The 144,179-nt window shown below is 46.1% G+C and overlaps 4 long non-coding RNA genes across 4 annotated transcripts in view; 1 reads left to right on the top strand and 3 right to left on the bottom strand.

Annotated features, from left to right (window-relative positions):
- Positions 1–25,818: 25,818 nt before the first annotated feature.
- On the top strand, positions 25,819–43,190 carry LOC115459011. The gene is made up of 3 exons (XR_003940191.1): positions 25,819–25,830; positions 32,132–32,237; positions 43,011–43,190. It is a non-coding gene; the product is annotated as an uncharacterized LOC115459011 (long non-coding RNA).
- A 22,306-nt stretch (positions 43,191–65,496) lies between these two features.
- LOC115459008 lies at positions 65,497–122,747 on the bottom strand. Its single transcript, XR_003940188.1, has 3 exons — positions 122,649–122,747; positions 87,907–87,995; positions 65,497–65,676 (listed from the first exon to the last, which is right to left on the bottom strand). It is a non-coding gene; the product is annotated as an uncharacterized LOC115459008 (long non-coding RNA).
- Positions 102,908–115,713, bottom strand: LOC115459009. The gene is made up of 4 exons (XR_003940189.1): positions 115,631–115,713; positions 103,989–104,013; positions 103,058–103,090; positions 102,908–102,956 (listed from the first exon to the last, which is right to left on the bottom strand). It is a non-coding gene; the product is annotated as an uncharacterized LOC115459009 (long non-coding RNA).
- Positions 122,748–140,541: 17,794 nt separating the features above from the next.
- The window catches only part of LOC115459010, a 10,300-nt gene continuing 6,662 nt past the window's right edge, over positions 140,542–144,179 (bottom strand). Inside the window, exons 2-3 of the long non-coding RNA XR_003940190.1 lie at positions 142,923–143,018; positions 140,542–140,721 (exon numbers count right to left, since the gene is read on the bottom strand). This is a non-coding gene — a long non-coding RNA (uncharacterized LOC115459010). The remainder of the gene's footprint in view (positions 140,722–142,922; positions 143,019–144,179) is intronic.

The following is a 144,179-nucleotide window of genomic DNA, read 5'->3' as shown; positions in this document are numbered from 1 at the left end:
CTCCCGCGGGAGAGCATTCCAAGCATCCACTACTCTCTCCGTGAAAAAATACTTCCTAACGTTTTTCTTGAGTCTACGCCCTTCAATCTCATTTCATGTCCTCTCGTTCTACCACCTTCCCATCTCCGGAAAAGGTTCGTTTGCGGATTAATACCTTTCAAATATTTGAACGTCTGTATCATATCACCCCTGCTTCTCCTTTCCTCCAGAGTATACATGTTTAGTTCAGAAAGTCTCTCCTCATACGTCTTGTAACGCAAATCCCATACCATTCTCGTAGCTTTTCTTTGCACCGCTTCAATTCTTTTTACATCCTTATCAAGATACGGCCTCCAAAACTGAACACAATACTCCAGGTGAGGCCTCACCAACGACTTATACAGGGGCATCAACACCCCCTTTCTTCTGCTGGTCACACCTCTTTCTATACAGCCTAACAACCTTCTAGCTACGGCCACCGCCTTGTCACACTGTTTCGTCACCTTCAGTTCCTCAGATACTATCACCCCAAGATCCCTCTCTCCGTCCGTACCTATCAGACTCTCCCCGCCTAACACATATGTCTCCCGTGAATTTCAATTCCCTAAGTGCATCACCCCACAGTACACAAACCCCACAAATCTACCCACAGCACACAAACCCCACAGACAACCCAACTACAGTGCACCAACCCAAAAGAACAACAACCAACTAAAAGGAAAAACAAATACATTGGAAATAACCAACAGAAAGAGAAGAAAGGACACAACAGAACCAGATACCAAGAAAACAGGTAAATAATAAAAATTAACACAACCATGCCCCAAACTGAACCTTACCAACCAATCCAAATGGGATACGTAAACGCCAGATCAGTAGTAAATAAAACAGAGATTATAACTGATTGGATCATTACAGACAATCTTGACCTCCTATTTATCACTGAAACCTGGATTCATGACCTTAAAGACCCCATAATCTTAGATTTATGCCCAACAGGATACAAAATTACCCACTGGACAAGAAACGGAAAAAGAGGAGGAGGAATAGCCATAATATACAAATCCGAGATCACCATCACAACCACAGCCGAATCCATTCTGCCACAACTTGAAATCGCCTTGGTAAGAATTAATCACCTTAACGCAGTCCTGCTCTCCAGACCACCAGGCAACTGGCAAGACTCCCAAACACACTTCATGGACTTTATCTCGAACACTTGTGTCTCCATCTCAAATCTTATTATAATAGGAGATATCAACCTGCACCTTGAAGATCCCAACTCAACAAGCACCCAAGAATGCGAAGAGTTTCTACAACTATGGGATCTTCACAGAACAAACACGCAGCCAACTCACATCAAAGGACACACACTAGACATTGTCACACACAGATTTGATCCCAACTCAAACCTTATATTAACAGACACAAAATGGACACCCGCACCGTGGTCTGACCACTATAAAGCAAACATCTCCCTCCAATGGCGAACGAAAGATACACCGAATAAACAAGAATGAAAAACCTATACCACGAGAGGAAAAATAGACCCGGTATTATTCTGGCAACAGATTTACTACAACGAATGGACAACAAAAACAGATACAATACAATTCCTCTTAGAATGGGACGACAGATGCAGATCCATATTAGACAATATTGCGCCAACCCAAACTAGAACCTCACACAGAAAGAATTCAACACCATGGTTCAATGAAGAGCTGAAAAAAATTAAAACACAAGTTAGAAGGTTAGAACGTGCATGGAATAAAAAGAAAGACGACCCCACATTTAACACCTGGAAACAACTCCAAAGAAAATATAAATATACCATAAGGCAAACTAAAAGATTATATTACAAAACTGTAATTGGACCAAACTACAAGGACACACATAAACTCTTCCAACTCATGAATAAACTACTAGATATTTCACCAGTCACAACCAACAGCAAAGATGCACCAGGAGCAGACAACCTCGCGAAATACTTCAACGAGAAAATCGTACAACTGCGACTTAAGATACCTGTCAGTACCATCGACTATGCTGAACTCCTTGATTGTCTAGACCCAGACCCTGGCATTTACCCAGCAGACAGAACCTGGACCAACTTCGAAACAATATCAGAGGATATCATCTCCCAAATGCTCAAAAGATTTGCCAAATCTCATTGCAAACTGGACATATGTCAAAACAACCTTATGACATCTGCTCCTCAACAATTTATAACAGACATAACGAAACACTTGAATTATATGTTACAAAATGGACTCTTCCCGAAGGAGAAAGGAAACATTCTACTCACCCCATACCCAAAGACACAAAGAAAGTGCCAGTGAACTAACCAACTACAGACCAGTAGCATCCATTCCCTTAATAACCAAACTAACAGAAGGGTTGGTGACCAAACAACTCACAAACTATTTAAATAAATTCTCAATACTCCACAAGTCCCAGTCAGGATTTCGGTCTAACCACAGTACTGAAACAGTACTAGTTACTCTCACAACCAAATTCAAACAAATGATTGCAACAGGAAAGAACATATTACTTCTACAATTTGACATGTCAAGCGCTTTCGACATGGTTAATCATGGAATACTACTACATATCCTTGAGTACTTTGGAATCGGAGGAAACGTTCTCAATTGGTTCAAGGGATTCCTAACCACACGATCATACCAAGTGACATCTAACTCGACTACTTCAGCCACATGGATACCTGAATGTGGAGTCCCACAGGGATCCCCCCTCTTGCCGACACTATTCAACTTAATGATGATACCCTTGGCCAAACTATTATCAAACCAAAACCTCAACCCATACATATACGCAGACGACGTAACGATCTACATCCCATTCAAACAAGACCTAAAGGAAATTTCTAATGACATCAATCAAAGTCTCTATATCATGCATTCATGGGCGGATGCATTTTGGCTGAAACTCAATGCAGAAAAAACCCAATGCCTAATAATCACCTCTCAACATAACAAGAACAAATTCACCGCCATCAATACACCAAATTTGAACCTCCCAATTTCAGACACCCTAAAAATTCTTGGAGTTACCATCGATCGACACCTAACACTTGAGAGCCACGTGAAAAACACAACCAAGAAGATGTTCCACTCCATGTGGAAATTAAAAAGAATAAGACCTTTCTTCCCAAGGTCTGTTTTCTGTAACCTGGTACAATCAATGGTGCTCAGTCATCTAGACTATTGCAATGCACTCTATGCCGGCTGTAAACAGCAAATAATCAAGAAACTTCAGACAGCCCAGAATACTGCAGCTAGACTCATATTAGGTAAACAAAATATGAAAGTGCTAAACCCCTACGAGAAAAACTACACTGGCTCCCACTTAAAGAACGCATCACGTTCAAAATATGCTCCCTAGTTCTTGGAGTAATGCACCCCCCCAGGCTCTCTTCCTGGCTATAGCCAGCTCTGCAATTTGGAGGGGGTGCAGAGGTGAATGAGGGGTGCAGAGGTGGACGGGGGGAAGGGCAGAGGTGAACCAGGGAGAGAGCCTGTTGTTAAACATTTACCAGCACACCACTGGGAGTGGAGCTGCCTGTGAGAATGAATGACGGCTACGGATGAAGAAAAGTAAAATGGTTAAACACGTGCGGGGGGTAGGAAGGAATGGTGAGCGAGGAGGGCTGTCGGGGAGCTGAGGGAGGGCAGGGAGAATCGCTGGACAATGGATGGGAGGGCAGGGGGTGAGGAAATTGCTGGACGAGGAGGTCAGGGAGAGAGAGAAGAGATCGCTGAACATGGAGAGGAGGAGAGGAGGGGAGGGTAGGGGGGAGAGACGTCAGACTCACAGAAACAGAAGCCTGCGCAGGAATGTTGCTAGTGGAATAGCAAGTCACAAAAGAGAGGGAAAACAGCATACAAATACGACAAAGCAAACAAAAAAGAAGCAAAAACTGGGCCTTCAGGATTGAGAAAAAATGTAGTCCTTCAAGATAAGTTTAAGTTTTTCATTTCATTTATTTTTCATTAGAGCACGTATATATATTTTGAGCACTTTGGAGTGAGTGTGTGCAACAGCACTTATAAATAGTCATATAAAGGGACGACCCAATGAAGAGAGACTATGCCACTAGGCAAAAAACAATGCAGTTGCCTTAAAGTGGTTTCTTCCGAGGGCTCCTAAAAAATATACATAAAAATTAAAAAATCAAAAACTCAATATATTATAAAATTATTTTATAGATTAGCTGGTCGCACACACATATAGTTCTTGTCTTTGGATTTGTGAAGAGCTAGTGGAATAGCAACATTCCATGTAGAATCTCCAATAGTATCTATTTTACTGTCATAGTAATGCTTGAATGTTTTCACTTATATACACTGTCAGCTAGCACATTTGCTTATTTCCGATCTGAGGAAGAAGGGAAACCTTCGAAAGCTAATCAAGAAATGTATTAAGTTATGTCCAATAAAAAAGGTGTCATCTTATTTTCTTTTCCATGTTTTATTTTGTTTGATTTCTATAGATTCTACATGGAATGTTGCTATTCCACTAGCAACATTCCATGTAGAAGTCGGCCCTTGTAGATCACCAATGTGGCCGCGCAGGCTTCTGCTTCTGTGAGTCTGACGTCCTGCACGTACGTGCAGGACGTCAGACTCACAGAAACAGAAGCCTGTGCAGGAATGTTGCTAGTGGAATAGCAACATTCCATGTAGAATCTCCAATAGTAGCAACATTCCATGTAGAATCTCCAATAGTATCTATTTTACTGTCATAGTAATGCTTGAATGTTTTCACTTATATACACTGTCAGCTAGCACATTTGCTTATTTCCGATCTGACGAAGAAGGGCAACCTTCGAAAGCTAATCAAGAAATGTATTAAGTTATGTCCAATAAAAAAGGTGTCATCTTATTTTCTTTTCCATGTTTTATTTTGTTTGATTTCTATAGATTCTACATGGAATGTTGCTATTCCACTAGCAACATTCCATGTAGAAGTCGGCCCTTGTAGATCACCAATGTGGCCGCGCAGGCTTCTGCTTCTGTGAGTCTGACGTCCTGCACGTACGTGCAGGACGTCAGACTCACAGAAACAGAAGCCTGTGCAGGAATGTTGCTAGTGGAATAGCAACATTCCATGTAGAATCTCCAATAGTAGCAACATTCCATGTAGAATCTCCAATAGTATCTATTTTACTGTCATAGTAATGCTTGAATGTTTTCACTTATATACACTGTCAGCTAGCACATTTGCTTATTTCCAATCTGAGGAAGAAGGGCAACCTTCGAAAGCTAATCAAGAAATGTATTAAGTTATGTCCAATAAAAAAGGTATCATCTTATTTTCTTTTCCATGTTTTATTTTGTTTGATTTCTATAGATTCTACATGGAATGTTGCTATTCCACTAGCAACATTCCATGTAGAAGTCGGCCCTTGTAGATCACCAATGTGGCCGTGCAAGCTTCTGCTTCTGTGAGTCTGACGTCCTGCACGTACGTGCAGGACGTCAGACTCACAGAAACAGAAGCCTGCGCAGGAATGTTGCTAGTGGAATAGCAACATTCCATGTAGAATCTCCAATAGTAGCAACATTCCATGTAGAATCTCCAATAGTATCTATTTTACTGTCATAGTAATGCTTGAATGTTTTCACTTATATACACTGTCAGCTAGCACATTTGCTTATTTCCGATCTGAGGAAGAAGGGCAACCTTCGAAAGCTAATCAAGAAATGTATTAAGTTATGTCCAATAAAAAAGGTGTCATCTTATTTTCTTTTCCATGTTTTATTTTGTTTGATTTCTATAGATTCTACATGGAATGTTGCTATTCCACTAGCAACATTCCATGTAGAAGTCGGCCCTTGTAGATCACCAATGTGGCCGCGCAGGCTTCTGCTTCTGTGAGTCTGACGTCCTGCACGTTTTATTTTGTTTGATTTCTATTGATAACCTGAGACACTTAGAAAATCTCAAGGCCTACACAGATGAGACGGAGGGCCTAGGGTGGTAGCACTGGGAGCAACTTTTATATTACGTTTTCCTTGTTATTGTAATGTAATGCTTGAGGGTAAACAGTTTCAATTTGTAGACCCAAAACAGTTAAAAGAATTTCTAGATGCTAGAGTGGAATTGAATGTTGTGTGCCCTCCCTAAATGCAGGCTGGGGTCTGAACCAGAGGTTGCAACCACTAGTTCGTAATTATTGCTAAATTCTTGGATTCCAAATTTCCTAAACTTGTGGACAGAAAGGCTGTTAATGATATTTCCTTTTATGTTTTTTTTTTGCCTCTTGTATAAATGCCGATTGCATATTCACGTATTGTGACGATATATTGAAATATATGAATAAAGAAATCATTTTTATTTTTAATTCTCAATCTGTTCGATTTTCCTTCGGATGTCAGTATTATTACAGCTATTTCATGCTTAACTGAGTCTACCCTTGATTTTAACTCTTGAAACTTAGCATTAAGTGCGTTCATTTCACCTGATGTTTGCTGAAGAGTAGAATCCATTGTATTCAGCATCAGCCAAATCATTTCCAAATTTATCTCCGGTACTTTCTCTGAGGTTCCTGCCTCAGGTCTCAGCGTTCTCTGCAGCAGGGCTAGTCCCTCGCTGGGAGACACACCGGCAACACTTCCGGTAGGGTGCTGGTTTCCCTCTAGGGCCGCTGTCGACGCTGGGCACAGAGGTAACAACGATGTTGGCGGTGGAGAGAGGGAGGTTTCATCTCCCAGCAGGGTTTCCACTTCCCCGGATAGCCCTGCTATGGGATCCGTTCCCTTCGCAATTTGGGAGGTAGCAGTAAAGAAACGTTCCAAGCTCAGCTGAATTGGAGAAGAGGTCGAGGTAGGAGGGTGCACCAATCTCACCGACCCCTTGCGTTTAGAATGAGGTATATTTGAAGAATAATCATTATTTTCACCGAGTTTACAGGAGCGTTTCTCAAGTCATCTGATTACGCCGCCATCTTGACACGCCCCTCCCTGCAAGGCTGATTTTCATCACTTCAATATGAAGAAGAAGGATAAAATCCCCATAAGTGACAGAGGTAACCAAATGAAGAGTGTCCAATCTGATCATAAAAGTCTTTAAGAAATAAATAAATACTACCAAATATATTCCGCGTATTAAAAAAAGAGGACGGAAGAGCAAACGACAGCCGGCGTGGTTAAAAAGTGAGGTGAAGCAAGCTATTAGAGCTAAAAGAAAATCCTTCAAAAATGGAAGAAGGAACCAACTAAAATAATAAGAAACAGCATAAGGAATGTCAAGTCAAATGCAAAGCGCTGATAAGGAAGGCAAAGAGGGACTTCGAAAAAAAGATTGCGTAGGAGGCAAAAACACATAGTACATTTTTTTAGGTATATTAAAAGCAGGAAGCCGGCAAAACACATTTCACAAAAAGTTAAATTCTAATAGTCAAATTTAAACCTCTGAATGCTTCTTAGACAAACCTATACATGTTTCTAAGTGCCTAAATGCCTCTATGCACCTTCTTAATATTAACACTGCTTGATGTTCACACAATCTGCTTAATTTATGCTTATATATGCTCAATGTTGATACTGCCCGATGCCCACACAAAAATTCATTCACTAACACCACCAGGCACTAACAACCATTACCAACCACAGCCAACATAAAGATCAACAAATCGCTCATGATAATCTACTTCCTCCCCCTAATCTACCACGCATGGACCACTCCCAATATAGTAAATATAGTAACATAGTAGATGACGGCAGAAAAAGACCTGCACGGTCCATCCATTCTGCCCAACAAGATAACTCATATGTGCTAATTGTTGTGTATACCCTACTTTGATTTGTACCTGTGTTCTTCAGGGCACAGACCGTATAAGTCTGCCCAGCACTATCCCTGCCTCCCACCACCGGCTCTAGCACAGACCGTACAAGTCTGCCCAGCACTATCCCCACCCACACCCCCCACCACCAGCCCGCCTCCCGATCTTGACTAAGCTCCTGAGGATCCATTCCTTCTGCACAGGATTCCTTTATGTTTATCCCACGCATGTTTGAATTCCATTACTGTTTTCATTTCCACCACCTCCCGCGGGAGAGCATTCCAAGCATCCACTACTCTCTCCGTGAAAAAATACTTCCTAACGTTTTTCTTGAGTCTACGCCCTTCAATCTCATTTCATGTCCTCTCGTTCTACCACCTTCCCATCTCCGGAAAAGGTTCGTTTGCGGATTAATACCTTTCAAATATTTGAACGTCTGTATCATATCACCCCTGCTTCTCCTTTCCTCCAGAGTATACATGTTTAGTTCAGAAAGTCTCTCCTCATACGTCTTGTAACGCAAATCCCATACCATTCTCGTAGCTTTTCTTTGCACCGCTTCAATTCTTTTTACATCCTTATCAAGATACGGCCTCCAAAACTGAACACAATACTCCAGGTGGGGCCTCACCAACGACTTATACAGGGGCATCAACACCCCCTTTCTTCTGCTGGTCACACCTCTTTCTATACAGCCTAACAACCTTCTAGCTACGGCCACCGCCTTGTCACACTGTTTCGTCACCTTCAGTTCCTCAGATACTATCACCCCAAGATCCCTCTCTCCGTCCGTACCTATCAGACTCTCCCCGCCTAACACATATGTCTCCCGTGAATTTCAATTCCCTAAGTGCATCACCCCACAGTACACAAACCCCACAAATCTACCCACAGCACACAAACCCCACAGACAACCCAACTACAGTGCACCAACCCAAAAGAACAACAACCAACTAAAAGGAAAAACAAATACATTTGGAAATAACCAACAGAAAGAGAAGAAAGGACACAACAGAACCAGATACCAAGAAAACAGGTAAATAATAAAAATTAACACAACCATGCCCCAAACTGAACCTTACCAACCAATCCAAATGGGATACGTAAACGCCAGATCAGTAGTAAATAAAACAGAGATTATAACTGATTGGATCATTACAGACAATCTTGACCTCCTATTATCACTGAAACCTGGATTCATGACCTTAAAGACCCCATAATCTTAGATTTATGCCCAACAGGATACAAAATTACCCACTGGACAAGAAACGGAAAAAGAGGAGGAGGAATAGCCATAATATACAAATCCGAGATCACCATCACAACCACAGCCGAATCCATTCTGCCACAACTTGAAATCGCCTTGGTAAGAATTAATCACCTTAACGCAGTCCTGCTCTCCAGACCACCAGGCAACTGGCAAGACTCCCAAACACACTTCATGGACTTTATCTCGAACACTTGTGTCTCCATCTCAAATCTTATTATAATAGGAGATATCAACCTGCACCTTGAAGATCCCAACTCAACAAGCACCCAAGAATGCGAAGAGTTTCTACAACTATGGGATCTTCACAGAACAAACACGCAGCCAACTCACATCAAAGGACACACACTAGACATTGTCACACACAGATTTGATCCCAACTCAAACCTTATATTAACAGACACAAAATGGACACCCGCACCGTGGTCTGACCACTATAAAGCAAACATCTCCCTCCAATGGCGAACGAAAGATACACCGAATAAACAAGAATGAAAAACCTATACCACGAGAGGAAAATAGACCCGGTATTATTCTGGCAACAGATTTACTACAACGAATGGACAACAAAAACAGATACAATACAATTCCTCTTAGAATGGGACGACAGATGCAGATCCATATTAGACAATATTGCGCCAACCCAAACTAGAACCTCACACAGAAAGAATTCAACACCATGGTTCAATGAAGAGCTGAAAAAATTAAACACAAGTTAGAAGGTTAGAACGTGCATGGAATAAAAAGAAAGACGACCCCACATTTAACACCTGGAAACAACTCCAAAGAAAATATAATATACCATAAGGCAAACTAAAAGATTATATTACAAAACTGTAATTGGACCCAAACTACAAGGACACACATAAACTCTTCCAACTCATGAATAAACTACTAGATATTTCACCAGTCACAACCAACAGCAAAGATGCACCAGGAGCAGACAAACCTCGCGAAATACTTCAACGAGGAAATCGTACAACTGCGACTTAAGATACCTGTCAGTACCATCGACTATGCTGAACTCCTTGATTGTCTAGACCCAGACCCTGGCATTTACCCAGCAGACAGAACCTGGACCAACTTCGAAACAATATCAGAGGATATCATCTCCCAAATGCTCAAAAGATTTGCCAAATCTCATTGCAAACTGGACATATGTCAAAACACCTTATGACATCTGCTCCTCAACAATTTATAACAGACATAACGAAACACTTGAATTATATGTTACAAAATGGACTCTTCCCGAAGGAGAAAGGAAACATTCTACTCACCCCATACCCAAAGACACAAAGAAAAGTGCCAGTGAACTAACCAACTACAGACCAGTAGCATCCATTCCCTTAATAACCAAACTAACAGAAGGGTTGGTGACCAAACAACTCACAAACTATTTAAATAAATTCTCAATACTCCACAAGTCCCAGTCAGGATTTCGGTCTAACCACAGTACTGAAACAGTACTAGTTACTCTCACAACCAAATTCAAACAAATGATTGCAACAGGAAAGACATATTACTTCTACAATTTGACATGTCAAGCGCTTTCGACATGGTTAATCATGGAATACTACTACATATCCTTGAGTACTTTGGAATCGGAGGAAACGTTCTCAATTGGTCAAGGGATTCCTAACCACACGATCATACCAAGTGACATCTAACTCGACTACTTCAGCCACATGGATACCTGAATGTGGAGTCCCACAGGGATCCCCCCTCTTGCCGACACTATTCAACTTAATGATGATACCCTTGGCCAAACTATTATCAAACCAAAACCTCAACCCATACATATACGCAGACGACCGTAACGATCTACATCCCATTCAAACAAGACCTAAAGGAAATTTCTAATGACATCAATCAAAGTCTCTATATCATGCATTCATGGGCGGATGCATTTTGGCTGAACTCAATGCAGAAAAAACCCAATGCCTAATAATCACCTCTCAACATAACAAGAACAAATTCACCGCCATCAATACACCAAATTTGAACCTCCCAATTTCAGACACCCTAAAAATTCTTGGAGTTACCATCGATCGACACCTAACACTTGAGAGCCACGTGAAAAACACAACCAAGAAGATGTTCCACTCCATGTGGAAATTAAAAGAATAAGACCTTTCTTCCAAGGTCTGTTTTCTGTAACCTGGTACAATCAATGGTGCTCAGTCATCTAGACTATTGCAATGCACTCTATGCCGGCTGTAAACAGCAAATAATCAAGAAACTTCAGACAGCCCAGAATACTGCAGCTAGACTCATATTAGGTAAAACAAAATATGAAAGTGCTAAACCCCTACGAGAAAAACTATACTGGCTCCCACTTAAAGAACGCATCACGTTCAAAATATGCTCCCTAGTTCTTGGAGTAATGCACCCCCCCCAGGCTCTCTTCCTGGCTATAGCCAGCTCTGCAATTTGGAGGGGGTGCAGAGGTGAATGAGGGGTGCAGAGGTGGACGGGGGGAAGGGCAGAGGTGAACCAGGGAGAGAGCCTGTTGTTAAACATTTACCAGCACACCACTGGGAGTGGAGCTGCCTGTGAGAATGAATGACGGCTACGGATGAAGAAAGTAAAATGGTTAAACACGTGCGGGGGGTAGGAAGGAATGGTGAGCGAGGAGGGCTGTCGGGGAGCTGAGGGAGGGCAGGGAGAATCGCTGGACAATGGATGGGAGGGCAGGGGGTGAGGAAATTGCTGGACGAGGAGGTCAGGGAGAGAGAGAAGAGATCGCTGAACATGGAGAGGAGGAGAGGAGGGGAGGGTAGGGGGGAGAGAGATCACTGGACAGGAGGGGAGGGCCAGGGCAGGGGGAGAGAAGAGATTGCTGGACAGGAGGGGAGGGCAGGGGGAGAGAGAAGAGATCGCTGGACAGGAGGGGAGGGCAGGGCAGGGGGAGAAGAGATCGCTGGACAGGAGAGGAGGGAGGGCAGGGGAGAGAGGAGAATTGCTGGACAGGAGGGGAAGGCAGGGCATGGGGAGAGAGAAGAGATCGCTGGACAGGAGGGGAGGGCAGGGGAGAGAGGAGAATTGCTGGACAGGAGGGGAGGACAGGGCATGGGGAGAGAGAAGAGATCGCTGGACAGGAGGGGAGGGCAGGGCAGGGGGGAGAAGAGATCGCTGTACAGGAGAGGAGGGGGAGGGCAGGGAGGAGAGGAGAATTGCTGGACAGAAGTGTAGGGGAGGACAGGGGAGAGAGGAGAATTGCTGAACATGGATGGATGAATGGAGGGGGCAGGGGAGAGAGGAAATTTACTGAATATGGGTGGATGGAATGGAGAGTTGCTGGACATGGATGAATGGAGGGGAGGGAAGTCAGGAAGGAGATACACATGGATGGAGGGGAGGGAAGAGAGGAGAAATGCTGCACATGGATGGATGGAGTGGAGGGCAGGGAAAAGAGGAGAAATGTTGGACAAGGATGAAGGGAAGAAAAGACAAAGGAAGGAGATGCACACAGATGGAGGGGAAGGGAGAGAGGAGAAATGCTGGACATGGATGGAGGAGAGGGAAGACAGGAAGTACATGCACATGGATGGAGGGAAGGGGAGTGAGGAGAAATGCTGGATATGGATGGAGGGAAAATTGCTGAATTTAAGGGCTGGATCAGAACACTTTGAGGGCAGATGCTGAAACTGGAGAAAGGATAAGGACAGGGCTACAGATGGTAGACAGGACGCATAAGGACACAGGAGGATGGTGGACATGGTGAGAGAAAAAATATCAAATGGAAAGAAGACACTGGGACCAAAGCGAATAGAAAAACTAAATGATCAGACAGCAAAGGTAGGAAAAGGTATTTTATTCAGAATTTATTAATTGGAATATGTCAGCTTTTGAAAATGTGCATCTGTGATATTTTGCATGTGAGTTTCAATTTTTCTAGTATTGCTGCATGCTGAGTCTGACTTCTTGAGTTAACTTTCCAGTTCAGTATTTTGCCTTCATATTTTTTTTATTCTAGTTCCTTGTGTCATATCTGTTGTGGTCATGTGTTTTTCATGTAGGATCAAAGTGTAGTATTCTGCTAGTGTGTAGTATTTGCAGTCCTTTTGGTTTTGTTTTTTTTCACTAGGTTGTGTACCGGTTGTAATTATAGTGCTGCCTTTCCACGCATAAGGTTGTAGCTCGTCCTGTCCTTGGAATTAGTGCTGTTATGTTTGGTAAGGTTATGAGTGCGTTTTTGCACAAGTTTGTGTATAGTGTGTTGCAGTGGAGAGATTGTGTGTTGGCTTTACTGAGGTGGCACCAAAACATCAGAAAAGGTGTAGAGCCTAAATCATGACACACTACCTCTTGAAGGATCTACATATAGTGCAGACAGGGCCAGTCTTAAGGCGAGGCGACCGAGGCAGCCGCATAGGGCCCCGCGCTCAGGGGGGCCCGCACGGCGCGCCCTAAGTTCGCCCCGCCCCCGACCGCCGAGTTCCAGTCCTCCCTCCCTCCCTCGGATGGCGCTCGACGGCGGAGTGGTGGGGGCGGTCCGCCCGGACGTCAGCGGGGTGGGGGGGTGCCCTGCACCCGCTGCTCCCACCCTGTCCTACCTTTAAAAAAAGAATTTGGTAGCGCCGGAGTGACAGGCAGCGCCTCCCGTCTGCCCTGCTACTAAAAATGTCTTCGACGTCGTCGTTAGGCCTTCTCACATTGAGTCCGCCCTTCTCTGAGGTAACTTCCAATTACCGCGAGGGTGGGCGGGGACTCAATGTGAGAAGGCCGAATGACGACGTCGAAGACATTTTTAGTAGCAGGGAGGGCAGACACGAGGCGCTGCCTGTCCCTCTGGCGCTTCCAAATTCTTTTTTTAAAGCCAGTGAGGGTGGTGGGCGGCAGGAGATCAAAGCTAGTAGGTAGGTTGGGGGGGGACTCAGATGGGAGAAGGGTGTGTGGGGTGGGGGTTCTCAGGTGGGGGAAGGGTGGGGAGGGGGTCTCAAATGGGAAGGAGACTACTACTTAACATATCTAAAGCTGAGGTGGGAGGGGGTTCACGGATGGGAGACAGGGGGTGGGGAGGGGGTTCTTGGATGGGAGAAGGGGACTGAGGAGGGAGTTCTCGGATGTGAGAAGGGGACGGGTGGGGAGGGGACTGGGGTTCTTGGATGGGAGAAGGGGACCGAGGTGGGGAGGGGGGTCATGGATGGGAGAAGGGGGTGGGGAGGGGGTTCTTGGATGGTTAAAGGGGACGGGGTGGGGAGGGGACTGGTGTTCTTGGATGGGAGAAGGGGACTAGGGAGGGGGTTCTCGGATGGGAGAAGGGGGCAGGCACTGGGGTCTGAGAAGGGGCCATATGGGAAAATGGGGGCCATGCCTGGGGCTGGTGGGAAATGGGGCATGCGTGGGGTCAGGTGGGAGAATGGTTCTGAAAGGGGGCCCTAATACAAGGCCATGTGGAATGAAGGGGGCTGGAACTGGGGGCCTGAAAAGGAGGGTAGGTGGGGATAAGGGGGCTAGTACTGGACTGGAGGCTGAAAACGGGATAGGGAGAAGTGGCTGGGGGGCTGAAGCTCGGGACTGGTGGCAGAAAAGGGCTGGGGCTGAAATGGGGGGACTGGTGGGATAGTGGGGCTGGAACTGGGGACTGAAAAGGGGCGGAGAGAGGGGCAGAGCCTGGTGGGGTAGCGAGAGTTAGGGCAAACCCTGGATGGATGAGAGAGGGAGGTCAAATTGTGGATTGAAGGGGCAAAGAGAAAGGGCAGACAGTGGAGGGCAGGGATAGAAAGGGCAGACAGTGAATGGATGGGGGAGAGAGAGAGGCAGACAGGGGCAGATGGTGGATGGATCATGGAAGGAGCAGAGATAGAGGGCAGATGTGGATGGAAGGAGCAGGGAGAGAGGGCAGACATTGGATGGAGGTAACAGCAGAGAGGGCAGACACTGGATGACAGATGCTGGATGGAAGGAAGACAGTGAAAAGAAGATGAGGAAAGCAGAAACCAGAGACAACAAACTGTAAATAAAATATATTTTTTTATTTTTTTTGCTTTAGGATAAAGTATTGTAGATGTGTTAAATGTTTATAATAGAACATGTAAATAAGGTAATCTTTTATTGGACTAATTTTAATACATTTTGACTAACTTTCGGAGAAACAAAACCCCTTCCTCAGGTCAGGATAGGATACTGTAACAGCACTATACTGTACTGACCCGAGGACGGAGGTTTTGGCCTCTGAAAGCTAAATGTATTAGTCCAATAAAATGGTATTATTTTACTTCTATATTTGTTTTATTTCTATTTGTTAATTTGTAAAGTGGTGATTGGTACTTGTTAGGTTTTTTTCAAATTTACATCTGCTGTCTTTATATTTGCACAGTACTAGGGGACAGTTTCTGTTTCTGTGGTGTTGCATTGTATGCAGAGTCTGGCATTGGGGGTTCAGTTTAATTTTTGTCTAAATAGAAAGTTTATCATTACTTATTCTATAGTGGATTAGGGTGTATCTGTGTTTGTGAAAAAGACATGGCTTTCAGTTGGCATTGACTGTGCAGGATCGACGATCTGTATTATTCTGTCTGGTTTCGTTTTACAATAGGTGAATTGATGTTCTAGTGCTCACTGTAGTGTTTAAGATGCTTTCCTTTTCCTTGTGTGACTAGTAGAAATGACTGCTTATGGTATGGTAGAATTGCTCAATAGGTCCTGAGTGTTTTGCATTCTCGGCATACCTAGTACTGGATTTTGGAGGGGGTGTTAAAAAATGACCGGGAGAGAGGGGGGCCTTGGAGCTGGGAGCCCTAGGGGGGGAAGCCCTGGAGCTGGGGGCCTTGGAGCTCAGAGGGAGCAGCCCGGGAGCTCGGAGGGAGGGGTAGCCGGCCCTGGAGCTAGGGTGGGGGTGGAGCTAGGTGGGGCGGAGTTAGGTGGGGGCAGGGCTGGTTGGGGCCCCATCAAATTGGTCTGCATAGGGCCCCGCACTTGCTAAGACCGGCCCTGAGTGCAGGGGCCCGGCCCGGTGGCGGACGGAGGGGAGCGGGTGGAGGGGGGAGCGGCAGTGACCTCGGGGGGGGGGCCCAGGGGCGGCCTTGTCCTGGGCCCAGCCCAGTCTCTCGGCGGCCCTGGCTCAGTGTGCTGCTGCAGCTAAGAAAGCAAATAGAATGTTAGATATTATTAGGAAAGGAATGGAAAACAAAATGAGGATGTTATAATGCCTTTGTATCGCTCCATAGTGTGACCGCACTTCAAATATTGTGTTCAATTCTGGTCGCTGTATCTCAAAAAAGATATAGTGGAATTAGAAAAGGTGCAGAGAAGGGTGACGAAAATGATAAAGGGGATGGGACGACTTCCCTATGAGGAAAGGCTAAAGCGGCTAGGGCTCTTCAGCTTGGAGAAAAGGCGGCTGAGGGGAGATATGATAGAGGTCTATAAAATAATGAGTGGAGTTGAATGGGTAGATGTGAAGCATCTGTTCACGCTTTCCAAAAATGCTAGGACTAGGGGGCATGCGATGAAGCTACAAAGTAGTACATTTAAAATGAATTGGAGAAAAGTTTTCTTCACTCAACGTGTAATTAAACTCTGGAATTCATTGCCAGAGAATGTGGTAAAGGTGGTTAGCTTAGCAGAGTTTAAAAAGGTTTGGCTGTCTTCCTACAGGAAAAGTCCATAGACCATTATTAAATGGACTTGGGGAAAATCCACTATTTCTGGGATAAGCAGTATAGAATGTTTTGTACTTTTTTAGGATCTTGCCTAAAAGCAATTTATGAACTGACCAACTTTCAAAAACAACTGAAGACCCATCTCTTTGACAAGATATACCACAGAGATCAACACATGTGAAACTCCGCACATATCCAGAAATGTTTAATAATGCCTTCTGTATATTACTATCATGTATTCCATTACCATGTAACCCAAAATCCTTCTGTAATACCAAATATCTAGTCTCTTCTTATTCCCATTATCCATGATGTATGTAAGCCACATTGAGCCTGCAAAGAGGTGGGAAAATGTGGGATACAAATGCAACAAAACTATTCAAGGTTAAAACACGTGCGGTCTGTGAAATATTGCAGGAAGACCTTAGGAAATTGGAAGACTGGGCATCCAAATGGCAGATAAAATTTAATGTGGACAAATGCAAGGTGATAAATTTAATCACCTCACTCATCGTTCCAATTTCCATATCATTTATAAATACGTTAAATAGCACCGGTTCCAATACTGAACTCTGTGGCACTCCACTGTTCACCCTCCTGCATTGAAAGAAATGACTGTTTAACTCTACCTTCTGTTTTCTGTCCAATAACCAATTCCTAATCCACACCTGAACCTTGCCTCCACGACTATTTAATTTTCTCTGGAGTTTCTCATAAGGAACTTTATCAAAAGCTTTCTGAAAATCTAGAGGTAATCAATAGAAATAAAACATGGAAAAGAAAATAAGATGATACCTTTTTTATTGGACATAACTTAATACATTTCTTGATTAGCTTTCGAAGGTCGCCCTTCTTCGTCAGATCGGAAATAAGTAAATGTTGGTAGTGAAACATCAAAGCATTTCAGTAACAGTCTATATGACTAGAAAGGGATCTAGGTGTCGTCGTTGATGATACGTTGAAACCTTCTGCTCAGTGTGCTACTGCAGCTAAGAAAGCAAATAGAATGTTAGATATTATTAGGAAAGGAATGGAAAACATAAATGAGGATGTTATAATGCTTTTGTATCGCTCCATGGTACGACTGCACCTCGAATATTGTGTTCAATTCTGGTCGCCGCATCTCAAAAACATATAGTGGAATTAGAAAAGGTACAGAGAAGGGTGACGAAAATGATAAAGGGGATGGAAAGACTTCCCTATGAGGAAAGGCTAAAGCGGATAGGGCTCTTCAGCTTAGACAAAAGGCGGCTGAGGGGAGATATGATAGAGGTCTATAAATAATGAGTGGAGTTGAATGGGTAGAAGTGAAGCGTCTGTTTACGCTTTCCAAAAATACTAGGACTAGGGGGCATGCGATGAAGCTACAATGTAGTAAATTTAAAAAGAATCAGAGAAAATGTTTCTTCACTCAACGTGTAATTAAACTCTGGAATCCATTGCCAGAGAATGTGGTAAAGGCTGTTAGTTTAGCGGAGTTTTAAATGGTTTGGACGGCTTCCTATAGGGAAAGTCCATAGAACATTATTAAATTGGACTTGGGGAAAATCCACTATTTCTGGGATAAGCAGTATAGAATGTTTTGTACTTTTTTAGGATCTTGCCAGGTATTTGTGACCTGGAATGGCCACTGTTGGAAACAGGATGCTGGGCTTGATGGACTTTTGTTGTTTTCCAGTATGGCAATACTTAGGTACTTAAAATATGTTGTTCCTTTTCCTTATATATTCCGATATTTATTTGTTTGTTACATTTGTATCCCACATTTTCCCACCTATTTGCAGGCTCAATGTGGCTTACATAGTACCGTAAAGGCGTTCGCCAAGTCCGGTAGAGAAACAAATACATGGTGATGTTGTGGTCGATTAAGGTTCAGGCACAATGGGGATCGAAGAGAGGAGAGGTTAAATAGTGTCCATTACGAGCTTTGGTTTTACTGTGTTGCAGAGTGTAGGCATTTATGTTGGGTCGGTAGGGTATGCCTTTTTGAACAGGTTGGTTTTTAGTGATTTCCTGAAGTTTAGATGGTCAGACCTCCCTGTTCCCTCGATACTGCTTTGTCCCCCTTTCAACTCACCACTGTTATATTCCACTGTTCCATCCCCTAATAATATCCTGTATTTACTCTTGTCTTATGTAACCCATTACTGTACTGCAACCAATTGTACTTCCATTATTTACAATGTATTGTAAGCCACACTGAGCCCGCAAATAGGTGGGAAAATGTGGGATACAAATGCAAATAAATAAATTGTTTTCACAGCTTTTGGCAGTGAGTTCCATAGTTGTGTGCTGGATGCGTAGGTTGCTTTGTATTTGAGTCCTTTGCAGTTTGGGTAGTGGAGGTTTAGGTATGTTTGTGATGATCTGGTTGTGTTTCTGGTTGGTAGATCTATGAGGTCTGTCATGTAGCCTGGGACTTCGCCAAAGATAATTTTGTGGGCCAGGGTGCAGATTTTGAAGGTAATATGTTCTTTGATTGGGAGCCAATGCAGTTTTTCTCAGAGGGGTTTGGCACTTTCGAATCGTGTTTTACCAAATATCAGCTTGGGTGCTGTGTTTTGAGCGGTCTGGAGTTTCTTTGTGAGTAGTTCTTTACATCCCGCATAGATTCTGTTGCAGTAGTCTGCATGGTTTAGTACCAATGATTGTATTAGGTTACAGAATATTTCCCTCAGGAAGAAAGGTTTTACGTGTTTAAGTTTCCACATTGAGTGGAACATTTTCTTTGTTGTGGAGTTCACTTGTCTCTCAAGTGTAAGTTTTTGCTGTCGATTTTAACGCCGAGTATTTTCAGGCTATCTGAGATAGGGAGGGTGTGGTATAAAGTGATTGTGACCCAATTCAACTTGTTCAAATTAGAGGCAATATATCATCAAGTACAATAAAAGATAAATGATAATGCACCATCTCATCCTGAACTGAGCCATTCTCTGTACATATTCAGGAGATTGCTAAAACCTATCATTTCGTTCTCTATAATATCACCAAAATTCACCCTTTCCTTTCTGAGCACACTACCAGAACCCTTATCCACACACTTATCACCTCTCGCCTAGACTATTGCAAATTGCTTCTCACAAGTCTCCCCGTAAACCATCTCTTTCCCCTTCAATCTGTTCAAAATTCTGCTGCACTACTTATATTCCACCAATGTCGTTATGCTATATTAGCCTTCTGCTCAAGTCACTTCATTGGCTCCCTATCCGTTTCCACATACAGTTCAAACTCCTCTTATTGACTTACACGTGCATTCACTCTGCAGCTCCTCAGTATCTCTTCCTACACTTCTCTATGGGAACTCCAGTCACTGGGCAAAACTCTTATCTGCATCCTTCTCCTCCACTGGTAACTCCAGACTCCGTTCCTTTTATCTTGCTGCACCATATGTCTGGAATAGACTTCCTGAGCTGTGTTTTTAGTGGAGCCTTAGGGAAGGCCATAATATGGTCCTCCCCTGACAACTACCCAGTCCCAGAGAAGGCTGTAATATTCTTTCCTCTTATCCTCCCACTTATCATAAGGAATATAATAATTTGGGTAATTTGAACGGGTGAGGCAATGGGGTTTCTGTCTCCTAACACTTACCCCAAGACACAGTGGACCAGCCATTCCCAAGATATGGGATGACAGGATAGGTAGAGTGAATCAGAGAAATTAGGGAGGACAGTCTTTATTACTTACCAATTATAGATGATAACCAAGCAATCAGGTAATAAGACAAGGTAGTCAGGCAAGGTAATTAGCGTAATCAGAGTAAAGTAGTGAGGCAATGACTAAGTCATAAGGCAGGTAACAAATAGCGAAGATATCAGGCAATAATAAAGCAACAAAGCAAATAACATATAGCAGAGAAATCTACAAAGAAATTAGGCAAAGCAATTAGAAAATAAAGTAATAACAAATAGCCACAGCTGCAAAGACTTCCTCTCTGTTGGTCATCTCAGCCTCTGACTAGATGCAGCAGGACAGTGCCTTATATTGTAGCGCCATCTGTAATCCGCTTGGTCCTCAGTGTGGGGCAGACAACATTTATAGCTCTGTCCTCCAGGGCTGGAGCTTCTCTCTTTCACACAATCCAAAAGTCAACACCAAATTTCCTTGAAAATCCACAGTCTTTAATTTAGAGACAGTTTACATAAACTATAGCTGACAGTTCACTCTAGAGTTCTCCTTGAGAACCGGAAAAACTTTCAGCCCTTTTCTGTATCAACACAGTTCAAAACAGCAAAGAAAACGAAAAATCAGCTGCTCTCTCAGAGTACTGCAGGCTGGGCAGCACACTTCCCGCTTCACAGCTACTTCACTCTGTGTCCACCTGCTGCCATTCCTTCAGACTTGCAAACTTTGGTAATTAGTGTTCTCATAGTCCATGGGTATTTGCTCCTCCAAAGGGTTCTCTCTTGCAAGTAAATCCACTCCCTCTTCTATGCCCTCCTTCCAATCAGGCTCCTCTCCACCCTTCCTGGCATTTGATTCCTCCCTCCCATCAGCTGGCCTGCACCTTTTCTCGCCCTCCTCCAAGGTGGATGGAATCCTATATTGATTTCTTAATCATGGGAACAGAGTTTTGGCATTGCTGCTCCCTCTACTGGCCACCCTCTGATATAACGGTTTTTCTCCCTGTGTCTTGCCCTTCTTTCCTAAGGGAGGATTCCATGTCAGGGTTTCTAGGTTGCTCTTTCTTCCCTCTCCCCCCTGGCCTTGTGGGTAAGGTAGTTCTATACCCCCTGGATCAGCAGAGTGTCTACATTGTCTTCCCTAAATAAGTACATAAGTATTGCAATACTGGGACAGACCAAAGGTCCATCGAGCCCAGCATCCTGTTCCAACAGTGGCCAATCCAGGTCAGAAATACCCGGCAAGATCCCAAAAAAGTACAAAACATTTTATACTGCTTATCCCAGAAATAGTGGATTTTCCCAAATCCATTTAATAACAGTCTATGGACTTTTCCTTTAGGAAGTCGTCCAAACCTTTTTAAAACTCACTACAATATACAGTGAATTGAGCATCAATCCCCCTCCCAACTTGCAATTTCAGCTAATTTCCGTGTCACTTTATTGTTTACATAGACTGGTACATACTATCTCAATGTTTACAGAACACAGAACAATGTTTATGAAACTCAGCATCATAAAATAAGTCCAAGTTTTCTTTTACAGAGGATTTCCCCAGCACCCAGGTCTTATCAGAGTACTATCTAACCCTCAACACTCTTCTTTCTCAAACTGTATGTTCGGTAGGACTAGTGGCACCGGCTCTGCCAGGGTGGGGGAAGAGTGCTCCTTGCTGGGTCAGCAGAAAGTCAGCTTTTCAGAAAATACAGTTCTCAGGCATTTTGAGTCTTTTTAGCCATGCAGTTCATAGGTCATAAATGACCTGTCAGTGGTCAGAAAAGTGCTCATCAATTCAGCCGGTACGTCAAGCTGCATCTCTGGCTGTCTTCAAATCTAGGCTAAAAGCCCACTTTATGCTGCTTTTAACTCCTAACCATTATTCACTTGTTCAGTACCCATATTTTATCATTCCCACCTTAGTAATTTCCTTATCTCTTCTTTGTCCTGTTTGTCCTAATTATATTGTAAGCTCTGTCGAGCAGGGACCGTCTCTTCAAGTTCAAGCGTACAGCGCTGCGTATGTCTAGTAGCGCTATAGAACCAGTAGTAAGTTCTGACATTAGGGTGCTTTTTGTGCCTCCCAACGTCACATCATTGTGTCAACCAATGGACCAGGGTATACTGGAAACCTTAGCAAAAACAAATATTGCCATAAGCTTCCTATAACGCTTGTTTGTGCACTGGATGAAGGGAAAGGAATGACCAAACTTTGAAAGAAAGTAAACATCAAAGATGTTATCCACTGGATCGTTCAGTCATGAGATGAAATTGAGCCTCTAACCCTGGAAAAATCATGGAGAAAGTTAACTTCTGAGAATGAAAGGGACAAGAGACATGACACTGAATGTGGAGCAGCCAAGGAAGATCTCCTTCCTGTTTAATAGGAAATACCGGGCTGTGCAAATGCTTGTGACGATGACATACAAGGATGGATGCAGTCAAACGATGTGATTTCTCTGGTGAATGGCAATGGAGATGATGGTTATGAAGACACCTTGAGTGAGGCTGAACCTAGAATTGGAAAAGTCATTCATCGGGCTGTGCAAATGCTTGTGAGGATGACATAGAAGAATGGATGCAGGCAAACGATGTGATTTCTCTGGTGAATGGCAATGGAGATGATGGTTATGAAGACACCTTGAGTGAGGCTGAACCTAGAATTGGAAAAGTCATTCATACTGAAGTCGTCAATGTAATTGAAGTTGCAGTGGCATATGTGGAACAACCAGGGGAAATGACAGCTACTGACGTAATGCTATTGAGACGCTGGCATGACCTTGCAGTGAAGAAGGGAAAACAATTATTAATCACAAAATATACAAAACAGTTTTATAATTCAACTGAACAAGTGAATACCTTCCTTTCAGGAAATTATTGAAAACCCACTTATTTAACTCAATAGTTCACTACTTTAAACATTCACTCACTTAATAGTCATATAATACTTTAAATTAAGATGGCTGCCGTCTAGTAAATCATTGTTATCTTCATGATTTTGTGATTTGTTACTATGTAAGCAGCATTGAGCTTGCGATGAGTGGGAATTGTGCGGGATACAAATGTAATAATAAATAAATACATAAATAATTTATGTTGTGATAAAGTCACATCCAGGATAGTTGGGTTAAGGCAGTTTCAGTCTGAACTACAAGTCCCAGAAGGCACTGCAGGAAAGGAGCCAGGGGGCGAGATGGAAAACCCGGACTGGACTCCTAGCTGCAATAAGGGAGGACATGGGTGTAAGCTAATAGGATGTGTAGATTGGCTGCCCTAGGGGGAAAGAGAGCTAGGAAACCCTGTGTGCAGGAGCTCCTCATTAGGCTCATGCTCAACTTAGCTGGTATGGGTGTGTAGAGAAGCTAATGAGTGGAGAATGATTGGTTGTGAAGGCAGAAGCCAGGGATTGATTAGGCAGGTGGGAAGGAGTCTCAGGAGTTCAGTTCAGGGAGAGCAGCAAGGAAGGCGAGAAGCAGTTGCATGCTGAAAACCCTTGGGCAGGGAGGTCCCTAAAGTACTGAAGTCTGAGAAGTATTTGCAGGCTGAAAACCCTTGGGCAGGGAGGTCCCTAAAGTACTGAAGTCTGAGAGGCAGTTGCAGGCTGAAAACCCTTGGGCAGGGAGGTCCCTAAAGCAGTGGCGTAGCCAGAAGTCAATTTTTGGGTGGGCCAACAGGTTGGATGGGTGGGCACTAGACAGTGGTGTGCTGGTAAATGTTTAACAACAGGTTCTCTCCCTGGTCCACCTCTGCACCCCTCCCCCCGTCCACCTCACCTCAAAATTGCAGAGCTGGCTATAGCCGGGGAGAGAGCCTGGGGGGGGGGGGGGGGGGGAGGCAATGCATTACTCTCTCCAGGAAAAAAAATTTAAATGATCCCAGGTTCCAATCTAATTCATGTTTAATGTGGGATAAAATGCCATAAATAAGTAAATAAATATAAACTTTTAATGTTGAGCACCTGATTCTCAAAGTGGACATATTCCAAACACTATAATGAAAATAAAATGATCTTTTCTACCTTTGTTGTCTGGTGACTTTGTTTTTCTGATCGTGCTGGCCCAGTATCTGATTCTGCTGCTATCTGTCCTCTTAACTCCGTTTCCAGGGCTTCCTTTCCATTTATTTGTTTACTTTCCGCCTTTCTTCTTCATTTCTTGTCCTACATCCGTAAGTAAAAGCTGGGTCCTCCGCAGACTTGATTGTCCAGTGGATCCAGCTTCTGCCTATTTTCTTCATCCATGTGTAGTTTTTCTCCTCTCTTCCTTTTCCCTCATCTCCTTCCTCACTCTTCCATTCCCTCCATCCATGTCCAGCATTTCGTCTCTCACCCTTCCCTCTCCTCCATCCATGTCCAGCAACCCTCCTCTCCCCTTCCCTCCCCTCCATCCACCCACCCATGTCCAGCAACCTTCCTATCTCCTCTTTCCTCCTCTCCATCCACCCATGTCCAGCAACTCTCATCTCCCCTCCATCCATCCCTAGCAATTCTCTTTTCTCCCCTGCCCCCCTCTATCCATCCATACCCAGCAATTCTCTTCTCTCCCCTGTCCCCTCCATCTATCCATACCCAGCAATTCTCTTCTCTGCCCTGCCCCTATCCATCCAAGGGAAGAAGTGTAGATAGAAAAGAGGAGGGGACCAAGAACAGAACCCTGAGGTATGCCGACAGGCAGCGGGATAGAAGTAGAAGAGGATCCACCAGAGTGAACACTGAAGGTGCGGAGGGAGAGGTAGGAAGAGAACCAGGAAAGGACAGAGCCCTGGAATCCAAATGAGGACAGGGTATCGAGGAGTATGCTGTGATCGACAGTGTCAAAAGCAGCGGAAAGATCAAGAAGAATGAGGATGGAATAGAGACCTCTGGATTTAGCCAGTAATAGGTCATTGGAGACTTTAGTAAGCGCAGTTTCGGTTGAGTGGAGAAGGCGAAAACCAGATTGTAGTAGGTCAAGAATAGCATGTGGGAGAGAAAATCAAGGCAGCGGTGGTGAACAGCACGCTCAAGTAATTTGGAGAGAAAAGGGAGGAGGGAGATGGGTCGGTAATTAGAGGGACAAGTAGGGTCGAGTGAAGGCTTCTTAAGGAGAGGTGTGACCACAGCATGTTTAAAGGCAGTAGGGACAGTTGCAGTGGAAAGTGAGAGGTTGAGAATGTGACAGATAAAAGGAATAAGAGCAGGTGAGATGGCATTAAGAAGGTGGTGGGTATGGGATCAGAGGAACAGGTGGTACATTTTGAGGAAGAAAGGAGAAGTGTAGTTTCCTCTATAGTACATAAGTACATAAGTAATGCCATACTGGGAAAAGACCAAGGGTCCATCGAGCCCATCATCTTGTCCATGACAGCGGCCAATCCAGGCCAAGGGCACCTGGCAAGCTTCCCAAACGTACAAAGATTCTATACATGTTATTCCTGGGATTTTGGATTTTTCCAAGTCCGTTTAGTAGCGGTTTATGGACTTGTCCTTTAGGAAACCGTCCAACCCCTTTTTAAACTCTGCTAAGCTAACCGCCTTCACCACATTTTCCGGTAATGAATTACAGAGTTTAATTACACGTTGGGTGAAGAAAAATTTTCTCCGATTTGTTTTAAATTTACTATACTGTAGTTTCATCGCATGCCCCCTAGTCCTAGTATTTTTGGAAAGCGTGAACAGACGCTTCACATCCACCTGTTCCACTCCACTCATTATTTTATATACCTCTATCATGTCTCCCCTCAGCCGTCTCTTCTCCAAGCTGAATAGCCCTAGCCTCCTTAGTCTTTCTTCATAGGGAAGTCGTCCCATCCCCGCTATCATTTTAGTCGCCCTTCGCTGCACCTTTTCCAATTCTACTATATCTTTCTTGAGATGCGGCGACCAGAATTGAACACAATACTCAAGGTGCGGTCGCACAATGGAGCGATACAACGGCATTATAACATCCTCACACCTGTTTTCCATACCTTTCCTAATAATACCCAACATTCTATTCGCTTTCCTAGCCGCAGTAGCACACTGAGCAGAAGGTTTCAGTGTGTTATCGACGACGACACCCAGATCCCTTTCTTGGTCCGTAACTCCTAACGTGGAACCTTGCATGCCGTAGCTATAATTCGGGTTCTTTTTTCCCACATGCATCACCTTGCACTTGCTCACATTAAACGTCATCTGCCATTTAGCCGTCCAGTCTCCCAGTCTCGTAAGGTCCTCTTGTAATTTTGCACAATCCTGTCGCGAGTTAACGACTTTGAATAACTTTGTGTCATCAGCAAATTTAATTACCTCGCTAGTTACTCCCTTCTCTAAATTGTTTATAAATATATTAAAAAGCTGCGGTCCTAGCACAGACCCCTGAGGAACCCCACTAACTACCCTTCTCCATTGTGAATACTGCCCATTTAACCCCACTCTCTGTTTCCTATCCTTCAACCAGTTTTTAATCCACAATAGGACATTTCCTCCTATCCCATGACCCTCCAATTTCCTCTGTAGTCCCTCATGAGGTACCTTGTCAAACGTCTCTTGAAAATCCAGATACACAACATCAACTGGCTCCCCTTTGTCCACATGCTTGTTCACTCCTTCAAAGAATTGAAGTAAATTGGTCAGGCAAGATTTCCCCACACAAAAGCTGTGCTGACTCGGTCTCAGCAATCCATGTCCTCGGATGTGCTCTGTAATTTTGTCTTTAATAATAGCCTCTACCATTTTCCCTGGCACCAACGTCAGACTCACCGGTCTATAACTTCCCGGATCTCCCCTGGAGCCTTTTTTAAAAATGGGCGTCACATTGGCCACCCTCCAATCTTCCAGTACCACGCTCGACCTCAAGGACAAGTTGCATATGACTAGCAGTAGCTCCGCAAGCTCATTTTTCAGTTCTATCAGTACTCTAGGATGAATACCATCCGGTCCAGGAGATTTGCTACTCTTCAGTTTGCCGAACTGCCCCATTACGTCCTCCAGGTTTACCGTGAAGTCAGTAAGTTTCTCCGACTCGTCCGCTTGAAATACCATTTCCGACACCGGTATCCCACCCAAATCTTCCTCGGTGAAGACCGAAGCAAAGAATTCATTCAGTCTCTCCGCTACGTCTTTGTCTTCCTTGATCGCCCCTTTTACCCCTCGGTCATCCAGCGGCCCAACCGATTCTTTTGCCGGCTTCCTGCTTTTAATATACTGAAAAAAATTTTTACTGTGTTTTTTTGCCTCTAATGCTATCTTTTTTTCATAATCCCTCTTGGCCTTCTTTATCTGCACCTTGCATTTGCTTTGACACTCCTTATGCTGCTTCTTGTTATTTTCAGACGGTTCCTTCTTCCATTTTCTGAAGGCGTTTCTTTTAGCCCTAATAGCTTCCTTCACCTCACTTTTCAACCAGGCCGGCTGTCTTTTGGAGTTCCGTCTTTCTTTTCTAATTCGCAGAATATGTATGGCCTGGGCCTCCAGGATGGTATTTTTGAACAGCGTCCACGCCTGTTGTACAGTTTTTACTCTCTCAGTTGCCCCCCTAAGTTTTTTTTTTTACTGTTCTTCTCATGTTATCATAGTCTCCTTTTTTAAAGTTAAACGCTAATGTATTTGACTTTCTGTGTACAGTTACTTCAAGGTCGATATCAAAACTGATCATATTATGGTCACTGTTATCAAGCGGCCCCAGTACCATAACGTCGCTCACCAGATCATGCGCTCCACTAAGGACCAAGTCTAGAATTTTTCCTTCTCTCATCGGCTCCTGCACCAGTTGCTCCATAAAGCTGTCCTTGATTTCATCAAGGAATTGTATCTCTGTAGTGTGTCCCGATGTTACATTTACCCAGTCTATATTTGGATAATTGAAGTCACCCATTATTATCACATTGCCCATTTTGTTCACGTCTCTGATTTCTTTTATCATTTCTGCGTCTACCTGCTCATCCTGGCGAGGCGGACGGTAGTACACTCCTATCACCGTTTTTTTCCCTTTTATACATGGAATTTCAACCCACAATGATTCAAAGGTGTGATTTGTGTCCTGCTGAATTTGTAATCTATCTGAGTCAAGGCTCTCGTTAATATACAATGCTACCCCTCCACCAGTCCGGTCCACCCTATCACTATGATACACTTTGTACCCCGGTATGACAGTGTCCCACTGATTATCCTCCTTCCACCAGGTCTTAGTAATGCCTATTATATCCAATTTTTCATATAGTGCAATATATTCCAACTCTCCCATCTTATTTCTTAGACTCCTAGCATTTGCATATAGACATTTCAGAGTATGTTTGTTGTTCTTATTTGCATGATGCTTAGTACCTGACACTATTGATTTGCCATCTTTTGTCTGATCTTTAGTTGTATTTAAGGGCACCTGGTCTACCACGGTCTGTTGTGCAACCTCACTATCCAGAAACCCTATCTTCCCTGTTTGTGAGGTATCTTTGCAAGATACCTTTTCCCGAACCATGCGTAACTTCAGGAAAGGAGGAAAAGGAATGAGGGGAAGGAGAGAGAGGGGAACGAACCAGTGGAGGGAGATTATATGTGTAAACCTAAAAATTTCCATGCCAGTTTTTATACCTGTCCCGAAGAATGCATAAATGCTAGGTTGAAGGAACAGGTGCACAGACCAACAGAAGCCCCCATCTCTGTATCTTCCCAAACTAGGCAGCTCTCCCTCCCCCAATGAAGATTCCCACCTCACAACCTTCTCCTGGGTCTTAATGGGTGTCTCCCTGATGTCTGACTACTGCTAGGGGCCGACCAGTGCTATTTTGAACTGAGTGCCAGAAAGAGCAGGCGTGTGGGGGTATGGAGATTGGGGGGGGGGGGGATTATGTTTTCTTTGAGTGCATCTGAGTACATCTGTTTATGACCATGCTCACGCTTCTTGATGAGTTTTTATTTGGACTCCTATTATTATTATTATTTATTTGGACCTCTGTATATTAATAAATTGTTTTCATTTTTTATCCTCTGGAGTTCTCGTTCTTTCAGTTGGACCAGAAGACCATTGGTCCATCCCTATTCTCTTTATATAATCACACTCAATCAAAGAACATGGATCTTATCTTTATTCAACTTTAACCTATAAGCTGTGGCCCAGGATTCTACCTGATCAGCACAGTTATTAATTGTAGCCAATATATCAGTTAAACTTGCTAAAATAGGAACTATGTAAATAAGGTAACACCCAAAGTTGACAAGGATTTCCCTAAGGTGGACATCAATAGGTTAAATAAGATAGGAGAGAGTTGAGATCCAACCAAGGAGCAGGCATAGAGTTTGACAATTTGACCTTGTAGGTTCTATTGTTCAAAAATCTCTTAAATCAAATTTTCACCCTACTATAATACCTATTTCACTTAGCAGCTGTATTGAAATGATATAATCCACCAGATCAAACACTGATAAAGGGTCAAATTGCAGCAATAAAGCTGATCACCCTTTATATAATAAGAATTTTATTTTCATGGTCAAGACGCCTAGAAGAGCCTCAGTACTAAATCTCTGTCTAAATCCAGATTGGGAGTCTAGTAAAATACCACAAAGTTCCAGGTATTCCAAGAGCTGTTTAGCCACGAAGCCTTCAGCTAGATTCCCAAAATGTGGTATGTTTGCAATTGGCCTATAATTTCATAATGATCTATCAACTGAGGGATCTTTAGGAATAGAAGTCAGTAAAATGCCTCCAAATTCATCTGGGAAACATCACTGCCTAAACATTCTATCTAATAAAGTTACAAGCCATAGAATAAGAGTAGGTGGGACATGTCTTAATAAATACAAAGGGCAAAGATCCAGACTACAATGAGACATAGAAAACTTAGCTAGGAACAACAGAACTTCTAAGGTTCCCAATACCAGTCAGCCTCAATCTCCCACCATCTTCAATTGAGAATTCCTCCAAATTGAACAACCTGTGACTTTAACAACCTGATTTTATTCTGAAAAAGTTGGCTGAGTTACTAGCAGGAGATGTGTTTTGGGAACAAAGAGTGTCTACTAAATTAAATAGCTTTTTTGGGTCTGCTATACAAGTGCCTCGCCTAACTCCCCACGCCTCTGTTTGGCTGCCCTTGCTGCACATTGCCTGAGCCTCACAACCTCTCCAGGAAGTTCTGGTAATGGGGGCGGGACGCGGCAGAGACGCTTCCGGGTTAGAAGGAGGCAGCATTGCTACCGCTGCTGCTGAGACTGGAGGGAGGTAGGTAGATCCTCGATCGTGGCAGCGTCTGGGAAGCGCTGCCCTGAGAGAGAGGGAAGCAGATGCAGCATCGGAGCTCAGCCTTCTCCCTCCGCTCCGCTGCCTCCACTGCTGGGTGGGCCTAGGCCCACCCGTGGCAACGCCCCTGCCCTAAAGTACTGAAGTCTTGGAAGTATTTGCAGGCTGAAAATCCTTGGGGTAAGAAGAAGTCCCTAAAGTATTGACCTTATTAGTGAAGCTGTTGCAGGGGGAATCCCTTGGGTGTGAGAAGTCCCTAAAATATGGAGTTCATTATGAGGGTGAAGAGAATAGAAAGTATAACTGCTGCTTTGTGAGTTAACTATGATGATGAATTGAATGGACTGCTGCTGTTTGGAATTGAACTAATGTTTATGGTATGTGACGGCGAATTAAGACTTGAATGGTCCATCCAGTCTGCCCAACAGTCACACTCATTAGTGGAGGAGTGGCCTAGTGGTTAGGGTGGTGGACTTTGGTCCTGGGGAACTGAGTTCGATTCCCACTTCAGGCACAGGCAGCTCCTTGTGACTTTGGGCAAGTCACTTAACCCTCAATTGCCCCATGTAAGCCGCATTGAGCCTGCCATGAGTGGGAAAGTGCGGGGTACAAATGTAACAAAAATAAATAAAATAAAATTATCAATTCTATCATTCTACATGGAATGTTGCTACTATTGGAGATTCTACATGGAATGTTGCTATTCCACTAGCAACATTCCATGTAGAAGCCTGTGCAGCCACATTGGTGATCTGCAAGGGCCGACTTCTAGTGGAATAGCAACATTCCATGTAGAATCTCAAATAGTAGCAACAGTGGAGGACTGGCCTAGTGGTTAGGGTGGACTGAGGAACTGAGCTGGATTCCCACTTCAGGCACAGGCAGCTCCTTGTGACTCTGGGCAAGTCACTTAACCCTCAATTGCCCCATGTAAGCCGCATTGAGCCTGCCATGAGTGGGAAAGCGCGGGGTACAAACGTAACAAAAATAAATAAAATTATCAATTCATGATTAAATCAACAATGAATGTGATATTATACACTTGATCACAAGTCTTTCTTTGGACCATAGAACTCCACCCGGCTCTGTCCTTATGTTCCACCTACTGGAGTTGCCTTCAAAGCCTATCTGAATGTTCTTTATCCCATTCTTTGGTTAGCCAGTCAAAGAAGTCAGTTTTTAATGCTTTTCCCAGATGAGAGGTTAAGTTTGTTTGTTTGAACTGATGGGATGGATAACATGGTTATATTACTGGAATCCTATTCAGAAGGAATGGATCCTAAGGACCTTAGCCGAGATTGGGTGGCAGAGCCAGCCGGTGGTGGGAGGTGAGGATAGTACTGGGCAGACTTATACGGTCTGTGCCAGAGCCAGTGGTGGGAGGCGGGGCTGGTGGTTGGGAGGTGGGGATAGTGCTGGACCGACTTATACGGTCTGTGCCCTGAAGAGGACAGGTACAAATCAAAGTAGGGTATACACAAAAAGTAGCACATATGAGTTTGTCTTGTTGGGCAGACTGGATGGACCATGCAGGTCTTTTTCTGCCGTCATTTACTATGTTACTATGTTACTGAATACTGACCCCCTCCAGGTTTAATATACTCCAGTGGAGCAAGGAAATGCTTCCAGCTCCTGCACCTCAATGTCTCTGTTTCTTACTTTTGCAGACTTTATGGCAGACATAAGAATCTGTCTCCACCTTTTCTGGCCTGCTGCTGTGATGCTATTGCCTGATCTCTGAGAATATCTTCTGTTCCAGCAAGAGAGACAAATGTGAGTATGGACCTGTGGGTAGAGTCAAAGAAATGATTCGGGGCATCAAGGTCCAAATCTTTTGCCATCTCTGCTCCACCTCTGGGTGATTGATGGCTGTGGGTGGTGTAAGGAGATCACAGTGACCCCCAGTGGCTGGATAAGAGCACATGAGAGCAGTTCATGAGGGAGCTGCAGCCCGTGCCTCTCAGCCAGAGGATTGTTACCACTGAGGGAGCTTCAGCTCCAGGTAGCACTGTCTGAATGAATGAAACTGCATCTGACAGAGCTGGAAACCCAGAAGAGCAGGAGGAGAAGACATGGGCATAGTTTGACCGTTTCATTTGGGGGGCAAAGGGTGTGGCTTGGCACATTAGCATATTCATATGTTATTTTAAAAAACAACAGCACACACTCACTGGACTAACATAGACAAACCCTCACAGGATACAAAATAGGGGCTCACAAAAACTAAAATAGAGATTCCCTCATGAAAGTCAGATTCTTCAAGCAGTACAACTACTGGTAAAAGGGAAACAGAAATGTATTTTTCCTGCACGCTACAAAATATAATAAAACTAGTGGAACCAAGGCCATTTCATAAAAAATGAAACAGGCCCTACGAAGGCTCTCATCAAAGCGATTTTTCCTCTCTCCCCTGCCCTCCCCTCCATGTCCTGCGATTCTGCCCTCCCTCCCCATGTCCATCAATTCTCCTCTGCCCTGCCCTCCCCTCCCCTCGAAGTCCCACGATTCTGTCCTCCCCTCCATGTCCAGCGAATGTCCTGTGCCCTGCCCTCCCATCCGTGTCCCATGATTCTCTTCTCTCCTCCCATCCCATCCATGTCCATCGATTCTACTACTACTACTACTACTACTATTTAACATTTCTAAAGCGCTACCAGGGTTGTACAGCGCTGTACAATTATCAAAGAAGGACAGTCCCAGCTCAAAGGAGCTTACAATCTAAAAGACAAAAAGTGCAGTCAATCAAGATTGAGGCAGTCTAGATTTCCTGGATAGAGGTACAATGGTTAGGTGTCGAAAGCGACATTGAAGAGGTGAGCTTTGAGCAAGGATTTGAAGAAGGGTAGGGAGGGGGCTTGGCGTATGGGCTCAGGCAGTTTATTCCACGCATAAGGTGAGGCAAGGCAGAAAGGGCAGAGTCTGGAGTTGGCGGTGGTGGAGAAGGGTACTGAGAGGAGGGATTTGTCATGTGAACGGAGGTTACGGGTAGGAGCGTAAGGGGAGATGAGGGTAGAGAGGTAGTGAGGGGCTGCAGATTGAGTGCATTTGTACGTTAGTAGGAGAAGCTTGAACGGTATGCGATACCTGATCGGAAGCCAGTGAAGTGACTTGAGGAGAGGGGTGATATGAGCATATCGGTCTAGGTGGAAGATAAGATACGCAGCAGAGTTCTGAACGGATTGAAGGGGTGATAGATGGTTAAGTGGGAGGCCAGTGAGGAGTAGGTTGCAGTAGTCAAGGCAAGAGGTAATGAGAGAGTGGATGAGAGTTCGGGTGGTGTGCTCAGAGAGGAAAGAGCAAATTTTGCTGATGTTATAGAGAAAGAAGCAACAGGTCTTGGCTGTCTGCTGGATATGGGCAGAGAAGGAGAGGGAGGAGTCGAAGATGACTCCGAGGTTGCGGGCAGATGAGACGGGGGGGATGAGGGTGTTATCGACTGAAATAGAGAGTGGAGGGAGAGGAGAAGTGGGTTTGGGTGGAAAGACAATGAGCTCGGTCTTGGCCATGTTCAGTTTCAGGTGGGGGTTGGACATCCAGGCAGCAATGTCAGATAAGCAGGCCGATACTTTGGCCTGGGTTTCCGCAGTGATGTCTGGTGTGGAGAGAGAAAGCTGGGTGTCATCAGCATAAAGATGATATTGGAAACCATGAGATGAGATCAGCGAGCCCAGGGAAGAGGTGTAGATTGAAAAAAGAAGGGGTCCAAGGACAGATCCCTGAGGAACTCCAACAGAGAGCGGGATGGGGGTGGAGGAAGATCCATCAGAATGTACTCTGAAGGTACAGTGGGAGAGATAAGAGGAGAACCAGGAGAGGACAGAGCCCTGGAACCCAAATGAGGATAGTATAGCAAGAAGTAAATTATGATTGACAGTGTCAAAAGCGGCGGATAGGTCGAGGAGGATGAGGATGGAGTAGTGACCTTTGGATTTGGCAAGGAACAGGTCATTACAGACTTTAGTGAGTGCCGTTTCTGTCGCGTGTAGAGGGCAAAAACCGGATTGGAGCGGATCAAGGATGGCATGAGAGGAGAGAAAATCAAGGCAGCGGCTGTGAACGGCGCGTTCAAGTATCTTGGAGAGGAAGGGTAGGAGGGAGATAGGGCGGTAGTTGGAAGGGCAGGTAGGGTCTAGTGATGGTTTTTTGAGGAGTGGTGTGACTACAGCATGCGGCGGAGGTGGTCCCTCTTCACAAAAGTGGTGATAGGGAAGAAGCTGGAAACTACAGGCCGGTAAGCCTCACTTCGGTTATTGGAAAAGTAATGGAAGCCATGCTGAAGGAAAGGATAGTGAATTTTCTGGAAGCCAATAAGTTGCAAGATCCGAGACAACATGGTTTTACCAAAGGGAAATCGTGCCAAACGAATCTCATTGAGTTCTTTGATTGGGTGACAGGAGAATTGAATCAGGGACGAGCTATAGACGTAATCTACTTAGATTTCAGCAAAGCTTTTGACACGGTTCCCCACAGGAGGCTCTTAAATAAACTGGAGGGGCTGAAGATAGGACCCGAAGTGGTGAACTGGATTAAGAACTCGTTGACGGACAGATGCCAGAGGGTGGTGGTGAATGGAATTCGCTCGGAGGAAGGAAAGGTGAGTAGTGGAGTGCCTCAGGGATCGGTGCTGGGGCCGATTCTGTTCAATATATTTGTGAGTGACATTGCCGAAGGGTTAGAAGGTAAAGTTTGCCTATTTGCGGATAAATATGAAAGGGCAAAACCACTACGAGAGAAACTACATTGGCTTCCACTCAAGGACCGCGTTACTTTTAAAACTTGCACACTAGTCCATAAAATCATTTACGGTGAAGCCCCAGCTTACATGTCTGATTTAATAGACCTACCACCTAGAAACGCCAAAAGATTATCCCGAACTCACCTCAACCTTCACTACCCAACCTGCAAGGGCTTGAAGTACAAGACGATACACACGTCAACCTTTTCCTACAAGAGCACGAAGTCTTGGAATACATTACCACGCAACCTAAGAATGATTAACGAACAAGCCTCCTTCCGTAAACTACTGAAGACACACCTGTTTGAACAAACCTAAGGAAAGAGCCAAAACACATAGAAACTACTCACTGCTCACAATGCAATACACATCCACATCTGATCCATCATCCCTTTATCCAGTCAATCATACATTCATCCATGGAACTATGTACACTACATGTCTAGGTGCCTAATAATGCCCTTCTTTTCTCATTGTCTCCTTCTAATGTCTCTATGTTGTTGTCCCACTGCTATACTACCAAGGATATTCGAATGTCTCGCACAACTCTGTTCAATTAATCCATAACCTAGTCGTAACAAATGTATTTCTATTATTCAAGTCTTATTGTAAGCCACACTGAGCCCGCAAATAGGTGGGAAAATGTGGGATACAAATGCAATAAATAAATAAATAAATAAATGATACTAAGATCTGTAACAGAGTGGACACCCGGGAGGGAGTGGAAAACATGAAAAAGGATCTGAGGAAGCTAGAAGAATGGTCTAAGGTTTGGCAAATAAAATTCAATGCGAAGAAATGCAAAGTGATGCACTTAGGGAATAGAAATCCAAGGGAGACGTATGTGTTAGGCGGGGAGAGTCTGATAGGTACGGGCGGAGAGAGGGATCTTGGGGTGATAGTATCTGAGGATTTGAAGGCAACAAAACAGTGTGACAAGGCGGTGACCGTAGCTAGAAGGTTGTTAGGCTGTATAGAGAGAGGTGTGACCAGCAGAAGAAAGGGGGTGTTGATGCCCCTGTATAAGTCGTTGTTGAGGCCTCACCTAGTGTACTGTGTTCAGTTTTGGAGGCCGTATCTTGTTAAGGATGTAAAAAGAATTGAAGCGGTGCAAAGAAAAGCTACGAGAATGGTATGGGATTTGTGTTACAAGACGTATGAGGAGAGACTTGCTGAACTAAACATGTATACTCTGGGGGAAAGGAGAAACAGGGGTGATATGATACAGACGTTCAAATATTTGAAAGGTATTCATCCGCAAACGAACCTTTTCCGGAGATGGGAAGGTGGTAGAATGAGAGGACATGAAATGAGATTGAAGGGGGGCAGACTCAAGAAAAATGTCAGGAAGTATTTTTTCACGGAGAGAGTAGTGGATGCTTGGAATGCCCTCCCGCAGGAGGTGGTGGAAATGAAAACGGTAACGGAATTCAAACATGCGTGGGATTAGCATAAAGGAATCCTGTGCCGAAGGAATGGATCCTCAGGAGCTTAGTCAAGATTGGGAAGCGGGGCTGGTGGTTGGGAGGCGGGGATAGTGCTGGACAGACTTGTACGGTCTGTGCCAGAGCCGGTGGTTGGGAGGCAGGGCTGGTGGTTGGGAGGTGAGGATAGTGTTGGGCAGACTTATACGGTCTGTGCCAGAGCCAGTGGTTGGGAGGAGGGGCTGGTGGTTGGGAGGCGGGGATAGTGGTGGGCAGACTTATACGGTCTGTGGCCTGAAGAGCACAGGTACAAATCAAAGTAGGATATACACAAAAAGCAGCAAATATGAGTTATCTTGTTGGGCAGACTGGATGGACCGTGCAGGTCTTTTTCTGCCGTCATCTACTATGTTACTATGTTACTATGCTTGAAGGAGTCAGGGACAGTTGCAGTGGAGAGAGAGAGGTTGAGGATATGACAGATGGGGGGGTGACAGTAGGAGAGATGGTGTTTAGTAAGTTAGTGGGGATGGGATCAGAGGGACAGGTGGTGCATTTCGAGGAGGAAAGAAGGTGGGCGGTTTCCTCCTCAGTGATATCAGGAAAAGAGGAGAAGGAGGCCTGGGTTAGTTGGTTGAGGGAGAGGGTTAAAGGGTGAAGAGGAAGAGGTGCCTTGATAGTGAATTTGAGGTTCATCTTCTGCACCTTGTCGCGGAAGTAGTCAGCCAGTGATTGAGGAGAGAGTGGGGGTGGGGGGTGTGGGAGCGGAGGGCACTTTGAGGAGGGAGTTAAGGGTGGCGAAGAGACGACGAGGGTTGGAGCCAAGAGAATTAGTCAATTGGGTGTAATAGTCCTGTTTGGCAAGGAATAGGGAGGACTGGAAGGAGGATAGCATGAATTTGTAATGAATGAAGTCGCTATGGGTGCGAGATTTCCTCCAGAGGCGTTCAGCAGATCGGGCGCAGGAGCGAAGGTATCAGATGCAAGGGGTCAGCCAGGGCTGGGGATTAGTACGCCTTGTGGGACGGGAGATGGATGGTGCTAGGGTGTCCAGAGCAGAGGAGAGAGTGGCATTGTAAGTAGAGACAGCCTTGTTGACAGACTTGGAGGACATGATGGACGGGAGGAGATTAGAGATACTAGAGGATAAGGTGGGAGGGTCGACAGCCTGGAGATTCCTGAAAGTAGTGGTTAGTGTTGGGCGGGACTGAGGGGGAGGGTGATGAAGTGTGAAGGTGATCAGGCGATGATCTGAGAGAGGAAGAACAGAGGCGCAGAGATTGGAGGGTGTGCAGGTAGAGGAGAGGACGAGGTCAAGACAATGGCCAATTTGGTGAGTAGGGGTGGTGGAGCTCAGCTGGAGATTGAAGAAGGATGTCAGAGTGAGGAACTGAGAAGCGTAAGAGTCGGATGGGTCATCAGCATGTATGTTAAAGTCTCCAAGAATGAGGGACGGAGATGAGGGTTCTAGAAAAATGGAGAGCCAGGCATCGAAGTCAGTAAGGAAGGAAGGAAGGGAGGGACTTATCAGGGGGGCGGTAAATGACTGCAACTCTGAGTGGCAGTGGGTAGACTAGACGGATGGAGTGAACTTCAAAGGATGAGAAGCAGTGAGACTGCGGTAGGAGGAGGGGTTGAAAACTACAGGAGGGCGAAAGTAGAAACCCGACGCCTCCTCCGCGGCCAACTGGGTGGGGAGTGTGGGAGAAAAGATAACCTCCATGGCATAGGGCCGCGACTGAGGCAGAGTCGTCAGGGGTGAGCCAGGTTTCAGTTAGGGTGAGCAGTTGAAGGGAACGGGAGATGAAGAGATCATGGGTGAAGGGAAGTTTGTTGCAGACTGAGCGGGCATTCCACAGGGCACATGAGAAGGGGAGGGAAGAGGGGGGGAGGAGGGGAATAGAGATGAGATTGGAGACATCCCGGAATCGTTTGCATGGATAGGACGAGGACAGGTGTTTGCATGGATAGGACGAGAGCTGATGTGGAGGACCAGGACTGGGATTAATGTCCCCAGTGGAGAGCAGGAGAAGGAGTAAGAGAGTACGGAGAAGAGTAGGAGAGGTACGACGACAGCGATGAAGGCGAAGAAGGCGAGTTGTACTCAGATAGAAAGGAGATGGATGAATAGAAGGAAGGAAATGTTTGAGGTTGAGAGCTGAGAAAAAGGAAGAGGAAAAAAGAGATGGTGAGATGATGAATACAGATGGTGGACAATGTGTTCCTGCAGTGTACAGTGGTTTAAGATGGAGAAACAAATTAGGAAGGGACAGTGCCAAGAAGAAAAAGTGTACTGGAGCCATAAGTAGTAACTGAGAGAAAAGTAGATGTAAGGAGAAAAATGCCTCACCTAGAGCGGAGGCCCTGAGTGGATCGGATTGGACCTGGGAGTCACTCCGAAGAAGGCTGTAAATGATATGTAGATGAGCTGCAAGTCCTCCACAGCACCTGAAAGGCAGCCGGTGGTAGAGCTGGGCACCTCTCAGCTGAGGAAAAGGCTTACCAGGGGTTAGATTCTCCTCTGCCCTGCCCTCCCCTCCCTTCGATATCCCGTGATTCTGTCCTCCCCTCTAGCGCAGTGTTCCGTTGCCTACTTGTCTTCAGTTGCTTTCATTCGAAACATCGACATCAGTAAGCCTCCAGCATTCCCTTCCCTCTCACTGTTCCACCCTCTAACATCATTTCATCTTTATGCAAGAGCGGGACAGTGAGAGGGAAGAGAACGCTGGAGGCTTGCTGATGTCAGGATGTTACGAACCCAGCCAGCCAGAGAACGTTGGAGGTACAAATTATATATATAGATCTACATTTCACAAAGCAAGCTTAGTCCTTAAAAAGCATTAAATAAAAATGTTTTCTTTTCTTCCTTTGTTGTCTGAGTATTTTACTTTTCTAATTAGGCTGGTTCCAGTCTCTTTTCCACTTTCCATGTGTCAGTCGTCTCCTAAATTCTTTTCCAGGTTGGGTTTTCTATTTCTTCTCTCTCCTGTCTTCTTCCTTTCCTTCTCTACATTTTTTTCATTTAATGTTTTTTTCACACTTTTCTTTCACCCTTTAGTCCTTAGTCTCTGTTTCACTTCTCATCTACCTCATCCCCTTCTCCCATTCCCCTTCCCCAGTACCCCCATCCCTTTCAATGCCTCTCATCCTCTCTCCAGTCTTCCAGATCATTGATATTAGGTCTCAACCTTTCCTCACGTCAACCCCTTCTCTTGTCCCTCTTCTCTTATCCCTCATTTCACATCCTCACTCATTATCCCAACCCATCAATATACTCCCACATATCTAAGCCTGCCAAGTATTCACTAGCCCCTCAAATTCCCACTCCATCTCTCTGATCCATAATTGCTCTGTTCCTCTTCCTCTCCCCTCCATCCACACCTCCTACCCCCATCCATATTCTGATCTGTTCTCCTCCCCTCTACCCTTACCCCCAGTCCCATCCACCTCCTGCTTCTCCCTCCTACACCCTAGCCTCATCCATTTCTTGCTTCCTCCACCCCACTCAGTATGGGTCAGTGTTCCCCTCCCCCTCTTCTCCTCTCTCTCCCAGTACAATCCAGTGTCACTCTCCCATCCTCTCCTCTCTCCTATCCCTCCTCTGGCCGACAGTCTTCAAGGTGTCCAGACCATTGTTGTCAGGGTTGCGGTCTTCCTGCAACACTGGGTGGGTTTTCTGCGAGCAGCTGTGGAAAATTTTCGGCGGCTGCGGGGTGCGGGTTTGGGCTTTTTTTCCTGTGGCCGCTGTGTGCTTTTTTCCGGGGCTTCTATTGGTCCAATTTGGTCCAATAGAAGCTTTCCCGGGGCTTCTATTGGTCCGATGTGGTCCAATAGAAGCTTTTCAGGGGCGTGGTTGATGTCAGGGGCGGGGTTAATGATGTCGGGGGTGACGTCAGGGGGCGGGGTTAATGACGTGGGAGGCGGGGTCTGTGACATTGGAGGCGGGGTTGGTGACGTGGGAGGCGGGGTTTGACTTTGGGCGTTTTTTGGGCGGGTTTAGGGCTGATTTGGGGCTGGGAAAATTTTTCCCATCTGGCAACCCTGATCCAGACAGTTTCAGGGCCACCGGCAGCGTTAGAGATGCAAGCATTCTACCTTCAGCCTGCCTAGAAGCTTTATTTCTTCAGCAACTTCCTGTTCCTGTGTAGGTGGGATGCTGCAGAGAGAAGGTTTCCGGGGCAGCTGGAAGGCAGCATGCTTACATCACTAATGCTATCGACGGCCCTGAACCGGTCCGGACAGCTTGAAGACTGCAGACCGGAGGAGGGGTAGAGGAAAGAAGGTGAGGAGATGACGGGAGAGGAAGTGCTATTACCGGAACCTGCAAGGAAGGGGGTGGAAGGAGAGAGGGGGATTGTGCACTATGTCCATGGGAGAAGGACACCAGATCAAAAATAAAAGAATGTGAATTAGTATAAATCTACTACTACTACTTATCATTTCTATAGCGCTACAAGACATATGCAGCGCTGTACACCATACACAAAAGACAGTCCCTGCTCAAAGAGCTTACAATCTAGATAAGACAGGTAAACAGACAGAACAATTATGGGTAAGAGAATACAGACAGAACAATTAAGGGAAGGGAATAAAGAGGTGAGGATAAAGGACAGGGCAAGTGAGTTAGAAGTCAAAAGCAGTGGTAAAGAGGTGGGTTTTGAGTTTGGACTTGAAAACGACTAAAGACGGGGCTAGACGTACAGGCTCGGGAAGTCTATTCCAGGCGTGAGGTGCAGCGAGATAAAAGGAACGGAGTCTTGAATTAGCAGTAGAGGAGAAAGGGACAGATAGGAGAGATTTATCTACAGAACGGAGTACTCGAGGGGGGACATAGGGAGAGACAAGAATGGAGAGGTACTGGGGAGCGGCAGTGAATGCACTTATAGGTTAATAGGAGAAGTTTGAATTGAATATGGAAACGGATAGGGAGCCAGTGAAGTGACTTAAGGAGAGGGGTAATGTGGGCATAGCAACTTTGGCGGAAGATGAGTCGCGCAGCAGAGGTTTGGATTGATTGAAGAGGAGAGAGATGGCTAAGAGGGAGGCCGGTGAAAAGTAGGTTACAATAATCAAGACGAGAGGTGATAAGAGTGTGGATAAGGGTTCTGGTAGAGTGTTCAGAGATGAAGGGACGGATTTTGCTAATGTTGTAGGGAAAGAAACGACAGGTTTTGGCAATCTGCTGAATGTGATCAGAGAAGAGGAGTCAAAGATGACCCCAAGGTTACGAGCAGATGAGACAGGGAGAATGAGAGTGCCATCCACCGAAATAGAGAAAGGGGGGAGAGGGGAGGTAGGTTTAGGGGGAAAGATGAGAAGCTCGGTTTTGGCCATGTTGAGCTTCAGATGACGTCAAGACATCCATGCAGCAATGTCAGACATGCAGGCTGAAACTTTGGTCTGGATGCCAGTTGAGACATCGGGGGTAGAGAGGTAGATCTGGGAGTCGTCAGCATACAGATGGTACTGAAAGCCATGGGATGAAATCAGAGAGCCAAGGGAAGAAGTGTAAATGGAAAACAGGAGAGGACCCAGAACAGAGCCTTGAGGTACACCGATTGGTAGTGGGATAAAAGCGGAAGAGGATCCACCAGAATGTACACTAAAGGTGCGAAGCGAGAGGTAGGAGGAAAACCAGGAAAGAACAGAGCCCTGGAATCCAAATGAAGACAGCATATCAAAGAGTAGGCCATGATCAACAGTGTCAAAAGCAGCAGATAGGTCGCGAAGAATGAGGCTAGAATAGAGACCTTTGGATTTGGCCAGAAACAGGTCGTTGGAAACTTTAGTAAGTGCAGTTTCAGTTGAATGAAGAGGGCGAAAGCCAGATTGGAGTGGGTCACGAACAGCTTGAGATGAGAGAAAGTCAAGGCAGCGGCAGTGAACGGCGCGTTCAAGTAATTTGGAAAGGAAGGGGAGGAGGGAGATGGGTCGATAGTTGGAAGGACAGGTAGGGTCAAGATCTGTTTCCAGATACCCAACTAAATAGTATAAATATAGAAATCTCAAAGTCCTACTTAGATTCCTCACTTCAATTAATGTAATACATTCAAGAGTGCATAAATCTCTCATTGTCACATGTCTAGGAGCAGTGTACCTAGTAGGGATTGGGACTCCTCTGAGAGCTCTTGGCTGTGATATTATCCATCAGGGATTGGAACTACTCTACATGCTCCGTTCTGTGCCTGTAGCCAAGTCTGTGTTAATAAAACTCCTATTTTGAGCTCTGTGACTTTATTTAGCTGAGGATATGACAGGAACTCCTTCCGCTGCTCTGAGTTCCAGGATCGAGGTAGAGGGTTAGTGCTCTGGTATGATATTGGGGGGGGGGGGAAGAATTACTCCCCCAGGAACTGCTCATGGTGTTCCACCTCTCTTCTCTTCTAGTGAACCGGACCTGTACTTGATTTTGGACCAGCCTCACTGCTGACATTCAGAAGAATCTTTCTCCAGCACTGAGGACACCACCCCTGTACCCTCTACTTCTACACCCTCCAGGGACTCACAGTGTGATTACTGGAACTCTGGTTACTTTCTAATGGATTAAATAAAACCTTTGCAGCATCATTCAGTGATTGGCTTTTGGTTCTTTAAACACAATCAGGTTCATATTTGTAGCATTTGCCACAGGTTGATGGGGCTGAGGAATACCCAGAGGATAAGGATCCCCTTATGTCAGTCGTACAGGGTTAATTGTTAATCATGTAACCCGGATCTCACCTCTAGCTCAGTTTTCACCTCACTCTTCTTCTAGCATTGCCTCTTCAGTTCGAGCTTGGGAGTGGGTTAACAGTCCGGAATAGAGATCCCGGGATTGGGAAATAAAGTGGAGCTTCTCTGTAAGGTCTTACTAGTCCCGGGTGCAAATGTCCTCACTCCCGCTTCAAAGAATTCACAGTCCACTCCAATAGTGTCTTTTGATGCAACTGAACTTTACTGAACTTTCTGAAAAATGGGAGGAAACCAATTTTATAGCTCCAACACACCCTTGAGTTTGGCTTCCTTCCCACCCAGGGACATCCCACAATCTCACCCCAGTGACTCCAGGGAAAGCTGTCACTCACTCCAAATAATGGGGAATTACAATCATAATTAGGCACAGTAAATTCAAAAAGCAAAGAGGGACTACACATTGACCACTGCTAATGAAAATTAAAACTAAACGCCACATTCCTTTCTAAGAGTAAAGCACCAAATAAATCACACAATATACCATAAAAGCTATATTAGACTACTATCCTTAGTACCTTAGCAAGTTTGAAATTATTGTAAAACTCAAAAATACTAAGATGGAGACAGCAGTCCAGCAGCGAGAGGGGTTCTATCCAGTCTGTTGCATTGGGTGTCACATGTATGATTATCTCCCAGTTGGTGAGAGGTTATATGTGTGTGCCCAATGCAAAGAGCTCCTAGCTCTTAGAGAACAGGTCTGTTCTCTTGAGGCTAGATTGGAGGAGCTGAGGGAGAAAGAGCGGTACATAGGGGAGACCTACAGGGACATTGTAGAGAAGTCTCACCTCCAGTCTGGTAGCCTCAGAGCTGCCTTGGAGAAGAGAGGTCTACTAGAATGAGAACAGCACCCTGGTGAAGTAGGAAGTACTCCTGTAACCAGGACTTGCCACCAGGGGATGTACTATCTTCCACCGAGGGTACGTTTCCAAGAACTTCTGCCCAGGACAGAAGGGTTAGGACAGCTGTTATAGTTGGAGATTCAATCATTAGGCATTTAGATAGCCGAGTGTCTGGTGGACATGAGAATCGCCTGGTGATTTGTCTGACTGGTGCAAGGGTGTCAATCCTGTTTTCCCTGGAGCACAGAGCAGACATTATGAACAGAAAAAGTTAGAGTATAGGATACATGAATGAAGGCAACGTTCTGAGGACACTGACGTCACTGAAGTCACTCACACACCGGTTCGTGGTTTCATGGTGGTGAAGCCACAACATCTTCATGCCCCGCCCTTGCGTCACACGTGATGATGTCGAGGGCGGAACACGAAAACAAATCCCTGCCGCCGCCGCCGTGCACATGAACCCGGCCCCTTTCGCCACATAGCCGCGCCCCTTACAACTTACCGCCCCGCCCACGGTAGCAACCTCACCAACCTCCCCCCCCCCCCCGTCACCTCCCCTCCCCTTACGCGTGTCTCCCTGGTGGTCTAGAGGTACCTGTTCCATCGGGCCAGGAAACAAAGAGCCCCCTCTTTCCTCCCGTAGCGGTGGCTTCCTTGCTGCATCGTGTGGGAGTCCGGCTTCGGCATTGAAAATGGCCGCCGAGAGTTCAAGCTGCCTTGCGAGACTTCAACTCTCAGCGGTCATTTTGAAACGCCAAGAGCCAGACTCCCACACGATGCAAGCTACCACCACCGCTACGGGCAGGAAAGAGGGGGCTCTTTCTTTCCTGCCCCGACCGAACAGGGGAGGGGAAGGGAGTCCCGTGCCCGCTAGCGCCCGTTTCATCGGCGCCAGAAACGGGCCATTTTTACTAGTCACATATAAACATGTATGTGTACATATGCAGAGATTTCAACATAAAATATGAAATAACATTAATATAAAATCCATGAGAGATAAAATATATTGTAATATAACACCAATATCCCAAACAAAAAGCTATAATATTAAAATAAAATAATAGACATCTGTACTGGACTGAAAACATATACAAAAGAGAAACCATAGCTAATATATCATTATTACAAAACATTAGCATAATAGAAGTTTAAGGCAAAAGACAGCCACCTACACAACAATCCTTTTACTGCCAAGTGTAATGAATATATATTGAGTGTGCTGAAGTAAACTAAAAAAGACAAAACATACATAAAATATGTATATATCGTCATATATGACTGAAAAATAAACCATGAAAAATAACAAAATGAAAAGGATGAAAGTGACTTACATGTAAAAAAGATCACCTTGATTTGAAAAAAACAGCGCAGTCAGAGATGCCAAAAACAGAATACTGACCTTAAATATAAATATTATTAAAAATAGAAAAATATGAATTGAAACAAGTGCATTAGGCATCATATGTATCTCTGTACATTTGTTTAATACTGTACATGTACTGTAAAAGATAAACAGTCAAAGGCTTGAATTGAATTAACATAAAATAAAACAACACCCTCCACTAAGCTAGAAAGAAAAAAATACTTACATGAAGTCAAACTGACAATCTCATATCTCTGAAAGTGCTGGAAAAGTATAATGACTAGCACAGGAAGCTATATAGAGAAACTACGGGTCGAAGGTCAAAGTGCATCAGTCAAAGGCATGAATTGAATTAAGATAAAATAACAGCCTTCAGGAATTAAAACAACATCCTTCACTAAGCTAGAAAGAAAAAAATACTTACATGAAGTCAAACTGACAATCTCATATCTCTGAAAGTGCTGAAAAAGTATAATGACTAGCACAGGAAGCTATATAGAGAAACTACGGGTCGAAGGTCAAAGTGCATCAGTCAAAGGCATGAATTGAATTAAGATAAAATAAAATAACAGCCTTCAGGAATTAAAACAACATCCTTCACTAAGCTAGAAAGAAAAAAATACTTACATGAACTCAAACTGACAATCTCATATCTCTGAAAGTGCTGAAAAAGTATAATGACTAGCACAGGAAGCTATATAGAGAAACTACGGGTCGAAGGTCAAAGTGCATCAGTCAAAGGCATGAATTGAATTAAGATAAAATAAAATAACAGCCTTCAGGAATTAAAACAACACCCTCCACTAAGCTAGAAAGAAAAAAATACTTACATGAACTCAAACTGACAATCTCATATCTCTGAAAGTGCTGGAAAAGTATAATGACTAGCACAGGAAGCTATATAGAGAAACTACGGGTCGAAGGTCAAAGTGCATCAGTCAAAGGCATGAATTGAATTAAGATAAAATAAAATAACAGCCTTCAGGAATTAAAACAACATCCTTCACTAAGCTAGAAAGAAAAAAATACTTACATGAAGTCAAGCTGACAATCTCATATCTCTGAAAGTGCGAAAAAGTATAATGACTAGCACAGGAAGCTATATAGAGAAACTACGGGTCGAAGGTCAAAGTGCATCAGTCAAAGGCATGAATTGAATTAAGATAAAATAAAATAACAGCCTTCAGGAATTAAAACAATATCCTTCACTAAGCTAGAAAGAAAAAAATACTTACATGAAATCAAACTGACAATCTCATATTGTAAGGAGGTTGGAGGGTCTAAGCAGCTCAGGAGGAGGTATGGGGCCAGACTCATTCCCCACAAGGCCCTGAGAGAAGGGATCGGGGTGGTAGGTCCCAAAACCCGGTGTGGCCCCCACGTGGAAGGGAGGAGGAAAAGGACTGGAGAGAGCAGCTGCGATGGCAGGCGAGGGCCAGAAGGGGGAGCAGGGATGACAAAGCTCAATACCCGTGGGTTAGAAATCAGTACAGGATTCCTTCCACCTGGGAGGGGGAGGAGGTCTCCAACCAACAGCCCAGCAGAGAGGGAGAGTTAATGGAGTGTTTGGAGGAAGGGGAGGCTGGAGAGACCAACACACCAGGTTTGGAGGAACCCGTGGACATGGACTGTAATTGTACTTTGGGGCAGAGTTGCAGGGACTGAAGGCAGTGGGTGGTCACGGGAGTCAATTAGCTGTGTTGTGGGCGGTGTACTGCCATTCTGCAACCACCCAAGCGGAAAGACTTTTAAAACTGAAACCCAGGCTGTTGAACTGGGGGAGAACTTGGATTTAAAGGGAAGTTTTTTTCTTGTTGCTTTATTTTGGAAACCAAATGGGACTTTAACCCCTGGAACTGAGATTTTGGGGAGGAGGGGAAATAAACTGTTGGGAACTAAAAGCTGTGTTTTCTGGAAGGACTTTTATTTGTGGACTGCTAAAGGGCGCCTACCACCCCTGAAGGTTTGCTACCGGGATTACAGTTATTACAATATCTCTGAAAGTACTGAAAAAGTATAATGACTAGCACAGGAAGCTATATAGAGAAACTACGGGTCGAAGGTCAAAGTGCATCAGTCAAAGGAATGAATTGAATTAAGATAAAATAAAATAACAGCCTTCAGGTATTAAAACAGCAGCCTTCACTAAGCTAGAAAGAAAATAAATCCTTACATGAAGTCAAACTGACAATCTCATATCTCTGAAAATGAAGGAATAAGCAGACAGAAAGCATTATAACTGAAAAGGAAATCACTGGGGTAGAGTTCAACAGTTCATGCAGTAGATCAAATTCCAGACAAAAAACAAATTAGAGCAGGTCCGAAATTACACTAACGAGTCCAATGAAATTCTCCTTCCAGCAATGCAGCTGTAGTTGTCAGTTTTTCAGACCAGTCTCACAGCATGCTTCAGAAGGATGCCAACTAAGAGTTAAAAAAGATGTCAGGAAGTATTTTTTCACGGAGAGGGTGGTGGATGCTTGGAATGCCCTCCCGCGGGAGGTGGTGGAGATGAAAACGGTAACGGAATTCAAACATGCGTGGGATGTGCATAAAGGAATCCTGTGCAGTAGGAATGGATCCTCAGAAGCTTAGCCGAAATTGGGTGGCGAAGCAGGTGGGGGAAGAGAGGTTGGTAGTTGGGAGGCGAGGATAGTGGAGGGCAGACTTATACGGTCTGTGCCAGAGCCGAAGGTGGGAGGCGGAACCGGTGGCTGGGAGGCGGGAAATACTGCTGCGCAGACTTGTACGGTCTGTGCCCTGAAAAAGACAGGTACAAATCAAGGTAAGGTATACACGTTTATCTTGTTGGGCAGACTGGATGGACCATGCAGGTCTTTTTCTGCCGTCATCTACTATGTTACTATGTTACTATGTAATAAGGGTAGGCATGATGTCATAAAAAGTCACAGTTCCCAATAAGTGAAATAATCTATTTAATGTCTGGCATGAGCAGAAAAAAAACCATTAGCACAATGCTATTCTCAGGTTTGATACTTTTCAGCCAATCAAGTTGAAATTAATTGGCAATAATAAATCAATTACTATTCTAGCCTATTAAAAAAGTGTGCACCATAATTCATATACATTTCCATTTACAAACACTTCAACATACCTCTACACACACATCAACATGCTCTGACCATCGCAACATACAGTATACTCTCTAAACATTCTGCCATGTGACTTGTAAACAATAAATCCAAGTTACACATGGACAGCTAGCAACCTTTACAATCTCCCACGTAGTTGAACCTCTCTTTTCCATTCTAATAGAATTACCCAAAAAATGAATGAGAATTCTTCAACTTTCTCTCACAATTAACTTTCTTACAATTCAAAACATAAATGTAAATCGTTACGGTAGCTCCCTCTTGTGGCTAAAAAAAAAACAGTTTTCAAAGTCAGAGAATATAAAGTTTCTAATAAGGCTTTTGCAGTGAAAACAAAGGCAATTTGAACAGATCAGCACAAAACAATTTCAGGCAAGGCACATGAAAGCTCATTAAGGTACAATTGATAGAAGATGGGCCATTTGTAATTGGATCCAGACTATAGAAATAAATGAAAGGTTGTATAGCCTCTGTTACATATGTGCCTTTCTCAATTCTGAAAGCTTTTAACCCTATGTCAGTTGGTACTGTAGCAATTCCTAAACTAATCTGTAGCCTTGAAACAAGAATTTATCTAGCGAAGAAACATACCACAGAGCAGGAGCGTATCTGCGTGGGGCCTCAGGGGCCTGGGCCCCCGCAGATTTTGCCCTGGACCCCCCTACCGCCATCAACCCTCCCCCGCTGCCGTTGCTTACTTTTGCTGGCGGGGGACCCCAACCCCCGCCAGCCGAGGTCTGCTTCCACCTGCCGCTGCCGTAAAAACTTCTTCTTCAGCCGGCGGGGGACCCCAAACCCCCGCCAGCCGCCCCGCGGTGTTTAAAATTCATCTTCGGCCTCCGACTCCGAAGTGGATTTCAACAGCACCTATCACAGCAGCACGGCCACGGAGGCCGAAGATGAATTTTAAACACCTCGGGGCGGCTGGCGGGGGTTTGGGGTCCCCCGCCGGCTGAAGAAGAAGTTTTTACGGCAGCGGCAGGTGGAAGCAGACCTCGGCTGGCGGGGGTTGGGGTCCCCCGCCAGCAAAAGTAAGCAACGGCAGCGGGGGAGGGTTGGCGGCGGGAGGGGGGTGGAGAGAGTCATTGGTGGCGGTGGGGGCTCGGCAGCGGGGGGGGGGGCTAAAATGTGCCCCCTCCCTCTGGCTCTGGCCCCCCCTACCGCCGGAGTCCAGATACGCCCCTGCCACAGAGGAATCAAAAGAATTAATGATTAGCTTTCGGGAATCTCTTAAAAGTTAGTGCTCTTAAACAAAGGCAATTATCAGACACACACACATACTTATTATGGCATTTTATATTTAATGTATAGAGAATGCAGAAGAAGTTTTGCAGAACAAGTAATGGCCAGCTTTGAATTCAATGAAATGAAATTTAGCTGTAAAAAAGAAGGTGCAAATCGTAATAAAACAAACAGTCAAGAAACAGCCTATAATTTTGAAAGAAGTGGGAGGCGGGACTGGTGGTTGGGAGGCAGGGATACTACTACTACTACTATTTAGCATTTCTATAGCGCTACAAGGCGTACGCAGCGCTGCACAAACATAGAAGAAAGACAGTCCCTGCTCAAAGAGCTTACAATCTAATAGACAAAAAATAAAGTAAGCAAGTATAATCTCCACCAGACACTGGGACCCTTTTACTAAAGCTTTGAGTGTGGTAATGGATAGTGCTGGGCAGACTTATTCGGTCTGTGCCAGAGCCGGTGGTGGGAGGCGGGGCTGGTGGTTGGGAGGCGGGGATAGTGCTAGGCAGACTTATACGGTCTGTGTCAGAGCCGGTGGTGAGAGGCGGGGATAGTGCTGGGCAGACTTATACGGTCTGTGCCACAGCTGGTGGTGGGAGGCGGGGCTGGTGGTTGGGAGGCGGGGATACTGCTGGGCAGACTTATACGGTCTGTGCCAGAGCCGGTGGTTGGGAGGCGGGGATAGTACTGGGCAGATTTATACGGTCTGTGCCCTGAAGAGCACAGGTACAAATCAAAGTAGGGTATACACAAAAAGCAGCAAATATGAGTTATCTTGTTGGGCAGACTGGATGGACCGTGCAGGTCTTTTTCTGCCGTCATCTACTATGTTACTATGTATTGCGTTTCAAACATTCCTCCGCTCTTTAAATCGGGCCCTTGACACACAGCAATTGAAGGGTAAAATGCAATTCAATCAGCCATAATAGGGACAGCCGTACTAATCTGCACAGCTGAAAGAATGCAACAAAAGGCAGGAATAACAGATTATTTCCCTGAAAGAAAAACAAACTCTACACACATGCCCACACAGAAACTTGCCAGTCTACAGCCACGCCCACACATCGTAATAAAGGATAGCAGGGGAACGGAGAGAAAAATAAAATAACAGAGCTGCGGCTTTTTAACTCCAGTGCTGTCAAGAAGTAGTAAAGAAAAAATAAAGTACAGATGTCTTTAATCAAAGTTACTAGGACATGAAACAGTTGTAAGACTTGAGTAAGATCAAAAATCATTAGAAAATAATTTATGGGCAAACGAATCTGCACGGCTGAAAATAAAAATACAGTTTATGTCAAAGGAAAGGTCGCTGTAGAATAAAGTTTAGAAATCTCTACATACACACCCACACAGTGACGCAGGACAGGAAGCAGAAAGAAAAAAATTTTAACTTCATCCGTGCCATGAAAAGAAAATACAGCCGTTTTTAATTAAAAGGGGCTTGGACAGAAACCTTTTCTTGCTGAGTATTTCATTATTCAGCCTGTTTGTAGTAAAAAAGAAATCTCTCGTTTCACTACAAAGTCAGAAACGTCCATGTCTAAGGACGACCAAATTTAAGGATTTGGGTGTCTCTGACGGTTTTTTTCGAAACGAAAAATGGGCGTCCATCTTGTTTCGAAAATACGGGTTTCCCCACCCCTGGATCAGGCCGTTTTGCAAATCGCAACTTCGACGTTCCTTTCGAAAATGCCCCTCTAAACCACCAAGGCCCTTCAGGTAGGACCGCAGGGGCCCAGACCACTCTCAGTCCACCAGTCTGTCCCTGATTGGAGATTTTGCTGTAGAGAAGAACAGGAGGATGACTGCAAGACTTTCTGTTCATCAGGTAGGAGACTAGTTGAAGATGGGCTTCCATTTGTTGAAGGGAAAGCTCTACAGCCTCTCTCCACAGCCCTATTTCCCTCCCTCCTCCTTCCCTGCTTGGCTTTGTTTCATCAGTCCCAAGGTTGTTTCTCTCTGGTATTGTGGAGCTGAGCTCTGTACAAGCTCCCCACCTCTGCTGCTGTAGAATGGATTCTAGGATGTCGCTGGTTAAACTGGAATTGAAAGGAAGAAAAGACTCAGGCTCGTTTCCTGCTGGTCTCAGAGTGATAAAATAACAAACAAAATACACAGAGTGTGTGTATGGCGATGCGATAGTCTTAAATACTATTTGGACTAAAGTGAAAGGGAGTCTCATACACAATTTGTCTGTAGATAGTAATATTGTTTTCACTCAATAGGTGAATATATTACATATATTCATGTCATAATCATTGACTCCACCTCCACCAACCCTTTTATAATTACAAAAAGCAGCTTGCTCTGTTTTCTTCAATAAATATATATTTGTCAAAAAGCAACACACTGCACTTATCTTAGGCGAAAAGGTGCCCTCTTAAATCCCCGACAGGTACCCGTTTCGTACAAACTTTGTCAAGGGGGAGTGGCTATAGTTCCGATTCATGCCCCAGGCATCAGTATGTGCTGGTTACAATCCTCAGAGTGATGACATCATAAAGGGGAGGGCGGAGCTTCACACTAATGGAGATGTCTGGGTTTATAGACTGTTGTGAATTTAATGTGGGCAACTTTAACCCGAGTCCCTGACGAAAGCATTGAAACCCGCGGCGTCGGGCGCAATTAAGGGGAAGCCTAAGTGGACTCCAACAGTGAGAGACACGGACTTGAACTTAAGAAAAGATAAGTTTTTCATTTAGAGCACTTGTAGTTTGAGCACTTTTTCAGTGTGTTTGCAATAGCACTACAAAATTAATTATTAAGGGATGGCCCAATGAAGAGATGCTATGCCACGAGGCAAGAATTTATGATGTCGCCTTAAAGTGGTATCTTCTGAGGGTTCCCAAACCAATACATACAAACGTATAGGAACATATTATACTGTGTTTTGGTTTTGCAGTAGTATGGGTGTGAAAAAATCCCATAGGTAGGCTGTTTGCAGACAAGTAGTTCTTATCTTTGGATTTGTGAAGTGTGTAGTTACGTTTACCAAAGATTTTTTCAGTAGGGAGATTCTAAGTGGTTTCAGGTCTCAGAGTGATGACATCATAAAGGGGAGGGCGGAGCTTCACACTAATGGAGATGCACAGAACTAAACAACCAATGCTCAAAACTAACAGCATGAAGGGCTTGGAACTTCCTGGTGCACGCCCACAAGAGCTCTTGTGCACATATCCAGTGAAGGGGGAGGGGAGCAAGAAAACTTTTCAGCAGTGACTGGAAGGTGAAGTGACGGGTAAGTGTGCGGGGGGGGGGGGGGGGGGGAGCGCCAGAGGAGAAGCTAGTATAAACCTCCTAGTCGTGGAGCTGGTAAATACAATAATTAAAGAAATAAATATATAGGAATGTCACAGTTTTTCCCAAATAAACTCCACACAGCCAAGGGATAAATGATAAAATGAATAGAAACACTTGTTGATTATGTTCCTAAATGTTGGTACCAATTGTTACAGTTTGCTAGTATTAAATAAAAATAGTGCAAGGTGTTAAATACTTTTTTTTTGAGGGGGTAAGCAAACATGTGGACAATGGGGAGCCGGTTGATATTGTATATCTGGATTTTCAGAAGGCGTTTGACAAAGTGCCGCACGAAAGACTCCTGAAGAAATTGCAGAGTCATGGAATCGGAGGTAGGGTATTATTATGGATTAAGAACTGGTTGAAAGATAGGAAGCAGAGAGTAGGATTGCGTGGACAGTATTCTCAGTGGAGGAGGGTAGTTAGTGGGGTCCCGCAGGGGTCTGTGCTGGGTCCGTTGCTTTTTAATGTATTTATAAATGACCTAGAGATGGGAATAACTAGTGAGGTAATTAAATTCGCCGATGACACAAAATTATTCAGGGTCGTCAAGTCGCAGGAGGAATGTGAACGATTACAGGAGGACCTTGCGAGACTGGGAGAATGGGCGTGCAAGTGGCAGATGAAGTTCAATGTTGACAAGTGCAAAGTGATGCATGTGGGTAAGAGGAACCCGAATTATAGCTACGTCTTGCAAGGTTCCACGTTAGGAGTTACGGATCAAGAAAGGGATCTGGGTGTCGTCGTCGATGATACGCTGAAACCTTCTGCTCAGTGTGCTGCTGCGGCTAGGAAAGCGAATAGAATGTTGGGTGTTATTAGGAAGGGTATGGAGTCCAGGTGTGCGGATGTTATAATGCCGTTGTATCGCTCCATGGTGCGACCGCACCTGGAGTATTGTGTTCAGTACTGGTCTCCGTATCTCAAAAAAGATATAGTAGAATTGGAAAAGGTACAGCGAAGGGCGACGAAAATGATAGTGGGGATGGGACGACTTTCCTATGAAGAGAGGCTGAGAAGGCTAGGGCTTTTCAGCTTGGAGAAGAGACGGCTGAGGGGAGATATGATAGAAGTGTATAAAATAATGAGTGGAATGGATCGGGTGGATGTGAAGCGACTGTTCACGCTATCCAAAAATACTAGGACTAGAGGGCATGAGTTGAAGCTACAGTGTGGTAAATTTAAAACGAATCGGAGAAAATTTTTCTTCACCCAACGTGTAATTAGACTCTGGAATTCGTTGCCGGAGAACGTGGTACGGGCGGTTAGCTTGACGGAGTTTAAAAAGGGGTTAGATAGATTCCTAAAGGACAAGTCCATAGACCGCTATTAAAGGGACTTGGAAAAATTCCGCATTTTTAGGTATAACTTGTCTGGAATGTTTTTACGTTTAGGGAGCGTGCCAGGTGCCCTTGACCTGGATTGGCCACTGTCGGTGACAGGATGCTGGGCTAGATGGACCTTTGGTCTTTCCCAGTATGGCACTACTTATGTACTTATGTACTTTGTGATAGGTAATAAGATATTCAAAACGACAATTACAGTTACCAAGACCCCGACCCCACTGCTGCAATAACATAAAACATCCCAAATATGAATTTAAGTGCAGCTCTTCAGATAGGTTACAGAGGAGACATTCCTACAGTCTTAAACTTAAGCCCACCCACCCCAAGACGGACACTTCATAACTAACTTCCCCAAATACACTAATCATCACAATTTAGCTCCACCCATATTACAACTGTCTCTGAAAAGAAAACCCCTCATTATCACAGGAATCCCCAGTCTTCTACTCACCAGCTAAGGATTACTGCTCTAAAAATAAGAATCAGCCAACAGAACAGACCCATAGGCTGCTGTTCTCACTATATCATACCTGTTCATACCCATTTCAATCAAGCAGGATGACTTTTATTCTCTGTAATAATTGTGGTGCTTTAGTTTCAAGACCAATTATCTGGAGACTTAAGGCTTGTCCTATCTGTCTGCAACTCACTAGATTAAAACACGAGCTCAGTAAAGTAAAACAGGAACTAGATGCACTCAAAGCAGCATCTAGGACCGCACAATATCATACTGCACAGAATCTTGCCTGACCAATTTACTTCAATTCTTTGAAGGAGTGAACAAACATGTGGACAAAGGGGAGTCGGTTGATATTGTGTATCTGGATTTTCAAAAGGCGTTTGACAAGGTACCTCATGAAAGGCTACAGAGGAAATTGGAGGGTCATGGGATAGGAGGAAATGTACTATTGTGGATTAAAAACTGGTTGAAGGATAGGAAACAGAGAGTGGGGTTAAATGGGCAGTATTCACAATGGAGAAGGGTAGTTAGTGGGGTTCCTCAGGGGTCCGTGCTAGGACCGCTGCTTTTTAATATATTTATAAATGATTTAGAGATGGGAGTAACTAGTGAGGTAATTAAATTTGCTGATGACACAAAGTTATTCAAAGTCGTTAACTCGCGACAGGATTGTGAAAAATTACAAGAGGACCTTACGAGACTGGGAGACTGGGCGGCTAAATGGCAGATGACGTTTAATGTGAACAAGTGCAAGGTGATGCATGTGGGAAAAAAGAACCCGAATTATAGCTACGTCATGCAAGGTTCCACGTTAGGAGTTACGGACCAAGAAAGGGATCTGGGTGTCGTCGTCGATAACACACTGAAACCTTCTGCTCAGTGTGCTGCTGCAGCTAAGAAAGCGAATAGAATGTTGGGTATTATTAGGAAAGGTATGGAAAACAGGTGTGAGGATGTTATAATGCCGTTGTATCGCTCCATGGTGCGACCGCACCTTGAGTATTGTGTTCAATTCTGGTCGCCGCATCTCAAGAAAGATATAGTAGAATTGGAAAAGGTGCAGCGAAGGGCGACTAAAATGATAGCGGGGATGGGACGACTTCACTATGAAGAAAGACTAAGGAGGCTAGGGCTATACAGCTTGGAGAAGAGACGGCTGAGGGGAGACATGATAGAGGTATATAAAATAATGAGTGGAGTGGAACAGGTGGATGTGAAGCATCTGTTCACGCTTTCCAAAAATATTAGGACTAGGGGGCATGCGATGAAACTACAGTGTAGTAAATTTAAAACAAATCGGAGAAAATTTTTCTTCACCCAACATGTAATTAAACTCTGGAATTCATTGCCGGAAAATGTGGTGAAGGCAGTTAGCTTAGCAGAGTTTAAAAAGGGGTTGGACGGTTTCCTAAAGGACAAGTCCATAAACCGCTACTAAACGGACTTGGAAAAATCCAAAATCCCAGGAATAACATGTATAGAATGTTTGTACGTTTGGGAAGCTTGCCAGGTGCCCTTGGTCTGGATTGGCCGCTGTCGTGGACAGGATGCTGGGCTCGATGGACCCTTGGTCTTTTCCCAGTATGGCATTACTTATGTACTTATGTACTTATGTATACCAAATTATCACCACTACCACAAAGGATAAAACCACCTAAAAATAGATGGATCACTGTAGGCTCAGGCAGACTTCGTTATGTGACAAGAAAACATCAGACCTCACAAGTATTACCACTACAAAATTCTTTTACTCCATTACAGCACTGTGATGTTCTTGAAAACAGAACAGAAGCCAAAGAAAAAATAATAAAAGTGGAACAAAAAGATATGAAGGTACCCAAAGAGAAAAGAAACCCCCAAATCACTATTGTTGAAACACATACCAGGAAATATAAATGGAAAGCGATGACCACAAATGCTCACAGTTTAAGCAATAAAGTTCATGACCTTCAGGCCCTGATGCTGGAGGCAGACTTAGATGTTGTTGCAATCACAGAGACGTGGCTAAATGGTTCCCATTCATGGGATGCAAACATACCAGGCTATAATCTATTTAGGAAGGATAGAGAGGGTCGTAAAGGTGGCGGAGTAGCTCTGTATGTGAAGAATGATATCACTGCAACTGAAATGACAGGGACCCGGGGAAAGGAAGAAGCGATATGGATCACCTTAAAAAGAGATGATAGAACCTCTGTCCACGTGGGTGTTGTCTACAGACCTCCAACACAATTGGAGGGATTAGATAAAGACCTGATCGCGGATATTCAAAAGTTGGGAAGCAAGAGAGAGGTGCTGTTGCTGGGAGATTTCAATCTGCCGGATGTAGATTGGACGGTTCCGTCTGCGAAATCGGAAAGAAGCAGAGAGATCGTGGATGCTTTTCAAAGTGCTTTGCTCAGACAAATGGTGTCAGAACCCACGAGGGAGGGAGCGACACTGGATCTAGTGCTCACAAATGGGGATAGCGTGTCAAATATCCGAGTGGGTGCCCACCTGGGCAACAGTGACCATCAAACGGTTTGGTTTGATATGACAGCTAAAGTGGAGAGCGGCCACTCAAAACTCAAAGTCCTGGATTTCAAGCGTGCTGACTTTAGTAAAATGGGGGAATACCTGAGGAAGGAGATGATGGGCTGGGAGGAAATACAAGAAGTGGAAGGACAGTGGTCCAGGCTGAAAGAAGCTATAAATAGGGCCACAAACCTTTATGTAAGGAAAGTAAATAAAAGCAAGAGAAAAAGGAAACCGATATGGTTCTCCAAGCAAGTGGTTGAGAAAATAAAGGCTAAAGAGTTGGCGTTCCAGAAATACAGAAAAACTCAAGAAAAGGAACACATGGAGGAATACTGGATGAAACTGAAAGAAGCCAAGAGAGGGATACGACTGGCAAAAGCGCAAGCGGAAGAACAAATGGCTAGAAATGTAAGGAGGGGTGACAAAAATGTCTTCAGGTATATTAGTGAAAGGAGAATGACTAAAAAGGGAATTGTGAGACTAAAAGATACTGTGAACCGCTATGTGGAAAATGATGAAGAAAAAGCAAATTTGCTAAATAGATACTTTTGTTCTGTTTTCACAGAAGAAAATCCTGGAGAAGGACCGCGATGGACTGGAAATAATACAATTGAGAATGAAGTGGATACAGCACCGTTCACGGAAGAAAGTGTGTATCAACAACTTGAAAAGCTAAAGGTGGACAAAGCCATGAGACCGGACGGGATCCACCCCAGGATATTGAGGGAGCTCAGAGTGGTTTTGGCGGGTCCTCTTAAAGATTTGTTTAATAAATCCTTGCAGACGGAAAAGGTTCCAAGGGATTGGAGAACGGCGGAGGTGGTCCCTCTTCACAAAAGTGGTGATAGGGAAGAAGCTGGAAACTACAGGCCGGTAAGCCTCACTTCAGTTATTGGAAAAGTAATGGAAGCGATACTGAAGGAAAGGATAGTGAATTTTCTGGAAGCCAATAAGTTGCAAGATCCGAGACAACATGGCTTTACCAAAGGGAAATCGTGCCAAACGAATCTCATTGAGTTCTTTGATTGGGTGACAGGAGAATTGAATCAGGGACGAGCTATGGACGTAATCTACTTAGATTTCAGCAAAGCTTTGACACGGTTCCCCACAGGAGGCTCTTAAATAAACTGGAGGGGCTGAAGATAGGACCCGAAGTGGTGAACTGGATTAGGAACTGGTTGACGGACAGACGCCAGAGGGTGGTGGTGAATGGAATTCGCTCGGAGGAAGGAAAGGTGAGTAGTGGAGTGCCTCAGGGATCGGTGCTGGGGCTGATTCTGTTCAATATATTTGTGAGTGACATTGCCGAAGGGTTAGAAGGTAAAGTTTGCCTATTTGCGGATGATACTAAGATCTGTAACAGAGTGGACACCACGGAGGGAGTGGAAAACATGAAAAAAGATCTGAGGAAGCTAGAAGAATGGTCTAAGGTTTGGCAATTAAAATTCAATGCAAAGAAATGCAAAGTGATGCACTTAGGGAATAGAAATCCACGGGAGATGTATGTGTTAGGCGGGGAGAGTCTGATAGGTAGGGCGGAGAAAGGGATCTTGGGGTGATAGTATCTGAGGATTTGAAGGCAACGAAACAGTGTGACAAGGCGGTGGCCGTAGCTAGAAGGTTGTTAGGCTGTATAGAGAGAGGTGTGACCAGCAGAAGAAAGGGGGTGTTGATGCCCCTGTATAAGTCGTTGGTGAGGCCCCACCTGGAGTATTGAGTTCAGTTTTGGAGGCTGTATCTTGTTAAGGATGTAAAAAGAATTGAAGCGGTGCAAAGAAAAGCTTCGAGAATGGTATGGGATTTGCGTTACAAGATGTATGAGGAGAGACTTGCTGAACTAAACATGTATACTCTGGAGGAAAGGAGAAACAGGGGTGATATGATACAGACGTTCAAATATTTGAAAGGTATTAATCCGCAAACGAACCTTTTCCGGAGATGGGAAGGTGGTAGAACGAGAGGACATGAAATGAGATTGAAGGGAGGCAGACTCAAGAAAAATGTCAGGAAGTATTTTTTCACGGAGAGAGTAGTGGATGCTTGGAATGCCCTCCCGCGGGAGGTGGTGGAAATGAAAACGGTAACGGAATTCAAACATGTGTGGGATAAGCATAAAGGAATCCTGTGCCGAAGGAATGGATCCTCAGGAGCTTAGTCAGGATCGGGAGGCGGGGCTGGTGGTTGGGAGGTGGGGATAGTGCTGGAGAGACTTGTACGGTCTGTGCCAGGGCCGGTGGTGGGCAGCGGGACTGGTGGTTGGGAGGCGGGGATGGTGCTGGACAGACTTGTACGGTCTGTGCCAGAGTCGGTGGTTGGGAGGCGGGGCTGGTGGTTGGGAGGCAGGGATAGTGCTGGGCAGACTTATACGGTCTGTGCCAGAGCCGGTGGTTGGGAGGCGGGGCTGGTGGTTGGAGGCGGGGATAGTGCTGGGCAGACTTATACGGTCTGTGCCAGAGCCGGTGGTTGGGAGGCGGGGATAGTACTGGGCAGATTTATACGGTCTGTGCCCTGAAGAGCACAGGTACAAATCAAAGTAGGGTATACACAAAAAGCAGCAAATATGAGTTATCTTGTTGGGCAGACTGGATGGACCGTACAGGTCTTTTTCTGCCGTCATCTACTATGTTACTATGTTACACAACCGCAATTATTGTACTCAGATCTGATATATATATATATATATATTCAATTTGTGTGCACACAATAATGTTACCGGTGTATCAAATCTTCGCTAGGATCGCTGCTCTCTTGCGTTCGGTACCTTGGTCTTCTCCACATCCACGTCTCCTTGGTTGGCAAGGTCAGCTCACTGGCTCAGGAACTCCAGGATACCTACTGCTCTGACTCAAAGAACTCAAAAAATGAAAATCCTGACTCCCTGTGCTCAGTGTGTGTGCTAATCTCAATCAGTAGTTTCTTTGGCAAAGGACCTTGTGGGCTAACTAAATTACTCAAATAAAAAGATAAGCAGGGGAAATTCCTATCTAGCCCTCCCAAAACATGACCCCTTTTCTTTTATTTTGTTATACACCCACCCTCTACTCACACTGATGGACTGCTAAACTAAATCTCCTAAAGGCAGGACCTTAACTGCAGGCACTCACAGTGCTCGAGGCTTAGGCTGGACAGCTCTTTCCCCAGGGCAGGCTCACACTGGTGCGGACACTCAAACCAGCAGGCTTCTGTCTAGATCCTCCTGAGGCAGACACTCACGCTGGCAGACACTCTAAAAAAAAGTTCCTTTGGAGTCTGGGCACTCAGTGCGGGGGGGGGGGGGGTGTCTCTCTGTTTGTAGGGCTTCTTCCCTTTCTGGATAGGCAGTCACACAGCCGGCTTTCTCCTCTCTGGACAGGCAAGCACACACATGGAGGGATGCGCTGGGTGGACTTCTCTGGGATTCAGGGCCCTTGCCACGCTACTCTCTATTCAGCTCTGCACTGCTCCCAACACGTCTCAGCTTCCCAGTGTGGTCCCTCTTCCTCCTCTGTTTCTATCTCTGTCTGAAGAATGGCCTCTGTGGCTACTGCTACAGCTCCTCTTTTGCCCCCGGCTCACTCCAGATCTCCTTCTCCTCCTCCTCTGTTCCTGTCTGCTTTAGTGCCCGGCCCCTTGCAGGACTCACCAGTTCTCTCTCTTCATCTGGGGCTCGTCAGTGGGTCCTTCTCTTCCAGCCTGCAGCTCACTCCTGCTTGGGTTTGATCTTCTTCTCCTCCTCCTCTGTTCCTGTCTGCTTTAGTGCCCGGCCCCTTGCAGGACTCACCAGTTCTCTCTCTTCATCTGGGGCTCGTCAGTGGGTCCTTCTCTTCCAGCCTGCAGCTCACTCCTGCTTGGGTTTGATCTTCTTCTCCTCCTCCTCTGTTCCTGTCTGCTTTAGTGCCCGGCCCCTTGCAGGACTCACCAGTTCTCTCTCTTCATCTGGGGCTCGTCAGTGGGTCCTTCTCTTCCAGCCTGCAGCTCACTCCTGCTTGGGTTTGATCTCCTTCTCCTCCTCCTCTGTTCCTGTCTGCTTTAGTGCCCGGCCCCTTGCAGGACTCACCAGTTCTCTCTCTTCATCTGGGGCTCGTCAGTGGGTCCTTCTCTTCCAGCCTGCAGCTCACTCCTGCTTGGGTTTGATCTTCTTCTCCTCCTCCTCTGTTCCTGTCTGCTTTAGTGCCCGGCCCCTTGCAGGACTCACCAGTTCTCTCTTTTCATCTGGGGCTCGTCAGTGGGTCCTTCTCTTCCAGCCTGCAGCTCACTCCTGCTTGGGTTTGATCTTCTTCTCCTCCTCCTCTGTTCCTGTCTGCTTTAGTGCCCGGCCCCTTGCAGGACTCACCAGTTCTCTCTCTTCATCTGGGGCTCGTCAGTGGGTCCTTCTCTTCCAGCCTGCAGCTCACTCCTGCTTGGGTTTGATCTTCTTCTCCTCCTCCTCTGTTCCTGTCTGCTTTAGTGCCCGGCCCCTTGCAGGACTCACCAGTTCTCTCTTTTCATCTGGGGCTCGTCAGTGGGTCCTTCTCTTCCAGCCTGCAGCTCACTCCTGCTTGGGTTTGATCTCCTTCTCATCCAGCCTGCAGCTGCCTCTTCTTGCCTGAGCATGCCCTTCTCTGCCCCAGCTTGCACACTCCTGCCTGGATCCGATCTTCCCCTCTCAGAGCATGCTTTCACCTTCCTCTCTTTGCCCGAGCTTGCCTTTCATTTTCCCAGGTTGCATCTGGACTGCTCTTCTTTTCTTTGCTCCACCCCTCCTGTCCCCTGGATTGGCTTGAAATTTACGCCAATCTATGGGTCAGACTGCCTCCTGCCACCTCATTGGTCCAAATTCACACCCTTTAGCAGATCCTGGCTGCTATTGGCTGCCTTCCACACTGCCCCTCAAGCTCCCAGCTCTCCCTGGGGCCTCAGACAGCCAACCAGAAGCCTTGTAACACTGCCCATCCTCCCACAGTTACAAACACACCTCTAGCACCTATGGGCACCTGAGAATAGCATTGTGCTAATGTTTTTTTTTCTGCTCATGCCAGACATTAAATAGATTATTTCACTTATTGGGAACTGTGACTTTTTATGACATCATGCCTACCCTTATTAACTCTTAGTTGGCATCCTTCTGAAGCATGCTGCGAGACTGGTCTGAAACTACAGCTGCATTGCTGGAAGGAGAATTTCATTGGACTCGTTAGTGTAATTTTGGACCTGCTCTAATTTGTTTTTTGTCTGGAATTTGATCTACTGCATGAACTGTTGAACTCTACCCCAGTGATTTCCTTTTCAGTTATAATGCTTTCTGTCTGCTTATTCCTTCATTTTCAGAGATATGAGATTGTCAGTTTGACTTCATGTAAGTATTTTTTTCTTTCTAGCTTAGTGAAGGATGTTGTTTTAATTCCTGAAGGCTGTTATTTTATCTTAATTCAATTCATGCCTTTGACTGATGCACTTTGACCTTCGACCCGTAGTTTCTCTATATAGCTTCCTGTGCTAGTCATTATACTTTTCCAGCACTTTCAGAGATATGAGATTGTCAGTTTGAGTTCATGTAAGTATTTTTTTCTTTCTAGCTTAGTGAAGGATGTTGTTTTAATTCCTGAAGGCTGTTATTTTATTTTATCTTAATTCAATTCATGCCTTGGACTGATGCACTTTGACCTTCGACCTGTAGTTTCTCTATATAGCTTCCTGTGCTAGTCATTATACTTTTCCAGCACTTTCAGAGATATGAGATTGTCAGTTTGAGTTCATGTAAGTATTTTTTTCTTTCTAGCTTAGTGGAGGGTGTTGTTTTATTTTATGTTAATTCAATTCAAGCCTTTGACTGTTTATCTTTTACAGTACATGTACAGCATTAAACAAATGTACAGAGATACATATGATGCCTAATGCACTTGTTTCAATTCATATTTTTCTATTTTTAATAATATTTATATTTAAGGTCAGTATTCTGTTTTTGGCATCTCTGACTGCGCTGTTTTTTTCAAATCAAGGTGATCTTTTTTACATGTAAGTCACTTTCATCCTTTTCATTTTATTATTTTTCATGGTTTATTTTTCAGTCATATATGACGATATATACATATTTTATGTATGTTTTGTCTTTTTTAGTTTACTCAATATATATTCATTACACTTGGCAGTAAAAGGATTGTTGTGTAGGTGGCTGTCTTTTGCCTTAAACTTCTATTATGCTAATGTTTTGTAATAATGATATATTAGCTATGGTTTCTCTTTTGTATTATATTAGATGCTTTCTATATGTTTTCAGTCCAGTACAGATGTCTATTATTTTATTTTAATATCATATCTTTTTGTTTGGGATATTGGTGTTATATTACAATATATTTTATCTCTCATGGATTTTATATTAATGTTATTTCATATTTTATGTTGGAATCTCTGCATATGTACACATACATGTTTATGTGTGATTGTTTGATAATAATATTTTAAATCAGATGCATATGTATATGACAAACAATATATATGTCTATTTTATTTACATTATTTTATTATCTCTTGTGGCCCCTGAAGCAGCCCTGTTGGGTGAAACACGGCCTGTGTCGGGCTGTTTATGTGTATATATATATTTTTTTTTTTAAAATTGGTTCTTAACAATAAATTACGTTTGTCTTTTAACGATCTGCTCTGTTCATTTTCCATGCTTATTCCTTCATTCATGTATCCTATACTCTAACTTTTTCTGTTCATAATGTCTGCTCTGTGCTCCAGGGAAAACAGGATTGACACCCTCGCACCAGTCAGACAAATCACCAGGCGATTCTCATGTCCACCAGACACTCGGCTATCTAAATGCCTAATGATTGAATCTCCAACTATAACAGCTGTCCTAACCCTTCTCTCCTGGGCAGAAGGTCTTGGAAACGTACCCTCGGTGGAAGAGGATAGTACAACCCCTGGTGGCAAGTCCTGGTTACAGGAGTACTTCCTACTTCACCAGGGTGCTGTTCTCATTCTAGTAGACCTCTCTTCTCCAAGGCAGCTCTGAGGCTACCAGACTGGAGGTGAGACTTCTCTACAATGTCCCTGTAGGTCTCCCCCATGTACCGCTCTTTCTCCCTCAGCTCCTCCAACCTGCTACTCTAGCCTCAAGAGAACAGACCTGTTCTCTAAGAGCTTGGAGCTCTTTGCATTAGGCACACACATATAACCTCTCACCAACTGGGAGATAATCATACATGTGACACCCAATGCAACAGACTGGATAGAACCCCTCTCGCTGCTGGACTGCTGTCTCCATCTTAGTATTTTTGAGTTTTACAATAATTTCAAACTTGCTAAGGTACTAAGGATAGTAGTCTAATATAGCTTATATGGTATATAGTGTGATTTATTTGGTGCTTTACTCTTAGAAAGGAATGTGGCGTTTAGTTTTAGTTTTCATTAGCAGTGGTCAATGTGTGGTCCCTCTTTGCTTTTTGAATTTACTGTGCCTAATTATGATTGTAATTCCCCATTATTTGGAGATTAGTGAGTGGTGACAGCTTTCCCTGGAGTCACTGGGGTGAGATTGTGGGATGTCCCTGGGAGGGAAGGAAGCCAAACTCAAGGGTGTGTTGGAGCTATAAAATTGGTTTCCTCCCATTTTTCAGAAAGTTCAGTAAAGTTCAGTTGCATCAAAAGACACTATTGGAGTGGACTGTGAATTCTTTGAAGCGGGAGTGAGGACATTTGCACCCGGGACTAGTAAGACCTTACAGAGAAGCTCCACTTTATTTCCCAATCCCGGGATCTCTATTCCGGACTGTTAACCCACTCCCAAGCTCGAACTGAAGAGGCAATGCTAGAAGAAGAGTGAGGTGAAAACTGAGCTAGAGGTGAGATCCGGGTTACATGATTAACAATTAACCCTGTACGACTGACATAAGGGGATCCTTATCCTCTGGGTATTCCTCAGCCCCATCAACCTGTGGCAAATGCTACAAATATGAACCTGATTGTGTTTAAAGAACCAAAAGCCAATCACTGAATGATGCTGCAAAGGTTTTATTTAATCCATTAGAAAGTAACCAGAGTTCCAGTAATCACACTGTGAGTCCCTGGAGGGTGTAGAAGTAGAGGGTACAGGGGTGGTGTCCTCAGTGCTGGAGAAAGATCCTTCTGAATGTCAGCAGTGAGGCTGGTCCAAAATCAAGTACAGGTCCGGTTCACTAGAAGAGAAGAGAGGTGGAACACCATGAGCAGTTCCTGGGGGAGTAATTCTTCCCCCCCCCCCCCCCCCAATTTCATACCAGAGCACTAACCCTCTACCTAGATCCTGGAACTCAGAGCAGCGGAAGGAGTTCCTGTCATATCCTCAGCTAAATAAAGTCACAGAGCTCAGAATAGAAGTTTTATTAACACAGACTTGGCTACAGGCACAGAACGGAGCATGTAGAGTAGTTCCAATCCCTGATGGATAATATCACAGCCAAGAGCTCTCAGAGGAGTCCCAATCCCTACTAGGTACACTGCTCCTAGACATGTGATAGTGAGAGATTTATGCACTCTTGAATGTATTACATTAATTGAAGTGAGGAATCTAAGTAGGACTTTGAGATTTCTATATTTATACTATTTAGTTGGGTATCTGGAAACAGATCTTGACCCTACCTGTCCTTCCAACTATCAACCCATCTCCCTCCTCCCCTTCCTTTCCAAATTACTTGAATGCGCCGTTCACTGCCTTGACTTTCTCTCATCTCAAGCTGTTCTTGACCCACTCCAATCTGGCTTTCGCCCTCTTCATTAAACTGAAACTGCACTTACTAAAGTTTCCAACGACCTGTTTCTGGCCAAATCCAAAGGTCTCTATTCTATCCTCATTCTTCTTGACCTATCCGCTGCTTTTGACACTGTTGATCACGGCCTACTCCTTGATATGCTGTCTTCATTTGGATTCCAGGGCTCTGTTCTTTCCTGGTTCTCCTCCTACCTCTCGCTTCGCACCTTTAGTGTACACTCTGGTGGATCCTCTTCCACTTTTATCCCACTACCAATCGGTGTACCTCAAGGCTCTGTTCTCAGTCCTCTCCTGTTTTCCATCTACACGTCTTCCCTTGGCTCTCTGATTTCATCCCATGGCTTTCAGTACCATCTCTATGCTGACGACTCCCAGATCTACCTCTCTACCCCCGATGTCTCAACTGGCATCCAGACCAAAGTTTCAGCCTGCCTGTCTGACATTGCTGCATGGATGTCTTGACGTCATCTGAAGCTCAACACGGCCAAAACCGAGCTTCTCATCTTTCCCCCTAAACCTACCTCCCCTCACCCCCCTTTCTCTATTTCGGTGGATGGCACTCTTATTCTCCCTGTCTCATCTGCTCGTAACCTTGGGGTCATCTTTGACTTCTCTCTCTCCTTCTCTGATCACATTCAGCAGATTGTCAAAACCTGTCGTTTCTTTCCCTACAACATTAACAAAATCCGTCCCTTCATCTCTGAACCCTTATCCACACTCTTATCACCTCTTGTCTTGATTATTGTAACCTACTTTTCACCGGCCTCCCTCTTAGCCATCTCTCGCCTCTTCAATCAATCCAAAACTCTGCTGCGTGACTCATCTTCCACCAAAGTCGCTATGCCCACATTACCCCTCTCCTTAAGTCACTTCACTGGCTCCCTATCCGTTTCCGTATTCAATTCAAACTTCTCCTATTAACCTATAAGTGCATTCACTGCCGCTCCCCAGTACCTCTCCATTCTTGTCTCTCCCTATGTCCCCCCTCGAGTACTCCGTTCTGTAGATAAATCTCTCCTATCTGTCCCTTTCTCCTCTACTGCTAATTCAAGACTCCGTTCCTTTTATCTCGCTGCACCTCACGCCTGGAATAGACTTCCCGAGCCTGTACGTCTAGCCCCGTCTTTAGTCGTTTTCAAGTCCAAACTCAAAACCCACCTCTTTACCACTGCTTTTGACTCCTAACTCACTTGCCCTGTCCTTTATCCTCACCTCTTTATTCCCTTCCCTTAATTGTTCTGTCTGTATTCTCTTACCCATAATTGTTCTGTCTGTTTACCTGTCTTATCTAGATTGTAAGCTCTTTGAGCAGGGACTGTCTTTTGTGTATGGTGTACAGCGCTGCATATGTCTTGTAGCGCTATAGAAATGATAAGTAGTAGTAGTAGATTTATACTAATTCACATTCTTTTATTTTTGATCTGGTGTCCTTCTCCCATGGACATAGTGCACAATCCCCCTCTCTCCTTCCACCCCCTTCCTTGCTGGTTCCAGTAATAGCACTTCCTCTCCCGTCATCTCCTCACCTTCTTTCCTCTACCCCTCCTCCGGTCTGCAGTCTTCAAGCTGTCCGGACCGGTTCAGGGCCATCGATAGCATTAGTGATGTAAGCATGCTGCCTTCCAGCTGCCCCGGAAACCTTCTCTCTGCAGCATCCCACCTACACAGGAACAGGAAGTTGCTGCAGAAGTAAAGCTTCTAGGCAGGCTGAAGGTAGAATGCTTGCATCGCTAACGCTGCCGGTGGCCCTGAAACTGTCTGGACCAGGGTTGCCAGATGGGAAAAATTTTCCCAGCCCAAAATCAGCCCTAAACTCGCCCAAAAAACGCCCAAAGTCAAACCCCGCCTCCCACGTCACCAACCCCGCCTCCAATGTCACAGACCCTGCCTCCCACGTCATTAACCCCGCCCCCTGACGTCACCCCCGACGTTGTTAACCCCGCCCCTGACATCAACCACGCCCCTGAAAAGCTTCTATTGGACCACACCGGACCAATAGAAACCCCGGGAAAGCTTCTATTGGACCAAAGTGGACCAATAGAAGCCCCGGAAAAAAGCACACAGCGGCCACAGGAAAAAAAGCCCAAACCCGCACCCCGCAGCCGCTGAAAATTTTCTGCAGCTGCTCGCAGAAAACCCACCCAGTGTTGCGGGAAGACCGCAACCCTGACAACAATGGTCTGGACACCTTGAAGACTGTAGGCCAGAGGAGGGATAGGAAAGAGGAGAGGATGGGAGAGCGACACTGGATTGTACTGGGACAGAGAGGAGAAGAGGGGGAGGGGAACACCCAGTGTTGCGGGAAGACCGCAACCCTGACAACAATGGTCTGGACACCTTGAAGACTGTAGGCCAGAGGAGGGATAGGAGAAAGGAGAGGATGGGAGAGCGACACTGGATTGTACTGGGAGAGAGAGGAGAAGAGGGGGAGGGGAACACTGACCCGTACTGAGTGGGGTGGAGGAAGCAAGATATGGATGAGGCTAGGGTGTAGGAGGGAGAAGCAGGAGGTGGATGGGACTGGGGGTAAGGGTAGAGGGGAGGGGAACAGATCAGAAGATGCATGGGGCTAGGAGGTGTGGATGGAAGGGAGAGGAAGAGGAACAGAGCAATTATGGATCAGAGAGATGGAGTGGGAATTTGAGGGGCTAGTGAATACTTGGCAGGCTTAGATATGTGGGAGTATATTGATGGGTTGGGATAATGAGTGAGGATGTGAAATGAGGGATAAGAGAAGAGGGACAAGAGAAGGGGTTGACGTGAGGAAAGGTTGAGACCTAATATCAATGACCTGGAAGACTGGAGAGAGGATGAGAGGCATTGAAAAGGGATGGGGGTACTGGGGAAGGGGAATGGGAGAAGGGGATGAGGTAGATGAGAAGTGAAACAGAGACTAAGGACTAAAGGGTGAAAGAAAAGTGTGAAAAAAAACATTAAATGAAAAAAATGTAGAGAAGGAAAGGAAGAAGACAAGAGGAGAGAGAAGAAATAGAAAAGCCAACCTGGAAAAGAATTTAGGAGTCGACTGACACATGGAAAGTGGAAAAGAGACTGGAACCAGCCTAATTAGAAAAGTAAAATACTCAGACAACAAAGGAAGAAAAGAAAACATTTTTATTTAATGCTTTTTAAAGACTAAGCGTGCTTTGTGAAATGTAGATCTATATATATAATTTGTACCTCCAATGTTCTCTGGCTGGCTGGGTTCGTAACATCCTGACATCAGCAAGCCTCCAGTGTTCTCTTACCTCTCATTATCCTGCTCTCGCATAAAGATGAAATGATGTCAGAGGGCGGAACAGTGAGAGGGAAGGGAACGCTGGAGGCAGTGGTGTGCTGGTAAATTTTTAACAACAGGCTCTCTCCCCATCCACCTCGGCGCCCCCCCCCCCCCCCCCCGTCCACCTCTGCGCCCCCCCCCCCCAAAATTGCAACGCTGGCTATAGCCGAGGGGAGGGGCAATGCATTACTCTCTCCAGGAAAAAAAATTAAATGATCCCAGGTTCCAATCTAATTCATGTTTAATATGGGATAAAATGCCATAAATAAGTAAATAAATATAAACTTTTAACGTTCAGCACCTGATTCTCAAAGTGGACATATTCCAAACACTATAATGAAAATAAAATTATTTTTTTTCTACCTTTGTTGTTTGGTGACTTTGTTTCTCTGATCATGCTGGTCCAGTATCTGATTCTGCTGCTCTCTATCTGTTCCCTTGACTCCGTTTCCAGGGCTTCCTTTCCATTTATTTCTTTTCTTTCCTCCTTTCTTCTTCATTTCTGGTCCTCCGCAGATTTGACTGTACAGTGGATCCAGCTTCTGCCTATTTTCTCTATCCATGTGCAGTTTCTCTCCTCACTTCCTTTCCCCTCATCTAATCTCCTTCCTCTATCTTCCCTCCATGTCCAGAATTTCTCTTGCCCTCCCCTCCATCTATGTCCTGAAACTCTCCTCTCTCCCCTGCCACCCTCTATCCATCCATACCCAGCAATTCTCTTCTCTCCCCTGCCCCCCTACCCATCCATGCCCAGCAATTCTCCTCCCCCCTGCCCTCCCCTCCCGCTCCCATCCATGCCCAACAATTTTGTGGGGGTGAAGGAGAATCGCTGGAAATGGATGGGAGCGGGAGGGGAGAATGGGGCAATGGAAAATTGTTGGGCATGGATGGGAGCGGGAGGGGAGGGCAGGGGGGAGGAGAATTGCTGGGCATGGATGGGTAGAGGGGAGCAGGGGAGAGAAGACAATTGCTGGGCATGGATGGAGGGGGGCAGGGGAGAGATGACAATTGCTGGGCATAGATGGGTAGAAGGGGGCAGGGGAGAGAAGACAATTGCTGGGCATGGATGGGTAGAGGGGGCAGGGGAGAGAAGACAATTGCTGGGCATGGATGGGTAGAGGGGGGCAGGGGAGAGAAGACAGTTGCTGGGCATTGATGGGTAGAGGGGGCAGGGGAGAGAAGACAATTGCTGGGCATGGATGGGTAGAGGGGCAGAGACGGGCAGCAGGGCTTTAAATAACGCAGCGCTTCAACGGAGGTAATGAAAAAAGATGGATGGGACCGGGAGGGGAGGGTGGAGATGAAGGACAATCACTGGACATGTTTGGGAGCGGGAGGGGAGGGCAGGGGAGGGAGGAGAATCGCTGGAAATGGATGGGAGCGGGAGGGGAGAATGGGGCAACGGAAAATTGTTGGGCATGGATGGGAGCGGGAGGGGAGGGCAGGGGGGAGGAGAATTGCTGGGCATGGATGGGTAGAGGGGAGCAGGGGAGAGAAGACAATTGCTGGGCATGGATGGAGGGGGGCAGGGGAGAGAAGACAATTGCTGGAAATGTTTAGGAGCGGGAGGGGAGGTAAGCATGGCCTGTGATGGCGCCCTCCTGCCATGCTTACCTCATGTAATGGAGCCGGCTCGCCCCGAAGAACAACCGGCTCGCAAGAGCTGTCAAAATTTAACAAGCGGCTCTTGCGAGCCGGAGTAAGCCAGCTCCAGCACACCACTGGTGTTATCCACAGAAATAGAGAATGAGGGAGGAGGAGAGGTTGGTTTAGGGGGAAAGATGAGAAGCTCAGTCTTGGTCATGTTTAGTTTCAGATGGCACCGAGACATCCAGGAAGCAATGTCAGACAGGCAGGCTGATACTTTGGCCTGGATTTCGGCTGAAATTTCTGGCGTGGAGAGGTAGGTCTGGGAGTCATCAGCATAAAGATGATACTGAAAACCATGGGATGAGATCAGAGTAACAAGGGAAGAAGTATAGATGGAGAAAAGAAGGGGTCCCAGGACAGATCCCTGAGGTACACCAACTGACAGTGGGATAGAAGTAGAGGAGGATCCACTAGAGTATACACTGAAGGTAGGCTGGGAGAGATAAGAAGAAAACCAGGAAAGAACAGAGCCCTGAAATCCAAGTGAGGACAGCGTATCAAGGAATAGGCTGTGATCAACAGTGTCAAAGGCAGCAGATAGATCAAGAAGGATGAGAATAGAACAGAGACCTTTGGATCTGGCCAGGAACAGATCATTGGAGACTTTAGCAAGCGCTGTTTCAGCACCCCCAATTGTGCTCTGCATTCATCTTGAGCTAATTTATTGGCTGTGCCTTCTGCCTCCATGATTTGTCTTGATTTCTCTCGTGCTGTGGCCTTTAACTGTCTGTTTCCGCCCTGTGGAAGCAAATGCCTAGCGATCTTTGTTCTGAACGTTCAGTCAAGAGATTCAAGGCCTCTTTTAAACACTTGGCTTTTCTCTTAAACTCTCTCTCTCTTTCAGTATGGTGAGCTCTTTCTCTTTTTAAAGCTCGTTGGGCTTTTCTTCTTCATTTATCACATGTCTTATTCCCTTATGTATCACCATTGATGGCAATTGATTATTTGTCTCTTGGATTTATATTGTGCTCCTTTACCCAGAGGCAGCGGAATGCTCTGTCCCCAATCCTTCCATAGCATCCTAGTCCCCTTCTATGACATCCAACATATATCCTCAACCCCCCATGGTGTCAAGCATTTCTCTACTTCCCTACTTACTCCCCCCCCCCCTCTTATCCAGCATCTCTCCCTCTCAGCCCCTCATGGTCTACTGCACCTCTCTCCCTCCCCTATAGTCTGTAGCACCTCTCTTTTTCCCTTCTCCCACCCCCTGCCTGTAGTGTCCAGCATTACATCCCCCAGAGTCTCCAGCATCTCTCTCTTTCCCTCCCTCTCAACCTCCCCCCATGTTCTACAGCATCTCACCCCTCCCCCCCACACAGTTTCTAGCATCCCTCCTCTCTTCAGCACCTCCTCTCTTCAGCACCTCTCCTTCTCTCCCCTTTCAGCATCTCTCCCCTTTCTGTGGTTTCCAGCATCCTACCCACTCCATGGTCTCTAGCATCTCTCTCCTTCCCTCCCTCTCAACTCCACCCCCCCCCCCCCCCATGGTCTACAGCATCTGTCTCCTTCCCTTCCCCCTCTGCCTATAGCATCCATCTGTTATTCAACCTCCCTGTGGTGTTTAACATTCCACCCTCCCCCCCCCCATGGTCTTCAGCATCTCTTCCCCTCCCCTTCCCTCTTCTCTTCAGCATCTCTCTCCTTCCCTTCCCCTTTTCTTTCTTTCTGTTCTCTCCCCTCTGCCTATGGTGTCCATCATTCAAATCTCCCCCCACCCAATTGTCAGCATTTCTTTTCTTCCCTACTGTGTCCACAAGGTATTTTTTCTCTTACCATGTTCCCCTGGGGTGGCAACTCTATAAGCTACGTTGGAGACATCTCATGGCTGGCCCGATACAGGATCTTTAGATGCTCAAGGCCTGCTGGCTCCTGCCCCCTCTAAACACTTCTTGTTTTGGAGGGGACAGAACCAGCTGGCCAGCTTTGAGTGTGTGCAGGTGCAAGATAAGAGAAAAAAGGCCTCATGGGTAGAGAAGGATAGCAAAATTTTGGGGGTGCTGTGGCACCTGTGGCTGTCCCGGGGCCTGTGCCTTTACCTTCCCTTCCCTTTTCTTCGCTCTGTCATGATCTTGTAAACCACTAAGCAGCCCAGTGAATGGTGATATATCAAATGCTTTGAAACACATAATTAATTAAATATAGAGAGCCAAGACTTTCAGCAGGTGATCTCTTCTGCTCCTGGTTTTCTTATTCTGGGTCCCGTCCTGTTTAGTGTTACATCAACATTACCTTGTTGTTCTGTCCCATGACAGCTTGGCACTAGTTAAAGTGTGACCCTAAAATGTGTTAATGCCTTCACTGCTATTCTTCCCCCTAAAGATCTTGACTGCTGTAGTCTTCACTGCTGAGATATGTGTGTGAGCAATGCATTGTGTGTAATGTAGTTCACAGACAACGCAACCCCACTTGCCTGTCTGTTTAAGATCTGCTACTACTGGTTGTGATGCTGCTTAGATCACTCCTCTGTCTCAGCCAAGCTTGGCTTCTTTGTTTATGTGCCAGCACTTCCTGGCCATTCTTACTATCTCTGTCCCGAGAGGTCAGCCAGGTATGACCTTTTCCTCCAATCAGGGGCTGCCCCCTAGAGCCACCCTTGCCACTCGAGGGCAGGCTTCGTCCCTATTGGCTTTCCTACTCCTTCTTCTCTGAGTCTGTATGAGCTTCTGGCTCCGCCCCCCCCCCCCCCCCCGTCCATAAGGAGGACAGTATCCATTTTGCTCCAGGACAAAGCAATGATCCTGTTGTAGCTCTGGAGAAGCACTAGTCTTTTCACCCTGAAAATATCCTCCTAAAAGAGGGTACTGCACTCCCAAACACCTAACTCCAAGCTGCCTCTATCTATGGAACTATTTTCTTACCTCTGCAACGAGCTGATCCTGGTTAAACTTCTACCTTCTCTCCACTGATACAGCTCACAAAACCACAGGATTCCTTTGTGTTTATGAACATCTAACTGTGAGTAATCATCTATGTTATTTAATAAAGGAGCTTCAGAAAAGAACAAGAGATTTAGGTGTGGGGAGGAGTCAAGATGGCGGCTCGAGCTTGAGGCTCTGTGGAGGCTAACGCTGAGCTCTGTTCAATTATTACCTTCTTCCAATATGCCGCATACAAAGCGAAAAGGTGCAGTGAAGGGTGTCTTACCATCGGCCCAATCACTCCCTCCGGGCCAGCAAACGCTCCTACAGTTTGCCACGAGCACCCCTGTGGATACTGGCATGAGGAAACCTGGGTTTCCCACAGGTCGATTGGGTGGGGATTGTAGCTGATTGCCTGAGGTTCTGGTTGGAATGGATGATACCCAGTGATTGCGGTTTCCCTCATCCCTCAGCTAGGCTGACACCCAGTTATACCGGCTCCCCCCCCTAAATTCCACTCTGGCCCTGTGTGGCATTCTGGGGAGTGTTGTGAAACTTAACTTTGCAGTTCAGCTGGATTCCTGGTGGCACAGCAAGTATATGCCTTGATTTTTCTTTTCCAGGGCTTAGCTAGTTCTTCCTCATGTTGCAATGCTCAGCAACACTATCTCTTGGCTTTGTTCCAGATGGTCTATATCTGGGCTTGGTGACTTTTTTCCTCTCATAGGAAATCTTTTATGTTGTTGCTCGTTTTCCAGTTCTTAGCGGGCCAGGGTTCCTTTAGGCACCTGGTTCCCACTTTCCTTTCTGGGGCATCGCCAATGCTGTGGGCTCTTCTAGTGGTTGGCCATGTTCATTCCCAATGGGGTGTTTCCTCTGTTTGTCAATGGTCTCTCTCTCTGTCGTTCTGTTTGGATGTGTTTTAAAAAAAAAAAAAAAGGAAATCAGGAGGCTGACAGGGTTGGTGTGTGTAGTCCTTAATGCTGCTGGCGTTAGCAATTGGTGCAGTCTCAGATTTTTTTTTCTTTCGGGCAGCTCTTCTCAGCGGGACTGCTTAGCAATTTTTTCCAGCAACATGTTGCTGGCTTCCTGGCTGCTGGTGTCTTCCAGAGTGGTATGGTGTGGTCCACTTTTGGTGATATGTTCTCGCGGGTATCTCTTGGAGGATTCTCACATAGCAGCCTTGTTTCCACCCTTCAACAGGCTTCCTGGTCTCGGGTGATGGCGGCTGCCTTTGACTCAGATTCAGGCCATTCACCTCACGTTTGCAGCTGCCTTGGTGTCGTATCCTTGGCTAGGGCTGTTATCGGGGCTTGGTAGCAGTTCAGGGTTCTAGAAACACCCAGCCAGACTGCTTCGCTGTCTGTTGGTACATCGCAGGGCCTTTCTGAGAAGCTGCATCCTTCTCGGAGGTTTCTTTAGCCCTTCACATGGTTTGTGCGGTGCCTGTCAGTGCTTCTTGGGTTCCTTTGCCAACTCCTTAATGCAGTTCTCTACAGTCCCTGCGATGGGCTCTGCAGCTTCTCTTTGCATTGTAGGCCAGGGACCCAGAATCACTGGGTGTCATCCATTCCAGCCAGGGCTTCAGGCGGTTAGCTATAACCCTCACTCGACTGGCCTGTGGGAGGCCTAGGGCAGGAGCTTCCGGCCGGGCACCAGACAGGAGCTGCACTATCCGTACACCATCCGCTAGGAGACTGAGAGGATTGCTGAACATTCCAGGCTGTATAATGCCTTTGAGAGCGAAGTGCTTGGAGCTATTTGTTTTCTCTGTCTCCTTTCTCTGGTGGATGGACATAACCCATTGGTCTGGGGTAAGACATAATTTTACCATAGGGGGGCACTCCCAAATACAATGTAAATAGGTATCTCTTCACAAAGAGAAATTCAAAATGAATGGGGACTGGCTATGTACCGTAGATCTCAAGGATGCATACACACCTAAACCAATCCATCATTGTTGCAGAAGGTATCTGAGATTCATCTTTCAAATAGAGAATTTTCAATTAAAGGTCCTTCCGTTCTGCCTGTTGTGTGTTCATGAAATGCTTTGTAGTGGTATCAGCCCACCTCCAAAAGCAAGGTACCTAACCTTCCCACACCTCAAGAAAAATGTCAGGAAGTATTTTTTCACAGAGAGAGTAGTGGATGCTTGGAATGCCCTCCCACGGGAGGTGGTGGAAATGAAAACGGTAACGGAATTCAAACATGCGTGGGATAAACATAAAGGAATCCTGTTCAGAAGGAATGGATCCTAAGGAGCTTAGCCGAGATTGGGTGGCAGAGCCGGTGGCGGGAGGCGGGGATAGTGCTGGGCAGACTTATACGGTCTGTGCCAGAACCGGTGGTGGGAGGCGGGGCTGGTGGTTGGGAGGCGGGGATAGTGCTGGGCAGACTTATACAGTCTGTGACAGAGCTGGTGGTGGGAGGTGGGGCGGGGATAGTGCTGGGCAGACTTATAAGGTCTGTGCCAGAACCGGTGGTGGGAGGCGGGGCTGGTGGTTGGGGGGCGAGGATAGTGCTGGGCAGACTTATACGGTCTGTGCCAGAGCCGGTGGTTGGGAGGCGGGGCTGGTGGTTGGGGGGCGGGGATAGTGCTGGGCAGACTTATACGGTCTGTGCCAGAGCCGGTGGTTGGGAGGCGGGGCTGGTGGTTGGGAGGCGGGGATAGTGCTGGGCAGACTTATACGGTCTGTGCCCTGAAAAGGACAGGTACAAATCAAGGTAAGATATACACAAAAAGTAGCACATATGAGTTTATCTTGTTGGGCAGACTGGATGGACCGCGCAGGTCTTTTTCGGCCGTCATTTACTATGTTACTATGTAACTTTGAATCTGTTAAAGGCATCTTTTAGAAGCACTGAATCTGGAAAGAAAGCATAAGATAATAAAGGTTTAAAACCAGTGACTGTCTGCCTTCCCTGCACAACCACATTTGCAAGGGGCAATTAAGTGAGAAGTACCCTCCTATTGTTCTTCAAGTACCTTTCCCCATCTCCAGAGCAAGCTCCCCACCTGCTTTCAGCAACTCTGCTCATTAACTTGTAATTGAAATTGGATACAGTCCTGGTGTGAACAGCTCGAGAAAAGGATCTCCCTCCTTTAAGTCAGTGAACAGAGGGAGGCAAGTTTAAAGGAGCAAGCAGGCACAGCTTCACTCAGAGTGAGCCCCCACACATCTAGCCCCCCCCCCCTCCCTACACAAAGATGATAATGGCAGACCTTAATGCTTCACAGACTACACCAGAGGCGGCAGCCCTTGACCCAAACACACAAGGGCGGCCAGAGAGACAGGCAGATACAGCAGACATCCTTCCTCCTCAGGCCCAACAGCAAGCAAAGAGCAAAAGAATCCGTAAGCTGACCCATAAATCTCTGGAAATTTACCAAGCGAAGCAGGAAAAGTACAGTATGAAGCTAAACCAGCTGTGGGAAGAGGTGAAGGAAGGCATGCTAGGAGCCTCGAAGACAGCAGGAGGCGATGGCACCCGTCTGTCATTGATGGAGATTAGTTATGCGCTCTACCAGAAAAAGACAGAAAAGTACTACCAGTTCTTAGTCGAAGCAAATATGGAGCAGAGCCTGAAGGAAAAGGAGCTCCAAGAATCCATAGATCAGAAGCGTAGAGCGGAAGTAACAAGAGCCATAGAGGAAACAGTGAACGCAAGCGTAGATATACGAGACAACGCCTCCCTGTGCTCCCACTCTTCAAAGCACACATCCAAGAGCTCAAGATCCTCCAGGTCATGTGCATCAACCCGCTCCAACCTGTCAGCAGCTAGCTCAGTGGCTCATCAGGCACGGATTGCAGCGGCGATGGCCAAGTCTCGCCGTCACCACCTTGAACAAGAGGTCGCCCTGAAGCTAGAACTGGCTGACCTAGAGGCGGAAGATGCCCGCAGGAGGGCCGACATAGAGGCGGAGGATGCCCGCAGGAGGGCCGAGACGAATGCGAGAGGGCCAAGGAGGCACGCGAGAGGGCTGCAATGGCGGCTGAGGTCGCAAGAAGAAGGGCCAAGCTGAACATGTGATAGCACACACCACGGCACCTAGCAGAGCAGCGATACATTTAGAGCCAGAGGAGCCCTCCAATCCTGAAGAACCAAACTTACCCTCAGCACTGGGAGTGCAAACCCAAGAAAGAAAGCCCAAGGTGCGACACATCACGGAAGCTGACTCTCAATGCACCGACGCGCCTGTATGTATACGCTCTGATGCACCACTACTGCCTCCGGGAGCATCATTTCAATACTCTGTAGGCAATCAAGAAACAACAAAGCGGTCGCACCCCACGTATATCCCTACAGAGGGCCAGACCAATCCACCAGCAGCGGTTCCCACTGCTCAACCCGAAGCCTCAACAGGAGACGAGCTAGTAAGATATCTGGCGCGCAAGGATCTGGGAGGCTCAGGACTTACCCAGTTCGACGGCCGCCCTGAGCGTTACCGGGCATGGAAGTCAGACTTCAAGGACGCCATCGCGAACATGAGGCTCACTCCCAAGCAAGAGATGAACATGATGCTACACTGGCTGGGGAAGGAAACAGCCGTACGCGTAGAAGAACTGAAGCACTCCTATCTGAGCGACCTGTCTAGAGGGTTAGAAGAGATGTGGGAAAGGCTTGAGGAGTACTACGGGAGCCCAGAAGCCATAGAGAATTAATTGTTCAACAAGTTGGATAGATTCCCAACGATATGCGTTAGAGACCACCACAAGTTGCAAGAACTGGTAAACCTCCTTCACGAGCTGGAAGCGGTCAAGGCCGAGAACGGATTTCCAAACCTCAGCCAGCTAGACACGCCTCGGGGCACCAAGAGCATCTTAGGGAAGTTACCATACAACATAAGGGAGATGTGGTCAGTAGCTGGCACATGATACAAGGCAGAGAACCAAGGGAAGTATCCTCCCTTCAGTATCTTCACAAGTTTCATAAGGGACATAGCCAAAAGGAGAAACGACCCCTGGTTCATAGTAGAACCATCTGAATCGGGCCCGTCCTGGGAAGGGAAACCAGCCAGAACATACAGGAAACCCATTTCTGTGTATAAGACGGAAGTATCATCCTCAACGCCTGACCCTCCTCCCAGCACGGAGAATGAAGAGGTCCCCAACGAGCAGTGCCCGATACACAAGGCACCCCATCCATTCAGAGAGTGTCGGTGGTTCCTGAGGTTGCCTTTGAAGGAGCGTATGGAGCTGCTTACGAAGTACAAATTCTGCTACAGGTGCTGTTCTTCTTCAGACCATCTCGCCCGAGGCTGCAGAGCCCCTGTCCGGTGCGCAGAGTGCGGTAGTAACCGACATATCTATGCTCTACACCCCAGCGGAGCAAAGCCGTGTATCAACTCCGAAACAGATCACGGTGGGGAGACAGAAGAAGGGGAGGCAACGATGCTCCAAGTCACGCCGAAATGTACGAGGGTGTGTGGGAAGATCCGCGAAGGGAGGTCTTGCACCAAGATATGCCTAGCCAAGGTGTATCCCGAAGGGCGACCCGAGGAAGCAGTTAAAATGGACGCCATCACAGACAAGCAGAGCAACCGGTCCCTTGCAAGATCAGAGTTTTTCGACCTGTTCAAGCTCTATCAAGCCTGTTCCTCTTATAGCATTAGGACATGTACAGGAATCGTGCAAATGTCGGGAAGAGTGGCGAGCGGTTACGTAATATAGGCAATAGATGGAAGCGCCAAGTTACGGCTGCCCATGCTGATCGAATGTGACCAGATACCAGATGACAAGGATGAAATTCCAACACCAGAGGCGGCATTGGACCACCCCCATTTAAGACCTATAGCCAACCAACTCAGGCCTGTGGATCCGGAAGCTGAAATCTTACTTTTGCTGGGCCGAGACGCGCCAGAACTCTTGTACATCCATGAATCACGCAGGGGCCCGCGTGATGCTCCCTATGCGCACCATCTCGACCTGGGTTGGACAATAGTGGGCAACGTCTGCCTCGATCGAACAAGGCCAAACATCAAGGAGCTCGCCACCAACGGCCTAGAAGTTGGGCGCGCTTCCTTATTCGAACCATGCACCAGACACCTGACCACCAAAGAGGCCCCTGCTTACAAGGAACGGAACAGTGATTCAACACTCTACAGAACCATCCCCATAGCAGATTTGAGTGAATACTTGGGAAGCTCGGTGTTCCACACCACCAAAGATGTTGACAAACCGGCCTTCTCTATAGAAGATAAAGAGTTCCTGAACATCATGAAAAAAGAATTTAGGAAAGATGAGGCGAACAGCTGGGTGGCACCCCTTCCATTTCGTAAGCCCAGGTCTCGGCTCCCAAACAACAGAAGTCGTGTTCGACTCCAGCGCCCAGTTTAGAGGGACCTCACTGAACAATGTGCTGCTCACCAGGCCTGACCTTACCAGCAGTTTACTGGGCATCCTGATCCACTTCAGAAAAGAGCGCATTGCCGTAACAGCCGACATCCAGCAAATGTTCTACTGCTTCACCGTCCATGAAGATTACAGAAATTACTTAAGATTCTTGTGGTTCCGCAACAATGATGTCAACGGAGAGATTGTCGAATACAGGATGCGAGTACATGTCTTTGGGAACGGCCCATCACCCGCTGTGGCCACCTACGGGCTCAGACGAACTGCACAGGAAGGAGAGAAAGAACACGGCGCTGATGCCAGGCAGTTCGTAGAGAGAGACTTCTACGTAGATGACGGGTTGAAGTCCCTGCCCACTGAAACAGAGGCCATCGATCTGTTGAAAAGGACGCAGATGATGGTAGCGAAAGCTAATCTGAGGCTCCACAAAATTGCATCCAACAGCGCCGAGGTGATGAAAACGTTCCCTTCAGCGGATCACGCCATGAACTTGAAGGACCTAGACTTAGGAGTGGATACACCCCCACTACAACGCAGCCTTGGCTTGAGCTGGGACCTAAAGGGGGACACCTTCACTTTCCGGGTTTGCGCACAAGAGAAACCGTACATCTGACGAGGCGTTTTGTCCACAGTGAACAGCCTGTATGATCCTCTGGGATTTGTGGCGCCAGTCACCATCCAGGGAAGATTGCTGCTTCGTGAACTGTCTTCGACCCCGAGTGAATGGGACACTCCACTGCCACAGGAAAAGAAGCAAGAGTGGGACACATGGAGGAACTCCCTAAAATCACTCGAAGAACTCCGCATCCCACGAACATATGTCCCCGTGTCTCTCACGAACGCCTGCCACAAAGAGGTTTGCGTCTTCTCTGATGCCTCAGAAAAGGCCATAGCTACGGTGGCGTACCTGAAGGCCGTAGGTGCCTGTGGCGGTGTCCACGTGGAATTCATCTTTGGCAAAGCCAAGCTCGCCCCGCAGCCCAGTCAGACTGTGCCACGCCTGGAGCTGTACGGAGCAGTTCTGGCAGTAGAAATAGCCGAACTGGTTGTGAGCGAGATGGACACTCAACTGGACTCAGTTAAGTTCTACACAGATAGTAAGGTTGTACTCGGCTATATACACAATCAGAGTAGGAGATTCTACGTGTACGTGAGTAACCGAGTGGAACGCATTCGGAAGTCCACAAGACACGTGTCAACCGATCAGAACCCAGCAGACCACGCCACGAGAGCTGTCTCAGCAGCGCACCTAACGCGAATGACTTGGCAAACAGGGCCGAAGTTTCTCGCACAACCAATAAGCACCCCTCCAGCTACTGTAAACTCCTTTGAACTGATGAACCCGGAAGACGATGTCGAAGTCCGTCCGCCAGTGACGGCCCTCGTCACAAGTGTTTCAGCTACTTTGGCCTGGGCACGCACCACTTCAACCGATTTTCACGGTGGGCGACACTGAAGAGAGCCATAGCCCACCTTATCCACATCGCCCATTCCTTCCAACCAAGGGCTTATAGAGGAGCAAGCACGTGTCACCATTGGCACCTCTGCACCAAGCCCCTGCCAGCAGAAGAGCTCCTCCAGGCCGAGAAGACAATCTTGCGTTGTGTGCAACGAGAAAGATACGTCACAGAACTCCAGTGCCTCAACAAAGGGAAGGACGTGACAAAAGACAGTCCCTTGTGGAAGCTAGACCCTTTCCAAGACGAGGATGGTTTGTTGAGAATAGGCGGCCGTCTCGCCCGTGCCAAGCTGGACAAGAGCGAAAGGAATCCCCTGATCATACCAGGACGACACCCTGTATCCACTGTCCTCGTTCGGCACTACCATGAGCAAGTCAAACACCAAAGCCGACACTTTACCAAAGGGTCAATCCGGACCGCAGGATTGTGGATCGTTGGAGCAAAGCGTTGCATCACCTCAGTTATCCACAGATGCGTCAAGTGCCGTAAGACACGGGGCAAGCATAAAGACCAAAGAATGGCAGACTTGCCACCTGAAAGGTTAAGCATTGACCCACCATTCACTTATGTGGGGCTGGACATCTTTGGACCATGGGCAATCGTCTCGAGACGGACCAGAGGAGGGAACGCGAACAGCAAGCAATGGGTCGTTATGTTCACGTGCATGAGCATACGCGCTGTCCACATCGAAGTTATAGAGTCTATGGATGCTTCAAGCTTCATAAATGCTCTCAGAAGGTTCTTCTCAATCCGTGGTCCAGCCAAGCAGATCCGCTCTGACTGTGGATCCAACTTCGTGAGCGCTTGCAAAGAGTTGAAGATAAACTCAGAGAAGATCAACACCTCTACTGTCGAGAAATACTTGAATGACCAACAGTGCATGTGGATATTCACCCCCCCCCCCCCATGCCTCACATATGGGGGGAGTTTGGGAGCATATGATTGGGGTATCTCGCCGAATCCTTGACTCTATGCTATCCGAGACCAAGACTAACCGCCTCACCCATGAGATTCTGACCACACTCCTGGCAGAAGTGTCTGCCATCATCAACGCAAGACCTCTGATTCCATTGTCCTCCGACCCAGAATCACCTTTGATCCTGACTCCAGCCACGCTCCTAACTCAAAAGACGGGTGTGCCTCCAAACCCACCTGGAGATTTTGATGAGAAGGATCTATGCAGATGGCAGTGGAGACAAGTACAGAGCTTGGTGAATACCTTCTGGAAACGCTGGAGACGAGAGTACCTCCCGACTCTACAGAACCGCAACAAGTGGCAAACCAGTAAGGCCAGCATCCAGGAAGGCGACATTGTCTTTCTCAAGGACAACCAAGCTCAACTAGTGACCAAAGCCATCCCCAGTGAAGATGGGAACGTCAGAAAGGTCGAAGTCAGAACAGTGAAACAAGGATCAGCAAATAAGTTCTGTAGACCCATCACGGAAATGGTGCTCCTCGTGCCGCATGAAGAAGCACAAGCACAGTGAACCATCTTCTACCGGTGAAGACCAAAGACTCAAGAACTCTCTCTCTCCTTTGTGTTCTCCAGTGTGTGTTGTTGTCTGTCTCTCGTTTCAGCTCCTGTGTGACGAAGCGAATGATCCTACAGATCTGCTGCAAGTGACAGAGCAGTGAGGTCGACGTCCATGAAGGCGACATTGTCTTATTCAAGGACAGCCAGACTCCACGCGATGATTGGTCCCTGGCATCAGTCGTCAAAGCTATCCCCAGCGAGAACAGGAATATCAGAGCGGTCGAAAGCAGAACCGTGAAGCAAGGAACAGCGAAGGATTCTCCAGAGTCATCACTGAAATTGTACGCCTCATGCCGCACGAAGAGGCACAAGCTCCGAGAGGCATCATCTACTCAGGAAAACCAGAGACTCAAAGACTCTTTCTCTCCCTTATGTTTAGTGTTGTTGTTGCCTGTCTCTCGTTTCAGCTCCCAAGTGATGGAAGAAGACAACCCCACAGCTGACAGACAACCTGAATACAGACAATGGACTTTGCATGCCATTAGTTTGGTAACGTGAGATGATAATAATAGTGGTATCTCCGATACCAGACGGGGAGTGTTCTGTCCCATGATAGCTTGGCACTAGTTATAGTGTGACCCTAAAATGTGTTAATGCCTTCACTGCTATTCTTACCCCTAAAGATCTTGACTGCTGTAGTCTTCACTGCTGAGATATGTGTGTGAGCAATGCATTGTGTGTAATGTAGTTCACAGACAACGCAACCCCACTTGCCTGTCTGTATCAGATCTGCTACTACTGGTTGTGATGCTGCTTAGATCACTCCTCTGTTTCTGTCAAGTGTAGTGGGCGAAAACCAGATTGAAGCGGATCGAGGCTGGCATGAGAGGAGAGAAAATCAAGGCAACGGCTGTGAACAGCGCGTTCAAGTATCTTGGAGAGGAAGGGTAGGAGGGAGATGGGGCGGTAGTTGGAAGGACAGGTAGGGTCTAGTGATGGTTTTTTGAGGAGTGGTGTGACTACAGCATGCTTGAAGGTGTCAGGGACAGTTGCAGTGGAGAGAGAGGTTGAGGAGGTGACAGATGGGGGGGGGGTGACAGTAGTAGAGATGGTGTTTAGTAAGTAGGTGGGGATGGGCACTACACCTCGCTTTAATGTGTTTTCTATTCTTCTTTGTTGGCTTTAGCTGCTGCTGGTCTCCTCTCCTTCCACCCACCCTATACTGTCCTGATTTCCTTTTTGCCTCTCTAATGAGTGCAGATAATTGGTTCTTTCATTTTAAAGAAATCTCTCACCAGCTTGGTTGGAGGACTTCTGTGGATTGGAGATTGTTAGTGCTGTTGCAGACCCAAGATCTCCTGGAAGCATCAACTGACTTCAATTGTTTGCTTCTACATCCAATTCAGGGGCATAGCTACCACTGAGCGAGCCCAACAAAATGCCCAGGGCCGCCTGAAACTAGAGCTCCCTTCCCCTTCTCACCCTCCCCCTAAGCCCGGGTCCAACGTCTCCCCAATACATCTGCCTGCCTCTATCTCCCACTTCAAGCCCAGGTCCAGTATCTTTTCGGTGCACCTGCCAACCTCCATTCCTCCCTTCCCAGTCCTCCAAACGCTGGTGGGTCACAGCAGAGGCAAAGCTGAAGGCTGAAAAAGGACCTACGGAAGCTAGAAGAATGGTCTAAGGTTTGGCAATTAAAATTCAATGCGAAGAAATGCAAAGTCATGCACTTAGGGAGTAGAAATCCACGGGAGACGTATGTGTTAGGCGGGGAGAGTCTGATAGGTACGGATGAGGAGAGGGATCTTGGGGTGATAGTATCTGAGGATTTGAAGGCGACGAAACACTATGACAAGGCGGTGGCCCTAGCTAGAAGGTTGTTAGGCTGTATAGAAAGAGGTGTGACCAGCAGAAGAAAGGGGGTGTTGATGCCCCTGTATAAGTCGTTGGTGAGGCCCCACCTGGAGTATTGTGTTCAGTTCTGGAGGCCGTATCTTGTTAAGGATGAAAAAAGAATTGAAGCAGTAAAAAGAAAAGCTGCAAGAATGGTATGGGATTTGCGTTACAAGACGTATGAGGAGAGACTTGCAGACCTGAACATGTATACTCTGGAGGAAAGGAGAAACAGGGGTGATATGATACAGACGTTCAAATATTTGAAAGGTATTAATCTGCAAGCTAACCTTTTCAGGAGATGCGAAGGCAGTAGAACGAGAGGACATGAAATGAGATTGAAGGGGGGCAGACTCAAGAAAAATGTCAGGAAGTATTTTTTCACGGAGAGAGTAGTGGAAACGAAAACGGTAACGGAATTCAAACATGCGTGGGATAAACATAAAGGAATCCTGCTCAGAAGGAATGGATCCTAAGGAGCTTAGACGAGATTGGGTGGCAAAGCCGGTGGCAGGAGACGGAGACTTATACGGTCTGTGCCCGGAAAAGGACAGGTACAAATCAAGGTAAGGTGTACACAAAAAGTAGCACATGTGAGTTTATCTTGTTGGGCAGACTGGATGGACCATGCAGGTCTTTTTCTGCCATCATCTACTATGTTACTATCCAGCTTATAATCGAACGAGAAAAACGCCCAAGTTCCGACCTAAATCGGGAGATGGGCGTTTTTCTCACAAAAACAAATAAAGCGGTATAATCGAAAGCCGAACTTTGGACGCTTTCAACTGCACTCCGTCGCGGATGCGGACAAAGTTGACGGGGGCGTGTCGGAGGCGTGGTGAAGGCGGAACTGGGGCGTGGTTATCACCCGAACAGAGATGGGCGCCTTTCGCCGATAATGGATGCGTTTGTAGTTAGAATTTAGGGCACTTTTCCTGGACCCTGTTTTTTCACGAATAAGGCCCCAAAAAGTGCCCTAAATGACCAGATGACCCCCAGAGGGAGTCGGGGATGACCTCCCCTGACTCCCCCAGTGGTCACTAACCCCCTCCCACCACAAAAAAATGATGTTTCACAACTTTTCACTTTCACCCTCAAATGTCATACCCTCCTCCCGTTCAGTGAATCCAGACTGCCCCAATTTGACTGCCCCTATCGGACCGACCGTTCACTTGTCTATTAGATTGTAAGCTCTTTGAGCAGGGACTGTCTCTCTTTGTTAAATTGTACAGCGCTGCGTAACCCTAGTAGCGCTCTAGAAATGTTAAGTAGTAGTAGTAGTAGTAGTTGTTAGGGGGTGCAGTGGACGTCAGGCAGGTGGACCCAGGCCCATCCCCCCCCTACCTGTTACAATTGTGCTGCTTAATGCTTAGTCGTCCAACCCCCCCAAACCCACTGTACCCACATGTAGGTGCCCCCCTTCACCTCTTAGGGCTATAGTAATGGTGTAGACTTGTGGGCAGTGGGTTTTGAGGGGGATTTGGGGGGCTCAACACACAAGGGAAGGGTGCTATGCACCTGGGAGCTCTTTTACCTTTTTTTTGTTTTTGTAAAAGTGCCCCCTAGGGTGCCCGGTTGGTGTCCTGGCATGTGAGGGGGACCAGTGCACTATGAATCCTGGCCCCTCCCACGAACAAATGCCTTGGATTTATTCGTTTTTGAGCTGGCCGATTTCATTTTCCATTATCGCTGAAAAGCAAAAACGCCCAGCTCACACCTTGGCGAATAAAACATGGGCGTCTATTTTTTTTTGAAAATACGGTTCACTCCGCCCCTTCACGGACCCGTTCTCGGAGATAAACGCCCATGGAGATAGGCGTTTCTGTTCGATTATGCCCCTCAATGTCTGGCAGGACCTTTCCTCTGACACACAGCTCTCCCCCTTTAACGTCCAATGCTTAAGCTAATAGTGTGCATATAATTTGTATTTCGTTTTTGTTGCAACCAGTATTTTCTTGCGCAGGTCTCTACAGAGCTGGAGTTCTGTGCATCTACCCCTTAATCCTTCCCCTGATGGCTCTGGATGGAAAATGGCAGCTGTGATCTCTGTCAGTAGTCGTAAGAACATAAGCGTTGCCATACTGGGTCTTACTGAAAGTCCATGAAGCCCGGTATCCTGTTTCCAACAGTGGCCAATCCAGGTCGCAAGTACTTGATCCCAAAAGAGTAGAACAGATTTATGCTGCTTATCCCAGGTATAAGCAGTGGTTTTTCCTCTCTTGTTGGGGAGGGGGGATGATCAGACGGATGTTCTAATGTGCGTCCCGGCCAATATTCAGCTGGGATCCACATAAGTGTCTTACATGGGTTCTGCCTAAATATCAACTAGGACCCACATACACCCTCCCAGATATCCCCAGATTTTCGGTGACTGGACATGGCCTGCCATTGGATATCTGGGTCTAATTTAGCTGCTGAATATCAGGAGGAACAAAACTATTTTTACAGCTTCTGCACTTCAACAAAGCCAATTTCTGAAGCAGTGATTTAGAATCACCTTCTCTGTCTTTAGGGTAGGTATTCCCTGAGCAGCCCTGACTTCCTCCCTCCCTCCCAGGTTAGGAACAGCTTGGATATATCCCAGGTCTCTGGAATAGGAGCTGCCATGGGATTTGAACCTGGGCTTTCTGGTTCCCAGCCTACTGCTCCGACCATTAGGTTCCTCCTCAGGTCCCCTATTCACTTACAAGATTTTTATCCTGAAAGACTGCAGCGACTGGAGCAACCCGAGTAGCCTTAACTGTATCCCCTCCATGGACAGGATCTGCATTGGTAGCTAGATGAGAAAGAGGTAAGATAAACTGTCAATTAATGGATCAATATTTAAATACTTTAAAAACATTTATATGCCGCCTGCCTACTTTCTAGATGGCTTACAGAAAATAAATAAATGATATGGACACAAATATATGCACACAGTTATGTGCTTCGGAGCAGGTAAAAATATGTGTCCCTTTGGGAAAGGGAAATAGGACTTGATATACTGCCTTTCTGTGGTTTTTGCAACTACATTCAAAGCGGTTTACATAGTATATTCAGGTACTTATGGAGGGCAATGGAGGGTTAAGTGACTTGCCCAGAGTCACAAGGAGCTGCAGTGGGAATCGAACTCAGTTCCCCAGGATCAAATCCACTGCACTAACCACTAGGCTACTCCTCCACTGGAGCTGATACTGTGATGTCATAATGCCTCATTCCACCAATAAGAGCCAACCTCATCAGTGATGTCACAATGGCTTGATTGCCAGATACAGTAGGATCAAAGTCCACTGCACTAACCACTAGGCTACTCCTCCACTAATTCCACCAATAAGAGCCAACCTCATCAGTGATGTCACAATGGCTGCCCGATACTTGGTTCACTTCTGATATTGTGATGTCATAAGGGAAAAGGAAATGGGACTTGATAAACTGCCTTTCTGAGGTTTTTGCAACTACATTCGAAGTGGTTTACATATATTCAGGTACTTATTTTGTACCAGGGGCAATGGAGGGTTAAGTGACTTGCCCAGAGTCACAAGGAGCTGCAGTGGGAATCGAACTCAGTTCCCCAGGATCAAAGTCCACTGCACTAACCACTAGGCTACTCCTCCACTGGAGCTGATACTGTGATGTCATAATGCCTCATTCCACCAATAAAAGCCAACCTCATCAGTGATGTCACAATGGCTTGATTGCCAGATACAGTAGAATCAAAGTCCACTGCACTAACCACTAGGCTACTCCTCCACTCATTCCACCAATAAGAGCCAACCTCATCAGTGATGTCACAATGGCTTGATTGCACAATACTTGGCTCACTTCTGATATTGTGATGTCATAAGGGAAAGGGGGGAAGGGAACTGGGACTTAATATACCGCCTTTCTGAGGTTTTTGCAACTACATTCAAAGCGGTTTACATATATTCAGGTACTTATTTTGTACCAGGGGCAATGGAGGGTTAAGTGACTTGCCCAGAGTCACAAGGAGCTGCAGTGGGAATCGAACTCAGTTCCCCAGGATCAAATCCACTGCACTAACCACTAGGCTACTCCTCCACTAATTCCACCAATAAGAGCCAACCTCATCAGTGATGTCACAATGGCTGCCCGATACTTGGTTCACTTCTGATATTGTGATGTCATAAGGGAAAAGGAAATGGGACTTGATATACTGCCTTTCTTGGGTTTTTGCAACTACATTCAAAGCAGTTTTACATATATTCAGGTACTTATTTTGAACCAGGGGCAATGGAGGGTTAAGTGACTTGCCCAGAGTCACAAGGAGCTGAAGTGGGAATCGAACTCAGTTCCCCAGGATCAAAGTCCACTGCACTAACCACTAGGCTACTCCTCCACTCCTTCCACCAATAAGAGCCAACCTCATCGGTGATGTCACAATGGCTTGATTGCCTGATACTTGGCTCACTTCTGATATTGTGATGTCATAAGGGAAAGGGGGAATAGGGAAAAGGAACTGGGACTTGATATACCGCCTTTCTGCGGTTTTTGCAACTACATTCAAAGCGGTTTACATATATTCAGGTACTTATTTTGGACCAGGGGCAATGGAGGGTTAAGTGACTTGCCCAGAGTCACAAGGAGCTGCAGTGGGAATCGAACTCAGTTCCCCAGGATGAAAGTCCACTGCACTAACCACTAGGCTACTCCTCCTTTTTACATGTACCTCTGTTGTCTTTATATGGATCTATACGGATTTGTGCACTGGTTAATTGTAAAAATTATTGGAACATCATTACAAAATATAGTGAAACATGAGCAAAAGATGAGAAATATCAGTATATCAAAGAGTGGAAACAGCTACAAAGAAAATACAAATACAACGTCAGACACACCAAAAGAACATACTACAAAACTATAATAGAACCAAACTACAAGGACACGCACAAACTCTTTTCACTTGTAAACAAACTCTTCCATATCATCAAGCTGATCAATCCATAGACTGGTGGGTTGTGTCCATCTACCAGCAGGTGGAGATAGAGAGCAATCCTTTTGCCTCCCTATATGTGGTCATGTGCTGCCGGAAACTCCTCAGTATGTTCTCTATCTCAGCAGGTGGTGGTCACACACAGCAGCAGCTCTGGCTAGGCCTCCAAGCCTAATTTTTAGGTTTTGTTGAGCACCTGGGGTTGAGGGCTCTTTTGAGCAAGTGCAAACCTGGTGGTGCCAGGTCCCTCCTTTTCTCCCCCCTCCCGCTGGCTCCGTTAAAAAAAAAAAAAAAATTTTGAACGTCCTTAAAGGCGTTTATTTCGACGTTTATTTAAGCGTCTATTGCAGCTACTCACTGGGACACCAGGTCGTTACAACTCGGAGCGGACAGCAGGTAATTTTTACCTTTTTATAGCGGGCAGGGGGTTCCCCGATTCTTCTCCTCGTGGCATATGGCGTTGGAGGGCGAGGGCGCAAAGGGTCGCTCCCCGGATCGCTGGAGCGCTTCTAGAGGGGATGCGGGGGTTTTACAGCCTGATTCGCCCTTGATGGGTGACAGTTTAGTGACCGATGAATGTCCCGGTCCTTCCTCCGGCGTGGCGGTTTTTCCCGCCATAAACGCCCATCCCCCGCTCCTCGCCTCCGCCATCTTGGCCGGCCACGCGGCTCGGACGGCTTCTTCGTGGGCCGCCCTTGAGGTTGGAGACATTAATGCCATGAACGCCCTTAATTTGGGCGACGGCACAAAAGCGGCTAAAGTTAAGCGCCGTTCTTCCCGCGCGGCTCCTTCACAGAGTGTCGCGCCGGACGCCATTTTGGATGCACAGCATGTCTCTCCCCCGCTCTTGCGAGCGCCGGTTGAGGGTGCGTCTAGGGCTGTTGCCCAGGCTGCGGAAGTGCACAGTCTGGGGGGTTTCTCCCCCGAGTTGGTTTTGCTGCTGCATCAGGCTTTCCTCATGCAAAACGCTGCCCCTGCTCCCTCGTCTGGTAAAGAGGTTGAGGTTCCCGGAGGTAACGCCCTCGGGTTGATTCCCAGGCCTTGGAGGACTTTGTCTCCTCCGATGTAGATGAGGGCAGCGTGTCTGAGGTCTCCCAACGGTCCTTTGCGGATTCCTTGGAGGAGATACAGTAGATCCCCGCTCGGATGGAGCGGATGACCCCTCTGCAGCGCGGCTTTTTAGCCCAGAGGATTTGCCCAACCTGTTGTTACAGGCCATGGACACTTTGAAGATTTCCTCTCCGGAGGACGTCTCCCCCTCAGCCCCTGTTGGCTCTGCCATTATGCTGGGGACGAAGCGCCCGCCTAGAACCTTCCACGTGCATGATGCCATGCACACCTTAATTTCGGCTCAATGGGATGTCCCGGAAGCGAGCCTCAAAGTGGCTAGGGCTATGTCCCGCCTCTATCCTTTGCCTGAAAGTGAACGTGAGGCCTATTTGTGGCCTACCGTGGATTCTTTAATCACTGCGGTGACTAAGAAAACGGCTTTGCCGGTGGAAGGTGGCACGGCCCTAAAGGATGCCCAAGACAGAAGATTGGAGGCGGCCTTAAGGTCGTCCTTTTAGGCGACTGCTTTAAGTTTGCAGGCCTCGGTTTGCGGTTCCTATGTGGCCAGGGCGTGCCTGACTATGGTGCAGCGGGCTTCCCCCTCGGATCATTCCTTGAGGGCTGATTGGCCGGCCCTGGAATCGGGCCTAGCCTATTTGGCAGACTTGCTGTATGATGTCTTGAGAGCCTCAGCTAAAGGCATGGCTCAGACAGTCTCTGCATGGCGGTGGCTTTGGCTGAAACATTGGTCTGCTGACCACGCCTCTAAATCCCGCCTGGCTAGATTGCCTTTTAAAGGCAAGCTGCTCTTTGGGGTCGAGCTGGACAAAATCGTGACCGATCTCGGCACGTCTAAGGGCAAGAAATTACCAGAGGTCAGGGCTCGGGCTAGTACTCGTCCCGGTACCTCCAGAGGACGGTTGCAGGAAGCCCGTCGGTACCGCCCGGGCAAGCGGGCTCCTCTGCCCTTTCTTCCTTCAAGAGGAATTTCTCCCCCAAGCAGCATTCTTTTCGCAGAGACCGCCGTCCCGGAGGTGCTCCCTCCGGTCCTCCCCCAGGGTCTCGTACCCGATGACGGGGCCTTGGTCCACGCCCCAGTGCAGATTGGAGGACGGCTGTCCTCGTTTCTGGGCGAAGTGGGCCACAATAACTTCAGACGCGTGGGTGCTGGAAGTCATCAGAGACGGCTACAAGCTAGAGTTCTGCCGACCCTTAAAAGCGGGTTCGTACTCTCTCCCTGCAAGTCTCCGGTCAAGCTGTGGCAGTGCAGCAGACCTTGGACAATCTGATCCGCCTGGGCGCGGTCGTTCCGGTGCCAGAAAGTCAGCTTGGCAAGGGACGTTACTCCATTTACTTTGTGGTACCAAAGAAAGGAGGTTCTGTCCGGCCTATCCTCGACCTCAAGGGGTCAATCGGGCCTTGAAAGTGCGGCAGTTTCGCATGGAGACTCTCCGCTCTGTTATAGCGGCAGTGAAGGCAGGAGAGTTCCTGGCATCCTTGGGCATCAAGGAAGCGTACCTGCATATTCCCATCTGGCCTCCTCTTCAACGCTTTCTGCGTTTTGCAGTCCTGGGACGACACTTCCAGTTCAGAGCCCTCCCATTCGGGTTGGCTACTGCTCCGCGGACCTTTTCCAAAGTAATGGTGGTCTTCGCGGCCTTCCTACGAAAGGAAGGGGTACAAGTCCATCCTTATCTGGACGACTGGTTGATCCGAGCCCCCTCTTATGCAGAGTGCGGCAAGCTGTGAACCGGGTAGTTGCTCTTTTGAGCTCCCTGGGATGGATCATCAACTGGGAGAAGAGCCAGCTGCGCCCGACTCAGTCCCTGGAGTACCTGGGAGTTCGATTCGACAACCAAGTGGGCAGAGTGTTCCTGCCAGACAATCGAATTGTCAAACTTCAGGCTCAAGTGGACCAGTTCCTAGTAGCCTCTCCTCCTCGGGATTGGGACTATGTGCAGCTGTTGGGCTCTATGACGGCCATGATGGAAGTAGTGCCCTGGGCCAGGGCTCATATGAGACCACTTCTACAATCTTTGCTGCGGCGCTGGACTCCGATGTCGGAGGATTATGCTGTGCGCCTTCCCTTGGACCCAGCAGTGCGCAAGGCGCTGAGCTGGTGGATGCAGACAGACAAGTTGTCTGCGGGAATGCCTCTGGTGACCCCAGAGTGGATTGTCGTCACGACGGACGCCTCTTTATCGGGCTGGGGAGCCCACTACTTGGCAAGGACAGCGCAGGGGCTCTGGTCTCCTGCAGAGGCAAAGTGGTCTATCAACCTCCTGGAACTCAGAGCCATTCGGTTGGCGCTTTTGGAGTTCATCCCGGTACTGGTGTTGAAGCCTGTACGGGTCCTGTCAGACAATGCCACGGCTGTGGTCTATGTCAACCGCCAGGGAGGTACCAAGAGCGCCCCTCTAGCCAAGGAGGCTATGAATCTTTGCCAGTGGGCGGAAGCGAACCTGGAGCAGCTTTCAGCGGCCCACATTGCCGGAGTCATGAATGTCAAGGCGGTCTTTCTCAGTCGCCATACCTTGGAGCCCGGAGACTGGCAACTATCTGCTCAGGCGTTCTTGGACATCACGAAGCGCTGGGGCCAGCCGAGCCTAGTTCTGATGGCATCATCGGCCAATTGCCAAGTGCCGCGCTTTTTCAGCAGAGGACGGGACCCTCGATCCCTGGGAGTAGATGCTCTTCTCCAACAGTGGCCGACACAAGAGCTCCTCTATGTGTTCCCGCCCTGGCCCATGTTGGGCAGGGTGCTAGACCGGGTGGCAAAGCATCCCGGCAGGGTAATCCGGGTGGGTCCGGATTGGCCCAGACGTCCCTGGTATGCGGACTTGATCAGGCTCTCAGTCGACGATCCTCTGCGGCTGTCAGTGGAGCAGGGCCTGTTACATCAGGGTCCCGTGGTGATGGAGGATCCCTCCCCCTTTGGTCTTACGGCCTGGCTATTGAGCGGCAGCGTCTGAGGAAGAAGGGCTTCTCAGACAAGGTCATCGCCACTATGCTAAGAGCGAGGAAGCGCTCTACTTCTACTGCTTACGCCAGGGTTTGGCGTATCTTTGCAGCGTGGTGTGAAGCAGGCTCACTTTCTCCCTTCACTGCTCCAATTTCTTCAGTGTTGGCGTTCCTGCAAGAAGGTCTGGAGAAAGGCCTGTCGCTCAGTTCCCTTAAAGTCCAGGTAGCGGCTCTGGCTTGCTTCAGGGGCCGCCTGAAGGGTGCTTCCCTGGCTTCGCAGCCAGATGTGGTGCGCTTTCTCAAGGGAGTTAATCACCTGCGCCCTCCTCTGCACTCAGTGGTGCCTGCGTGGAATCTCAACCTGGTGCTAAGAGCGTTGCAGAAGCCGCCTTTTGAACCCTTGTCAAGGGCATCTCTGAAAGACCTGACGTGGAAAGCAGTCTTTTTGGTGGCTATCACTTCAACCAGAAGAGTTTCCGAGCTCCAGGCGCTCTCATGTCGAGAGCCTTTTCTGCAGTTCACTGAGGCAGGAGTGACTATTCGCACAGTGCCTTCCTTTCTGCCCAAGATTGTTTCTCGCTTCCATGTGAATCAGCAGCTCTGTCTCCCTTCCTTTCGTAGGGAGGACTACCCAGAGGAGTACTCTGCTCTTAAATATCTGGATGTGAGGCGAGTCATCATCAGATACTTGGAAGTGACCAATGATTTCCGGAAATCGGATCATCTGTTTGTCCTGTTTGCAGGTCCTCGTAAGGGTCTGCAGGCTGCTAAGCCTACAGTGGCAAGATGGGTCAAGGAAGCCATTGCAGCGGCTTATGTGGCCGCAAGGAAGGTGCCGCCTATCCAGCTGAAGGCTCACTCCACGAGAGCTCAGGCGGCCTCGATGGCAGAGGCCGGATCCGTCTCCTTGGAAGAGATACAGTGGTGGAAATAAGTATTTGATCCCTTGCTGATTTTGTAAGTGTGCCCACTGACAAAGACATGAGCAGCCCATAATTGAAGGGTAGGTTATTGGTAACAGTGAGAGATAGCACATCACAAATTAAATCCGGAAAATCACATTGTGGAAAGTATATGAATTTATTTGCATTCTGCAGAGGGAAATAAGTATTTGATCCCCCACCAACCAGTAAGAGATCTGGCCCCTACAGACCAGGTAGATGCTCCAAATCAACTCGTTACCTGCATGACAGACAGCTGTCGGCAATGGTCACCTGTATGAAAGACACCTGTCCACAGACTCAGTGAATCAGTCAGACTCTAACCTCTACAAAATGGCCAAGAGCAAGGAGCTGTCTAAGGATGTCAGGGACAAGATCATACACCTGCACAAGGCTGGAATGGGCTACAAAACCATCAGTAAGACGCTGGGCGAGAAGGAGACAACTGTTGGTGCCATAGTAAGAAAATGGAAGAAGTACAAAATGACTGTCAATCGACAAAGATCTGGGCTCCACGCAAAATCTCACCTCGTGGGGTATCCTTGATCATGAGGAAGGTTAGAAATCAGCCTACAACTACAAGGGGGGAACTTGTCAATGATCTCAAGGCAGCTGGGACCACTGTCACCACGAAAACCATTGGTAACACATTACGACATAACGGATTGCAATCCTGCAGTGCCCGCAAGGTCCCCCTGCTCCGGAAGGCACATGTGACGGCCCGTCTGAAGTTTGCCAGTGAACACCTGGATGATGCCGAGAGTGATTGGGAGAAGGTGCTGTGGTCAGATGAGACAAAAATTGAGCTCTTTGGCATGAACTCAACTCGCCGTGTTTGGAGGAAGAGAAATGCTGCCTATGACCCAAAGAACACCGTCCCCACTGTCAAGCATGGAGGTGGAAATGTTATGTTTTGGGGGTGTTTCTCTGCTAAGGGCACAGGACTACTTCACTGCATCAATGGGAGAATGGATGGGGCCATGTACCGTACAATTCTGAGTGACAACCTCCTTCCCTCCGCCAGGGCCTTAAAAATGGGTCGTGGCTGGGTCTTCCAGCACGACAATGACCCAAAACATACAGCCAAGGCAACAAAGGAGTGGCTCAGGAAGAAGCACATTAGGGTCATGGAGTGGCCTAGCCAGTCACCAGACCTTAATCCCATTGAAAACTTATGGAGGGAGCTGAAGCTGCGAGTTGCCAAGCGACAGCCCAGAACTCTTAATGATTTAGAGATGATCTGCAAAGAGGAGTGGACCAAAATTCCTCCTGACATGTGTGCAAACCTCATCATCAACTACAGAAGACGTCTGACCGCTGTGCTTGCCAACAAGGGTTTTGCCACCAAGTATTAGGTCTTGTTTGCCAGAGGGATTAAATACTTATTTCCCTCTGCAGAATGCAAATAAATTCATATACTTTCCACAATGTGATTTTCCGGATTTAATTTGTGATGTGCTATCTCTCACTGTTACCAATAACCTACCCTTCAATTATGGGCTGCTCATGTCTTTGTCAGTGGGCAAACTTACAAAATCAGCAAGGGATCAAATACTTATTTCCACCACTGTATGCAAGGCGGCAACTTGGGCTTCGGCTCATACATTCTCCAAGCATTACCGTTTGACGGTGGCTGCACGGGCGGAGGCCCGGTTTGGAGCTTCAGTGTTGAGGTCAGGGATTTCAATGTCCCGCCCTGGGTGAGTACTGCTTCGGTACATCCCACCAGTCTATGGATTGATCAGCTTGATGATATGGAAGGTAAAATTATGTATAATCATACCTGATAATTTTCTTTCCATTAATCATAGCTGATCAATCCATAGCCCCTCCCAGATATCTGTACTGTTTTTATTCTGGTTGCATTTCAGGTTCAAGTTTAGTCTTCAGTTACTTCAGAAAGACTTCGTGTTCAAGTTTTTTCACTTGGATTCTTCAAGAGTTAAGACGAGTTTGTGTTACAGTGAGCTGCTGCATTCCTCTCCCCCCCCGTTTTACGGGGCTGGATTGAGACTTAAAATTCTGCCGGCACTCCCTCCCGCTTCGTGCGGCTGTAGGGTAGCTTTGTACCCCTCCCGCTTCGGCGGTGTTAGGGTCAGTCAGCTCCTCCCGCGGTTGCGGTTGCAGGATAAGCCAGATCCCCCCGCATCGGCGGGTGTGGTGTCCCTCCCCTGCTCCGCGGGGATGAGCTGGATGGATTCCCCTCCCCCACTTGTGTGGGGATGAGCTGGGTTAATTCCCCTCCCCCGTTTCGGCGGTGGTGAGCTGGGCAGAGTGTCCCTTTGTGGGTGTAATTCTCTAAGTGCTGAGTCCTGCGGATGGAGCTTTGATATCGACATACTGAGGAGTTTCCGGCAGCACATGACCACATATAGGGAGGCAAAAGTTTGCTCTCTATCTCCACCTGCTGGTAGATGGACACAACCCACCAGTCTATGGATTGATCAGCTATGATTAATGGAAAGAAAATTATCAGGTATGATTATACATAATTTTACCATAGACACCACATGGGTCACCTCGAACAGCATAGACACCCCATCGACAACCAACCTAGCAAACTATTTCAATGATAAAATCACAAAACTCCGACGCATGATACCAAGTAACACTATTGAGTACACAAGCATCCTTGAATGCTTAGACCCAAAACCTGGAGAATATCCAGCCAATCGATCATGGACCAATTTTGACTTGATCTCAGTAGATGAACTCACACACTGGCTCAGAAAATATGCCAAATCTCAATGCAAACTTGACATTTGCCCTACTAGCCTAATAAGAGCCGCCCCCAAACAATTCAAAAAAAGACCTCACGAACCAAGTAAACCATAGACTCCTAAATGGTCTCTTCCCCAGGGGAAATGGAAATATCCTACTCACTCCGCTGCCAAAAGATGCTAAGAAAAGTACACTGGACCTAACCAACAACCGACCAGTCACCTCCATCCCACTCACAACAAAATTGATGGAAGGCATAGTGACGAAACAACTCGCGGAATATCTAACCAAACACTCAATCCTACACGAGTCTCAATCAGGATTTCGATCAAATCATAGCACTGAAACTGTATTAGTGTCTGCAATGAACTCATTCAAAAAAACAATCGCAACCGGCAAGAACATACTCATACTACAATTCAATATGTCTAGTGCTTTCGACATGGTGGATCATGGAATATTACTACACCTACTAGAATACTTCGGAATCGGAGGCCCAGTTCTCAAATGGTTCGAAGGATTCCTCACCACCAGATCCTACCAAGTAACAACAAATACTGACAGATCACCACCTTGGATACCGGAATGTGGAGTTCCTCAAGGATCCCCCCTCTCACCAACCATTTTCAACCTAATGATGATACCATTAGCCAAACTCCTAGCTGATCAAAACCTCAACCCCTACATATATGCTGACGACGTTACGATATATATCCCGTTCAAAAGTGACAAACGAAATAACCAACGAGATTAACCAGAGCTTCCAAATCATGCACTCTTGGGCGGACTCATTCCATTTAAAACTTAACGCAGAAAAAACACAATGTCTAGTTCTCACTTCCCAATACAACACAAACAACTACCTCACCATAACCACACCCTACTGCACACTTCCTATCTCAGAAAATCTAAACCATCTAAACCCTCTTTACCTTCAGCTTATTATCGACTGTATGTAAAATCATGTAACGACTATATCATAACAACACTCTGTAAGCCACATTGAGCCTGCAAAAAGGTGGGAAAAGGTGGGGTACAAATGCAATAAATAATATATAGGTGAAACACAAAAGCATTTCAGTGACAGTCTCACAGGAAGAGGGTGGGGTGGGTTAAGTGAGAAGCAGGGAATGCTGGGTGGGGGAGAGATGGGTGATAAGAGGCTGACAAAGCAGTAGAATTTCATAGTTTATACTGTGATAGGAAACTCAGATCTTTGTTAAGCTCTGTCTGGTGGGTGTCCAAATATTTTTTACTTCAAAGGTCTTATGTTCCTGGATTATATATTTATTTATTTTATTGCATTTGTATCCCACATTTTCCCACCTATTTGCGGGCTCAGTGTGGCTTACAATACATTGTAAATGATGGGAGTACAATTTGTTACAATTCGGTTATGGATTACATTGTGATGAGTTATGCGAAGACAGAGTTAAAGTATCATTAAGGGAACAGAACAATGGAAAAGAGCAATGGAACATTGGAAAGAAACAACGGGAAACTGATAGAGCAACAAGACAATAACAAGAGAACAATCTAACATTTTTCTGTAAGTAAAGGTGTGAATGTGGTGACATTACGGGGGATGAGAATTCAGAAGAGAGTGTATTGATGCATTGCTGAACAGTGAGTGTGGACTTCATGTGTTTTGATCCTTTCAATAGATCTTATCAAAAAGATGAGTCTTCAACAGTTTGCGGAAGCTGGTCAGTTTCCAAGATGGCGCTGTGAATAGACGCACCTGTGTTTGCTCATGGAGGCTGCTGTGTTTGTGAGTTTCTCTCGGTGCCTCTGTAGCCTCGTTAACCATGGGGAAGCGGAGGGGGAAGGTAAAGTAATTTCCCTCGGTTCCTGTGACCTCCTCGACGATGAAACAAACAACCCTGCAATTTCCCAGGCAGTAACCGGGTCCTCAGGGAACTTCGACCCCCTCTGCAGCTCTCGGCCCTTCGGAGTCGATCGAGAGTGGAAACGGGGCTTCCTTGAGTCCTGTAATTGCACCTCCCCAGCCTGGAGGAGAGTTGCTGGCTGTTCAAACAGAGACAGACGCCGAAGTGGCTCAGCTGGCCCTGTCTGAGGGTGTGACTGCAGCAACGGAGTTAGATTCTCAACTTCGGGAAACATTACTACAACAGGCTTCAAAGGTATTGCCTCAAGCTATTGTTTCCAAGTTAGCTCGGGCTGATAGTCTATCTCAATCTCCTCCTGTGGCTAGTGGAGTGATTAGACCAGCAATTGTGACGCTGGAGTCACTATGGGACATGGTTTACAATATCCAAACCTCTATGCAAACTACTTTAAAGCAGAATTCTTCTGATATTGAAGTTCTTTCTGAGGCTGCCCTGCTTCAAGCACAAGTGACTGCACAGCAAACCCAGAAATTGGAACGTGTGGATATCAAAATTCAAGAAATGGGATCTATAGAAACAGCTCTGGTTAAAGACAATAATTTCCTACATAAATGACTTGAATACCTTGAAAATCAGACTAAAAGGCTTAACCTTAGGTTTCTTAATTTTCCCAAATCGCCGTTAATTTCTCCCTTGGAGATGGTTAAAAAAATATTTGGTGGACATCCTAGGAATGGACAAGGACTCCCTCCCTCCCATTACACGGGCTTATTACATCGGGAGTACTGGAGTGGTGGTAGGAACCCCCCCCCCCCCCCCCCCCCCCCCGTAATAGGGGAGGGAATGAATCTTACCTCATTCCTAGAAAGTTCATTAGAAATAGTTACTCAGAGGTTAACTCTGCTTGCCACTTTCGCGTTGGAGCCTGATAGGAATGCCGTACTACGGCTTTCGTTGAGACATTTAGAAAATCTGTTTTTGGGCTCAAAGATCCGTATCTTTCCAGATCTCTCACGGCCTACACAGATGAGACGAAGGGCCTTTTTGGAACTTCGCCCCAGGGTGGTGGCATTGGGAGCAAATTTGTTTTGCGATTTCCTTGTTTTGTAATGTGATGCTTGAGGGTAAACATTTTCAGTTTGTAGACCCAAAACAGTTGAAAGAGTTTATTGATGCAAGAGTTGATGTGAATATAGTAAACCTTCCCTAATTTAGCAGGCTGGGGTCTGAACCAGAGGAAGCATCTATTGATTGTTAATTTTTGTATCTTTTTCTTTTTTATTTTCTTAATCTTGGAATCAAATTTCTTTAACTTGTGGACAAATGGGCTGTAAAGATATATACTTATTATTTTTGTTTCCTAATGTTAAATAATGCCGATTGCATATTCACTTTATGTGGTGATATATTGGAAAATTTAAATAAATAAATAAAAATAAAAAGATGAGTCTTCAACAGTTTGCGGAAGTTGGTCAGTTCGTAGATCATTTTCAGGTTGCATGGTAATGTGTTCCAGAACTGCGTGCTCATGTAAGAAAAGGTTGATGCGTGCAGTGCCTTGTATTTTATGCCTTTGCAGTTAGGGAAGTGGAGGTTAAGGAGAGTTCGAGATGATCTTTTAGCGTTTCTGGGAGGTAGGTCTATTAAGTCAGACATGTAGGCTGGGGCTTCACCGTGAATGATTTTGTGGACTAATGTGCATACTTTAAAAGTAATGCGTTCCTTAAGTGGGAGCCTGTGTAGCTTCTCTCGTAAGGGTTTTGCACTTTCGTATTTTGGTTTTCCGAAGATGAGTCTGGCTGCTGTGTTCTGGGCTGTTTGAAGTTTCCTCAGTATTTGCTCTTTACAGCCTGCGTATAGTGAGTTGCAGTAATCCAGATGGCTGAGCACGAGGGATTGCACTAGGCTGCGAAAGACGGATCTAGGGAATTTTGCTATTCTCACCATTAAGTCATCGATGAAGTGCTCTTTAAGCAAAATGTAATATTAGACAAAGGGAACCTGAGTAAACACATAACACCTGGGTCCTTTTACTAAGCTGTGGTAAAAAGTGGCCTTAGCGAACTCTTACTGTAGCCGTAAAAATGGCTTTTTTTCTATTTTTTGCACACGACCCAGTTTGTATGCCATAAGGGCTCCTGCTTCATCCATGCGCCAACCAGTTAGCATGTAGTACCACGGGAATGTCCATTTTTGCCCTGACTCCCCCCCCCCCCCCCCAAAAAAAAAGACATTTTTTTTTAGCTTGCACAGATTTCAGAGTTACCGCAAAACGCTTAAGCGTGTCACACAGTCCTCCAGGTTTTGCCGCATTAGGGCACACTTTAGTGTCTAAAACAACATAGTCAAAGGACCTCACAGTTTTTAAATTATTACTTAATTTATTAAGGAGGCATTTTACAAAGCCATGCTATCGTTTTTAGCTCGTGGTAAAAATCAGCTGGTGGTAAACGCTAAGATGCCCACAGGAATATAATGAGCGTCTCAGCATTTACCACCAGCGAGCTAAAACCACTAGCACCCCCTTAAGAAACGAAGTTACTCAACATCTACCCATGTGAAAACTTAACTGCTCTCTCACAAAGGCGCAGCAAGCCTACCACGGGTTTGCCGTGTGCCAAATCGACTCTATCGCCGCGCTCCCTTGGGAGCCCAGTGGTAGTTCCCGCCCCACCTCATGCAATTTCCTAGGTGACGGAATTTTAAAACATTTTGTGTGGTGCTAATCGGGCAGCGCAGGAGCCCTTACCATCTCTTAAACAGGAGGTGGTAAGGGCTCTCCCAGGAAATGGCAGCACTGCAAATGTTTAACTTACCGCACTGCCATTTCCTTCTGAAGAAAAAAGCCTTTTACCGGGCGGCAATAAAAGGGGGCCTGATGACACTGCAGGACCCCTGTTACCACTGCAAACTAAGAGGCTCTTAGTTACTCAATCAACCAATTGAACAAATTTAATTGAGTTTAACTTCAGTTGATCAAATACAGCCAGGCTTGATTGAGACTATGCCACAGTCAAAGGAAATTGCAGACGTTGTTGAAATACATCAGTCTGGGACTCCACTGAACTCCCAACAGTGCAGCAACAATTAATTTGGGAAATCGCAAAAACATCCCCTGTAGAGGCAGATTGAGTTTTGTTTTCAGCACTGAAACTGGCCTGAAATCCATATGCATGGGATCATCTATTCTGATTGCAAACTGTTAATATAAATAAAATTATGAAGCAGATTTTACCATCACTTAGCACATCGGTGGTAGGGGGCACATTATCCAGGAAGCTACCCTAGAGGGGAAAACAGAGGAAATACTTCTGAGACAGTAACACAGTTAAAGATCTGGCAATAGATATAAGAAGTAAGTTCTGGAACAAAAGTTTGGACTTACAATAATCAAACAAAGTAATTCCTTAATGTTCTCCTAAAGGAAGGAATGAGAGCAATGGTATTAGAGAAGAGCTTCTCATGGGAAGGTCACAGATTAGTCAAGTCATTTTATCGAGACCACAGCACTGGGGTTTGGTTTTACCTTCTAACCTCTCCGTTTTCAGCCTCCAGACATGATGGGCTTCCTTTCATAAAAGGTCACCCTATGTGAGCCTCTTTTCTTAGGGTGACTTGTAAACTAGACTCCAAGATCTAGCTCCAATAGCTGTTTGTTCTTTGTAGTGAAGCTCTTTGCACTTGCCTTTTTTTAAGATACGTATACATTCACGGATATATTGCAACGCCACCTCCCTGCGCCCAAACGATGCCCCTGGGACACCTATGCCCAGATCACAACATAGATCTGGAGTAGGTGCTGATGCCTCCTTTTAGGCAAGCCAATGCTGGTTAACGTTGGTATTCTGTTATGGAATTGGGGTGCCCATATGCCATTACAGAATGGCTGTTTAAATGGAGGCGTCTTCTTATAGAAATTCCTCCTTTAGAATCTATACACAAGTCGGCATTTTGTATTCTAACCCTTCCCTCCAGAAGTCCATTCTGCAATATCTTCACTTGGAAATTTACTACCCAAGATTCAATGCGGGATTAAAGGCCTATGTTTTTCAGTGACATTTTAACTTGATCAGTTAAATGTGGCAAGTGGGAGGCTGATTCAAGGGTCAGTCTGCATTCATTTTCTTTTGCTTTTTTCTCTATAGCCACTGCCTATTTTTATTATTGTAAACTGCTCTGTTGTAACCATAAAGGGTTGTATATTAAAAGATGTCATACACAAACACACACATTAATTTTATATATTGAAAATAATAATAATAATATGCTTGTTTTAAACTGGATGATAGTTTATGAAGCCTCTAAATTAGTCTTACCATAAGAGCCTCTAAGAATCTTTTCCTGAATTAAAAAAAAAAGGAAAGAAAAAATTAAATCTCCTGCAAGCCCAGTGGCTTAGGGCCAGTGTTGTGCAAAGTGCAAACCTATGTGACATTTTAATAGGCAACAGAAAACACTTTTGATTGGGAGAGAGCAAACTAATCAATCTACTACTACTACTTAACATTTCTAGAGCGCTACTAGGGTTACGCAGCGCTTTACAATTTAACAATCACCCAAGTTCTAGAGATAGGTTACAGCAAACACATTCCATAGGTCTTAAGCTTAAGCCCACCCACCCCAAGACTGACACTTCCTATATAGCTTTCCCAAATATACTACGTATCATAAATTAACCCCACCCTAATTACAACCCCATCATAGTACACCTGTTCATACCCATTTCAACAAATCAAGATGACTTTTATTCTCTGTAATAATTGTGGTGCTTTAGTTTCAAGGCCAATCATCTGGAGACTTAAAGTTTGTCCTATCTGTCTTCAGCTCGCTAGTTTAAAACAGGAGCTCAGCAAAGTAAAGCAAGAATTGTATGCACTTAAAGCAACTTCTAGGACTGCACAAAATCATACTGCACAGAATCATACCAAATTCTCACCACTGCCTCAAAGAATAATACCACCTAAGACTACATGGTTCACAGTAGGCTCAGACAGGCTTCGTTATGTGACACAGAAGCATTCGCCCTCACAAGTTTTCTTTTGCTCCACTACAGCACTGTGATGTTCCTGAACATAAAACTGAGGCGGAAGAAAAAGAAAAAGCAAGGAAGGTGGAACAAAAAGATATGACGGTACCCAAAGAGAAAAGACATCCCCAAATCACTAAAACCGAAACACATACTAGGAAATGTAGATGGAAAGCGATGACCACAAATGCTCGCAGTCTAAGCAATAAAATTCATGACCTTCAAGCCCTGATGTTGGAGACTGAATTGGACATAGTTGCAATCACAGAGACATGGCTCAATGGTTCCCATGAATGGGATGTAAACATACCAGGATATAATCTTTTTAGGAAGGATAGAGAGGGGCGTAAAGGTGGAGGAGTAGCTCTGTATGTGAGAAATGATATCACAGCGACTGAAATGACAGGAACTGGGGAAAGGAAGAAGCAATATGGATCACCTTAAAAAGAGAGGAATAGAGGTAGACGGGAAGAGTATGATATAGAATGAAGGGAGTCTGTGAGATGGGAAAAGGAGGATGGCATTTAAAACCGTGATATGTTCCTCCTGTCCTGTGGGCGTTAACTTGTTGATGAATCACAACATTGACATACGATGGAGGAGACATGGAAAGTAGTGAAACACAGGAACTACATGTACTGACTACAGAATGTTGACAGCATTCCATATGTATTTTCATTATGAATCTTGCTGAACAATGCTACGGTTACTGTTTGATACAGTCCAAAGGTTCCTGTAAAGCTTTCTTGACAATAATTCTGTACAGATTTTCTCTTCAACAATGGATACAGTCAATAAACATATTACAAAAAAGAAAAGGGAGGGGGATGGGGTAGGGAAAGGGAGGGGGGAATAAAAAATGTTGATGATAGAAGTTCAGATGTATTAGTACAGGTTTGAAATGTTAACTACTGGAGTTTTAAGGATTGGCATAATATTGTATCATTTATGCATTCATCAATAAAAACACTATTACATAAAAAGAGAGGATAGAACCTCTGTCCACGTGGGTGTTGTCTACAGACCCCCGACACAATTGGAGGAACTAGATAAAGATCTGATTGCAGATATTCAAAAATTAGGAAAGAAAAAAGAGGTTCTGTTGATGGGAGATTTCAATCTGCCGGATGTAGATTGGAAGGTTCCGTCTGCCAAATCGGAAAGAAGCAGAGAGATCGTGGATGCTTTTCAAAGTGCTTTGCTCAGACAAATGGTGACGGAACCCACGAGGGAGGGAGCGACGCTAGATCTGGTACTCTCAAATGGGGATAGTGTGTCAAATGTCCGAGTGGGTGCCCACCTGGGCAGCAGTGGCCATCAAACGGTTTGGTTTGATATGACGGCTGAAGAGGAGGGTGGCCACTCAAAACTGAAAGTCCTGGATTTCAAGCGTGCTGACTTTAGTAAAATGGGGGAATACCTGAGGAAGGAGCTGATGGGCTGGGAGGACGTACGAGAAGTGGAAGGGCAGTGGTCCAGGCTGAAAGAAACTATAAATAGGGCCACAAACCTCTATGTAAGGAGAGTAAATAAAAGCAAGAGAAAAAGGAAACCGATATGGTTCTCCAAACAAGTGGCTGAGAAAATAAAGGCTAAAGAGTTGGCGTTCCAGAAATACAGAAAAACTCAAAAAGAGGAACACGGAGAGGAATACCGGATGAAACTGAAGGAAGCCAAGAGAGAGATTCGTCTGGCGAAAGCGCAAACGGAAGAACAAATGGCTAGAAAAGTAAGGAGGGGTGACAAAGGGATCAATTGCAAAAGCATAAAGTACCGGGCTTAAAGGACATCCCTGCCGCACCCCTGCTGTCACCCCGAACCTATTCCCTTTCCAACCGTTCACCAGGGGAAAACACCGTGCCCTCGTGTACAATAAACGTAATTGAGCCACCCAATCCCTAGGAAACCCATAGTGCTCTAAAACCTGCCAAAGAAACGCCCACTGTACCCTGTCAAAAGCCTTACCCTGATCTAATGCCACCATTAGTCTTCCTTCTCCCCGACTATGTTCCACACCTTCCCTTACCCAAGCCGCTGCCTCCAGAACCCCCTCCCCTTAATCCCACAGGCCTGTGAACTTGCCAACACCCCCCACCACCACCTCCTTCATCCTATTCAGAAGCATATGCGCGAATATCTTCCGATCACCATTGAGCAGGGCAATCGGACGCCAGTTGGCCAAGGACTCTGGATCTTTTCCCTTACTCAGAAGAATCAACGCCGCCTCGGTCAGGGATTGGGGTAAAACCCCCTGCTGACGTGCAGCAGGATTGGGGCCAGAAGGTGCTTAAATGCCTGATAGTACTCTGTTGTGAGTCCATCTGGCCCTGGTGCTGTCTTCCTCCTTAAGGCCCCAATGGCCTCTTCTGCCTACCCCAGCGACCAGGGGCGCAACAGGGCCTGAAGAGACGGCCCCCTCCCCTTCCCACCCCCGGTGTCCCCGCAATATAGTGACCCATCACTTCCTTATCCACTTGCTTATCTGAAAAAAATTGTGCAAAGTGCTCTTCCACTACCTTTAGAATCCCCTCCTTCGACACCTGAACTACCCCTCCCATGTCCCTTAAACCCCCCACAATCCTATGCTCCCTCCGCTCCTTGCAACACATAAACGGGTCTGGGCTGACCAATTTCCCAAAGTCCCGTTCATAGACCAAGGAGGCATATCGATCATACTGGACCTTTTCAAGTTGCTCCTGCAAATCCAGAATATCCTCCTTTCTCCCTCCATTGGAGAGTAACATAGTAACATAGTAATATAGTAGATGACGGCAGAAAAAGACCTACATGGTCCATCCAGTCTGCCCATGACAAACTCATATGTGTATACCTTACCTTGAATTTGTACCTGTCCTTTTCAGGGCACAGACCGTATAAGTCTGCCCAGCAGTATTTCCCGCCTCCCAACCACCAGTCCTGCCTCCCATCACCGGCTCTGGTACAGACCGTATAAGTCCGCCCTCCCCTATCCTCGCCTCCCAACCACCACCCCCTCTTCCCCCCAACTGCTCCGCCACCCAATTTCAGCTAAGCTTCTGAGGATCCATTCCTTCTGCACAGGATTCCTCTATGCATATCCCACGCATGTTTGAACTCCGTTACCGTTTTCATCTCCACCACCTCCCGCGGGAGGGCATTCCAAGCGTCCACCACCCTCTCCGTGAAAAAATACTTCCTGACATCTTTCCTGAGTCTGCCCCCCTTCAATCTCATTTCATGTCCTCTCGTTCTACCGCCTTCCCATCTCCGGAAAAGATTCGTTTGCGGATTAATACCTTTCAAATATTTGAACGTCTGTATCATATCACCCCTGTTCCTCCTTTCCTCCAGGGTGTACATGTTCAGGTCAGCAAGCCTCTCTTCATACGTCTTGGAACGTAAATCCCATACCATCCTCGTAGCTTTTCTTTGCACCGCTTCCATTTTTTTAACATCCTTCGCAAGATACGGCCTCCAAAACTGAACACAATACTCCAGGTGGGGCCTCACCAACGTCTTATACAGGGGCATTAAAACCTCCTTTCTTCTGCTGGTCACTCCTCTCTCTATACAGCCTAGCAATCTTCTAGCTACTGCCACCGCCTTGTCGCACTGTTCGTCGCCTTCAGGTCCTCAGATACTATCACCCCAAGATCCCTCTCCCCGTCCGTGCCTATCAGACTCTCCCCGCCTAACACATACGTCTCCCTTGGATTTCTACTCCCTAAGTGCATCACTTTGCATTTCTTCGCATTGAATTTTAATTGCCAAACGTTAGACCATTCTTCTAGCTTCTTCAGATCTTTTTTCATGTTTTCCACACCCTCCGGGGTGTCCACTCTGTTGGAAATCTTGGTGTCATCCGCAAAAAGGCAAACTTTACCTTGTAACCCTTCGGCAATGTCACTCACAAATATATTGAACAGAATCGGCCCCAGCACCGATCCCTGAGGCACTCCACTACTCACCTTTCCCTCCTCCGAGCTAACTCCATTCACCACCACCACCCTCTGGCGTCTGTCCGTCAACCAGTTCCTAATCCAGTTCACCACTTCGGGTCCTATTTTCAGGCCATCTAGTTTATTTAAGAGCCTCCTGTGGGGAACCGTGTCGAAAGCCTTGCTGAAATCTAAGTAGATGACGTCCATAGCACGTCCTTGATTTAATTCTCCCGTCACCCAGTCAAAGAATTCAATGAGATTCGTTTGGCAAGATTTCCCTTTGGTGAAACCATGTTGTCTCGGATCTTGCAACTTATTGGCTTCCAGGAAATTCACTATCCTTTCCCCAAGTGTCAGCTAACTGCTGTTTTATCAAGGGAATTCTGTAGCTGGGTGGGACCAGGACCAAAGATTTTCCAATTGAATTAACCTTTAAAATTGTCTAAGAATCTAACTTTTTAATCTAAATATTCCCAATAATTACAGCTGTGTAAAATGTTACTTTTGAGTCTCAAACGAATTCAATGCTGTTTTAACAGCCTCTCCTCTCTCTTCCTATCAATCAGAGCTTGGCAGGACAAGATAGAAAGAAAGAAAAGGTTTCACAGGGCTAATTAATTAATTAATTAAGCAATAAGCATTAAATTTAAGAGAAGAATCAGGTATCTCACCTCTAGCCTGAAAGTTGAGAAGTTTGGACTTTATTTTAAAGTCAGAATTTACTTTAGTGTGCAGGGGTCCAATAACCTGGAAAAATTTCAAACACAATTGGTATGTCTCCCCCTTCAAGGCCAATCTATCTCCTGTTGTGCAGTGAAGTAGTAGAGTTGATAGTCCCTTCGTTTCTTAATGGCAGTCCCCAGCCGAGTTCTCTCCCTTCCTTCTCTCCGAGCTTGACGGGTGAAAAAAAACCTCGTCCGCCTCTTCACTAACTCCCACCACTCTCCAATGGAGGGAAAAATACCCTGGATCGAAAGCTGGTCACCCAAAAAGGCCCGATATTCCTCCTTGACCTTCTCATCGGTAACCCATTTAAGGTTAAGCCGCCATAACCCCCTCCCTGGCCTATGTCCCGCCCAACCCCCCACCTCCACCAACACCAGTTTATGGTCCGAGAAGTCCACGTCCACCAACCTGGGCCCCCGAACGCATGCCCCTTCCCGGACCAAAAATCTGTCTATCCTGCTCCTACACTGTCTCCGTGCAAATGTGAAACCCTCCACCTCTGGTGAAATTTCAAGGTGCACATCTACCAACCCTGCCCCTTTCATTATCCCAGCTAGCCGTATCCCACCATACCTCACCTGCGCTGCCCTTCCTCCACTATCCTGTTTCCTCAAAATGGTGTTATAATCCCCCCCCAAACCACCTGACGTGCCGTGTATAAATAAGGTTTAATTTTACCAAATAACCGTGAATGTTCCCTCTTACTTTGTGGCCCATAAACATTAATAATCCGGGAAGCCACCCCGTGCCACAAAACATCCACCACCAAACACCTCCCTACTCCTAATTCCATCACCCTTTGAATCTGTACCTTATGTGTTTTAAATAATATCCCTACCCCCCCATACCTGTCCCCTGCCAAGCCCCAAACCGAAGGCCCCCATCTCCAGGCCCTCCTCGCACACCTGATCGCCTCCATAGTTTGCAAGCGTGTTTCCTGGATTAGGAAACAGTCTGCCTGGATCGTGGAGAGGCCCTCAAAGGCCAAACATTGCGCCCTCTGGGAGGCCACACTCGCCACATTCAGAGTGGCAAATAATAATATAATACCTGCCATTATGCTTCCTTCACATCACCCCTACCTAGAGCCCAGACCCCTTCTTCAACCACTTCTTCCTCCGCCCAATCCTTAACCCCGGCTTCAAAACCTCCCTCCTTCCCCACCCCCTCCCCCCTCCCTTCTTCCTTCCCTTCTTCTTCTTAGACTCATCCAACCCCCCCTCCTCTTCAGACAAAGACAAACCCCCCCGCCCTCCTTCCTCTATTTGCCCCCCCTCTGATCCCCTCCCACCCCCTGAACCTTCCCCCTCTCACTCCCGTGATCCTTCCCCTGTAGAGCTCGAATTCTATCCAATCGCCTCATAAGATTCTCCCCCTCTCCTGCCCCCCTCTTCCCCCCTCCCCGTCCAACCCGCCCCCACCCTCCACACTAATCTCCATCCTCCTAACCTTCCCCCCTTCTTCTTACGCTTACCCCCCTCTCCCTCCACCCCCTCTAATTTCCTCTTTCCTTCCTCCCCTCCCCCCACAACCCCACCGACCCCTTCCCCTTCTTCTTCCACCACCTCCTCTTCCTCTGCCAAAACCTGAAACCGGTTTCCTGTCTCCCTCTCTTGCCGAGCCCCCTCTCCTGACCCCCCTGAAATCCCTCTACCCTTCCCCTTCACCCCCCTCTGCTTCTTGGGGACCTGGGCCCACTCATCTACCCCTTCCAGCCCTTGCCCCTGTTTCCCCACCTGTGCTGCTGCCTCTGGAACCCCCACCTCCACGACCTCCCTCTGTGCCCCCCTTGCCCCCTGATCCTGAACCCCCCCTCCCCCACCCCCTCCTCCTGCACCTCCTCTTCCCTTCCCCCCTCTTCCCTCCCCCCATTATGCGACGCCCTAGGGCAGTCCCGGAAGGCATGCCCCAGACCACCACAAAGATTGCACCTGATCGAAGAACACTCTTCGGTGGGATGATCTTTCGATCCGCACTTAGCACATTGCTGTACTGGGCAGGACATGCTAAAATGGCGGAAAGACCCACACCGAAAACATTGTCTTGGCTGTCCCTTGTAAAAACACAGGATTCTGTCCCTTCCAATAAAAAACGCTGAAGGAATGTGTTGTACTACCTGCCCTACCTGGTGAAGTTTAACCAAAGCCCCCCACCCCCCTGCCCAGACTCTACTTGGATCCGGGAGCTTGGTCAATGGAGTCCTCAACTCGGCATACCTGTGCAGCCAAAAGGCCAAGTCTGCCCCTGAGATGGACTCGTTACGGACTAGCAGAGTCACCTGCACCAGATCTGGCCGACTGATGGGAACTACCCTATAACATTTCCAATCCCCCCTTCCTCTTACCCCCTCATACTTTTCCCAGAAGACCTCCATGCCTCTCTGGGTCAGAAAACTGACATCGTATTCTGGGAGGTTAACTGGATGAATACAGGCATAGAGGTCTTCTGGGACAAACCCTAACCCCAAAACTAGTTTCAACACTGTATCACGTGAAGGCATTCCCCCCTCCCCCACCCACTTGATTTGGACCACATTCCTTCTCTTGGGCGGTTGCCCATAACCCCTACCTCCCCCGAACCCAGCATCTGTGTCATTACTAAAGGAAAACGGCCCCTTCCCTCTTCCTCCTTCCCTATTAACCACATCTGCAAAGGAGGGCTGACCCTGCCTCCACTGACTTTCCCTCCTCCCTGAGCTTATCCCTTCCTTGCCTGAAGATCCCTTCCCCCCCCCCCCGCCCCCGCCCCCACTGATCCTGCCCACCCCCTTTACCTTCCCTTACCATCTCCCCATCAACCCCCTCCCCCCTTCCACAAACTGGAACAGCAACCCCTTCACCAACCTTTTCACCAACAGAACAGTTCCCCAAACCCTCTGCCCCTTCCCCCTTACCCTCCTCCCTCACATCACAAATCAACATATCCTGAACATCATCCCCTCCCCCTCCCCCTCCCCCCTGCCCACAGTCAGTGCCCAGAGAACTGAGCCCCCTGGAATCTATAACCAGTTCTGAACAGTCCTTAACTTTCCCAATGCTTCCCTGGGAGTGAGCTCCCTCTGCCTGGGCTGCCGATCCCCCAGCAATATCTTCTGTCAGAGAGACTGCTGATACACTCGGAGGAGAGCTCTGTTCTCCCTGCACCAGCAGGTCCCGCGTGAGGCTGCTTACAGTTTTTACAGAGCCAGAGTTTATCTCATCTTCCCTTCTGTGCCGGGGATTCCCTGAGCCTTGCTGTACTGCTGAATCCACCACTTGTGGCTGAAAACCTGGTGCCTCAATCAGGGAGCTAACTAAGCTCACCTGTGTCTGCAGCCCTAAGACCTGCTGTTCATTAGTCTCCACACTCCCAATGCCAGCTTGCTTTCCAGTGTTCACCTTCCCTGTTAAACTGTTGCCTGCATCAGTGTTGGGTAGTGCAGGCACTTTTTGTGAAATAACACAAAACCCCAAGTCACCGTCCTCAGTTTCAAAGACAGCAGAATGTGTAGGCTGACTGAGTTCCAACTCCATTGTGTTTTCAGCCATAGTCTCTGCAGCACCAACTGAGGTCTCTTCAACTCCTTCCCTCTCTTCCCTGGCAGCTGCCTCTAAGGTAAAAGGTTTGCAGGGTTCTGAGTTGATGACCTAACATATGTCATAGTCCAACCTATAATGTGATACCATAATGTATTCTTCTCTACAATGTATGTACGCACCTTAATGCAATACCATTTGTAATTCTGTTAACCGGAAATGGCAATTGCCACTACGGTAAATGTAAGCCACATTGAGCCTGCAAATTGGTGGGAAAATGTGGGATACAAATGCTACAAATAAATAAATAAAAATGGCAAATCTTCTGTATTATTTAATCCCAGTTCTCCGCTATTTTTTCATCAGTGTCATTCACTTGTATCTTGGGCAAGTCACTTAAGGGGGGAGGGGAGTTATCAAGCCGTGTTAGGCCTTTAGGTTGCGTTATTTGCTCCTTAATGTGACTTGAAGGGCCTTACAGCAGCCTGACATGTCTTACCACACCAATATTTAGGTTGCCACGGGTAACTTATATATACATTGTGCCCACCCATATTACCTCTGGGCCCACCCAAAATGTCAGGTCTGGCTATGCCACTGCCTCTCCACCCACCCTATACTGTCCTTGATTTCCTTTTTGCCTCTCTAATGGCTGCAGATAATTGGTTCTTTCATTTTAAAGAAATCTCTCTCCAGCGTTGTTGGATGACTTCTGTGGATTGGAGATTGTTAGTGCTGTTGTAGACCCTTCTTCTCCTGGAAGCATCAACTAATTCAGGGGCATAGCTACACTGAGGGGGCCCAACAAAATGCCCAGGGCCGCCTGAAACTAGAGCTCCCTTCCCCTTCTCACCCTCCCCCTGAGCCCGGGTCCAACGTCTCCCCGATACATCCGCCTGCCTGCCTCTATCCCCCACTTCAAGCCCAGGTCCAGCGTCTCCTCAGTGTACCTGCCTACCTCCATTCCTCCCTTCCCAGTCCTCCAAACGCTGGTGGGTCACAGCAGAGGCACAGCTGAAGGCTTAAGCTAATAGTGTGCATATAATTTGCATGTTGCAGTTCTCTACAGTGCTGGAGTTCTGTGTATCTACCCCTTAATCCTTCCCCTGATGGCAGGGGCGTAGCCAGACACCCAATTTTGGGTGGGCCTGGGCCCAAGATAGGTGGGCAGAACTCTACCCTGTCCCACAAGTGATTTGGTCTCTCAAACATCCCCCCTTCCCTGCATACCTTTTAAATAGCAAATTTTCACCGGCAGCGAACAACAACTAATACGCACTGCTCATGTTGGCTCCACAGCCTTCTCTCTGATGCAACTTCCTGTTTCTATAAAGGCAGGAATACATCAAAGGGGAGGCTGTGGGGCTGGTCGCTGCAGGCCAAGATCTTCTATTTACAAGGTATTCAGGAGGGACAGTTGTTGGGAGTTTTTGGCTGGTGGGGCTTGGGGATCCCTGCCAGCCCACATCATAGGTATGCTGCTACTGGGTTGGCCTGAGCTCAAATTAGGTGGGCCTGGGCCCACCCGGGCCCACCCTTGGCTACGCCACTGCCTGATGACTGTGGATGGAAAATGGGAGCTGCAACCTCTGTCAGTAGTCGTAAGAACATAAGCGTTGCCATACTCGGTCTGACTGAAACTAATAGAGCCCGGTATCCTGTTTCCAACAGTGGCCAATCCAGGTCGCAAGTACAGGATTCCAAAAGAGTAGAACAGATTTATGCTGCTTATCCCAGGTATAAGCAGTGGATTTTCCTCTCTTGTTGGGGAGGGGGGATGATCAGACGGATGTTCTAATGTGCGTCCCGGCCAATATTCAGCTGGGATCCACATAAGTGTCTTACGTGGGCTCTTCTGCCTAAATATCAACTAGGACCCACATATACCCTCCCAGATATCCCCAGATATCGTCTTATCTTCCGCCTGGACCGATATACTCATATCACCCCTCTCCTCAAGTCACTTCACTGGCTTCCGATCAGGTACCGCATACAGTTCAAGCTTCTCCTACTAACCTACAAATGCACTCGATCTGCAGCCCCTCCCTACCTCTCTACCCTCATCTCCCCTTACGTTCCTACCCGTAACCTCCGCTCTCAAGACAAATCCCTCCTTTCAGTACCCTTCTCCACCACTGCTAACTCCAGGCTCCACTCTTTCTGCCTCGCCTCACCCCATGCTTGGAATAAACTCCCTGAGCCCATACGCCAAGCCCCCTCCCTACCCATCTTCAAATCCTTACTCAAAGCCCACCTCTTCAATGTCGCCTTCGGCACCTAACCACTATACCTCTATTCAAGAAATCTAGACTGCCCCAACTTGACATTTCGTCCTTTAGATTGTAAGCTCCTTTGAGCCGGGACTGTCCTTCTTTGTTAAACTGTACAGCGCTGTGTAACCCTAGTAGCGCTCTAGAAATGTTAAGTAGTAGTAGTAGATATCCCCAGATGTTCGGTGACTGGACATGCCCTGCCATTGGATATCTGGGTCTAATTTAGCTGCTGAATATCAGGAGGAACAAAACTATTTTTACAGCTTCTGCACTTCAACAAAGCCAATTTCTGAAGCAGTGATTTAGAATCATCTTCTCTGCCTTTGGGGCAGGTGTTCCCTGAGCAGCCCTGATTTCCCCCCTCTGAGGTTAGGAACAGCTTGGATACATCCCAGGTCTCTGGATTAGGAGCTGCCATGGAATTTGAACCTGGGCTTTCTGTTTCCCAGCCTACTGCTCTGACCATTAGGTTCCTCCTCTGCCCCCCTTTTCGCTTACATGCTTTGAATCAGCGACTGGAGCATCCTGAAGATTCTCAGCTCTGTTCCCTCCATGGACAGGATCTGCTTTGGTAGCTAGATGAGAAAGAGGTAAAACAAACGGTTAATAAATGGATCAATATTTAAAAAAACATTTATATGCTGCCTGTCTACTTTCTAAGAGGCTTACGGAAAATAAATAAATGATTTGGGCACACAAACCAAACTTATTCAGAAAGTATACTGAAAGCCATTTCAAAAGACATAGGGGTCAATATTCAGCATGACGAGGTCTCCTACCCAGTAAAAAAAATCATGCAGACTGGGTCCGGCGCTGACATTCAGTGGCACTGGAATATCAGCAGAGACTATGTGGCACTCTCCGGTAGAGACGGAGCCAGGAGTTGTCTGAGGAGCACTGATACTCAATGCTGTTGACGGGATAACTCTGTGGGAAGTTGGGCTTTTCCCTTGATAAAATCATTTTTCTACTGAAATGCTGGCATCGGGATCAGCTGACTGAGGTCAGATAAGTGCAGGATTTACATTGGAAAGACTATTTGTATTACACTTCCTTTTTGTTGACTTTTTTCATGAATAAATGATTTGAAGGGGTAAATTATGAAATGACGCTTTTGACACTTTTGTTATCGTAAGGGTTTTTAACAGAGGCTGACTGATTTTTGTTGGATTATTTGTAGTAAATAATTAGCAGATTTTATACACACAGCTTCAGCTTTAGAAATGTTAATTTCTTTTCTTCATCTCTCTCACATACACCCCAGAATAATTCACTGCTGAGTCACTTTAAAGTTGAAGTAACAAAACATCTGTTTACTCACAGTTTGTAGTTAGATTATATTCAGACAGGCATATATATACATAATACTATACATTTGGATTATCAGCTCTTTCCATGTGCTTAGATGGTAATGGATGCTCACACCATAGATCCTCAGGTTAGGAGATATCATTGAGCTCCATGTGCTGTGCCTAACCCCCACAGGAAGTTGCATAGCTGTGACCTCTCTAGGTAATTCACATCAGAGGTCACAGAGTAATCACAGAGAAAAACATTGCTGACAGACAATGCATGTTAAATACAATACATTATTCCAACAAACCCCTTCTCATGCATAACTGTCATGCAATTATTAATTCATACAAAGTCCAAGCTTTATTCGCAGATTCTCAAAACGTTCTCTGGGTAACGGTTTGGTCATGATGTCAGCTGTCATCTCACTGGTGTGACAATAGTCTAGACTGATGACCCCTTCTTTCGCCAGCTCTCGCACGTTGTGATATTTCGTTGCGATGTGCTTGGTGCGTGACTGAACCTTGTCATTCTGTGACAGTCTGATGCAGCTCTGATTATCTTCCATTATCTGGATTGGTCTTTTTTCAGCTATTCCAAAATCCAGCAAAAGTTTTTCAATCCACATCAGTTCTCTGCATGCTTCTGATACAGCCACATATTCAGCTTCTGTAGAAGACAGACTCACAATACTTTGTTTATGACTGGCCCAAGAAATTTGTACATTTCCATACATAAACACATATCCACTTGTGGATTTATAATCAGAATGATCCCCTGCCCAATCTGAATCACAGTAACATATTAGTTTTGGATTACTATTGGCTGAAATCTTTAATTTACAATCAATGGTACCTTTTAAATACCTTACCATCCTTTTAACTGCAGTCCAATCTGATTTGGTAGGTGAGCTGACTCTTCTGCTCAAAATTCCTACTGCATTTGCTATATCAGCCCTGTATGTGGTAGTTAGATATAAAAGCTTACCTATGGCTGATCTATATTGGATGTTATCTGGTAAAGGTTCTCTTACTGTTTCATCCTTCAGAAAATCAGTGATCATGGGAGTGCTTACAACTTGGGCATCTTGCATACCTAAACTTTCAATAAGCTCATTTATTTTCTGCTTCTGGCTTAGAAGATAAGAACCATCATTTTGTTTCTCAATTTCTATACCAAGATAGTATGACACATTACCAAGTTCTTTTATCTCAACATTCAGGTTTAAATATTTTACAATATCCTTGTACTCTTGCTCACTTTCGCTTGCAATGAGCAGATCATCAACAAAAGCTAAAATGTATGCATATTGTCCATTTCTGCACCTAGTGTACAAGCATTTATCTGCTTCACCTTGCTTAAATCCTAAATTTGTCAATATTTCATGCAATTTGTCATTCCAACATTTTGCACTTTGCTTTAGTCCATAAAGACCTTTGTTTAATTTACACACTAGCTGTCTTTGTTTTGTATTTATGAAACCTGTTGGCTGTTCCATGTACAAGTCTTCAGTTATATCTCCATGAAGAAATGCTGTTTTCACATCAATGTGGTTGACTTGCATGCCTTTTGAGACTGCAATGCTCAGAAGTGTTCTAATTGTCGTGTGTTTCACTACAGGTGCAAACACTTCATCAAAATCTTCTCCATATTTTTGAAGATATCCCTTTGCGACTAATCTGGCTTTATACCTTTCCACTTTTCCTTGTGCATTCCTTTTTAACTTGAATACCCATTTGCATCCTATAGCTTTCTTGCCAGGAGGTAATTTTGTAAGAATCCAAGTTTTATTTTTATCCAATGCATCAATTTCTTCTTGTGCAGCTTTACGCCATTCAGCAGCTTCTTCTGCTGGCATTTTCTCAATCTCATCCCATGTTAAGGGCTCTTGAGCTTCTGCTGACTTTGTTAGGTAAGACAGTCTTGGGGGTGGAACACCTTTGTTTTCCCTGGATGAGCGTCTGACAACAGGTTGGTCTGACCTTTCCGCATCCTCTAAATCTGAGAGTCCTTCTCCAATTGATTCCCCTTCTCCAACTGTACTGTCTTCTTCAATGATCCTTTCTGTGTCTGCTTCCTCTGCCTGTTCCTCATTAGATACAGATGAGTTGCTTTCAGACATCTGCCTTGGTATGGCATTTATATACACTGGCATGTCTATTATGGTTCTAGTTTCATATTCTGGATGATAAGGCTCATCTGGGATAATCCAGCCTTTATCAACCCTTTTGTTTTCATCAAAATATGTAACATGTCTTATGCCAACAATGCCAGTTTTCAGATTCAAAATTCTATATCCTTTGTGTCCTGGAGCATAGCCAACTAAAATGCCCCTTTCTGTTGTGGAATCCAGCTTATGCCTTCTTTGCTTTGGTACATGAGCATATGCTGTGCTTCCAAATGTTCTTATGTGTGACAGGTTTGGCTTCCTACCATGCCATGTCTCATGTGGTGTGCGCTCAGCGCCTTTAGTTGGCATTCTGTTTTGTAGGTACACTGCTGTGAGAATGGCTTCCCCCCATAGTCTTTTAGGGAGATTGCTATCTGACAGCATACACCTGGTCATTTCCACAAGTGACCTAAATTTTCTCTCTGCAACACAATTTTGCTCTGGTGTATAAGCTACTGTTGTGATATGCTGAATGCCTTCTTGTTCTAGAAATGTGCGCATGCTTTGTGAAGTGAACTCACCACCATTGTCGGTCTGAAGAACCTTTGGTTTTCTTTCAAATTTATTGCTCACCATGGCTACGTATTTCTTCAGCATGTCTGTGACTTGACTTTTTTCTTTCAGCAAATAGGCCACACAGTATCTAGAGAAATCATCCAAGAATATTAACACAAATCTGTTATTTCCCAATGATGGGATATTAAACGGTCCACATAAGTCACTGTGTATTAAGTCCAGTACTTTATTACTCCTATTTCCTGTGTATGCAGGAAATGAGGGTCTCACACCTTTTTGAGTAACACAGTCTATGCATTTCTCCATTTTACCAGTATCTGCACTTATCTGAATGCCTGTGGCAAGTTGCTTACTGTAAAGATCCTGGATCACCTTAAAATCACGATGTCCCAGGCGGCGATGCCAGATTTCCAGACTACATTTACCATCATTCTTCCTTACTTGCGCCATATGTGAGGCTTCACCTGAAATGCTCAGTTTATAAACATCATTATGCATAAAAGCTTCAGCATACACTTCATCATTTTTAGAGATTGTGCACTTACTGTTTTCAAAATGAATCACAAATCCCTTCTTATCTAATGTAGATACACTAAGCATATTGCAAACTGCTTGGGGAATATACAAGACATCACTTACAGGAATTTCTTTAACTTCATTAGACACTTTGCATTTTAAGAATCCAATGCCTTTTGCTTGGATCTTAGCAGTCCCTGCGTTTGCAGTTTTAAGAATACCTTCTTCTGGACACATTTCCTGAAAGAAATCCTTACAATTGGTTAAATGGCATGTGCTCCCCGAATCCAAAATCCAAGTACTTTCATTTGAATTATTATTTACCATAGTCAAAGATTTTTCTACCATTAGAAAGCCCTTATGTTTATCATTGTCTTTCATACATTTTCTGCTTGGAAAATTCTTTTGTTCCATTGGCTTAGGTGAGCTAGAGGGGGTGTTTTGTGTTTCCTTACACCATTTAGATACATGTCCCTCCTTTCCACATGAATAGCAAATCAGCTTGCCCTTGGGTGGAGTTTTCCCATAGCTCCGCCTTCCTCTGTTCTTTGCCAAGAAATTTGTTTCATTTCTCTCTGACTTTCTTTGAGAACACATCTCCTCAGAATCATTAATTATGCATTCCTGCCTCAGTTTTGATGCTGCCTGTTCAAAAGATTGCCCTTCAATGGCTTCATTTACAGACCTAAAAACATCAAACTTCTTTGATAGTGAGGTAAAAAGAAATGCTCTTTTCAATGCATCACACATGGGAATTCCAGAAAGTTCTAGCTTTTGAAATGAAGACATAAGATGCATAATGTGATCATTACATTTACTTTTATCCCTTAATTTGGTTTCATTCAACTCTGCCAACCAAATTGGTTGCTGTTTTGCATATGTAGTTGCATACATAGTTCTCAGTTTATATAAGATGTCCTTTGGTGTATCTTTTCCCTCCACTAATATGGCTTGTTTCTCTGAGAGAGCTTCCAAAAACATGCACTTCACATAATAGTTTGCATTGTCCCATTCAGCCATATTTTCAGCTGTTCTGTTTTGGTCTAAGCATATATTTAATTTCTTTGCTTGAAGGAGACATCTGAATCTTAGTTCCCACTGCTGATAATTAAATTCAGTTAATTTAGGCACCTTGAGAGAGTAGAAAAATGGTGAATTTCCTCCCTCAGCCATTTCTTAGCCTTGCCTTCTGTTTGGTGTGTGGGGGGGAGAGAGAGACAGACTGAATCTTTCTTTTAAAACTTAAGAGAAAAATTTGGCTTTTTCACTGCCTGGTAATATTTCTCCCTTTTTCAATTCCTGGGCTGGGCCCATAACCCTTTTGTTGGATTATTTGTAGTAAATAATTAGCAGATTTTATACACACAGCTTCAGCTTTAGAAATGTTAATTTCTTTTCTTCATCTCTCTCACATACACCCCAGAATAATTCACTGCTGAGTCACTTTAAAGTTGAAGTAACAAAACATCTGTTTACTCACAGTTTGTAGTTAGATTATATTCAGACAGGCTTATATATACATAATACTATACATTTGGATTATCAGCTCTTTCCATGTGCTTAGATGGTAATGGATGCTCACACCATAGATCCTCAGGTTAGGAGATATCATTGAGCTCCATGTGCTGTGCCTAACCCCCACAGGAAGTTGCATAGCTGTGACCTCTCTAGGTAATTCACATCAGAGGTCACAGAGTAATCACAGAGAAAAACATTGCTGACAGACAATGCATGTTAAATACAATACATTATTCCAACAATTTTCAGTTTTGGTTTTGGCACTGAAATCGGCCCGAAATCCAAGTTGAAGTTTAGGTCGAAAATGCAAGTGGGTTGCCACCGCCACTGCCCCCCTCCACCCTGCAGAGACCAGGTCCCAACGCCCTGTTCCCCCAGAGGAGAGTAGTACCTGTACAGCCAACCACCCAAAGGCCCTCCCCGGGCCTACCTTTAACTGTCCTGGTGACAGTCTCAGGCAGGAACTCTTGGCAGCCATTTTTATGGAGGCACCAACAGGGGCAGCAGTGACTGTCGTAGCTCTTGCCCTGAAGAGACCACTAGACCACCAGGGCAGGGCCTTCAAGTGGCAGGGGAGGGGGCAGCTCAGCAGCATTCACTTTCTTCCAGTGTGTGAGGGCTGGGATGGGCGGGTGGCCTGCCTGGCCTGTTGGAACCCAGTCTCTACAGGTAGCGGAGGTGCCATTTTCACCAATCAGCAAAATTTGGCTGCTGATTTGGTCTGGGTCAAAACTGAGAATCCAGGTTTCGGTTGGCCTCTAGTTTTGAAATGAGACTCCGACATTCAGTTCAGTTGCTTTAAATTTTATGATAATATTTGTTGTTTGTACATGAAAAGTTGCTATTAAGGTTAATTATAAGTTACCCTTCTCCACCACCGCCAACTCCAGGCTCCGCCCATTCTGCCTTGCCTCACCCTATGCGTGAAATAAACTTCCTGAGCCCCTACGCCAAGCCCCCTCCCTACCCATCTCAAAGCCCATCTCTTCAATGTTGCTTTCGGCACTTAACCTTTTTTACCTTTCAGGAAATCTCGACTGCCCCAATTTGACTGACTGCATATTTTGTCCTTTAGATTGTAAGCTCTTTGAGCAGGGACTGTCCTTCTATGTTAAATTGTACAGCGCTGCGTAACCCTAGTAGTGCTTTAGAAATGTCAAGTAGTAATAGTAGTAGTATTATACAGTTAACCTCTTCGGGCCTGATCTTATAACAGGGGCCTATGGGAAAAGCCTAGTTTAACATAAAGACCTACATTCATTTATGTAATAGGTTTCCAGAATCAGCTTCAGTACCATGTAATACATTTTTACATGTGTTGGTGTAATTTGTGGATGTAATTTAGATATATAAAGATTATCTCCCTCTGTGCTGGCTTTATTACACAGAATAAACTGCAAGGCTGAGGAAATTCTGGCTTGATCTGCAGAGGAGCGAAGGAGCTGTGAATGTTCAGACTTTAGTAAATATGGAGATTTCTGTAATAGTTTAAAGGTTACTTACCATGATAGCAGCAGCTCAGAGCCACCACCAGGAAGACAACTGCGATCTTCATGGCTACAGTGCTCAAAGGAAGGTAGGTAGGGAACTCTGTACTCAATCACATATATACTGTGAATATCCCTCCGTCTCTGGCCAGGATCTCAGCTGACAGCTCACCTTGTACCCTCATCTGTGAGATCTTGGACAGTCCAAGTACCAAACCTTGTGCATATTCCAGTATCCTATAACCGATTCTGCCTTTCCGTGAGAACAGGACACAGTGACATCATGACTGATGCTATTAAGTGAAGGAAGGATGTGTTGAAGCCAGATGTATAAATGAGATAGAGGAGCAGAACTGGAAGAGATGCCAAGAGTGAGATTTATTAGCATAGTACATTGCTGTAAGTAGTCCCCTACAGTCATACATGTATGTGCTGAGAAAACTGCCACTTCCGTGCATAATGTCGTGCATAAGTGCAAAGGGGGTGTATATTTATTTATTTTAAATCCTCACAACCTAAAAATTCTAGGTGGGTTACAAAAAACTACCTCAGTATTACTAAATCAATTGCACTGCAGCTAAGGCATCTTAAACAAATCATACTGAAATTTTCCTGCACAAAAATTAAGATTGAATTTTTAAAACCATAAAATGCTTTTTGAAATAAAAAGAGACTTGGTCTGCTGTAACAGCAGCACTCGACTTTGTCAGTTTAATGCTACTTGCTCCTGAGCCCGAGAAGTACACAGCCTTGCGAACCCAGGGACAGCGAGGACCATTCACCAGCCACAACAGAGGGAACCAGCTCCGTTTAGGACTTCCACAGCCCAACTGAACGCCCACCAGCAGCAGCACGACGACGGCGTTTTAAAAGCCAGCTCACGGGGAGGTCAGGTGATGCTGCACAGCTGAACAGACGTGGGTCTCTTCGGCTCCGTCCCCACCGCTGTTAAATAACGAGCAAACCCCAGCAAAATAGTACCCCAGCACAAATGGGCCAGCACTGCAAGCACCTGTTCAGTAAAGGAGTGAGGTTTGCAATCTTCTAACCTGCCAAAGTGCGAGTCGTCCATGACAACAAAACCCTATTTTTCTCGTATCCCACAGATTTGAAGACGTTTGTGGAGGGCGTGCTGCAGGGGCGTAGCCAGACAACAGATTTTGGGTGGGCCCAGGCAAGAAGTGGGTGGGCACCAAATGTTCTCTCCCCCTCCCCACCACCAAAAGACATCTCAGCTGGCAGGAAAATGTTTCTTTCCACCTTTGCAGTCTGCACCAGGCATGCACTGAAAACTGAACGTGGAGAGTAGCGTTTTCATTACCATCAGGGGGAAGTCTTCAGCTGGTAGAGCTTGTGTTCTCCACCAGCTACTGCAAAATGTGTGCTGCTGTTGGGTGGGCCTGAGCCCTAAGTGGATGGGCACTGGCCCACCCAGGCCCACCTGTGGCTACGCCACTGCCGTGCTGCAAAGTGGCTGAGAAAGGAGCATAGCTGGAGGAACATAGTAACATAGTAGATGACGGCAGAAAAAGACCTGCATGGTCCATCCAGTCTGCCCAACAAGATAAACTCATATGTGTATACCTTACCTTGATTTGTACCTGCCTTATTCAGGGCACAGACCGTATAAGTCTGCCCAGCAGTATTTCCCGCCTCCCAACCACCAGTCCCGCCTCCCATCACCGGCTCTGGTACAGACCGTATAAGTCTGCCCAGCAGTATTTCCCGCCTCCCATCACCGGCTCTGGCACAGACCGTATAAGTCTGCCCAGCACTATCCCCGCCTCCCAACCACCAGCCCCGCCTTCCAACCACCGGCTCTGGCACAGACTGTATAAGTCTGCCCAGCACTATCCCTGTCTCCCAACCACCAACCTCTCTTCCCCCACCTGCTCCGCCACCCAATTTTGGCTAAGCTTCTGAGGATCCATTCCTACTGCACAGGATTCCTTTATGCATATCCCAAGAAATGTATTAAGTTATGTCCAATAAAAAAGGTATCATCTTATTTTCTTTTCCATGTTTTATTTTGTTTAATTTCTATTGATTACCTTTAAGAGTGGACTAACACGGCTACCACATCTCTCTAGCCAAATGAGAAAACTGTTGGAAAGGTTACGTGGCTGCAAGTGATTAGAAATGTTAGCTCACTGAGAGAATCGGGCTGGTTCAGAAAAATGCTCGTGCACAGGGCCACTGAGAGGGGGGGACAGGGGGGACAAAATTCCCAGGGCCCGGGCCTCCAAGGGGGGCCTGGCGCCACAGTCCCACCCGCCACCGGGCCCCTTCCACCCGAACCCCGGCCAGCAGAAGTGCTGACTTCTGACTCCAGCGTGCGCGGCCCACACAGACGCCCTCCTCTCAGCTGATCTTCGCAGGACGTCAGAAGCACAGAAGCCCTGCAGAGTACAGTGAAAATCAGCTGGGAGGAGGGCGTCTGTGTGGGCCGCGCACGCCGGAGTCAGAAGACAGCACTTCTGCTGGCGGGGGTTCGGGTGGAAGGGGCCCGGTGGCGGAGGCGGGTGGGACTGTGGCGCTGGGTCCCCCTCAGGGAGGGAACCTGGGGGGTGGCAGTGGGGGCGGGGCCGGGGGCCCAGCCCAGTCTCTCGGCAGCCCTGCTCGTGCAGAAGTTAGAAGAGAGAGTGGCTATCGGGCCTCGTAATAAACAGAAGTTCTTTGGTGCAGTCATTGCATTTTAGACTAGTGAAGTCAAGTGTGCATGCGAGATGCTACTTTTATTGGACAGGCTGAGCACTTTCTTACCTAATATCAGGACATGTTCAGTCTCTCTCCACCTGAGATAGAGCAGCTGCAAGAAATGTAAAGGGAATGGGACTTGATATACTGCCTTTCTGTGTGTGTGTCTGTGTTTTTTTGCAACTACATTCAAAGCGGTTTACATATATTCAGGTACTTATTTTGTACCAGGGGCAATGGAGGGCTAAGTGACTTGCCCAGAGTCACAAGGAGCTGCAGTGGGAATCGAACTCAGTTCCCCAGGATCAAAGTCCACTGCACTAACCACTAAGCTACTCCTCCACTGGAGCTGATACTGTGATGTCATAATGCCTCATTCCACCAATAAGAGCCAACCTCATCAGTGATGTCACAATGGCTTGATTGCCCGATACTTGGCTCACTTCTGATATTGTGATGTCATAAGGGAAAGGGGGGAAGGGAACTGGGACTTGATATACTGCCTTTCTGAGGTTTTTGCAACTACATTCAAAGCGGTTTACATATATTCAGGTACTTATTTTGTACCAGGGGCAATGGAGGGTTAAGTGACCTGCCTAGAGTCACAAGAAGCTGCAGTGGGAATTGAACTCAATTCCCCAGGCGCAAAGTCTGCTGCACTAACCACTAGGCAACTCCTCAACTAGCAACATTCCACGCAGAATCTCAGATAGAAGCAACGGAATCTCAAATAGTAACAACGGAATCTCAAATAGTAGCAACATTCCATGTCGAATCTCAAATAGGGAAAGGGAACTGGGACTTGATATACCGCCTTTCTGAGGTTTTTGCAACTACATTCAAAGCGTTTTACATATATTCAGGCACTTATTTTGGACCAGGGGCAATGGAGGGCTAAGTGACTTGCCCAGAGTCACAAGGAGCTGTAGTGGGAATCGAACTCAGTTCCCCAGGATCAAAGTCCACTGCACTAACCACTAGGCTACTCCTCCACTCATTCCACCAATAAGAGCCAACCTCATCAATGATGTCACAATGGCTTGATTGCCCAATACTTGGCTCACTTCAGATATTGTGATGTCATAAGGGAAAGGGGGAAGAGGGGAAGGGAACTGGGACTTGATATACCGCCTTTCTGAGGTTTTTGCAACTACATTCAAAGCGGTTTACATATATTCAGGTACTTATTTTGTACCAGGGGCAATAGAGGGTTAAGTGACTTGCCCAGAGTCACAAGGAGCTGCAGTGGGAATCGAACTCAGTTCCCCAGGATCAAAGTCCACTGCACTAACCACTAGGCTACTCCTCCACTCCTTCCACCAATAAGAGCCAACCTCATCAGTGATGTCACAATGGCTTGATTGCCCAATACAGTTCCCCAGGATCAAAGTCCAGTGCACTAACCACTAGGCTACTCCTCCACTGGAGCTGATACTGTGATGTCATAATGCCTCATTCCACCAATAAGAGCCAACCTCATCAGTGATGTCACAATGGCTTGATTGCCAGATACAGTAGGATCAAGTCCACTGCACTAACCACTAGGATACTCCTCCACTCATTCCACCAATAAGAGCCAACCTCATCAGTGATGTCACATGGCTTGATTGCCCAATACAGTTCCCCAGGATCAAGTCCACTGTACTAACCACTAGGCTACTCCTCCACGCCTTCCACCATAAGAGCCACCTCATCAGTGATGTCACAATGGCTTGATTGCCCATACAGTTTCCCCAGGATCAAAGTCCACTGCCTAAACACTAGGCTACTCCTCACTCCTTCCACCAATAAGAGCCAACCTCATCAGTGATGTCACAATGCTTGATTGCCTTGGCTCACTTCTGATACTGTGATGTCATAAGGGAAGGGAAATGGGAGCTTGATATACCGCCTTTCTGAGGTTTTTGCAACTACTACATTCAAACAGTTTACATATATTCAGGTACTATTTTGTACCAGGGGGCAAATAGAGGGTTCAGTGACTTGCCCAGAGTCACAAGGAGCGCAGTGGGAATCGAACTCAGGTCCCCAGAATCAGAGTCTGGTTGCACATAACCACTAGGCATAACTCCTCCACTTCCTTCCACCAATAAGAGCCAACCTCATCAAGTGATTGTCACAATGGCTTGATTGCCCAATACAGTTCCCCAGGATCAAAGTCCAGTGCACTAACCACTAGGCTACTCCTCCACTGGAGCTGATACTGTGATGTCATAATGCCTCATTCCACCAATAAGAGCCAACCTCATCAGTGATGTCACAATGGCTTGATTGCCTTGGCTCACTTCTGATACTGTGATGTTCATAAGGGGAAGGGAAATGGGAACTTGATATACCGCCTTTCTGAGGTTTTTGCAACTACATTCAAGCAGTTTACATATATTCAGGTACTTATTTTGTACCAGGGGGCAATAGAGGGTTAAGTGACTTGCCCAGAGTCACAAGGAGCTGCAGTGGGAATCGAACTCAGTTCCCCAGGATCAAAGTCCACTGCACTAAACCACTAGGCTACTCCTCCCTCCTTCCATCAATAAGAGCCAACCTCATCAGTGATGGTCACAATGGCTTAAAGTCCATTGCACTAACCACTAGGCTACTCCTCCACTCCTTCCACCAATAAGAGCCAACCTCATCAGTGATGTCACAATGGCTTAAAGTCCACTGTACTAACCACTAGGCTACTCCTCCACTCCTTCCACCAATAAGAGCCAACCTCATCAGTGATGTCACAATGGCTTGATTGCCTTGGCTCACTTCTGATACTGTGATGTCATAAGGGGAAGGGAAATGGGACTTGATATACCGCCTTTCTGAGTATTTTGCAACTACATTCAAAGCAGTTTACATATATTCAGGTACTTATTTTGTACCAGGGGCAATAGAGGGTTAAGTGACTTGCCCAGAGTCACAAGGAGCTGCAGTGGGAATCGAACTCAGTTCCCCAGGATCAAAGTCCACTGCACTAACCACTAGGCTACTCCTCCACTCCTCCACCAATAAGAGCCAACCTCATCAGTGATGTCACAATGGCTTGATTGCCCAATACAGTTCCCCAGGATCAAAGTCCAGTGCACTAACCACTAGGCTACTCCTCCACTGGAGCTGATACTGTGATGTCATAATGCCTCATTCCACCAATAAGAGCCAACCTCATCAGTGATGTCACAATGGCTTGATTGCCTTGGCTCACTTCTGATATTGTGATGTCATAAGGGAAAGGGAAATGGGACTTGATATACTGCCTTTCTGAGGTTTTTGCAACTACATTCAAAGCGGTTTACATATATTCAGGTACTTATTTTGTACCAGGGGGCAATGGAGGGCTAAGTGACTTGCCCAGAGTCACAAGGAGCTGCAGTGGGAAGAGTTTGTTGATTACCACAGTAAGTATGGGATAAGATAGTCCTGCAAACTGACACAGACAACTACAGTGCAACATAGGATGGACACCATGGTGTGGATTCTGTAACTGGGCTCCACGTATGACCCAATGTCACATGCTGAGCACTAATTCTATCACGAGAGCCTTAGTGTCAAGATTTCCAATATAGACTACTAGCCTATGTTTGATCAATTCTTACAGAAAGGCGGTAAATAAATCCGAATCATAAAATAAATAAACTAAGGGCCTAGGCACTCCCATAGCTATGCCGCCCTTACTGACCTGGTGGGTTATTGCAGCACATTTGATGGTTTTATGCAGCAGTGCAATTGATTTAGTATTATTAATGTAGTTTTTTTTGCAACCCACCTATAATTGTTAGACAGTGTGAGTTTAAATGTTTAAAATAAATAAATATACACCCCCTTGCACTTATATACGACCTTATGGAATCACAATAACAGTACTTATGCAACTGGCAGCTTTCCCAGCACTGCAGAGGCCTAATTACAGAACATTGCTTTTAACATTGTTTTGACTCGTAACCACTTGTAACCACTCGCCTCCACCTACCCTCCTCTCTTCCTTCCCGTTCACATTAATTGATTTGATTTGCTTACTTTATTTATTTTTTGTCTATTAGATTGTAAGCTCTTTGAGCAGGGACTGTCTTCTTCTATGTTTGTGCAGCGCTGCGTACGCCTTGTAGCGCTATATTAAACATACATAGTAGATGACGGCAGAAAAAGACCTGCACGGTCCATCCAGTCTGCCCAAGAAGATAAATTCATATGTGCTACTTTTTTATTTGTACTGTCCTCTTTAGTGCACAGACCCTATAAGTCTGCCCAGCACTATCCCCGCCTCCCAACTACCAGTCCCGCCTTCCACCACCAGCTCTGCCACCCATTCTAGGCTAAGCTCCTGAGGATCCCTTCCTTCTGCACAGGATTCCTTTATGTTTATCCCACGCATGTTTGAATTCCGTTACCGTTTTCATCTCCACCACCTCCCACGGGAGGACATTCCAAGCATCCACCACCCTCTCCGTGAAAAAATACTTCCTGACATTCTTCTTGAGTCTGACCCCCTTCAATCTCATTTCATGCCTTCTTGTTCTACCGCCCTCCCATCTCCGGAAAAGGTTCATTTGCGGATTACTACCTTTCAAATATTTGAACGTCTGTATCATATCACCCCTGTTTCTTCTTTCCTCCAGGGTATACATGTTCAGGTCCGCAAGTCTCTTCTCATACGTCTTGTAACGCAAATCCCATACCATCCTCGTAGCTTTTCTTTGCACCGCTTCAATTCTTTTTACATCCTTAGCAAGATACGGCCTCCAAAACTGAACACAATACTCCAGGTGGGGCCTCACCAACGACTTGTACAGGGGCATCAACACCCCCTTTCTTCTGCTGGTAACACCTCTCTCTATACAGCCTAGTAACCTTCTAGGTACAGCCTCCGCCTTGTCACACTGTTTCATCGCCTTCAGATCCTCAGACACTATCACCCCAAGATCCCTCTCCCCATCCATACCTAGCAGACTCTCACCGCCTAACACATACGCCTCTCTTGGATTTCTACTCCCTAAATGCATCACTTTGCATTTCTCCGCATTGAATTTTAATTGCCAAACCTTAGACCATTCTTCTATCTTCCTCAGATCCCTTTTCATGCTTTCCACTCCCTCCCGGGTGTCCACTCTGTTCCAAATCTTAGTATTATCCACAAATAGGCAAACTTTACCTTCTAACCCCTTCGGCAATGTCACTCACAATATATTGAACAGAATCGGCCCCAGCACCGATCCCTGAGGCACTCCACTACTCACCTTTCCCTCCTCTGAGCAAACTCCATTCACCACCACCCTCTGGCGCCTGCCGTCAACCAGTTCCTAATCCAGTTCACCACTTCGGGTCCTATCTTCAGCCCAGTTTATTAAGAGCCTCCTGTGGGAACAGTGTCAAAAGCCTTGCTGAAATCTAAGTAGATTACGTCTATAGCACATCCACGGTTCAATTCTCCAGTCACCCAATCAAAGAATTCAATGAGATTCGTTTGGCATGATTTCCTTTGGTAAAACCATGTTGTCTCGGATCTTGCAACTCATTTTCTTCCAGGAAATTCACTATCCTTTCCTTCAGCATCGCTTCCATTACTTTACCAATAATCGAAGTGAGGCTTACCGGCCTGTAGTTTCCAGCTTTTCCCTATCACCACTTTTGTGAAGAGGGACCACTTCCAACCGTTCTCCAATCCCTCGGAACCTCTCCCATTTCTAAGGATTTATTAAATAAATCTTTAAGAGGACCCGCCAGAACCTCTCTGAGCTCCCTCAATATCCTGGGGTGGATCCCATCCGGTCCCATGGCTTTGTCCACCTTTAGTTTTTCTAGTTGTTGATACACACTCTCTTCCGTGAACGGTGCTATATCCACTCCATTCTCAAATGAACTTTGCCAGTCCATCGTGGTCCTTTCTCCCGGATTTCTTCAGTAAAAACAGAACAAAAGTATCTATTTAGCAAATGTGCCTTTTCTTCATCATTATGTACATAGCGGTTTGCAGTATCTTTTAGTCTCACAATTCCCTTTTTAGTCATTCTCCCTTTCACTAATATACCTGAAGAAATTTTTGTCACCCCTCCTTACCTTTCTAGCCATTTGTTCTTCCGCTTGCGCTTTCGCCAGACGTACCTCTCTCTTGGCTTCTTTCAATTTCCTCCGGTATTCCTCCCTGTGTTCCTCGTCTTGAGTTTTTTTGTATTTCTGGAATGTGAACTCTTTAGCCTTTATTTTCTCAGCCACATTGCTTGGAGAACCATATCGGTTTCCTTTTCTCTTGCTTTTATTTACTTTCCTTACATAAAGGTTTGTGGCCCTGTTTATAGCTTCTTTCAGCCGGACCAATGTCCTTCACTTCTCGTACGTCCTCCCAGCCCATCAGCCTCCTTCGACTTAGCATTTCTATAGCGCTGCTAGGGTTACGCAGCGCTGTACAAGTTTAAACATGGGGAAGACGTCCCTGCTCGAGAGAGCTTACAATCTAAAGTAACAACTATGTAGTCAGTGTAGGTATCATGAATGGGGAGGGTGGTTAGGCCGCCAAAAGCAAGGGAAAAGAGATGGGCTTGAATAAGGACTTGAAAATGGGCAGGGAGGGCGCATGGCGTAGGGGTTCGGGAAGTCCTGTTCCAGGCATAAGGTGATGCGACAAGGGGCGGAGTCTGGAGTTAGCGGTGGTGGAAAAGGGTACAGATAGGAGTGATTTGTCCTGAGAGCAGAGGTTACGGGTGGGAACATAGGGGGAGAGGAGGGTAGAGAGGTAATGGGGGGCTGCGGATTGAGTGCACGTGAAGGTCAATAGGAGAAGCTTGAACTGTATACGTAGCGGATCGGAGCCAGTGAAGCGACTTGAGGAGAGGGGTGATATGAGAGTATTGGTTCACGCGGTAGATGAGACGTGCGGCCGGAATTTTGGACAGATTGAAAGGGGGATAGGTGGCTGAGCGGGAGACCAGCGAGGAGAAGGTTGCAATAGTCAAGACGAGAGGTAACAAGCGAGTGGACGAGGGTTCGGGTGGTCTGTTCAGAGAGGAATGGGCGAATTTTGCTAATATTATAGAGGAAGAAGCGACAGGTCTATAGCTGTCTGCTGGATATGGGCAGAGAAGGAGAGGGAGGAGTCGAAAATGACTCCGAGATTGCGGGCTGAAGAGACGGGGGAGGATGAGGGCGTTTTCAACAGAGACGGAGAGTGGGGGAAGAGGAGAGGAGGGTTTGGGGTGGAAAGACAAGGAGCTCAGTCTTGCCATGTTCAGTTTCAGATGCCGGTTGGACATCCAGGCAGCGATGTCTGAAAGGCAGGCCGAAACTTTGGCCTGGGTTCGACTGTGATTGTCGGGAGTGAAGAGGTAGAGCTGGGTATCATCGGCATAGAGATGGTACTGGAAACCATGTGATGAGATCAGCGAGCCCAGGGAAGAGGTGTATATCGAGAAAAGAAGGGGTCCAAGGACAGATCCTTGAGGAACTCCAACAGAGAGCGGGATGGGGGTGGAGGAAGAGCCATGAGAATATACTCTGAAGGTACGGTGGGAGAGACCTTTACTTCAAAAATATGAATTCCGATTTGGAGGGGAGAAAATATGGATTTACCCTGATGTTGCAAAAAAGAGGACAATGGACATGGAGGGAACTTTTTTTTTTAGCTTACCCCTGTAAATGTGTAGTAAGGTTCGAACAGATGAAATATGTGTTTTATCTACTACTACTACTTACCTGACCAGCTAAAGTCTTTTCTAGATTCAAAACAACCTAAATAACAACTAATGAAAAATGGGGAATACGACGCCTTTGTTAACATATTTTCTTTATTCCTTAAAATCTTCTTTAATTCACAACGCCCCCCACAGGTTGTGGTCTAAGGAAGCCATATATAAGAATTGTTTGTATTATTATATAGCAAATGCTTTTCTTTCTAAATCTAATTGAAATTGGAGGCTGTATTTCATTGACAGATATATTCTGTTAAAATATTTAAAATTTAATAAGAAAGAAAGTAAGGACACACATACCTGCTCCAGAGCACATAACTGTGTACATGTATTTGCAAGTAAGAAAATGCACATATGAATGTATTTTATCAAACGTAATGTAAAAAAAAAAAAAAAAGTAGTGACTATCATAACCACTAAATTAAAAACCAACAAAAAAAAAAACCCAGAGGTGATCCCAAAACACTTAAACCCCTTATAATTAACCACATATCAACTTTCGTGTGCAAACAAAAAAATGTTACCATAAACTTTAAAGCAAATGAACTGAATGTCAAAGGGGTCTCATTTCAAACTAGAGGCCAACCAAAACCTGGATTCCTCAGTTTTGGCCAAAACCAAATCAGCAGCCAAATTTTGATGATTGGTTTTGGCCAGAAACAAAAAATGGCACCTCCACCATCTACTCCTCCCCACAGAAACTGGGGTTCCAACAGTCCAGGCCCTCCCTGCCACGCTGGAAGGGAGAGAGTGCTGCTGAGCCCTCCCCAGGCCTACATTTAACTAGTGGCCTCTTTGGGGCTATCCCAATCACTCCTGCCCTTGCCAGTTTCTCCAAATAAATGGCTGCCAGAAGTTGCCGCTCGAGTGCCATTTTTCTGAAGTGACCTAGAAAAGGCCACTAGACTACCAGGGCAGATAAAGGTAGGCCCAGGGAGGGCCTTTGGGAGTTTGTGGGGGGGGGGGGGCTGACTCTACAGGTCCTACTGTCCTCTTGGGGGATAGGGCATCAGGACCTGGTTTTAGCGGAGGCAACCCACTTACATTGTTGACCTAAACTTCAACTTGGATTTCAGATCGGTTTCGGTGCCAAAGCCAAAACTGAAATTCAGTCAGCCTCTGTTCAAAATCCTTATGATATCAAAATTGTTAAAAGCGTTCTTTCATTATTCACTCCTCTGAAATCATTTGAACTTGAAAAAAATCAACAAAAAGTAAGTATAATACAAATAAAAGTCTTTCCAATGTAAATCCTGCACTGATCTGACCTCAGTCAGCTGATCCCGATGCTTAGTCAAAGGAAACCCCAACTTCCTGCAGAGTTATCTAGTCAACAGGCACTGAATATCAACACTCCTCAGATAGTTCCTGGCTCCGTCCTGTAACTGGAAAGTGCTGCGTGATCTGTTCTGATATTCCAGTAACACTCTCCAGTCCAGTGCCACTGAATATCAGCGCTGGACCCAGTCTGCATGATTTTACTGCTAAATATCGACCCCTATGTCGATATCTAGCCTTGAGGCTAGAGTAGCAGACTTGATGGAGCTGAGGGAGACAGAGAGGTACATAGAGGAGACCTACAGGGATGTTGTAGAGAAGTCCCACCTCCAGTCAGGTAGCCCCTGTGCTACCTTGGAGGAGGAGGTCTCCTAGAAGGAGAGCATCACCCTGGTGAAGTAGGAAGTACTCCTGTAGCCAGGACCTGCTCACCAGGGGATGTATTATCCTTTCGAACCGAGGATATATCTCCAAATGTTGCCCGGGAGGGAAAGGTTAGGACAGCTGTTGTACTTGGTGATTCGATCATTAGGCATATAGATAGCTGGGTGGCTGGTGGACGTGAGGATCGCCTGGTGACTTGCCTGCCTGGTGCGAAGGTGGCGGACCTCACGCGTCACCTAGATAGGATTTTATATAGTGCTGGGGAGGAGATGTCTTGGTACATGTGGGTACTAATGACATAGGAAAATGTGGGAGAGAGGTTCTGGAAGCAAAATTTAGGCTCTTAGGTAGAAAGCTGAAATCCAGATCCTCCAGGGTAGCATTTTCTGAAATGCTACCTGTGCCACGCGCAGGGCCCAAGAGACAGGCAGAGCTCCAGAGTCTCAATGCGTGGATGAGACGATGGTGCAGGGAGGAGGGCTTTAGCTTTGTTAGGAACTGGGCAACATTCTGGGGAAGGGGGAGCCTATTCCGAAAGGATGGGCTCCATCTTAACCAGAGTGGGACCAGCTGCTGGCATCGGCGTTTAAGAAGAGATAGAGCAGCTTTAAACTAGAAATGGGGGGAAGGCCCGACAGTCACTCAAAAGAGCATGGTTCGGGATACGGTATCTTTCAAAGATATCACCATAACAGGGAAGATAGAGTATCCTGATAGTGAGGTTGCAAAGAGATTGTAGTAGATCGGGGTATCTTTAAATAACAATAAAAATCAGACAAAAGATTGCCAATTAATACTGTCAAGTACTAAGCATGATGTACTTAGGAACAACGAACATAGTTGAAATGTCTATATGCGAATGCCAGGAGCCTAAGAAATAAGATGGGGGAGTTGGAATATATTGCACTAAATGAAAAATTAGATATACTAGGCATCTCTGAGACCTGGTGGAAGGAGGATAACCAGTGGGACACTGTCATACCGGGGTACAAATTATATCGTAGTGATAGGGTGAATCGGATTGGTGGAGGGGTAGCATTGTATTTAACGAGAGCCTTGAATCAAATAGATTGAAAATTCTGCAGGAAACAAAACACTCCTTGGAATCACTGTGGATTGAAATTCCATGTGCCAAAGGGGAAAAGGATAGTGATAGGAGTGTACTACCGTCCGCCTGGCAGGACGAACAGACGGAATGCGGGAATGTTAAAGGAAATCAGGGACGCAAACAAACTGGGGCAACACAATAATAATGGGGGATTTCATTACCCGCATATAGACTGGGTTAATGTAACATCTGTACACGCAAGGGACATAAGATTTCTTGATGAAATCAAGGACAGCTTCATGGAACAGCTAGTTCAGGAGCCGACAAGAGAAGGAAAAATACTAGACTTAGTCCTTAGTGGTGCTCATGACTCTAGTGCAGGGGGGTAACGATACGAGGGCCGCTTGATACAGTGATCATAATATGATCGGTTTTGATATTGGCATTGAAGGAAGTGAAACTAGGAAATCAAGTACGCTAGCGTTTAACTATAGAAAAGGTGATTACGACAAAATGAGAAAAATGGTGAAAAAAAGACTGAAAGGAGCAGCTCGCAGAGTAAAAAACTTGCATCAGGCGTGGATGCTGTTTAAAAACACCATCCTGGAGGTTCAGGACAAATATATTCCACGTATTAGAAAAAAGGGAAAAAAGACTAAACGTCAGCCGGCGTGGCTAAACAGTAAGATAAAGGAAATCATTAGAGCCAAAAAACAATCCTTCAGAAAGTGGAGAAGAGAACCAACTGAAAGTAACAGGATAGATCATAAGGAATGCCAAGCCAAATGCAAAGCGGAGATAAGGAGGGCAAAAAAGGACTTTGAGAAGAAATTAGCGTTGGAAGCAAAAATACATAGTAAAAATTTTTTAGATACATTAAAAGCAGGAAACCGGCCAAAGAGTCGGTTGGGCCGCTGGACGAAAATGGTGTTAAAGGGGCGATCAAGGAGGACAAAGCCGTAGCGGAGAAATTAAATGAATTCTTTGCTTCGGTCTTCACCGAGGAGGATTTGGGGGGGACACCGGTGCCGGAAAGAATATTTGAAGCGGGGGAGTCGGAGAAACTAAACAAATTCTCTGTAACCTTGGAGGATGTAATGGGTCAGTTCAGCAAGCTGAAGAGTAGTAAATCACCGGGACCTGATGGTATTCATCCCAGAGTATTAATAGAACTAAAAAATGAACTTGCGGAGCTACTGTTAGAAATATGCAATCTGTCCCTAAAATCGAGTGTAGTACCGGAAGACTGGAGGGTAGCCAATGTTACTCCGATTTTTAAGAAGGGTTCCAGAGGAGATCCGGGAAATTATAGACCGGTGAGTCTGACGTCGGTGCCGGGCAAGATGGTGGAGGCTATTATTAAGAATAAAATTGCAGAGCATATACAAAAACATGGACTGATGAGACAAAGTCAGCACGGATTTAGTGAAGGGAAGTCTTGCCTCACCAATCTAATGCATTTTTTGAGGGGGTAAGCAAACATGTGGACAATGGGGAGCCGGTTGATATTGTATATCTGGATTTTCAGAAGGCGTTTGACAAAGTGCCGCACGAAAGACTCCTGAAGAAATTGCAGAGTCATGGAATCGGAGGTAGGGTATTATTATGGATTAAGAACTGGTTGAAAGATAGGAAGCAGAGAGTAGGATTGCGTGGCCAGTATTCTCAGTGGAGGAGGGTAGTTAGTGGGGTCCCGCAGGGGTCTGTGCTGGGTCCGTTGCTTTTTAATGTATTTATAAATGACCTAGAGATGGGAATAACTAGTGAGGTAATTAAATTCGCCGATGACACAAAATTATTCAGGGTCGTCAAGTCGCAGGAGGAATGTGAACGATTACAGGAGGACCTTGCGAGACTGGGAGAATGGGCGTGCAAGTGGCAGATGAAGTTCAATGTTGACAAGTGCAAAGTGCATGTGGGTAAGAGGAACCCGAATTATAGCTACGTCTTGCAAGGTTCCGCGTTAGGAGTTACGGATCAAGAAAGGGATCTGGGTGTCGTCGTCGATGATACGCTGAAACCTTCTGCTCAGTGTGCTGCTGCGGCTAGGAAAGCGAATAGAATGTTGGGTGTTATTAGGAAGGGTATGGAGTCCAGGTGTGCGGATGTTATAATGCCGTTGTATCGCTCCATGGTGCGACCGCACCTGGAGTATTGTGTTCAGTACTGGTCTCCGTATCTCAAAAAAGATATTAGAATTGGAAAAGGTACAGCGAAGGGCGACGAAAATGATAGTGGGGATGGGACGACTTTCCTACGAAGAGAGGCTGAGAAGGCTAGGGCTTTTCAGCTTGGAGAAGAGACGGCTGAGGGGAGATATGATAGAAGTGTATAAAATAATGAGTGGAATGGATCGGGTGGATGTGAAGCGACTGTTCACGCTATCCAAAAATACTAGGACTAGAGGGCATGAGTTGAAGCTACAGTGTGGTAAATTTAAACGAATCGAAAAAAGAAATTTTTCTTCACCCAACGTGTAATTAGACTCTGGAATTCGTTGCCGGAGAACATGGTACGGGCGGTTAGCTTGACGGAGTTTAAAAAGGGGTTAGATAGATTCCTAAAGGACAAGTCCATAGACCGCTATTAAATGGACTTGGAAAAATTCCGCATTTTTAGGTATAACTTGTCTGGAATGTTTTTACGTTTGGGGAGCGTGCCAGGTGCCCTTGACCTGGATTGGCCACTGTCGGTGACAGGATGCTGGGCTAGATGGACCTTTGGTCTTTCCCAGTATGGCACTACTTATGTACTTATGTATGTCTTTTGAACTGGCTTTCAGTATATGTTCTGAATATGTTTGGCCTTGATGGACCTCAGCTGTCTCTTTTCCAAGTTGAAGATCCCTAACTTCTTTAGACTTTCCTCATTTAAGAGGAGTTCCATCACTTTCATAATTTTGGTTGCTCGTTGTACTTTTTCTAATTTTGCTATAAGCTTTTTGATATGGCAACCAGAATTGACTGCAATACTCAAGGTGAGGTCACACCATAGAGTGATACAGAGACATTATAATATTTTTGGTCTTTACTGTCCACCGCCATGGACAGAAGATTTCAGGGTATTGTCTAGAATGACACCAAGATCTTTTTCTTGAGTGCTGACTCCTTAGGTGACCCCCAGCATCAAGTAATTATGATTTGGACTATTCTTCCCAATGTGCATCACTTTGCATTTCTCCACAATACATCTCATCTCCCATTTGGTTGTCTAGTCTTCCAATTTCTGAAGGTCTTCCTGCAATTTTTCATAGTCCACAAGTGTTTCAACAACTTTGAATAGTTTTGGTCATCTGCAAGTTTATTAATCACCTCACTTCTTCCAGTTTGCAGATCATTTATAAATATGTTTAATATTACCGGTCCCAGTACTGATCCCTGTGGCATTCCACTATTCACCCTCCTCAATTAAGAAAAATGGCCACCTAACTCTATATTCATTTTCCATTAATTAACCAGATCTTAATCCATAAGTGAGCGTTGCCTCCTATCCCATGACTTTATTTTTCACAGGAGTCTGTCATGAAGAGCTTTGGCCAAAGCTGAATCTGTTGAGTGTAAATACTTTAATGCAACAAGAGACAGAATCCATCCAGGGACGTATCCACAAACCAGTTCTAAAAGGGAAAATTTAGCACTGGGTAATCTAGAACCACAGAGGATTGAGAGATAGGGGTGTGCAGGCAAAAATTTCATTTTGTTTAATTTCCTGTGGGTTGTTTATAGATTTTTCCAGCTTTTTTTTTGTTACATTTGTACCCCGCGCTTTCCCACTCATGGCAGGCTCAATGCGGCTTACATGGGGCAATGGAGGGTTAAGTGACTTGCCCAGAGTCACAAGGAGCTCCTGAAGTGGGAATCGAACTCAGTTCCTCAGGACCAGAGTCCACCACCCTAACCACTAGGCCACTCCTGCAAATCACCCCGAACTCAACTGATCACAACCTAAATCCCTGATGGCAAAGTGCAACCCCCATACAGCATCACCTAACTCAGCCCCTAACAATCTGGTAACAAAAATTGGCAATGTTCCTCCTTTCCAAAAACCTGAGTCATTCTGTCCTCCCCCTGTAATTTACTGGGGATATTTGTGGTATACCTTTGAGGCAAGAGCAACCTCACTCTGTTTACAGCCCCATTGCGTTGAAGCAAAGGTAGTTATGATCACTGGACAGGACTCTTTGGAGTAGGGAGAAGAGCACCCCACAACCTCAGGATCATGGCAGTAAGAAGCATTGAAACAGAGAAAAAATGAAGGCAAGTAAAGACCCTGTGGCCTAACCAGTTACAACGTCTTCCAGATTGCACAGAAGTAGGCTGCTCTCTTCGAACAAGGGGGCAACCCAGGATAAAGTTGTTTCCTTGAGGAGCAGAGAAATGAATCCTCAGAAACCACTGGAAACACTTTATAGGGAACCTCTAATGCAGAGCTGTCAAGTTACCCAGTTCCAGGAGAGAGACGTTTGGCCAATCCTGGTTTCGAATTTAAACCCTAAAGCATTGTGGGATATATAGTCCATGATTCTACCCATTAAAATCCAGGCTGCAGACCCTGTAATATATTAGCAAGTAATTTAAAAGTAGAACCCAGTTTCATACCCAAAGTCAGACAGAGGAGAAATATTGGGCTTAACCACTGCCCAAAGGGTTTCACCATAAAAGGGAGGGTGAGGATTTTTACAGCTATCCCCTCTGTGAAGAAGGGTGGAAGATGATTGAGAATGAGGTGGAGAATATTTGTGTACAGCCTCTGGGGTCTCTCTCAGCCCTGTCAATCTGAGATACTTGCTACAAATATTAACCTCATTGTATTTAGACAACAATAAGACAATCACTGAATGATGCTGCAAAGGTTTTATTTACTCTAATAGAAAGTAACCAGAGCTCCGGTAATGTCACCGGGAGTCCCTGGAGGGCTGTGGGAGTAGAGGGTACAGGGGTGGTGTCCTCAGGCTGGAGAAAGACTCTTCTGAATTTCAACAGTGAGGCTGGTCCAAAATCAAGTACAGGTCTGGTTCACTAGAGGAGGAGAGAGAAGTGGAAAAGCATGAGCAGAACCAGGGGGAATATCTCGCCCCCACCTCACAACATCATATAGAGCACTAACACTCCTACCTAGATCCTGAAACTCAGAGCAGTGGAAGGAGTTCCTGATATGTCCTCAGCTATGTAGAGTCACAGAGCTCAGAGCAGGAGTTATTAAAACAAACTTGGCTACAGTCCCAGTAAAAAGCCCTCAGAGGAGTCTCAAGTCACAGTAGAGAACATTTTGAAGAGTGCCAACCTTATTAATTTTTGAAATATGACCTATTAGATCCCACGACTGCCTCATGAATAAGTCCTGTGACTCTAAAAAGGGCTTCCATTTATCCTTTATTGAAGGGGTGTTCTGGATCTTACTCAGGTTGAGAGCTATCGTCCTATTTCATCTTTGACATCATAAATATTGGTGGCGGAGCCGGTGGTGGGAGGCGGGGCTGGTGGTTGGGAGGCGGGCGATAGTGCTGGGCAGACTTATACTGTCTGTGCCAGAGCCGGTGGTGGGAGGCGGGCTGGTGGTTGGGAGGCGGGGGATAGTGTTGGGCAGACTTATACGGTCTGTGCCAGAGCCGGTGGTGGGAGGCGGGCTGGTGGTTAGGAGGTGGGGATAGTACTGGCCAGAATTATTACGGTCTGTGCCAGAGCCGGTGGTGGGAGGCGGGGCTGGTGGTTGGGAGGCGGGGATAGTGCTGGGCAGACTTGTACGGTCTGTGCCAGAGCCGGTGGTGGGAGGCGGGGCTGGTGGTTGGGAGGCGGGGATAGTGCTGGGCAGACTTGTACGGTCTGTGCCCTGAAAATGACAGTTACAAATCAAGGTAAGATATACATAAAAAGTAGCACATATGAGTTTGTCTTGTTGGGCAGACTGGATGGACCGTGCAGATCTTTTTCTGCCGTCATCTACTACGTATGTTACTATTTATAAATATTGCTTAACATGTTGTATTCCTTAGGTATTCAGGGTAGTGTGTTGGTTCTGCTCTATTCTATAGAGCCTTTTAAGGATGGTCTGTTATCACAACAGGTGTCTCTCATGGTTCCACCATTTCTGCAATATTTAATATTTAATGCCAATCTGTTGTGTATTGCCATGATCGGAAGTCCATTATCATCTCTATACTGATGATACTCAGTTTTGTTTTCTTGTGCTGCAATTCCTTTCTGATACTTTGTCTTTTCTGACAATCTACTTGCAAAACTTAAGCGCCTGGTGAAATGCCAATAGATTAAGGCTGAATCTAGGGGAAACTCTGAATATGTTTGTCTATTCATTTTGAATCTGGGACTTGGCCTGGTGCAGTAAACTTTGCAGGAGCTGAAATTGCTAATATTAGAGAGTGAAAGTACCTCAGAGAAACCTTGGACTCTGTTATCCTTCAAATCTGAAGAAACGGTTCTCTGAAGATAATTTTCGGACTGTTCTGCAAGCTCTGGTACTTACAGTATTGGATTACTGCAATTTTCTGTACTTAGGCCTCTTGCCATCAGTGACTGATTTTTAAATCTTTGAGAGCTGATGATTCTCCCTCACTAACCTGTTTTAGCTTCTATCAACCCTCTCGTAGTTTGCCTTCTATTGATAAGTGCTTATTGAATATTCCGTCATCTAAACATGTCAAGCATGTACACCACTTTGGGCAATTTGGTTACTGTGATTTTTAAATATTTTAACTAACGAACTAACTAAATCTCACTGTAATACGGAAATGCACACTCTACGTTTTTCAGTGACCGTCTTGTGTTAGGGGGATTTGGTGTCACTACACTTGTGTCAGTGTGATATTGATACACTATGGAATTTATTAATTTCATTTATCTGAGAGAACTAAGCAGGACTGTGAGATTTTCATGTACATACTACCTAGTTGTATATATGGTAATGGAGTTATACTAATTCACATTCTTTTGGTCTGGTGTCCTTTTCCTGTTTCCCTGGGTTTCCATCTCAGTCAGATTTAGCCTCCTTTGGGCTGTGGTGTCAGGAACCTTCATTCAGGTGTTGCTCCCTGAGGTTTAATCCCCCTCACTGGTAACCCCATTTCCATCCCACCCACCCATTTCAGCTCCTAAACTCTGCCTGAGAGGCACAGATGCAGCTCCTGTGATAGAGAAGGGAGGGGTATTGCCAGGGGTCCAGTGATACCCTGAATTATTTTCTTTCTACGGAGCTCAATACTCACATTTTCTCTCATGGTAGACTAGAAGATTCTCCCGTACGCATTGCACAACAACAATCCAGAGCTTCTATAAGTGATAATTTCCTCTCATATTTAGTTCTGTAAATATAAGACACAGAGATTGAGGTTTGTACACAGAACACACACCAACCCTCACCGATGACAGAACATGGGGCCAAAATTAGGAATGCTTTGTGCAATAACAACGATGGGACCTGACGCAGCTTTGCAAAACATGTCATGTTGGCTCAAGTCCAAAATAATAATCAAGAAGCTTTAAGATACATGAAGTATGAATTTTAAAATAATTATGACAAGATAAGTTTTGATATTTTGGATTTCTGTGATAAATTTGGGACCGAAGAGAGACAAGTGAGTTATCATCAAGAAAATTTTGCCTGTTCTGGAGTCTATACAGGGGAGAATGTTTCCTCTTACAGCTTACTAAAAAAATGATTCAGATCCTGGTATCACCTCAGTGGCAGCAACACACAGTCCCTCCACTGCCAACTACTTGTCAAGCAAACCACAACCCTGCAAGGAAGGTTATTCCGAGTCTGTAAACCTTCCAAACCAGATTCATACCATCTCCACGTCATGTCCCACTCTTCTACAACTTGTCTCAATTTCCCCAGGCATCTAATCACACTTGCAGATGCGACAGGGGTGGTCACACAAGGCCCCATGCTCCTTGGGGCCTTGCATCTCTGCTACGTCTGTCCTCCTGTCTCGGAACACCTTCCTTCTCCGTACCTTAATGTGCATCTACATTTCCTTTTGATGCCACTTCCTGTTTCTGTAAGGGTAGGATGCAGCAATGAAGAGACTCTGGGCTCAGCAGCTGATGGGATATGAAAATCACTGCTGCTGTATGCCACTCTCTACTGAAATGTGGTGGATGCACATCAAAATATGGGTAGAGGTGGTGATAATAGCTTATGGTGGTGGGTGCTAGCAGGGGTAGGGGCCCCTCTGAAGTGGTCTGCATTCGGCACCCCAATTGCTAAGACCGGTCATGAATGCGTACTTCCTGTTGCCTTGTGAGCAGGACCTGAGAGGAAACTTGCCATACACTTAAGATGTGAGACCTGGCAGCACAACACTGTTCTTTTCACTGCTGAGGGAGTGTTAAGAAAAGGAGATGCTGGACTGAGGGGGACAGAGAGGGGAGATGCTGAGCCAACAGAGGAGAAATGCTGGATAGAGGGAAGGAGAGAAAAGGAACCTGATGATTGCATTTGATAGGGTGGTAGAGGGTCT

The sequence above is a fragment of the Microcaecilia unicolor genome, unplaced genomic scaffold (genome assembly GCF_901765095.1).
Source record: "Microcaecilia unicolor unplaced genomic scaffold, aMicUni1.1, whole genome shotgun sequence".
NCBI lineage: Eukaryota > Metazoa > Chordata > Amphibia > Gymnophiona > Siphonopidae > Microcaecilia > Microcaecilia unicolor.
This window is presented reverse-complemented; position numbering and strand designations above follow the sequence as displayed.